The 123,519-nt window shown below is 40.7% G+C and overlaps 6 protein-coding genes across 8 annotated transcripts; 2 read left to right on the top strand and 4 right to left on the bottom strand.

The window, feature by feature from the left end:
• Positions 1 to 3,637: 3,637 nt before the first annotated feature.
• On the bottom strand, positions 3,638 to 28,490 carry LOC137274216 (helicase-like transcription factor). Of its 2 annotated transcripts, none has more exons than XM_067807277.1 (23): positions 28,261 to 28,490; positions 19,406 to 19,624; positions 18,779 to 18,945; positions 17,779 to 18,472; positions 17,246 to 17,320; positions 16,379 to 16,547; positions 15,521 to 15,651; positions 14,175 to 14,448; positions 13,880 to 13,946; positions 13,572 to 13,651; positions 12,575 to 12,979; positions 11,843 to 11,952; positions 11,229 to 11,372; positions 10,708 to 10,855; positions 10,066 to 10,201; positions 9,711 to 9,890; positions 9,213 to 9,343; positions 8,717 to 8,907; positions 8,143 to 8,253; positions 7,229 to 7,341; positions 6,628 to 6,808; positions 6,006 to 6,086; positions 3,638 to 5,326 (listed from the first exon to the last, which is right to left on the bottom strand). In XM_067807277.1, the coding sequence occupies exons 2-23, from the start codon at positions 19,604 to 19,606 to the stop codon at positions 5,174 to 5,176; spliced, it is 3,942 nt and encodes a 1,313-aa protein (XP_067663378.1). In that variant the 5' UTR covers positions 19,607 to 19,624; positions 28,261 to 28,490; the 3' UTR covers positions 3,638 to 5,173. The 2 variants fall into 2 exon arrangements, with proteins under 2 accessions (XP_067663378.1, XP_067663377.1); XM_067807276.1 differs by having other exon boundaries at positions 19,406 to 19,619; positions 28,261 to 28,434.
• Positions 28,491 to 32,436: 3,946 nt separating this feature from the next.
• LOC137272827 (mediator of RNA polymerase II transcription subunit 7-like) lies at positions 32,437 to 35,991 on the bottom strand. The gene is made up of 3 exons (XM_067805233.1): positions 35,876 to 35,991; positions 34,471 to 34,606; positions 32,437 to 33,064 (listed from the first exon to the last, which is right to left on the bottom strand). The coding sequence occupies exons 2-3, from the start codon at positions 34,585 to 34,587 to the stop codon at positions 32,519 to 32,521; spliced, it is 663 nt and encodes a 220-aa protein (XP_067661334.1). The 5' UTR covers positions 34,588 to 34,606; positions 35,876 to 35,991; the 3' UTR covers positions 32,437 to 32,518.
• A 173-nt stretch (positions 35,992 to 36,164) lies between these two features.
• Positions 36,165 to 80,801, top strand: LOC137274215 (tyrosine-protein kinase Btk-like). The gene is made up of 18 exons (XM_067807275.1): positions 36,165 to 36,234; positions 46,049 to 46,296; positions 46,684 to 46,782; positions 47,618 to 47,711; positions 48,732 to 48,869; positions 49,663 to 49,796; positions 68,296 to 68,360; positions 68,877 to 68,936; positions 70,173 to 70,307; positions 71,124 to 71,245; positions 72,267 to 72,335; positions 73,259 to 73,323; positions 74,910 to 75,013; positions 75,930 to 76,018; positions 76,200 to 76,398; positions 77,490 to 77,608; positions 78,046 to 78,206; positions 78,830 to 80,801. Exons 2-18 carry the CDS (start codon positions 46,144 to 46,146, stop codon positions 78,911 to 78,913), a joined length of 1,890 nt encoding a protein of 629 aa, XP_067663376.1. The 5' UTR covers positions 36,165 to 36,234; positions 46,049 to 46,143; the 3' UTR covers positions 78,914 to 80,801.
• A 4,835-nt stretch (positions 80,802 to 85,636) lies between these two features.
• On the bottom strand, positions 85,637 to 93,257 carry LOC137274214 (translation initiation factor IF-3-like). The gene is made up of 3 exons (XM_067807274.1): positions 93,148 to 93,257; positions 87,600 to 88,188; positions 85,637 to 87,048 (listed from the first exon to the last, which is right to left on the bottom strand). The coding sequence occupies exons 1-3, from the start codon at positions 93,165 to 93,167 to the stop codon at positions 86,902 to 86,904; spliced, it is 756 nt and encodes a 251-aa protein (XP_067663375.1). The 5' UTR covers positions 93,168 to 93,257; the 3' UTR covers positions 85,637 to 86,901.
• Positions 93,258 to 93,361: 104 nt separating this feature from the next.
• Positions 93,362 to 109,445, top strand: LOC137274218 (pre-mRNA 3'-end-processing factor FIP1-like). 2 transcript variants are annotated; one of them, XM_067807279.1, is made up of 15 exons: positions 93,362 to 93,455; positions 95,276 to 95,306; positions 95,864 to 95,942; positions 96,117 to 96,220; positions 96,757 to 96,809; positions 96,975 to 97,112; positions 97,371 to 97,492; positions 98,482 to 98,578; positions 98,790 to 98,943; positions 99,624 to 99,733; positions 106,612 to 106,677; positions 106,960 to 107,047; positions 107,849 to 107,920; positions 108,467 to 108,673; positions 108,883 to 109,445. In XM_067807279.1, the coding sequence occupies exons 1-15, from the start codon at positions 93,383 to 93,385 to the stop codon at positions 109,007 to 109,009; spliced, it is 1,521 nt and encodes a 506-aa protein (XP_067663380.1). In that variant the 5' UTR covers positions 93,362 to 93,382; the 3' UTR covers positions 109,010 to 109,445. The 2 variants fall into 2 exon arrangements, with proteins under 2 accessions (XP_067663380.1, XP_067663381.1); XM_067807280.1 differs by having other exon boundaries at positions 93,380 to 93,455; positions 95,867 to 95,942.
• A 5,205-nt stretch (positions 109,446 to 114,650) lies between these two features.
• LOC137274221 (high mobility group nucleosome-binding domain-containing protein 5-like) lies at positions 114,651 to 121,659 on the bottom strand. Its single transcript, XM_067807283.1, has 7 exons — positions 121,544 to 121,659; positions 119,239 to 119,425; positions 117,922 to 118,046; positions 117,507 to 117,582; positions 117,030 to 117,180; positions 115,240 to 116,088; positions 114,651 to 115,011 (listed from the first exon to the last, which is right to left on the bottom strand). Exons 2-7 carry the CDS (start codon positions 119,398 to 119,400, stop codon positions 114,746 to 114,748), a joined length of 1,629 nt encoding a protein of 542 aa, XP_067663384.1. The 5' UTR covers positions 119,401 to 119,425; positions 121,544 to 121,659; the 3' UTR covers positions 114,651 to 114,745.
• Between the last annotated feature and the right edge of the window lie 1,860 nt (positions 121,660 to 123,519).

The following is a 123,519-nucleotide window of genomic DNA, read 5'->3' as shown; positions in this document are numbered from 1 at the left end:
ACTACACGCAAACAATCTCGGAGTCCTATTTCACTATTAACACAGTCATGTGTTAATTTACCATGTCTGCTATCTTCGGTTTTATTTACTATGAGAGTCTACTGTTTCCTTCACCATTAGAGTCATGTACATGAATTCAACTGACTGTTCCACATTACTGTCACGTGTTGGACCGATTGTTGCACTTTACTGAGTCGTGTTCAGTTTGTTCTACCCTTACACGTTGCAGTTAGTTCACTGTTATATGTTGTTACACTTTGTTACACTTGAATATTTCAGAGGTCGTACTCATTCCCTTATTCTACACAAATAACTGTCATGACATCTTTTGCCTCTTTGAATTTCGCATTGTTTTACGCCACACTCAACACTTTTGAACCACACCAGTCAAGTTAACTTGTAAACAATCTTGCCCCAACTGAAGAGGTGTAAGTATGATAGATTAAACATACCCGTACCCAAAAATCCAGAACTGTAATTTTTAAGCAGATCAGGGTCCATGTCAGCGTAACGTAGGAGATAATATGTCCAATGTAGATTTTAATAAATCCTACGTAGGAGATAATATGTAGAATGCTGATTTTTCTAATAACTCCTACGTAGGAGATAATATGTTCTATGTAGGTCTTAATAACTCCTATGTAGGAGGTAGTGTGCCCAACGTAGGAGATAGTGACACCAAGATATAAAATATCACCGTAGCCCATTTACGCTTCCGTACAGACTCCCTAAAATATGTTTTTTCTAATTTTGGAGGGGACGTAAACGTTGTTAACCAGATCCGATTTTTACAAATACATGTATGATTTAATTATACGATAAATATACGCATTGGAAACGAAGTATGATATCGACATATAGATAATAATGTGATGTTTTCTGAAGGTGGGCCGACAGCAAGTAGAAATAACCGACGCCTATTCTACCCCCTGACCCCAGTAGTCACCACGTCAAACATGGGTTGATGAATACCACTTTTAAATCGTCTCCTGATATCCTGCTATCACCAAAGCTTTACACAATCTATAAGGCATTCTCTGAACCTTGGTAGTTTAAATGCAGCCTAAAACACACAAGACTGCAACATTCAGTTCTCTTGAGTGTAAGTGTACCCGATAAACTCAGAACTTTGAACACAGACAGCACTAGGATATGACACAAATGATCACATATCAACAAGGAACAGCTTTTAGCAAATCACCGATAACCCCTTGTCACCTGTAATGTACGTACTAAACCGGGTCAAAAGAAAAAAATGATTCCGGACCCATTTATATGTATATGTGACACTGCGAAAAGACGGAACATATCTGTTATATGGATAGTGAAAATGTGGTTGGTTCCGCCAAGTTGTGATTCGAGATTTATAATTATTATCGTATTTACCAACACCTTTTGCCCAAAAACATCACCCATATCCCGCCCATGCCCACGCCCACGCCAAGGCACACAAAGAAGTGTAATACAAGTATTCATTGCTCAAGGAAATTGGGGGCGTAAACACCTGCGTTTAATACCAGATGAACTAAAGGAAATTCCCAGGTTTAAACATTTGCGTATTCTCGTGTTTTTAATGTCTCTAACTTTAAACATGGCCTGCCTTGGTATGACAAACACGCAGCAATAACAGGCCCACCAGTCTGCGCGACTGGTCGGCTTCCTGGTTCATCTAATAGCCTCTGTAATGGGGGCTGATTAGATTGCAGCTGGGATTTTGTTATAGAAATGGACCACATAGATTCGTGTTCGACTCTTCAAGATCCTGGTTGATCTTTAGTAACCCGTGCATGTTGTAAGAGACACAGGGGCTTTTATTGCTGAAAATAATACGTCCTTGGTCTCTCTGGCGTACACTGATAACCTTCTTTCTATGTATATGGATATCAGTGTACGTTTGTACGACAGAGAACGTATTATGCTCAGAAATACAAGCCCCTGTGCTAAGATGTGACTAACGGGATCGGATAGTCAGGATCATGCAGATGATCACTGGATTGTCGGGTCCCGAGTCGGCTATTTACCGCTATATAGCTGAAATATTGGTGAGTGCTACGTAAATCTAAACTCACTCATTCACAAATATTCGTTTTCAAATAAATGCGACAGAATTGTTCTTTTCTGAATACAGAGTCTGATGGTTATTGGAATTATATCAGTGTTTGTGACTCCCTAGTAAAGAGTGGTGACGCTGTCAAAATAGAGGCATTGACGCACATCCTTTTTGTCCTTGACTTTACTGTGACCTTGAACCCCATGCCACTAATCAAACAAATTCGAAGCACGAACCGTATAAAATCTTTGAAGACGAAGACAGCCTGTGTACATTTTTACTGAACCAGACAATCCAGTGATTGGTGATATGGGCAATGACATGAAATGACTGACCTTAGTCATTTCAGGAAATGACTGAAAGTTTTAGTCATTTAACGAATTGACTGATTTCACAATCTGCTTGTAACATGTACACCATGTGTTGTGGAAAAGATAGCAGATATATAGAATTCAGCTCACTTCCTTGTCCAGGGGTAAATTGATATTTACTCACTTCCCTATCCTCGTTTGAACTAGCGTGATCATTTTTGCAAGAAAAAATACATGGAACGAATATATATATTATTCCAACAGGATTTTGACAACTAGCGTTATATTTTAACATCAAACTTTTAACAGACAAACTGTAACAGACAGACATATTGACATTTTAAATCTTTACTGTAATTCCATACTTTCGTCCCTCAATTAATGCAAAGTAATCTAGCTCTTACGACTCACTTTCTTTTTTGTACCCAAAATCTGCCCGCTGCGAAACCACCCATGGTGAGGGTCAGTACAGTAACATTCTTCAACTTTTACTTGATTCAAAGGAGCGGTGGAGTAGCCTAGTGGTAAAAGTGTTCGCTTGTCACACCGAAGACCCGGGTTCGATTCCCATTTTAGGTACAATGTGTGAAACCCATTTCTGATGTTCCCTGCCGTGTTATTACTGGACTATGGACAGGGTATGAAATTCCCCGAACTTTCAGCAGACCACAGGGTTGGCTAGAAGTAAAACGTACCTGCTCACAAATAATCTTAGAAATCAACACCTTACCTGTCCACAAATAATCTAAGAAACCACCACCTTACCTGCCCACAAATAATCCTCATATACATGTCTTTAACCCGACCGTCGGGCAGATGAATTTGAGAATCTGTCAGTCCGCTCCGGGCGGTCCGGGAGATAGGTTCTGCTAAAAGCTGCGTTAAACCATGCTTAGTTACTACTTGATTCAAAGCATATGCTTGGAATTGTGGTGGAGGCCGTTTGTGTGATATATCGCTGAATGCGGATTACACATGTAGAAATATCCACAGACCCAGATATAATTAGAGTATACTAAAGAAGGACATGTCCTTGTTACAACACAGAGGGGACAGTGTTAACGTCCAAGCCCTTTATACCCGTCAAGATCCGGGTTAGAATTAACTCCAATAACCCTTGCTTGTCGTAGGAGGCGACTGGATGTATGTTGAGATGATGATGATAATGATGATGATGATGATGCGAACACTTTACCCACTGGGTTACCCCACCGCTCCTTCAGGTTGAAAAGGAATTCAAACTGGCTGTAAGACAGGAAATTCATCAACACTGCAATATAATGTAATGTTTTATTTTTGTCACTTGGGCATATCTCATAAAATATATGTCATTTAAAAGGGGTAAAATACAATACACAGAAGTAGGAAAACAGGACAGTAGAAACTCTTTCATTTGAAGTACTGTTGTGGTCGTATTCTTGGAGAAGTGGATCCAAGTTGGGTAAGAGTTGATATGTATATTGTGCGCGCGCACACACACACACACACACACACACACACACACACACACACACGCACGCACGCACGCACGCACACACACACACATAACCCGACGATTGAAATTCATATTAGATATAGGAAGTCGAGGACAGCGGTGGTATCAACTATCAAAACAGATTCCACCGGGAAGAAAGGACGAACAAGGGGCATACACGACAGGAACTGAGCAAACTCCTCCAGTCAACATCAGGACAGGGTGGTTAAGTGAGTTTAGTATTTCGCCGCTTTTAGCAATATTTCAGAAATATCAGGTCGGGGGACGCCTGAAATGCGTTTCACACATTGTACCGATGTGGGGATTGAACCTTCGGTCTGACTTGCGATCGCTTTAACCACTGGACTGCTCCGCCACCCTTACAGGGGGAGTGACAGTTTAAGTGAAGTTGTTTTGAGTTTTGAGAGCACAAAAGTTTCAAAATGATTATGTGCTTGTGAGATGTGTCGTGTGGATGTAGCACGAGGATGGTGTGTCACGTGGATGCAGAATGAGCATGGTTGTCATGTGGATGCAGAATAAACATGGTTGTCATGTGGATGCAGAATGAACATGGTTGCCATGTGGATGCAGAATGAACATGGTTGTCATGTGGATGCAGAATGAACATGGTTGTCATGTCCATGGAGTATGAGCATGGTTGTCATGTGGATGCAGAATGAACATGGTTGTCATGTGGATGCAGAATAAACATGGTTGTCATGTCCATGGAGTATGAACATGGTTGTCATGTCCATGGAGTATGAGCATGGTTGTCATGTGGATGCAGTATGAGGGTGTTTCTGTCATGTGGATGTTTTTTGGGAATGTGTGTCATGCGGATGTAGTCTGAGGGTGGTTGTGGGATATGGATGCAGTATGTGGGTGGTTGTGTTACATGGATAAAGTATGTGGATGGCTGTGTCATGTGGTTGCAGTTTGAGAATGGGTGTGTCATGTGGATGCAGTATGAAGATAGTCGTCATATCGATGCAGTGTGTGGATGCTTGTGTCATGCGGACGCAGTATGGTCGTGGTTGTATCATGCGGATGCAGTATGGGCATGTTAGTATGTGGACATAACCCGGGTCGCTTATTATATTTTATGCAGGTGTATTCCAACAAGAAAGAATCGTGATACACCTCCTCTTCAGAAACTTATGTCCATGAAGTCACCATAGACCTTTTTGGAATGTTGCTAATGTTTGTTCACCACATTGCGTGGTTAATATCCTGATACATGTTACTGTGATACATGTAATACGATTCCCATTTAGTGTACAACCAAAAGGTGTACGTGTCTTTCAACAGACAGCAGTGTGTCCATTATTACGCAAATCACAAGATGTTCATCAAGTTTCTGATATCACGTGTCCTCTGTTCGTTCCTCTCAGTGGCTGTCTGTTTCTTCTTGAAAGATTGCTGCATCAACATTCTCTTCTTCTCCTGGAGGTCCAGCATACGATCCTCAATAGTGTCCTCAGAAATGAACTGAAACAGCACATACAAAACACGCCTTCTAAGATCATCAAATGATGACTGTTATATCTTTACTATCACGAATCGACGTATATAAATATTGGTATTAATGGTTTTCTTTAAGAAATACATTAAGAGACAAACTGCAACCTCACATTTCTTAATCATTTGGTATGATCTCTCTGTACAGAGTGAGTAAACTCTTAATGCAGACAACGTATATACAGTTTTGTATCAGGAAGTTTCAGTAGGACACAAAATGGTGCTCTAGTTGTATATTTAAAGAAAGATTTTGATTTGGTTTGATGTTTAACGCCGCACTCAGCAATGTCCCAGCTAAATGGCGGATGTCTGTATATAGTCGGGTCTGGACCAGACAATCCAGTGATCAACAGCATGACCATCGTTCTACACGGATGGAATACGATGACATGATTGTGTCAGCCAAGTCAGCGAGTCTGACCACCCGATTCCATTGGTCGCCTTTTACGGCATGCTTGGGTTACTGTAGACCAATTCTAACCTACATGGGTCTACACAAAGATGTAAAATATCATTGATGTTGACAACAAAACATTGAAAACATCATGAAAAAGCCACACATAATATAAGACATGGTTCTACATTTGCATACATGGGCATTCTACGAGACCCTAAACGAGATGTTCCTAGAAGGGAACACTTGTCTAACCTTTGTGATGATGACATCTTTGGTTTGGCCCAGGCGGTGGCATCTGTCGAAACACTGTTCCTCCGTGGCGGGGTTCCAGTGCTGGAAATCACACGTTTGGTTACTTTACGCAATAGACATTGTCAGCAGTTACAATGACTGATATCACCGCCGTCATCACCAGAAATGGACTTCACACACAGTACCCGTTTTGGGAATCGAACCCGGGTCTCCGCCCTGGTGAGCCAACGCTTTAACCTCTAGGCTACCCCCACCGTCTTTGTTATTACAATGAAAAAAGGTGTATAACAAGAGCTGAGTTCACCCAAGCACGTTTCTTTACTTGGGATTACCTGCTATGTACAGACATTGCACTGATGAAGCACATATGGCCTTATCTTTAAAGATATATCATTTGGAATATGTTGTAAGGACCGGTATTAGTATATTATTAGTGTTGTGCGTTTGTGTGATTTTTTTGTATTAGATTGAACATCATTGTGTTACTGAAACAGTTCTATCAGACAATGACAGTTATGCTTAATTTGTTGGTTCAACTACTCCAAACCATCTGACCGCTCTGCTCCTTGTCTGTATGTGATCTAAAAATGAGATTTATATGACCGCAAGTCTGGTTACTCACCGGCTCCATAAGGAACACCTTGGACGCCGCAGTCAGGTTCAGGCCCACGCCCCCTGCGCGTAACGAGATGAGGAAGATGGTGGGCGACCCAGGCTCAGGATCAGAGAACTTCTTGACAGCTTCCATGCGTTGTGAGGCAGACATTTTACCATCCAGTCTCACGAATCTGAACTTGAGCTCCCTGAAGTGATTAAGTAAGTGAGTGAGTGCGTTTTAGTTTTATGCCGCTTTTAGCCATATTCAAGCATACCACGGCGGAGGACACAAGACATGGATTTCACACATTGTGCCCATGTAGGGAATCGAACCCTGGTCTTCGGCGTGACGAGTGTGACGCGTGAACCACTAGGCTACCCCTTAAAACACAGAATAAACAATAACATTTTAATAGTCTATATGTTGGATATGTGATATCTGAGCACCACAAGAGACACACTTGGTTCTTAAATCGGACCATGCAAAATGAAACAATGACTTGATCATTGATGTTATGTTTCCTGGAACTCATAGTAACATATATATCCATTTGAAATTATGGATTAGGGATAGTGGTACTTGTTGGTGAGGGTACCTAAATAACACTTATTGGGCAAGATCTCACCTGAGTGGTGTTTCCATGAGAGTCAGGAAAGAGGTGAACTGTGAGACTACCAGACTCTTTTCAGATGGATCTGTACTTCTCATTTTCACAAGGGCACTCATCAGGGCATCCACCTGAACCAGGGCATGTAGACAGACATGAGGAAATACCTCTTATCATTCAATGTTTCACTGATAGACTTCCTACTGCGTGGTCCCCTTGATGCTCAGTTGACAACTGATAATTAATTAGGTAAATATTCTTGTTGTAGTGTAAAGTTTAACCGTGATGTCATTGATTACAAACCTCCCATGACGTCCCACCATACTGTCTATCACATTACACGTCATGACTCCCATGGGACTGTATCATTATTATACAATCCCTGGGATTGAAACATAATTTTAAACAAAACTCACTTGACTTTGAATTATTACATGTTTAGAAGGCTGGCGGGTGTTTTTCTTGCTATCACTGAATGCGATCGTCAAATATCACATTATCGCTAACTTTGATCATACAGTACAGATAGCCGGTTTAGAACCTGCAATCCTTCACATACTAACTTGGCGACTTTATCCACTTGGCTACGAAGGATCGCTGTGAAGTATTAGATACTTTGTCAGCATGATTCCTATGTCCTCACAAGACGGTCTGTGCTGGCATCGCGTGGGTAGTGCGTGCAGAACACGTGTATTACATGTGCAATGCAAGGTATCGGCTTCCAGTCTCATCTCAGTTGATTTCAACAGTAAATATCAAATATTGAAATTATAACTGCTGTCGGTTTGTAAGTTTGATAAAACATTAACCCTCGGTTTTTATGAGATTTAAAACCCAAACCCTCGGGGGTGTCGCCCTCGTGTTTATCCCTCGGGTTGTGGGATTTTAAATCTCAAAAAGACCTCTGACATGTTTTATTCTACACGTATTACCTTTGTACTTGACTTCCAGTCGCCGTAGATCTGTGGTTCTGGTTCCTTTGGTAGATCTATGATCTGGTCCTCCGATATAGGTGCTCGACACAATGGGCAGGTAGCGGAACCCTAAAACAACAATAAAGCAACTATCGCTCGGGACGGTTTTTACAATCATTGAAAATAAATATGATACATTCAAAGTGTATCCATCGTGAGACCTACTGCACCTATCAGAATGGTGGAATGAACTGAAATATATGCGTTCGAGTCACCTGATATTTTTGTTTTGATGATTTTGGTATAAGCTAAAGAATATTCTCCTATTAATTCATATCCTGTTCCCAACCTTCCTTCAGCCTTCCTTTTTCACTTCCTGAGTATTGATTAAAAAACCGCAATTCTTTCCAAAATGCATAAGGACATTTGCACACACACTCTTTGTAGTACATGTTCTGTTGGCTGTAACAGCGCATATGTGAGAAGAATGTGTGATTGTGAGCATGATACAGTGCATGTATTGTGTTCTGGTCTGAGGGACTGGTCTGACATAGTTTAACACCAGTGTTTGTTAAAAGTCTGAGATGCGTACCTTCTCTGTTTGTTCCATGTGTTTGATGGCGTTGAGGATACATGCGTGACAGAAGTAATGTGCACATGGTAGTATCACGGGAGTCTTCAGGACGTCGACACACACAGAACACTCTTCCTCTGACTCGCTGATGACCTTCAGTCTGTTAACCAGATTCTCACGCTTCTTTTCAAAGTCTTCCTCCTCGGAATCTGAAAGTGATCATCATCCTATAAACCACCCATTCGGAACAGCTATTCGAAGTTGAAAAGGACTGATGTCCACGCATGTGTTTGTAACCCTCGCTAAATATGGAACTTCAGTTACAATGATTGTTACTCTGGAAAAATGCATCCAAGTTGATATTTGGCGTATCGTATACATACCTTCTTTAGGAATACATTTCATAATGATATTTTAAACACATACACAAAGGTAATTGGTATCATGATGTTATCCTTGGTGTCATATCTGATAAACCATTATTGTAGGATTCGTATCTGAATGTAGCTTATACCCGAGTCTTCGCTAGGCATGCAGTCAGAATTGTCAGGCAGCAGGAAACTATGGCAACACATCTGTCGCAGTCGGAGCATGATCTCCAGTACCAGGATATACTTCTTTAGTAGCATGTTGTTCCGAACATAGCTGGAAAAGAGTACCAAGTCGTGAATACCCTTGTACTCCGATATAAGTGAAATGGGCGTCACAACTCCGATATAAAGTTGTTTTTTTTTCTTTTGAAACAGTAGTCCCTACACAAGTCTCGCCATTGCATGCACTTTCAACTACATGTGCGTTGGTTTCCATCCTACTTCGGTGTATTGTAAAGTTGGATAACTTCTCATGTGATGATGAATACGACTGTTTTAATTACTTACAATATCCATTATATCATGGAGAAACCCTTCTTGTCAATCAAAAAGCGGCTTCATATTGGAACGAAGGCTTTATTAAATGTTCGTGTGTATTTGTTTTTTGCAAGGTGCGTGGGACAACACTTAGTTGCACCTACTTCTTTATCTGGATCTTCCCCTGCTCCTCCATGGTCTTGTACTTCCGGCTCTCTTCGTCCGACATTTTGATTCGCTCCATGTAAATTTCTCTCTTGGGCAGCTTCACAAGCGGCTCTCCATCTACGAGGGTGTTCTTTGTCCTTCGCATTGCGATGTTACCCATCAGATGCTGGACACGTCTGAAAACGGACCATATCTATTCTACATCCTCTTTCAATAATGATCGTTCACACCATGTGGACATAAACTACTAGTCTGTGAAAACTGCCAGAGCAGAAGAGTCATCTAAAACGACAACTAACATCCAGAGTATGGAAGGGTTCAAAAGTTGGAATACGAGTGCCCAGTATGTACCTGAAGGCTATTTTCTTCCCACGTTGCAATGGTTTTTCCAACAAACTTTGCCACCAGTGTTTCTCATTGAGAGGTGTTACGTTGAGGAAATTGATCAGCGGCCACAGGTCCAGCATCCTGTTCTGTATAGGTGTACCTAGAGGAAGGAAAACAGTCAGCATGTAGAACATCCTGCTGACAACAAGGATGGTGTAAGCCAAAGTGTGAAGCAAGCTCTGTTTTGAACAGTTTTTGAACAGTTTTATCACCGAGTAGATGCCTAATGTAGAGGGAAAGCACGCAGTGATGATCACCTTACACGCTTACAACTTGAAATATTTGATTTTGATCTGGAGACGTGGGAGGAGGGCATCACTTTTGTACACATGTACTGTTGGGCTGAGGGTGGGGGCGTGCAGCAATCTTGAACATACAAATATTGAAATATGATGTTAAAGGTTTTGAAGGATGAAAGGTCATTCAAACTTTTTTTAACTTTTATGGGATTTGCTAACATTGTACGTAGTTCTCCATAAAAAAAAATCATCATTATCATCATCATCATTATCATCATAGGCGTCGTCGTCGTCGTCATCCACACCCATCCCTCACCCCTTCTAAGCCATAAATTATGAACGGTCCCTTAGTGGTTGTCAGTGTTACCTGTCAGCACCCACTTGCGTTGTGACTGAAGTGTAAGCACAGCTTTGGTTTGTTTGGCTTTGGGGTTCCGAATGCAATGACCTTCGTCCAACACGACTCGCAGCCACTCGGTCGTCATCAGAGGGGATGCTCCTTTTGTTTGATACTCCTGAAAGAAGCAACAACCTGTGTGTAGTCAGATATACATCACGAATGTCACTGAGTTGGAGTGTTGAAATGAAGATACTGCATGAGATTGTATCGTCACTCTATATTATGATATTTAACCAGGGTACCTTACATGTCAGTAATCATGTAGGTGAATGAATGAATGAATGAGTGAGTGTCTTTAATTCCTTCTTGATGAATAGGAGATAATGAGTGAAGCCTAAATCACAGACACGAAGCAGGCCAGGAAATTAATGAGGTGAAGGGAAGGGTTATTCAATGATAACTCTAAGAAAATGCCCATGTTGTGAATGTCATATTCATGTCCGCCAAGGAGAGTTAGATCTATGACGGTGTATCTCCAGTGCACCTACCTTAAATTCACTCAGCAGTATGCCGTACGTTGTGATGACTACATCCTTCTGTTTGAGAAGATTGGCATCCTTACATCGCTGGTTTCCATAGTAAAGATGGACGTCAATATGGACGTTGGGATGAGCGTGTTCTTCAATCTGGCCCTGAACACAGTACAGTGACAAGAAATGAAACGCTGATCTGTGAAACAATTTTAAATTATGTTGAGAATAGAATTTAAATTCCCCACTGCAACACACAGTGGTGGCATTTCTTATATCATTACTTAAGTTATCTAAAAGAGTTCCTATTGCCGACAATTCACCGGTTCAGATTATACTTGCTACGTTGAAAATGTAAAACTGTGTGTGTCCTTTCACGTTAAACACGTCTCTTTCTGGAGGTACATTTCTGGGTTCGGACTCATGTATTCACTATTTCAAGTGAAGAAATCCACTATTTGTAGAATAGTGAAGACGACCAGCAGAGCACATACAGGAAACAGCACTGAAGCATTCATAACCATATATGTATAAGGTGTATTAATGCACTTTGCATGCAATCGGTCAGCGTTCGGCTCAGATTCAGTAAATCATGAAAATAGAACATGTTGATGGATGCTCTGTATCCTCACCTGCCAGTTGCTCATAACGCTCAAGGGGCAGATAATCAGGGTACACCTTGGGTCGCAGTCGCTGCTGAGAGTACGCCCTCTTTCATCACAGTGATTGGCTGTCATGAAGTCTGAAAGGAAGGAATTGTACACATCTGTAGCAAATGCCAAAACTGCGTATAACTGACCTCAATTCTGGACACCATTTATAGCTAAGGTATGGGAACCCAACGGATGGTGCCACTTTGTAAAGGAGGGAACCCAACGGATGGTGCCACTTTGTAAAGGAGGGAACCCAACGGATGGTGCCACTTTGTAAAAAAGGGAATGTGTAGCTACTGTAGCTCTACTACAGAGGGATTCCTCTGCATCTTTGTTGTTGTACACTGACGGCAATATTCCAGATATACGACAGTGGGTTGTAAGTAACCGGTTATTGACAAGACAAACGCGTCCTGCACAAAGACCACCAATCCACCAAGTCACAAAACCCGAGGTCCCTACTCATCCTTTTGCCATTATCTACTGGGACAGATTGCAAAGGGTCTGTCCAGGAACCCCATCAGCAGTACATGTTTCATTTGGAGTTTGAAGATAATTATAGGCAGTGTGGAAGAAGGTTTTCAAAGCACGTCTTGTTCGGGAAAGGTGTCGGTTCAGTGTCCCAAAACAGTGCTGTTTACAAATTTAATTCAATTAAAAGTAAACGCCAGTGGCAGTGGGTCAGTGCATACGTTCGTCCTTGAACCTTACCCTTCATGTATGAATCTGTATCACACACATCCGTCTTCTCCTCCCCCACCATCTCAGTCTCCTCTTCCTTAAGAGCCACATCCGGAAGTTCATCATCATCATCATCACTGAAGGTCACAAGTCCTTCTCTTGTGTTTTGTGCGTCACTGTCACTGACAGGAGTTTGAAGATCCGTGTCAACATCCTCCGAGTTTACTTTGCTGACACCGTTGGTGATGTCCTGCATGCAAGTACCGGAGTCGTCACTACCGTCGCCCATCTCGACGTCTTCACTACTCTTCATATCAGAATCACATGTTGCACTGTCCTGTGAGTTTGAGTGGTCATGCAATTCCTTGTCTATAGTCCATCTGTCTAGATGCAGTTTTCTCCACTTCGATTGTTCATATTTGGAAGGAGGGGCAGCTGGAACGTAAGGAAACATGACAATGTTACAACATGAAGAGTTGGCACACCAGTTTATGTTGCCTGTATCGCATCTGTAGATGATACAAAAAGTGTGTCACCTTACACAAAGTGAGTGAGTGTGAGTATAGTTTCAAAAAGAGTGAGTTTTGTTTTTCGCCGCATTTAGCAATATTCCCGCAACATTGGGGCGCCAGAAATGGGCTTCATACATAGTGAGGAATGAAACCCGTGTCTTTTGGCGTGAACCATCAGGCTGATCCATCACACCTCATATTCAGAGACACCAACTAATTACATTCAGTGGCTGCAGCCACTGAGCATATGAAGCACCTGTACCATCTACAGCATCCATTCAGCATGCATATACAGACAAGTCTTGCACAGTTGCTTTACCAATCAGTCTATACCCCTAAACCTGCCCAGCAGTCGATCATCTATCTCGGCAGCACTACCTGATCGTATGCAAGGAACGTAACAATATCTCGATCAATAACAGCCATGTCTACATGCCTCTTTGATACTGGTATGTTGGTTTTCATCCTCGATAGATAAAGACGATATGATGCTTATCAAAGTTTATTAAACTCACATGAGCTTCGCCTCTTTTGTTTAGAAGGCTGCTCCTGGAAATCTATTAAAATGACCTTTTTTCGCTGTTCGTTTGATGACCTGTAAACAAATATTACCGTTACCGTTAGAACAGACACACGAGATAGTTGCAATCAACTGATACAGTGTATGTTACAGATGTGTGTAATTCGAGCTAGCACTGAGTCAGAATAAACATTTAGTTTCTATAGTACTTGACCAGCATTGGATCAAACGTCATGCCATCGTGATACAGTTTTAACGCTTTACTGTTCGTCGGTATTTTTTTTATTGTTTTAAAATAATTACCTTGTCGGGGATGGAATGGACTGTGTTTTCTCTGTGTCTGGCACATGTTGGTTGACTGTTTGGACCTCTGTTAATAATGATGACAATGATATTCATATAGGTGTACAAGATGGTCATATTTTGACAATAGTCAAGCCTCTTCTAAAAAATGTTTTACTCCACCAAAATACACAAATGAGCCTTTTTAAATTACAGACAACAACGTTAAAACGTTTCATTGAAAAGCATATCGCTTTCGTTGGGAAAGGCTGTTAAATCACGCGTCTGTCTATGTCCCTAATTTTCAGGTTTTTACCAGGAACATCTGCATCAACATTTGAATTGTCTGCCTTCAGGAGACGCAGCCTTCCTAAACCACATTTCGTCTTATCAGTTGATGGTTGTACGTCAGTGGTGGGTGTGGCGGGACCAGTAGCTTCTGAGCTGGGCAGTTCATCCCCCGTTACCATTTCTGTGACAATCTCATCGTACTTCTGAAGCCGCTCGAACATCTCGTCGTTGTTGTTTTCGACCTTCACCTTCCTTTCGAGGTCAGAGTTTGTATCTTCATGTGAGTCCTTTGATGGAATCTGTAATATCCCATTTCTATATTACTATATGTCTTTGTCGCCATTAGCGATATACTTTCAGTTTGGGAAGGAATTAGACACAGATGTTTTCACCGTGGTGGAACAATGAGCCAGATGAAGGTGTTGACAGCCTGATATCATAACTGGGGCAAATTTGGTATACAAACCATGATTCAATGCATCAAATGGACATGAGGGGGCGCTTCTAGTGTGTAAAGGGAGAGACTACTTTTTGTATCACATTAATATAAGGTGTTCCTGAACTGGCAACATGCCAGGCCCTGGCGGAAGCACTGGAAGTCTGCAATGATTCAGACACTGAACATCTAGCTTTACACTAGGTTCCATTCAGTTTCTGAAAGCACATCAAGGAAGGTTAAACGCTCTGGTATATTACTCGTGGATCAGTATCTATAGCTATAAAATATTCTCCCTGAAACAGTCGTATTAAAGTGGCTATCCTCAGCTGAAAATACACAATGAAACACCCAACAATATGTTTCTCTTTGAATGTAAAATGTACGGTCATAAATTTATCACGTATACATAATAACTGCTTCAATAATAAATCAGATGTGTCCGCTCCTTATGTCGCCTAGGCACTGACATACTCTGACATTCCCTTATGACGATCTATTTGAAATTAGCTCTAAACACCATATAGTACACAGGAACATGTGATCAGGTCAAAATAGGAGTTGGATGCTTCAAATTTGTCATCCATATGTCAGCTATATCACGTTTGGAAAGATCTTCTGCGGCTTGTATGTTGTAAAACAACCAAACAATTTTGAACGTGAGTTCTGTGACGCCATTTGAAATCTTCGCAGAAAGGAATACTGGTACATGTATACAAAGTTGAAAAATCACATGTTTTGACACAATTTAGGATGGACTTTCCCTGAGATTACAAAAATCCAGCGAATCCTTTGCGGTACTGAGATTTCGTGTGGTAATACTTCCAACCGTTTTCCGTACATGTATTTATGTGGCAGTAGAAATTAGGAATAAACTTTAAAAGACTAGGAGATTCACAGCGAATGTTTATTTAGGGTTACCGCTGAATGCACACCTTATTTCCTTTCTTGTATCTGGGTCTTTCTGGCACAGGAACAGCCAGTGGTCGGTTGTTGACGAAGTTGGTGAGAATCAGGGCGATCGTCTCCAGAGTCTTCCCCAGACCCATATCATCAGCGAGAATGCCTGGTTGCACACAGATGATGTCATTTACCGTCATATGTGCATATGGACATATGCATAACCGAATAGGGATCAACCGTTCCTAAATGATTGGTAAAAACACATCAACGTCATTTTAGAACATGGGAATATACGCTACGGTCAATGGGTCCTTGTAATGTAAATGAGCTGTGTGGGATGTGCTAGTTTACTTGTAATGAAAGTCAAGTATGCGGAAGTGAGTGAGTGAGTTTAGTTTTACGTCGCACTCAGCAATATTCCACCTGTACGGCTACGGTCTGTAAATAATCGAGTCTGGACCAGACAATCTAGTTGTCAACAGCATAAGCATCTATCTGCGCAGCTGGGAACCAATGACATGTGTCCACCAAGTCAGCAAGCCTGACCACCCGATCCCGTTAGTCGCCTCTTACGACAAGCACAGTCGCCATTTATGGCAAGCACGGGTTGCTGAAGGCCTCTTCTACCCCGGGACCTTCACGGGTCTAATATGCGGGAAGCGCTAAGGTACTTGCAATGTAATTCAAATGTATAGGATGTGCGTGGATCCTTGTAATTTAAGTTAAATGTATAGGATGTTCTTGGGTCCTTGTAAAGATTTTACATATATGGACTGTTCTTGGATCAGTGTAACGAGGTTACACTTAAAGGCCGTTTTTAGATCCATGGCATATAAGGTACACGTGTGGGATGTTCTTGACTCCATCATCTTGTCTATCCTCGGACCTACCTCCCTTGATACTGGGTGGTCTTTCTGGCGTTGAGAAGTTCAGCAATGTGTTGAGGTATTCCCCGTTGGCCTTCTCCACACAGAAAGGAGGCAGGTGGTCGCCATTCTCCCGACTCATCATCCAAGACAGGGCCTGCTTCTGGTGGGGGTACAGAGGCGTACCCACAGCCTGGGGGAGTCCAAAGTCACAATATTTCACATTTTTCTAGTGAGGCTTACAGTCACCAGAACTTGGTTGGAACTGTGTCTTACAATTAGTCCATTCATACAGACGTAATTGTCATACTGTTAATGTTTGTGGATGACCTGTGGGTGAACTCCTCCCCCACAATTTGAAAGACATTGTAAGACATTACATATTGCCTATGTCTTTATATATATATATATATATATATATATATATATATATATATATATATATATATATATATATATATATATATATACCGACTCTTTTCACGAATCAATGGTACGATATATCGTTCAATGTTGCCAACCGACCATGTTCCCTGACCAATCACTAGCCTATGCTAGACCTGCTTTTTATCGTGGATCTGTCTATGACCCATGAATTATCAGTACCCATAAATGACACATGCTAATCCAGGACCTCGTCGTCACACATGTGACAAGAGGCATACTAGTCATGAAAGCGGCCGCTCGTCACCTGTTTGATTCGTAACATGGGTACAGTGTGTGAAGCCTTTTTCTGGTGTAACCCGGCTTGATGTTGTTGGAGTATGATTACAAGCGGACTGAAACCCAACTGATTCACATGCCTGTTCATAACATTACAAGACAGATGTCTAATATATGGTTCATTTTATGGCCCTTATAACCGGAAGTTACTCTACATACGGTACCCACCTCTGCTGGTTCCTGTTCTGAAGTCTTGTCGCCTTCATTGAGGTTTTCGAACACACGGTCGATATCACTGTGAATCTGAGGAGGAACGTATGACAGAAATGAAAGTAGTTTATAGTAAAGTAGTAATATAGTAATAAAGTAATATAGCTTATAGTGGCTGTCATTAGAGACAGTGGCTGTCATTGTAAGACACCGTGCAATGAGCAATCAACTTTATTGGCCTGTTACCACAAGCAATAGTGCACTCAAAACCTATTTTAATCCGGACCGTCGTGGTGGTTCTGAAAGGCACCTTTGTAATTTTATATTGGCACCTTGTTTCCAATCAAAAGGTTGCACAAATTCTGATATGATACTGTAAGCTTAATAAAGCCATACTCTTCAGAAACTATATTCGCCAAACCAGGGAAACTGTAGTTGGTTTTGTTGGCCACGGAACAATTAGTCTGTTTATTGTGATATGATCCTGGTATTATGACCTTAAACAAATACTGGATTCATTTTACTAGTGGAATATTTTATTGTCAACTTACGTCATCATGGGCTATCATTTCTCGATGGCTGTCCACAGCAATATGCGGGTTGGGTTCGAAATTGGTGTACCAAGATGCTATTTGTTCCAGTGTTGAGTTTGCAGGCTCGACCCCAGGGTCTGCATGTGTTGTGAGATCAACTGGCTCTGTTTGATCTTCAATACCAAAGTTTATTTCGGCTATTCTGTCCAAAACTCTCTCCGTGGAGCTTGAAAAATCTATCTCAGCTAAACTGTTAAGTACTGTCGGATTTAACATGCCAATGGATGGTTCGGGTAATTCCTCGTGAACTGAACCACACAACGTATCACCGGATGTCCCGGATAAATAGTTGTCTACAACTGGTACGGGTATGCTGGTCAAGAATGGCCTGGGTGTTGTGTCAAATGAAGTAGGTGGTAAACTGTCGAAGGTTTGCGGTAGCTGTGTAAACGGTAACTCAGGTGACCTGTAATAGGGTGCATCTGGTGGCGTGTCTAAGGTTGCACCCGGTGATCTGTCAAGCGACATGTCGGGTGACCTGGTAAGGTCAATTTCAGTTGATCCGTCAGAGATCGAGTCATCATTTCTGTCAAACTCTACCTCAGCTTCCCGAAGAATGTTTTGACATCGGAGTCTGTTAGCAGGGATGCCATATAGTGTGAGATGAAGTGGCACCTCTTGGTCACAGGTACCACTCACGTCCAGGGTAACTCTGTAGAAATAAAGACTATCACCGTCAAGTCATACAACAATAACATTCATACCATACAAATATATTTTAATACTGCCAATGTTGTAATTAGTTGTAGCAAGTTGATGCTGGTGACCGTTGTAGCATTGTCCGGTTCACGACATCAATGATAGCATCCCGTATGAAATAGTGTTTCATCTTTCTGAAAGTTGCACATACATTCAGTCACTGCAAAAGCAATCTAACCAATTTCGTGCATCCAGCAATATATCGGCTTTGCGGAACTGGAATTTAATATACTCGGGGCACATAGCAAGTATATCTTACGCATCAATTCTAGCTACACGGTCGTCTAAGATGGTTGATATAGGTTCATCTAGCGGCTGTCCGAGGTTACCAAGTTTGATGTTCCCGGCGTTGTAGACACTGACTGTTCCGCGCCTACCCATGATGCTGGACTCACGCGTCAAGCATACAGATTCGTGGCTGTTCACCTAGAAACAGCAATAACTAAAGGTGACGTGAAACAGATTTCCAGCTCGTTTCAAGCATACAAGTAACAGTTTGCCCTTCAGTAAAAATGCTACAATAGTCATTTTGAGTTGTCTAGAAATGAATATGTTAAATAATTTTAATATGGCTTTCGAATAGTGTTGGTTGTTGATGATCATTAGCTTTCTTTCATCAACAATGGTGATGTAATTGTCAACTGCTTTGTATCAACATAGATGGACGTAACGACCTTGCGATGTTTTGTGCCGCTACAGGTGGAGGGGCGGTGGGGAAACTTAGTGGTTAAAGCGTTAGCTCTTCATGCCAAAGACCAGGGTTCGATTCCTCACAATGTATGAAGCCCATTTGTGGTGTCCCCCCTCGTGATATTGCTGGAATGTTGCTAAAGGCGACGTAAAACCAAACGCACTATTAATGGACATTCACTATTGGTGGACTTACATTGTCACATCTTGGCGACCTTGCGATGATGGTGGTGAGAGTTCCAAACAGAACCTCGGCATCTGAAACATGGGAGGCCTGCGAGTCCTCGCTGAAGAAAAACTCATCTGTGATGTTGGGATTCTCCGTCACCCAGGTCCGGAGCATTTCCAGGTCCTCCTGAGAGATGGAGGTCGGCAGGTTTACGACGTCCATGTCCATGACTCATCACAACCTGCACTGGTATGAGCATATAAATATCGTGGCCCCGTTCAACAAAGCGATCTTAGCGCTAAGACATTCTTAAGTCTATCTTAAAGTATACTCTTCACAAATAGTAAAGCAACATATTTTTTGCCTCATTACATTTTCATTTATTGAAATTGCAAATCATGGCATGACGCAATAGAAACGCGAAACGTATGTGCACACGATTAATGAAATGATAAAAAATGGTATTGTACAAAAACAGACTTACAAATCATCAAAAGCATGTACCCGTGAAACATTGGTGCAAAATGTGCTGCATTGATGGAGCAAACTGTAACATTAAAATTTAAGTCAATGTTGGACAGTGAAGCCGTGGTCCTCACGCGTATGACCACCATGGGCACGAATGCAAGCTTCTAAACGTCTTGACATTGACCAAATGAAACTGTCAAGATGTTCTATAAGATGTTGGGGTTCTTTTCTGTAACGCCTCCTCAAATTCTGGCTTTGGGGGCGATGGAGACCGTAAACACAACTTCCAGTAACGCCCTAGGCATGTCCATCGGGATTATGATCCGTTGACCTTGCAGGCCAGTCCATATGTGTGATGTTGTTAGGACCGGCTTTCTGTGCCACAGGAATGATTACATGTAGGTGACTGTTATTGTATAACTGATCAGAACACATGCATGCCACACATTTTGCATGTTGTCTCTGATTGTTCTGAAAGTGGTATCTTGAGCGAGGATATGAGGTCATTTCTCGAAAATGAGGTCAAGGACATATTTCTGGGGGTGCTTGTGAGGAGTATGTATGTAAGTTACGATCACCTTAGTCCAATGAGGGACTACAAAGCATAAAAATCATTTGTATTAGGTCCCGTGGTACAGGTAAAATTGTAAATGAGTCGCAGGTAAGATAATTATGTTCAACAAAATTAAAATTTAATGAATAGTGAAGGATGAGTTTCAAAAACCGAATATATTTGCTGGAACTGACTAACATTTGAGCCGGTTGACTGATATCTTCATTATCTAGTTCGGCTTTCAATTAGTATTAACAAACTGCATCCTAACCTTTAAAGAGGGAGTTATGACTTATGATAGTAGCGCATGAAAAATTACACGTGGGTCCAGGAATGAAGGTTTCCTTGAGTGATTCAGTGCTTTTAACAAAATCGGTTCTTTTCGGAGATTGTCAAACTTCAGGAGAATTCTTTAAGATCTTGAGAATCCTCATGTTAAAATTTCCACTTGTTTCAAATACCTTTTGTGAATATGAAAAGTCCTTATTTGTTTGCATTAAGGATTATGGTTTACCTTTGACAAGGAGATTTGATGGTATATTCGCTTGACACAGTTGTTAGGTGTTCAAAAGATGAAAAAGGTATTAAGGTGTGAAGGCAGAATAAAGCGTCCCCTCGTCATGCTGAAGACCCGGGTTCCATTCCCAACGTGTGTACAATGTGTGGAACCCGTCCGTGATGTTGCTGGAATATTGCTAAAAGCGGCGTAAAACCATAACACTCACTCACTCACGAGGCTGAAGTGATGCGATGTAAATTGTTAACCTTGGTTTAACCATGTTTTGACAGTGAATGTGTATTCACTTTCATAATTCTGACCTAGATGTGATAGATTTATAACATAAAATGATTATTGAGGAGCTCGACCCAGATATTTGTTCATTTAAGCGCAGGTATTGATGTGAAATAAAGCAAAGACAGTCATTCACTGACAGTCATACACAGTAATGAGGGTGGGTAGACTCGCTAATACAAAATAGCAGATCAAACAAAATGGGGATCGTGAGGCCGCGGAGCACAGCAAAACCAGTTTGCTTGATGTTGATAGATGATACTGAGAGTTTTTTGACCGACCCTCTACCACACCTATCTTCAGAGGTTCAGCACAGTTTGTTAAAAGTGAGGCATGTGAAGTTTACCGAGAAACTAATATGTTAAATGTTGAAATTTTCATTGACAACATCTTTGTGAAATTGAGGGGTGCTGCATTTCGCTCAGAAGTAGACAAGCACCAGTTCTGCTCCCCTCATTGTGAATATGTTTCTTTTTGCACTTGAATCATAATTTCTGCTTGGGTTAGCAAAATCAAAACAAGCTATTTTGCCCAAGAAGTTAAGTTGAAGATGCCGATACATCGATTATCTAATATCGTTCAGTAGCCGTCAAATCGCGAACTGCCTTTCGCTGATGTATCCATCTGAACTTGAAACAGACAACAGACAAGCGAGAATTGCTTCAACTGTTTCACATGTAGATCGATCCATAAATATTCCAAACCACAAAAATCTCTACAACACTGTATGACAAAAGGGGTTATTTCAACTTTCCAACAGTCAACATCCCTTTCATGTCGAGCAATAGTTCAAAGCTCCTGCCTTTGGTCTTTTCACAACTTCTGAGAAACACGTGTTCTCTGTATCAGGATGTATACCATTCAAGGACTCAGAAAAGCTTTCAAGGCGGTTTATGGTAGATATATATAGAACGTTTTCAAATTTGAAGCATCATTGACAAAAATGATGTTCTATGCAATTCCAGGTTTTTACTTGTACCATACTCCTCTGAGTTATTTCACGTGAATAAATCACTAGATTTAGCATATATTTATGAGGGTGTCAAAGGAGGGGCAGAATACGCTCTCCTTTTTAGCGAATACCTGCTATCATTTAATTTACTATTACATGCTGATTTATAAACAAATGCTTTGTCATCGTGTCGCGTGGTATCAATCACTGGATTGTCTGACCCAGACGCGATTTGTTTACATAGAACAGCTGTAATGCTGCTGAAACAAAGATACGCTGGTAACATAGTCACATTTGTACAATCGACTTACCAGAGATTTCTTATGAATGTGGAAAAGGTATTGGAATTTGTACATTTTTCTTTCCAAATACGATTACACAATGGAATGGTGTCCGGGTTCCCTGATAGTTTAACAACAGTAGCGAACAGTATACGATATCTCAGTTCCGTGCTGTTTTGGTGTTATATTGATAAGGTATAGAAGCGGGGACATGTCGTTTCACTGTATCCAGTGTTGTACATATGGATGTGGTTTGTATGAGGCTTTGTAGCTGTTATTCTTCAGTTGTATTGATTGGCAAGTTATGACAATTTACAAAAGCTATATTTGTGAGAGAACTGACAGGTCTATCGTCACCTAGCAACGAAACCAGGAAGTATAGATGCGTTTTCTAATCGTGTAGATCGTTACTCATGAAATCAGCCACCAGACTGTGTGATCCACACTCGGTTATTTACAGATCGCCGTCATAGACTTATGGTTAAATTTACTAGACCTATAACATGTTTTCCATGCGCACAGATGAATCCATTAACTTTGTTAGATTCAGCAGGTGAATTCAAAATCCACATTTGCTTCAGGAAAACTCGTTACTCCAAACCTGTTACATCGTGTTTCAAAAAAGTGCTAAACATGTTCTTTTCAGATTTTCGCTCATATTCATTATAATTCGCACTTTTCATTATTCGCACTTCATATGAAAACATTGTAGTTAGAGTATTCATATGCACCATGTTTATTCATATGCAGAGAACATTTCTTTCTGTGTAAGTATACATGGTATTCCGGTGTTTTTCAGTACTCTGGGTGGTATAGAACTTACTATTTACGTTTATATCTGTCCCTCTATTTCCTTAGACATGTACCTGTATTCACGCTTAATATTCCTCTTATTTTGCTTGCACGTGATATTCAAACTTGTATTTTCCTCGCATTTACTAAATGACTTGTTGGTCAAACATCATATAAGGTATATACTTGTTCCCAATGTCGATACCATTATATACCCCTCTACTGTACTTTTTATGTATTCAAGACTAATGTCCCTTCTTTGTAAATGTACTTGGTATGTATCCAAGCCTAATTTTCGCCTCTTTGTAAATGTACTTGGTATGTATTCAAGCCTAATATTCCCCTCTTTGTAAATGTACTTGGTATGTATTCAAGCCTAATATCCCCCTCTTAGTAAATGTACTTGGTATGTATTCAAGCCTAATATCCCCCTCTTTGTAAATGTACTTGGTATGTATTCAAGCCTAATATCCCCCTCTTTGTAAATGTACTTGGTATGTATTCAAGCCTAATATCCCCCTCTTTGTAAATGTACTTGGTATACATCCAAGCCTATTTTCCCCTCTTTGTAATATTACTTGAAACTCATTCCACCTTAATAACTACTCAATCCTAAAAATCTCTTCTTTAAAATTATAATACATATGTACATAAACTTAATATTCCATTCTTTATAATTGTACTTGATATACGTTCAAGCTGAATATTCCACTCTTTAGAATTGTACTTGATATACGTTCAAGCTGAATATTCCACTCTTTAGAATTGTACTTGATATACGTTCAAGCTGAATATTCCACTCTTTAGAATTGTACTTGATATACGTTCAAGCTGAATATTCCACTCTTTAGAATTGTACTTGATATACGTTCAAGCTGAATATTCCACTCTTTAGAATTGTACTTGATATGTTTACAGGCTTAATATTTCATTCTTAGTGATAGTATTTGAACGGCAAACAAACTTAATACTTCGTTCTATATGATTGTACTTGACATTCATTTAAGCGTAATAACCCATACTTTATCATTGTACCTTATACACGTACAAACTTAACATTCCTTGCTTTTAAGTAGGACGGTACTTCATATTAGACCTCTGAATTTCCCTCTTGAATCTTGCACAAAATACCCAAGCAATGTATCCCCTTTATAATTGTACTTGATATTTATTCACGCGTAACGCCCCCAACTGAAGGTCAAGCTATTCTATTTCTCGTTGGTTATCACGCAATGCGGCAGGAAGGCAGTGCCGGCTCTTCTTGTCGACAAATAGGACCTGATCGTATGCCTAACTGCGCAGTAGAAGACAATGGTAATAGTAACAGCCTCCCAGATTGGGCTGCAGACAGACGTCTGGAACTGGCACAACACCTCCCACCTCCCTCCCCCACCCCCTCTCATTTGTCTGTCTGCCCCTTGTTTCCTTTCACACCCAAGCTGTACTGAATGCTGACCCAACTGATGTATAGTAATTCTATCATTCGAAGAGGCAAGTCTAGGTACGCGGACATTATCCCAGTCTGTTATTTACTATTTTAGAGGTTATCACTTTAACTATTACTTTTACTTAGAGACTTATGCAAGTCTAGCAACTCACACTGGCGTCTGATACTGGTTCTCACGAATATGTCCTTTGAGATTTCACGAAGATGGCTGTACTGATAACAGTTTGACTTCACGTATTGTTTTCTACTGTCCCTGTACAGACAGTGTGTCATGTATGTACATACATTGCGGCTCACAATGATCAGCGGATTCTCTCTCGAGTTATTCCCCAGGAATCGGAAAATGTGTTCCTCAGGATGTACAAACTCAAAAATGGCTTCACACGACACGCAATGTATACATACATGTTTATCTGTGTGAGTATGTCCAAACTCGTACCGATGAAATGGCAAATATATACACACATTCGCATGCAATATTTCGTCATAAAGCCAAACGACACGCAATGTATACACATATGTGTATCTGTGTGAGTATGTCCAAACTCGTACCGATGAAATGGCAAATATATACACACATGCAATATTTCGTCATGAAGCTATTTATTTGTCTATAACAACTTGTTACTACAATGTCAGACATTGTCACATAGCCGGTAAACCGTTGAAATAATAAACGATTGTGTAGGTGTTGGTGTTTTAATGACTGCCTGACTAGGCACCGTGCACTTAAAACAGAACAGCTAAACGCTATCGCGGAACATGGAGATTCAAAAAACATTTCTGAAATATTTCCATTATCACAGTCACAGACAACTGAAATACTCATTTTAACTGACTTGTGTATGATGTACCTTCGATTTCGGTCTCAACTTTGTCACTGACACTGCCATTTTACCGGTATTATTCAGTAGCAAACGGACATCTGTAACTGTACCTCGTCGGTTGTTATTGCATTTGCTAATCTAAATAATTCTTCGACTTAGATTCAAACGAATCGTAGAATCTATAGATCTATAGATGTCCCTTGGAAAACAACTTCGGATGAAGTATTTGACATTCTATCTAAGAGTAATTTGAACACATGTGAAAAAGACGTTCGGGGGACTTACTTCCAGTCAGGCTGTTTTAGCTCCTTATCAGATTAGGGCCTTTGCTCAATTTACACGCACACCAGACAGCTAAAGGAAATTTAGCAAGAAGGACTGACTGCATTTCTCCAAATACACGTCTAAGTGTTCTGTCATAAAAGAAGTTTAAAATTTAGCTTTGACTGAATTTTAAACACATATTTAGCCATGTAAAAGGGTACGAAAATGTGGTTTAGCTATTTTGCTATAATTTTTAACTTGTTTAACGGTTTAACGTTGTTATGATTTAAGTAGGAATCTAGTACTGTAGACAACGTATATTTTATAAAATGTACTCATGGAAACAAATACGGGAACACATGAAAGTACAAGTGTTCCTTTATTTTTTCCAGTTTTCTTCACGAGGTAAGTATTGCACTGTGGGTGAAATTCTGGGAATAAAGGAACATGTGTAATTTAATGTGTTCCCTTATTCGTTTCCCCGAGCATATATTCCGGTAGCTAGCCAAGGAAAGTAATATTCTGCGTAATACTAACGTCAGGTAACGCACTGAGAATACATGCGGGCTCTAATTATTGATTTGGACACATCAAGGTTCAACTGCTCCTCTAGCATGTGGTTAGATCACATTTTCTGCGTGTTTTACGATTTGTTTCACGCTGTAAGTCGCATTTATGTGTCCCTACCAGTAATGACTGCGAAGTGTATTTGTCCAGTTGTTAAAGAGCTCGGTCAATACGTACAAGCTCCAGAAATTCCTGAAGTACATTTGGGAAAATTTATTATAATAACTGATAATACTGATTTAATTATAACAAACGGGTAAGACCGTACTTCTACACAAGACGGTGATAAAACCACAGACATCACTCTAGCTATCGAGACTTCCTTACAACTATTACTTTTGTGTTTATTAGCTTGAGACATGTGTGTGTATGTGTGTGTGTGTGTGTGTGTGTGTGTGTGTGTGTGTGTGTGTGTGTGTGTGTGTGTGTGTGTGTGTGTGTGTGTGTGAATATATGGTATATATCCATTAACACAGACATATGACTATCTTAGCGCTAAGAGAGCTTCGTAAATCTCGGCCCTAGTCTTCACTCATATATGTATATATACACTCTCCAATGACCCGATTATGAGACTTTGTTCTCCGAGGTATTTAAGATTAAGCATTCTCTTCAGTCTTATACAACACTTAGCGGGGTTTCCTTTGAAAGTATATAATTATACGTGGAAAATGGAAGGTTTAAAAAGGTAATTCCCACACTTCCCCACACCTGTGATTTTATCATGTAAGTCAATATATCGATAACATGGACAATACCTACAGCGGGACCATGCCTTAATTTCACATATAGCGGGAATTACAGCGTCTAGGTTTACTGAAGTAGGTTACACCAAGACATTTGTCTTGTTTGTTTGTTATGTTTGTATATTGCGGCGATATGTAAATACTAGTAATCGAGTCTGGAACAGACAATCCAGTGATCAACAGCATGACCATCTATCTTTACAAATGGGATATGATGACATGTGTCAACAAAGTCAGTGAGCCTGACCACCCGCACGGGTTACAAGAACGATGGCCAGGATCGAAGCTTTCTTAGCTCTAAGATAGTCGTAAGTCCATGTTAATGTATGGCACTTAAATCTATCTTAGCGCTAAGAGGGCTTCGAAAATCTAGGCAAAGGATCTTAACGGGTACACGCCACTATGAAATGTATTCTACTTACATGTACATCAGGATATGTCAGTTCGACGTTGGAGGACAACTTGACTGGCAAACGGGGATAAGCTAAACACGTTAATACTAGTACTCAGGTGATGTGAAACAGGTACACGTGATCAGGAAATGAATATTTCAAAGAAAGAATATGACGTCGTTCAAATGTGATAGAAGAATTGGTAATACATTAAACAAATATATATGGTATCTACCACACGGTAAGGACGAGACACTAACACAGACAAACCATGCGTTGTTGGTTGAAACAGAATGAATATGCATGAGTAGCTGCGTATGTCGCAATCTTCCCTAACGGCTTGTCACAGTGGCATGCCATTACCCGTCTTTGTTTTACAAATGAAATGAATATAGTTTACAATACTTTGATGGGTCAACAGGTTCGCGTTTGTACCAAAATACTAAGACCATCTTCAGGTCACGCTGACATTTACACCTCAATTCAAGACGCCACGCCCTGATTGAACCCATTCTGTTACTATTCATACCGCTGACTTTCTAGACTTGAAATACTGTATTTTTCTGTCCAGATTTATATGTTCATTTCAAATTATTCCAGAACAAAAGTCATTTTAATGTTCCTTGAAAACGTAATACAGGTGTTGATTACGTGAAACACATACCGAGTCTTCGCCATTCTCAGTTAAATGTCCCGCGTGATAACAGTAACGCTGACAGAAATAAATCCGACATTACACCCCTGAACAAGCCCTACTACACCTATCCTCTAATCAGTATGTAACCGTGAATAGTACCTACCTCGCTAAAATATAACAGGTGTGAACTAGAAATATCCCAGTCCAATCAGTTAGGTACATCCGTAGTAAATGAAAAACTGACACTGTACACAATGAAACGCCTGAAGTTGTATCCAAATCGCGTGTCCCTGTGTTTAGAAATGAGATCGCAGCTAGGCTGACCTCGTCATGTGTTATTATTGGTTACGTGAAGCCAACTCACACACACTCGTAATTCTCAGAAATTCCTACAGTCAACCCGATCTATGTTTACCGGGAAGTGAGTGGAAAAACCCATTCATGTCTATCTATAGCCAGTGACGTAGCGGTATAGCTGACGAGGAAGTATACAAGACCAGGCTGAATAGGACTTAGAACCAGGATCTATACTACTCATGAACACTGTTGTGAGCCCACTCACTCATGACTCAACGAGTTTGAATACATTTTTGAAGGAGTTCCACGCTATAACGGAGTTTTGTTTTCTGTAGGTGTATACTGTCCGACACGGTATAGCAAATCAACGACAGTTTAGTAATAGTATGAGTGGGTACAACAAGGATGTGCACTCTAACTGTAGGAATTTCAACCGACTGTCGAACTGTGGTACAGGGATATTGAAGATGTATGAACTGGCTTACACGTCACCGGGCGTTACATTGAAATAATTTCACAGATCGGTTAACAAATGCAATACTAGAAAATGCCACGACAGTGTCAACACATCCGTTCTGAAATATTTAGTTGCCTTTATTAAGCCCTGTAACAATAACCAAGACTTGGTTGTTCACAGACAGATATATAGTTGAAATGTTGCTGAGTGCGGTGTTAAACAACAACCAAACCAAAAACATTGGAAGTGACGCTATGTAATCATTAAAATACATCTATGACGTCATCCTGATTGTTACACTTTCAATTAAAGAAAAGAATGTTTGCAGTTACTCATTACCTCCTCCTGAATTTACAGCTGGCACAGGTTCTTACATCTTTTGTACTTCCATTGTTAATCTTGATATTAGCAGTACATTCACTTTCATTCAGAAGTGCTAAAACTTCAACCATCATTTATAAATTGATGGATGCCGTTTTCATTGGAATTAAAAGTGTTCATCTCTTGTCATTTCACAAGAAACTTTAAAAATGGTTCATGTTTTGAGTTTTTCCCTAAACGAATAAGTTTCTATGTAACCTGTCATTAGAATGCTGATATGGTCAATATACCTGCCTGTGGAAGTATATGTGCATATTAAAGATTAGCGTTCTTTGGGTATTTTATGAAAGATACTGAAAACAGTTTGCTGTCCGACGTTTGGTGGCATTGTAAGCTGCAAATGGTACATATGAACGTATAAGAAAGAATACTAAATTACATTATATATCATGCACAATTACTATAGGTATTAAACAGATGAAGTACTATGCTATACCTGCATGTGTTAAATACATGGTAAATTGATGAAAAAATCTCTTTGTCACACTACATTGAGACTTCTATTACACAAAGAAAATTTACGTGTTTCAAATGGAACATAAAATACACCCTCAGAGTCTACACTGAAATGGGAAGCTAGAGCGCTCACACACACACACACACACACACACACGTACACACACACGTACACAGTATACACTGAAATGGGAAGCTAGAGCGCGCGCGCGCACACACACACACACAACGTAGTTCTATACCTTACGTTCAACAGTGAGCATTCCTAATGATTTCATTTGTAAACATATTGTTTTGCTGTTGTGCCACTGGCTCAGTTATCTTCTACTCATTGTCTGGAATCTCCCAGATATTATGTCATCATTGCCTCCGAATTTAGCAACACGTCAGAAACATAAACACAAACCTGAACTGTCGAAACAGTGCCCCATTTCTTTTTTAAATGTTTACAGTCTAGTATGTATATATTATTACAATATTTGATCTGTGAAGCGTGTACATAAAAGCATCATTGTTTGCTTTAGTTGTAGCTTAATGTAGCACTCAGCAATACTCCGGCTATTTGGTGACAGTCCATAAATAATCCGGACCAGACAATCCAGTGATCAACAACATGAGAGCATCGATCTGTGCAACTGGAAACCGATGGTATGTGTCAACCAAGTCAGCGATCCTGACCACCCGATCCCTTTAGTCGTCTCTAACGACAAGCATGAGCTACTAACGACCATCAACTGTTTCACTTCCTGAAATAGAATGATGTCGTAATGACAGGTTAAATTACTTACATGACTGGGACGAGTACATGTATTTTGAAAAGGTAGAAAATTAGGTTTTTACCTTAATTATCATTCAGAAACAAAAGACTTGGGCAATGTCAGGAAGAGAGTCTAAAGGTGATGCTCCATCTAGATCTTTGCACTTGTCTCTGAATGTATTCATGTCAGGGTCTTCATCTGTTAGCCATGGAAAGACCCATAAAATTCTGTCGTCGTGGGGCGGTTATCTTCAAATATACAGAAATGTACTGATGTTTTCATACCAGGAACGAAAATACACAGTCCGGAAAAGTGTCATGCGGTTTGTGTACAAAACTCCCTGCAAGGACGCGTCATATGTCCGTCATTGATCACGCTCCTGTACATTGTAGTTGGTCGTGACACTAATTCATGGGTTTTCATATTTACTGCCATGACTACCCTTATCTACAGTGGGATCTATTCTGTCAAACCCAGGCTTTCAGTACAGCAGAATACAGTTATTCATAAAAAGCAACTGTTTAACTTCCTTGAGAGACATTTAGAAGTTGGGAGAGATAAGGACGTATCCCACCCTTGCTTAAAATCAACATCACCCCCGCCGATGTGTGTGTGTGCGTGTGCGCGCGTGTGTGCGTGTGTACATCTCATTTTCACCTGATTTTCAATGGAGGGACAAACGGGATTGGATGATCAGGCTCACAGGTTCACGTTTGATACCCACTCGTATTCCTAATGTTCAGGGTGATTCTGTTGCTATCAATCGCGGATTGTCTGGTCAAGTCACACTGTATCACCAGTCACATTTTTGCTCAACGTAGTTCAACAAATAAGATATATTGAAAGCAGCCCTTCTCACAGACAGAGTAAATGGACATAAGTGCTGTACAATACTGAAAGATCTCCTACCATTCGGTATTTGTAGTGATCTGTACGAAACAGCAATGCTTCTAACTCCTTATTAAAGCAACTCAATGGGCAAATTCAATCAAAGTAAAAGTGTTTTTTTCTGTCTTATGTCTCACTACTTAAGTGTGACGTCGTCGGTTTCAAAATGTTTTTGCAAGATTTTCAGCCAATTTCATCTAAATATGAGTGTGCGTGCATGTTGAATTCTACGGAAAGCAGGTTTTGGTGATTCATGATGTAAATGGGCTGGGTCATGTTCCTTAACTAAGTAGGTTACATAAAAAAATACAAGTGTCACAGAGGAGTGGTGCCATCATGAGTGAAACCAGTTGAAGTGTGCCTCACATCTGGGAAATTGTATCTGATATGTGACATATTTCCGCAGCTTTTGCAACATTCCAGCAATATCACAGCAGGGAATCCAGAAATGGGCTTCACACACTGTACCCATGTGGGGATTTCAACCCAGGTCTTCATCGTGAGGACGTTTTAACCACTAGGCTACCCCATCACCCCAACCTGTAATAGATTGTTATTCCCATAGCCCATTGGCATCTTGAAATGCATACACCACACTCAGCTATATGGCAGTGGTCTGTAAATAATTAAGTCTGGATCAGACAATGCAGTGATCAACAACATGAGCATCGATCTGCACAATTGGAAACCAATGACATGAGTCAACCAAGTCAACAAGCCTGACCACCCGATCAGGTTAGTCACCTCTTACGACAAGTCACCGTTTATGGCAGCATGGGTTACTCTGCCCCGGAACCTTCACAGGTCAATCTGATTTGATTTCCAATGACAGATATGACTGCGGAATACCTCCACACAGGGTAACTGAATCTTGTGGAGTTTCTCAGTTACTGGATTAATATTATTGTGATCGACAACAAAGGTTTCATCAACCCCTAGGATGGAATGAAACCTGTGGTCTTCAGTGATAAGTAATCTAGGCTTGCATTTTCTACCAAATGTACCTCAAGCTTTGTATTCTTTACATTTTTGTGAATATGTGAAGTTTCTTATTTAAATCATTATGCATAATAAGGGCAGTTCTATGACAGAACCATGGAGGTATTGTACATAATAATGTGTTTAATACTTTTGTACTTTGGTACAATGCAACATACATGACATGCAACAGTACAATAATGACATCAGCTCATTCCATCCACAATATCGCACATCATGCTGTCAAGTCTATCACACTGCTCGCCATCATCAGAGGCATCATTCAGAGTGCCTGCATTCTCCAGCATTAGTTCACTCTCAACCAACAACTTGGAGTCGAGGTTCACGTCTTCAGGGAGCTTGGCCAATGCGCTCTCTATCAGCTCTTTCACCTTGTCAAGGTGCTGTTGGAAGCGGTCAGCGATCTCCAGCCTCTGGTTTTTCTGGACTTCAAGCATGACTCTCAGTGTCTCTCGGGCCTGGTGAGGGCGGAACTCATTCACCAAGTGGTGCAGGTTGATGAACAACAAGTTCAGGTCCTCCAGCTTCTCCGTCCGTTTGGGAGACTCTGGCGCACGGATCAAGATTTCCAACATGTCTAAGAAGTTCACAAGAATTGAGTGGTTCAGTTTCTTTAGTTCACGTTTGTGATCATAGTTTTGAGGATACAGTCTCTTGCAGCCTGATGCCTCCAGTGGTCGAATGATGGCATCGTCAGCTGTGAAGGGAGCTCCAAACATTGTGTAGTTATCCTGAGAATAGATACACAAATTGTTGGTTGAGCAAATGAGATTTATGATTATTTTTATTAACTTCAGAGTATCATTACTATCATGGAGTGTTCTCCTCGGTTCTGCTCAGAAAATGACTGATTGATATAAGTGACAATACATAGACATAAATATGAACAATGCCGAACAGTGAACAACCCAATAAGTATAATATCAATCTTGAGGAATGGTACCAAGTTATCATGTCAGTGCCTCTTGTATGTATGTATGATTTTGTATGCATATCCCCACTTGATAGTGCCTACTATTCACCTGATGAAGGAGCAAGCATACGCTCCAAAACATCTATTCATAATAAAGAAGTTGACATCCATAATTCTTGCTTTTCTTATACATTATCCGAAGTCAAAGGATGGTTGACTTGTAGCATTTGGGATGAGCATGATCACATTACATGTATATAAAGAACACTGAACATGTTAAAACAATAAATAGTCTGGCTCACCATATCTTGATGACACTGTTGTCACAATTGTCATGGGACATTGCATAACAGGCACAATAGAGTGTTTCAACTCTTGGAGAATATTTGTAATTAGGAGGTGTTTTCAGCTGAACTGGCAGAAGTTTTCATCTATAGAAGGCTTTAGGAATAATTCTGCACATGCATTTATGCAGATTATATACGTTTATTAGAGCTCTGATGATATATCGTAGTATCGATAATCATGATACTTTCTCAAACTATAAATATATCGATACTTTTTTCCGATTGTGATACACATTGTTGATCTCAAAATTGTTAACTGTGACTAGAACTTGATGTTTATGTCAAAATTTAAACTGTTACTTGACATCAAAATATACGTTTTTAAGAAAATAACTGAAGATAGCATATCGTGATGTGTATCGAATCGTATCGTTCCAAGATATCGCGATACGTATTGTATCGTGAATTTCCTGAGTCGTGACAGCTCTAACATTTATACAACTAAACACTCTGGCAGTATGCAGACAATTCTCATCAAAAACTCAGATTGCTCATGGTGCACAAGAACTATTCACTGTGTAAACCTGGCTGTAGTTGGACGACTAAAGGAGTGAGTAGGGTTAGTTTTACTCCTCTCAGCAATATTCCATCTATATGGCAGCAGTCTGAAAGTAATTGAGTCTGGACCAGACAATCCTGTGATCAACAGCACAATCATTGATCTGTGCAATTGGGAACCAATGACGTGTCATCCTTTCCAAGTCAGTGAACCTGACCACCCAATAGTGTTAGTCGCCTCTTACAACAAGCATGGCTTAATGAAGATCAATTCTAACATGGATCTTCACGAGTAGAATACACAAACAAAGGCAAATAACAGCACTTCCTTCAGGAGCAAGTCTACTGTACTGGAAAGTTGTATGTCACCCATAGTTACCTGAATGGGTGGTGGAGGGTGTGGTGTCCTCCCTTTCTTCATATTTTCATCAGTGTAGATTACAGCATACTGCATAGGAGGGAGAGGGAAAGCACTAACACCCTGGTTTTCAGCCATGATAAGTCAGTGTTGCAGTCTGTGACAAAACATACATGACAAGGATGATATACTTCAAATTATATACACAAGCAAAACATAGTGATCTAATATTTCAAATGATCATTTTCCAAAACCACTGTGAGAGGGAGTGAGTGAGTTTAGTTTCACGGCACACTCAGCAATATTCCAGCAATATGGAGGCAGTCTATAAATAATTGAATCGGGACCAAACAATACAGTATATCACTGTGAGAATTGAGCAAGAGTGTGCCGAGTGACTGAGCTTGTTTATATGCCGCTTTTAGCCATATTCAAGCAATATATCATAACAGGGACACTGCAAATGGGCTTCTGGGTTTTCAACGTGACAAGCACACTTGACTACTCCAGAAAAGACCTATTCAAGAACATTTTACTAATAAACTGCACTTACATCATGACATATATTTGCTCTAAAACATATTTCAGTTTAACATCCACAGTTTAGAATACATAAACACAGAATGATTTTGCAGAAATACAGTATTTCTAAGAAATCAGTTTGTTAGCTACAAACTATCGCTTGCTCCCTAATAAGACATTGTGTCCCATACAATGTATTTGGTTTTCCATTGACATGATAGTGAAGCCCGTCGTGTCAGAAATAAATGTTGACATCTATTTCACTATTTCAGTTGGCTTTTCCGAGGATTGTAAAGACAAAGAACCTGCTCATTAACTACAAATGGAAACAGGTGGTAGTTGATGTATAAAACATGCAGCTTGTTAAACTCCCTCCCCACCCTCACCCCATCCATAAATCCCTTAGTCAGTTTGGGGAATTTTTTTCTTTTCTTGTCTTCTTTAATCTGAAATCGGAATTGTCTGAAGAAGACAAAATCCACAACAATCAATACTATTTTTGTCAAAAGGATAGCAATATTGGATCATTGTCCTCATGGGAAAATAAAACTGCTTTCGTTGAGGATAATGTACAAGGCCAACACCAACACGCTTGACAGCTCAGTATAGGGGAGGTAATATACTGGAATACATTACCTCCCTTCGACTGGCAAACCATGCTCAAGTTTATAGGCTCTACATGCATGGTTATTGCCTGTATATTTCAACGTAATTTCCACGCTAAGGCATTAGATGTTCCTCTCTGATGCCTGGCATCAAATAAATAATTTTCCTTCTGCCTGGGAAACGAACGATTCATTGTGATCCGCATCCGGTAATGATAGAATGGTGATGCATTGACAATTAATCAACGCATAAGTCGACATCTGTCAACAAATACACATACAAATGCTAGTCAACCAACCTTCACATACATTCAGACAAAAGCTGAAATTATTAGATTGTAACAAGTGGATTTTGTCTGCACAACAGAACTCAGTTCCGTTGTTTTCAATCGAAAATTGTGTAAAGTTGAAAGAGGAATGAAACGAATTTGATATTACCAAATACATTGCGAAGGTTAACGTATGTTATTTATATTGAGTAAAACATAACTGGAAGTAAGTATGAACAACGTAATAAAAGTGATAAGTATTGTATTTGGAGGATTTATTGCCGTATCGACTTGATTAGTGTATTTCGTTTCAGAAGTTAGTCTTTTAACATGCCTCGGTAAACTCAGAAGTACGATCACAATTCGCAAGATATACTTCCGTGTTCCTGGTAAGTGTTTGACAAGTTTGGGTTTGTTTTACTGTTTTGATGACGAAATGTGATACACAGAGACGAAAGAACCGGTATGAGCGATCTGCTACACTGAATGTCATATGATATCAACTTGAAACGAACGGTCAGACTTTCTGTTCACAATGGCATTTGAGCATGTCTGACGAGGACATTGACAGGTGCCAGTATGAGACTGAGTGAAAGATAGCAAAATCAGATCGGTCAATACATTCATGATTCATGATAGCATTATCACAAGTGTCGTATTAGCATTAATCAGAGGAGTGTGTTCAATTTGAAATGATGCTTGGACAGATCTTACTGTTTTTGATGGAGAACGAGTCTGTGTAATAACCATATGAAACTTAAAACAAAAACTTGATAAGTGATGATGGATCTACATTTTGAACATGGATATGGTGATTATGGAAATGAATGAATAAATAAGTTGTGTTCGATTAAGATGCATTTATGTAATGGTTTGTGTATTTTAAACATCAACTTTCTTATTTCAATGACCATATTTAAAATGCAGCTAAACTTAATAAGGACAATTAGAAATTATCTATTCACCTTCACCAGCTTTATCAATGCTGTTTTTAAATCAAGTGATGTTTATTTCATTAGATACCTGAAGTTATCAGTGGTATTGATATTTTATTCACCAGTGTCAATCAAGCATGCAGTAAAGCACAGATATCAATGGCTGATGAAAAATGACGTATAATTCATATCTGTTCAAAATGTTATAATGATAATGAGGTCACCTATGTCACTTGTACATAGCGCTGAACTCCATTTTGCACAGGCAAGCTCTAAGCTTGTCCATCGTGATGAACATTTATTCTGGATACCCCAAGCTGCCTGTGAGGCGCAAGAAAGTTATGTTATATTAATTTTCCTACTAACTACACGTGTCATGTTCACTTCAGTGTACGTGGGACAGGTGAGAAGTCCTAGCAGCCAAACACCGTCACTTCAACTCTGGCTTATTCAACACTAAGACATACCATTTCATGAATCCATTTACACTTATGAGTTTTTAAAGGACAGGTTTGCTTTTCAGATGTGTATGCTTAAGTCATATATTGAACCACCAAAAAATGTCGCACCTACAGTGGTTTCTTAAGGCACACACTTTAATTCAAGATAATTAACAATCAAGACAGAAGATTGAGTTCAAACTTGACAGTTATGGCTTACACATTTTCGGGAATCACATTTGAAGTTCACACAAACAAAATAACCAAAAATGGTACCATTTTGGTATTGTGTGTGGCCTCCATGGACATCGATGAAGGGGCTGCATTGTCTGAACATGGAATGAATTGAAGGCCGTATGGTCCATACTATGCGAAATGCCTGATTGAACCCAGCCACAGTTGTCCGCCTTGTTTGGAGGTCATTAGACTTCTTTGAATCACTTCTAAGAGGTGTTCTGTTGGACTTAAATCCAGACTGAGTGTAGGCTATTGTAGGGTTTGGATGCCATGTTGTCTTAGGAAGTCCAATGTTGTTCTGGCAGTGTGGGCATGATTGTCATCTTGCTTGAAGATGTGATTTCTGTAACGTCCAAAATGTGGTACAGCATAGGGCCTTATGACTTGATCAATATAGCAGGCAGCTGTTACATCATTCCCTCATCCAGGACTAAGATTATGAAATCCTGTGGTGCCATCTACCTGGTTCAGACTGATTGCACCCCACACTATGATGCTTAGCCCACCCCATTAGTTTCTTTCAACAACAGACTCACTGGAAAACAGTTCCCCATGCCTTCACTACAGTCTCACTCTGCAATTGATTGTTGAAGCACAATATCAGCTTTCACAAGATGAAAACTCAGCTTTCCATTGTCAGCAATGCCAGTTTCATTGCAGTTGGTTTGGGCATTGATGAGTACAAGACTGCAATAGCATAATAGCATGTGACAGCATAAGTATTTTTCATGAACCTTCACTGCTCTGTATTGGCACATTTGGGTGTTTTGTAAGTCCCAATGGTCGGGGATGTTGTTCCCATCAGTCTGGGGAAGAGATCCTGCTGATACTAGTGATAGTATTGGACAATCTGTCTGTGTTGACAACGTGATGTTGCTGAAGGTCGCCTACTGCATGCATGGTATTGGATGCTGTTAGTAACCTGTTATCACTCCTGCAATGAGTAGATTGTTCTGACATGCACATTAAAATGACTAGCTACCATTCATGCAGTATGGCCAACTTTCAGTCATCCCAAGACTTGGTTCCTCTGATCTCTTGTCTGTCATGGCATGGTGATCGTGACTATGCGAAAATGATTTCAGGCAAGTTTGGGAAGCGCTTTCACTGGTAGGGTAGTCACGACATGCACATGCATATTCATTTTCATGAATGTCTGCCTTTTTCAGTGCATTTGGTTTAATCCTAATGAAAGTATAACCTTGTAGGAACAAATTTTGCATTTGGGGCTGAAAGGCGATGTTTCTTTTGTGGTTCAGTGTAATGGTCAGGTTTGCTATTCAGATGTGCATGCTTTAATCATATTATTATACTTTTACTTTGTTTAAATATACATTATTTGCATTGATTGGTCATGGAGCATCATACTGCATGAGTAGTGGACAGATGTTTGTTCATAGATGCATGCATCACATTCATACATTTGTTTTCACTGATGTTGTTTGTACATACACAACTTTTGTTTGCACATGTACATATTATTCAACTGATATTTAGTGTACATGCATATGTTTTTTTATATTCAGCTTTAAATTGATCATGAATACAATTTTCCACAGATTTTGTTTGTACAAGCATTCAGCATTCATTTTTTGAGTGAACATGCCTACACTAAGGTATTTGTACATGTATTCATCATTCGGCTGATAATATTCATAGATAGATATGTTAATTCATAGGAGATGTTGCAGTTTGAGGGGAATCAGTTTCAGGCTTGGTCTTCAGATAGCTAAAATGGACTGGTAGGTCAAACTCAGTGATTTTGTCGATCACAGGTTTTTGTATTGGTACCTCGATGACTTGAGATGTTGTGCATAGTAACAGTAGTTTTTCTATCTTGGATGCAGCTATAGTACAACTAGAGTGAGTGAGTGATATTAGTTTTATGCAGCATTCAGCAATATTCCAGTTATATGGTGGTGGTCTATGAATAATCGAGCCTGGACCAGACAGTCCAGAGATCAACCTCATAAACACCAATGTAGGCAACTGGGATATGCCTGACCACCCAATCTTGCTAGTCACTTATTACAACAAGCATGAGTTACTGAGGACCTATTCTCACCTGGATCTTCAACGTGCTGATTGTCATAGTGCTGATTGTCATGAAAAACAGCAGACTAAGCTGTTATTTATGTATGAATATGGTAATCTACTGATTAGTTTTCAAACAGATGTCAAGATAAAAAGAATTTTAAGTGCAAGAAAACAGAGAAAATCCAATAATTACCACTGTTCTATTTTGCCTCTGTTGTTCATGAATAGTAATCCATTCAAAACATTTTTGAGAATGTTTGGCATTGCTTTCAGTACACTTTATCCCTAAAATGGAGTTCTAATAAAAACCCAGCCAATGAGACTACTTAGCGACATGTTTGTATATTTGATGCTAAGGCAGACAAGACCAGTGAAAGGGAAATTCAGTTACATTGCTCATTACCAACATGGCTAATTCAGTATGTATACCATGAAGAAGAACTGATTACCTAATAACAGCTAAAAACTTAATTGGTTCAAAACATACTCAGCTCTTTTTCAAGATGGTTATTATTTGTTAATATTATTTTGTATAGTTAGCAAAGCTATCTAAAGCTGTAACCCAAACTTGAAATTGTTGTTAAATGTCCTTTGTTGTGTCAAGTTGCATGTATTTGCATTTAAGCTAACAAGCACCTTGGTAACACTCCATAAACGTCTCAGTGGTAACTGAATAAGGTGTTATTTTCAGTCAGTCACCAATCTAGCCACTTAGTCAGTTGACTTTTGTCCCATTCTCATTTCATACATTGCATCATGTTTGTTTTATGTATCATTTTATATAAGGCTCATGTTTTGTACAATATAGCATATATTCACAATAAAATGAATATAGGTTGTGACTTTATTTGACAGCAATGAATGAATATTCATAAGATGTATGATTCCATAAGGAAGACTGTTTGGAAGTTTTGTCTAGTTACTATAACTCTAGGTTCATGTGGTCATCTGCAATTGCCCTCTATTTCATTTTGTGGTGCAGTATCTCTCCTGTGGATCTACCATTTTGCATTAATGTAAAATTTAACAATGCTCATATAATGAAGAGCAAATGAAACACAAATTTCAAAAAAAATGAAATCACATTAAAGTAAGTTTTGAAGTTTATGTGTTCTATTTTAAACTTGACAAAAAAAAAAAAAAAAAACCCAAACAATTGCATTTCTTTTGCTGTTCAGTATATTTATATTGACTGTCTTGGCAGAATAAACAAACAAATGTGCACACTTGTAACATTATAAGTATGTGTCAGACAGCTATCTTAATAATTTTTATTCCCATTAAGCAAGTTAATTATGTTTATTTATCATTTGTCACACTGCTTTAGCAATATCACAGCAGGACACACCAGAAATGGGTTTTACATATATACTACCGACAAGAAATAAGGGAACTAATGAAATAATAGCGAATTTGAAACTGCTTTAAATATCCACTAAATCAATTTTAGGCGTCAAGTTCAATATCTGGTGTGTCCACCATGTTGGGCAACACATTCATGGCACCTTGATGGCATGCTGTTAATCAATTTCCGGATGGTTGCCCGTGGTATTGCCCGCCATTCCTCTTGGAGAGCTGCACCAAGCTGGGCCAGGTTGGCGGGTCCTGGGTCCCTGGCGTACACCCTTCGACCAAGAACGTCCCAGAGATGTTCAATTGGGGACAGGTCTGGGGACTTTATTAAAGGGCCAGTCCAATGTCTGGATACCTTCTTGTCGGAGATAGGCGGAGACAATTCGGGCCCGATGTGGTCTGGCATTATCATCTTGGAATACAAAATTTCGGCTGATAACTCTAGCCAATGGAGCCACAACAGGACGCAATATTTGGTCAGCGTATCGCTGACCAGTCATGGCTCCGTTAATGATGACCAGATCTGATTGTCTGTCATGTGTAATCCCACCCCACACCATGTGGTCAAGAATTGCTGCTCTGGCATATCGCTACCCGCTCCGACGCCAACAACGTTTTCTGCCATCTGTGAATCGTAGGCAAAACCTTGACTCACCAGTGGCACATAGCCACTGATGCTGCCTAGCCCATGCCAATCTTTGGCGCTTATGGTGAGCTGAAAGGGTGACACCCTTAAAAGGCCGTCTTGCTTTCAGATGAGCTTGATAGAGTCGGTTTTTAACGGTTGAGGTTGAAATGCGTCTTCCAGTGAGTGTGCGGAATTCTCTATTGATGGCAGGGGCCGATTTAAACCTATCGCGTAGAGCAATTAATGTAATGAGACGATCCTGTCATGGTGTCGTTGATTTTGGTCTACCACGCCCAGGTCTCGTTGCAACCCCACCCGTTTGACGGTACTTATCCCACAGGCATGAAATTATACTTTTTGATTTACCCATCTGCCGGGCAACTTCACATAATGATGTCCCCCTCTCTATCATCCCCACAATTCTCCATTTTGTTGCTTCACCAAGATACTGCCTCGGAGGCATTTCTGTCAGTAATCTTTATTGCATTAGTGATTGCGACTTCTCCAGTACATTTACAGGAGTTAACTTCTGTATGCACGTGTAGCACGTGTTGGGCATGCATTATGCGAAATTCCATTGTCATTGGATGTTGCGTTTGGGAGATACGCCACGATAACGGACCCTGTCACAGTCAAAGTCATCTACATTCAATTTCTTGGTTCCCTTATTTTCTGTCGGTAGTATAGTACCATGTGGGAAATTGAACCTGGGTGTGCTGTGTGATTAGTAAATGCTTGGACTAACAGGCTACCCCACCACCCCACCAAAAAAACATTACTGAATCTAATTCGCCCAAATCTTCATAGTCAGTATTTGGGGTTTCATGTCTGTTTAATATATCACTTTTCTTGTAGGGGCTGTGGGGTAGCCAAGTGGTTAGAGTGCTAGTCACACAGAAGGCCCGGGTTTGACTACCCACATGCGTACATGTGAAACCCATTTCTGCTGTCCTCCACCGTGATATATTGCTGTAATATTGCTAAAAGCGGCGTAAAGCCACATTCACTCATTCTTTGCTTGGAAAACAGAGGTTTACCCCTTCACAGTGGTATCAAATCAAGAAGATTCCTTATAAATAGATCAGTCAACAGAAACTGGATCATAGATGGTTTTTTATCATTAACACCCAAAGATACTGCAAAAACTATGAAGTTAGTAATGTTATGCAGTGCAGTAGTGCAACACAAGCCCCTGCTATTCTATTCTTAGCAAAACAGGAAACAGTGATGAAATCTCAGCAATTCCACTCAAGGCACAAGACTCACCCATCAATTTATGTTAATTCATGATGGTTGTTGACAAGTTTTCATTGTGTTCATTGGTCAGTCAGTTTCTAATGTTGAATAATGACTGAAAGAGTGCTGAAACATTGTTATACCACATGAATGCACAGGAAACCACTAATGTGATGAGACTCACTGGCATGTTCAAATTTAATCTGGTTTCAATTCTTTGACAGTGCGGTATTCTGTTGCATATCAGGAGTGAGTGAGTTTAGTTTTATGCCTCACCCAGCAGTATTCCAGCTATATAGCGCCATTCTGTAAATAATTGAGCAGTGATCAACAGCATGAGCATGCATTTCAGGAAGCAGGGTTAGATATCACCTACTTTAATTTGGCAACCAACAACCATGCTTATGTTGAGGAGAGGCAGTAGGATAGCCAGAGGTTAAAGTATTGTCTTGTCATGCCAAAGATCTGGGTTTGATTCCCCACATTGGTACACTGTGTTAAGCCCATTTCTGGTGTCCCTCCATCATGATATTGATGGAATATTGCTAAAGTAGCTAAAACCAAACACTTTCGTTAACTCACTCCTATGCTTTAGGCCAGTGTGGATGTATTTGTAGCTTCATCCTAGTAGACATTGTAGTGAGTACACTTGTCAGTACACAGCTTATGTAATCTGGGTTGTCAGGGTTACGGTGAGCCTCACTGAACTGGTTAGATCAATGACATTCTGTGCTGGGGATTAGGGGCCTTACTTTGTGAGTGTGGGTTTGAATATCTTATTGAGAAAGCGTAATCATTGTGAATAGGCCAGCTTCACTTGTGTTATGTCTTGTTTGGTAAAATTTCCTAAGAAGTCTGGTTCTAGTAGGAAAGATATGTATTTGTCTATTCTGTGATACAGCTTGATATGTATTATTGTTTACCATGTTTGTTAAACAAGTCTCACCACTCTTTCAGTGCACCATGTATGCACATATTTCTGCTTGTTTGGGTTGGATTTTTTTGCTCTCAATTTGTTTGTATTGTCACCTGTTTACCAATCAGAAAATTTGATATATGATGAACAACAATTCTTGCGTTATAGGATAAGGTTAGACCAATTTTATTTCCCCCCCGCCTCTAAAAATGCAATCGTAGTGTTTTTGTTGGCCAATATTTAAACTTACCCTCCAAATGTTTTTAGATTGTATTTTGTCTCATATACACGTCATATATTGACAAAAGTAAAATGCATAGAGTATTTGAAAGGAATATTTTCTTTTCCCTCAGTGCCTTAGGGTTTTTGAAGACAAAAATCTGTAAAACAAAAAGTAAAATTAGTCTGGCCTAAAGAGATTTCAGATGCCGAAAATACCTTCATAACTGGATAATATGATTGGTTTTATTGATGCTATGTTTACAATGTGTTGGGTAATTGGTAATTCAGTGATCAATTCTTGGAACTTATAGTCACACATTTGTGTGTCTCACTATATTGTGTGTTTAACTATGTTAAGTCTGTACAGTCATGACTTGCAGTTAAAATGTTGACGGGAGCTTCCTTGTTTGAAAAGGTTCATGTTATTGAGTGAAGGACACCTTGCATTCACAGCCATCTCAACATTAATAACATTTCTTATCAGAAATGTTATACTTTTTAATGTGTCAACTTGTACACATAGCAATATGATAGTCTCTTAGACATTTTTTTCAACTGATGAGCTAAAAGTAACAAGGAGCAGATGTTGTAGGCAAGAGGATTTTCACTGTCATGTACCATATTAACAATTACTTACTCCTGTATGTTTATTTATTTTGCAATTTAACATTCTGATTTTAATATGTGGTAGGATCCTGTGTTTCGAATAGATTGGCTACAATATTAATATGGATCAAATAGTGAACATGTTTGTTTTGTCATGGGCCATTTTTGTTATCACAGGTTGTGTTAGTGTGTATGACCAACTTCCTTCTTGGTGGCATACATTCATGTATTTTTTGTGTGGCTGGGGCTGTGTGAGTTGTTTTGGTCAGAGTTGCTGGTAAGATACATATTGTCAGCCAGTTGCAGTTGCGGTTACATCTAGATAAGGATTGTGTAATTAGTTGATGTTGTAAATACACATGCCCGCAGTGACATGGAGAATCATTTATTTTCATGGACAATATTAGTTTTCAAAATATAACTAAATTTATGCAGTATTGCTGCAAACATAGGTATCTTCATATATATGGAATCCTGACATTGGTATCGTGATATTTATGGAATCCTGACATAGTTATCGTGATTTGTATGGGTGAGTGAGTGAGTGAGTGAGTGAGTTTAGTTTTACGTCGCACTCAGCAATATTCCAGCTATATGGTGACGGTCTGTAAATAATCGAGTCTGGACCAGACAATCCAGTGATCAACAACATGAGCATCGATCTGCGCAATTGGGAACCGATGACGTGTGTCAACCAAGTCAGTTAGTCTGACCACCCGATCCCATTAGTCGCCTCTTACGACAAGCATAGTCACCTTTTATGGCAAGCATGGGTTGCTGAAGGTCCATTCTACCCCGGGACCTTCACGGGTCGATTTGTATGGAATCCTGACATAAGTATTGTGATACGTATCATTCATGAAACGTATGTATTATGAAATCCGTAGTGTTTAATCTTAATAATTTCATATCTGCTGTCTCAGTAATATTAAATTTGTAAGTATAGAGAAGAAACATGTTGAAATCATACTTACTCACTAGTATTTACAACAAAGCTGACAGGAGCAACTTTACAGGCTCCTTCTAACAAAGCTGAGTTGTGGCCATACTATATCAGGTGTCATAAATAGCATAAGGGAAAAAAATAGGGACTTTAGTTTCTATATCACAAGGAGCACAGTGTTTGATATGTATTCTTACTCATCCATCAGGTTAAGTTTAGGATAAAGCATGACCCACAGGCTTTACGAAAAAGTATGGATGCCAAGGCATTGTGACACAATGCAGAAACAGCATATTATCGTCTGATAAAGTACTGTTGGTATCTTTGATCTTTCACCGAAGCATCTTAAAACTTTAAATAGTATGGAATATATATTTGGCAAAATTTAGTTTAGAACGGTCACTTGAAGTCAGTGCCTATGTTTCCACTGGTGAGTCTAAATGTTTGAAACGAAGTACATGTATATGTTAAAATATTGAGTAATCTATAAATTGTGTAAATATTTAGAATGACTTTTTACAGAGAAAAGGAACCAAGGGTGACAAAAATAATGAACAAACTGAAAAAAACTGGTTTTAGCTTTGATTGTCAGCTGCTGTTCCTAAAAGCATGCCTGATGGTACTAATGGGAACATTTTGGCTCTTTGCAGGAGTGTAACTCACAGAACATTGCAGATGTAGTTCTTTTTGTGAACTCCAGTTTGGTGACTTCTGAAGACTTCTGAAGTTGAAAGATTTCTTCAAAATGGCACGCCGGCAGTCATCATGTAATATTCTAAAAGTGGACTATCTTATGAAGAGGTCCCAAAACAAAAACACATTCACGTCTGAAAACTACAAGGGCAGACATTTTGTTCTGGATGAGTATTACCTGCGATACTTTGATGGAAAGCTTGAGGTAAGCAGTTATTCTGTCTGAGCTATATATAAGCTGCTTATTATTTTGTTACTTGGAATCTGAATGTAGAAGCCAGTATTTGAAACAAATCTCTCATCACATCTCTTCTCCTACACATAATCAGGTATGCATTTCTGACTTAAATGTTTGCCTTTATTTGAAGCCTATTTCCGTTGACCCCTGCCATGATATTGCTGGAATATTGCTAAAAGAGTAACTGAAAACCTACTCATTCACTGAAATGTTGCACCCATGTGACACAATCTACAAGGTGTCAGAATACAAGATGGACAAGGAAGACTGATCACTATACCTGCTATTTACACATTTAGCTGTGGGATGTTTGTTTCCCTTGTAGTTGATTAAACTTAATTATCAATATTTCAGAAAAGAGGAAAGGAAAAGGGATGTATTGCTCTTCCTAATGTGAAAGCTGTAGAGAATGTGGAGAACCGTATGCTGGATAGCAGGGACAATGTCTTCCAGGTGAGAATAGAGGTTCCAGGCTAGAGAGGTGATGCAGGTGAGAAAGGGGATCGAGGTGAGAGAGAGATGGTGCAGGTGAGAGATGGGGGTCAAGGTGAGAGGATGGGTCAGGGTGAGAGAGGAGGTCAGGGTGAGAGAGAGGCGGTGCAGGTGAGAGATCAGGTGAGAGATAGGGGTCAAGAAGGGAGAGGGAGGGGTCAAGGTGACAGACGGGGTCAAGGTGAAAGAATGGTGGTGCAGGTGAGATGAGGTTCAAGGTAAGAGAAGGGTAAAGGTGAGAGGGGAGGTTCTGGGTGAGAGAGGAGAGAGGTTTCATGTGAGTTCTGATGAGAGATAGGATCTAGTGAGGGGTCTAGAGGGAGAAGGTGATCTGTTGAGACAGAGCTGCCAGTGAGAAAAGGATCACAAATGAGAGATCTAGATTAGAAGCACAATCTGGGTGAGAGATGGAGTTCAGATAAGAACGGGAGTCCAGGTGAGAAAGCAGTTTCAACCGGTGGGCTGTCCAGATTAGAGAGAGATCCACAGAGAAGATGGCTTCTGGTGAGAGGGTTGCTTGTGGTGGGGAGGAGATCCAGATCAGAGAAGCAGACCCACGTTGAGGAGAGATGTGTTGCAAGTGGGAGAGGGGAATTAGTCTGTGGTCCCTGAATGAGGTCGAGAGGGGATACAGATCAGAGACAGGCCCAAATGACTGGTGGGGGTCAAGAAGAGAGAGGGCCTGGGTGAGAGGGGTGGCACTGGGTGAAAGTGGGGTCCAGGAGAGGGGAAGGTACCAGATTCAAGTGACAGATTAATTAAGTGCATGCCTTAGTTGGTGTTGTGTTGTCACCAGGTGATGTACCATGAAAACAACGACTTCTTCACGTTATACATCGTTGCACTAAATGCTGACCAGAGAGACAGCTGGGTAACAGCAATTAGACAACGTAAGTGCCATTATTATTTCTTATTTTAGTTTCTGTTAACTGTGAGAGTAAGAAGTTGGGTAGGATAAAGGAACATGTTTATTAAAGCTTGAGTTAATATTTCATAAACTTATTATTCCTTGCAACATGTTTTACAGGAGGTAATAAATTGCGTTCCGTGTCTATAAAACCATTGACTGTTTCTTCACCAAACTTGGCACATAGGTAGATCTAGTGGTGTACTGGTGCTTTTTGGTAGTTTGGGAATTCTGAATACCACCCCACCACCCCACCCCCAACCGGGCGTTTCCATGGTAACACCTTTGACCTAGCCTAAAATTGGTGGTAGTACACTTTTCCAAAGCTGAACTCTAAAACTGTTCCCTATTTCAGCATCAAATTGGTACACAGCTAGGTCAACTGGTGTACTGGTGCCTTTTGGTGGTTTTGGAATTCTGAATAAAATATTTTTAGCATTTCCATGGCAAAAAGTTTAACTGCAACTGCAGTTGGTGCTAGTGCTCTTTTCAGGAGCAGAACTCTAAAACCATTCAATGTTTCTTCACCAAACATGCCACATAGGTAGATCTGGTGGTGCACTGGTGCCTTTTGATAGTTTTGGAATTCTGAATAAAACATATTTGGCGTCTCCAGGGCAGCAACTTTGACTTCGACTGAAACTTGTGGTAGTGCTCCTTTCAGGAAGAGGATTTTTTAAACATTTCACTACTCTCCTTCCACTTCTACTCTCCTTCCTCCTCCTATCTATACACACCAAAACATTTGGCATAATCAGAACTTGTAGACATATTCATGAAGGATATTTTGCCATTGTAGCGGATATTGATAACTTTGTCTTCTTATTGTGATACTGTGAAAGCACTGACCAATGAAAGGATGAATGTAACATAGTAGGGCAGTTGTTGATGTCTGTTTGTTATTAATTGGGCATTGCTACTACACTGCCTTTAGAGCTGAAATAATTATATTTGAGGCTTGTGTGTTGTAAGATATGCACACTCAGTATCTTTTTTTTTGCAGAAGCTCTAAAGCTAGGGGCCAATTTAGTACCAAAATATCACAAAGGAGTGTGGACGAAAACTCTTCGCAAATACAACTGCTGTGATCAGCTATACCGTAATGCTCCTGGCTGTGAGGTGGCAACTCATGAACAACAAGGTGAGTGAGATTTCAACACACAAACAACAAGATGATTCAGATTTCAACACACAAACAACAATGTGATTCAGATAACAGCACAAAAACAACAAGGTGAGTGAGATTTCAACACACAAACAACAATGTGATTCAGATGGCAGCACAAAAACAACAAGGTGAGTGAGATTTCAACACACAAACAACAATGTGATTCAGATGGCAGCACAAAAACAACGAGGTAAATGTGGTGGCAAGAATACTGTGAGGCAGTAGACAAAAGCAGTAAGGTCAGGTAGTAACAGGGATCACAAGGTGAGTCAAGTTGCAACTTGGACAATATGGTGAGTCAAGTGGCATATTAAGAAGGGATTCAGACACAAATATCAAGGTATATCAACACACAAACAACAAGGTAAGACACGTGGCAACATGAACAATGAGTCAGTATTGGTGTGAACAACAAAAACACTAACGTGAGTCAGTATCACAAACTGTAGGGTGAGTCAGATAGTAACCAAAACAACAAGGTGAGTCAAGTGGTCACACAAAAATATCAAGGTGAGTAGTGAGACGTCTCACTCAGTGCAGCACAGAACAGCAGGTCATATTGTGAGACTTCTGTTCTTCCCTGTCTATTATGAGAGTGAGAAAGGTAAGCATGTTATAAGCAATAGTGGAGTCATGCTTTAAAAATGAAATGTACTGTGGTATAAACAGAAAATCTAATGGGAAAATATATATGATCTATTTGTGGTTACATTCCCAAAGAGGTACAGTCAGTCTAATACAAAACTTTCATCGCTTTGTCCCACAGAAAATGTGATGCCGATTCAGCAACAACAGCAGCAGCAATTAGCTGTGAATGGTGCCGCCAAGAAAGAAACCAAGGTTTATGTTGCAATATATGACTATCAGCCTGCAGAAGAGGGAGACTTAGAACTCGTTTGTGTAAGTAGAATTTTGTCTTTTGTTGTGTAATAAGGTGCTGACAGAGAGAATTCGTTATAACTGTCACTGTTCATGCCTTCGTTGTGAGATTAGTTCAGTATGCAATGTTTAGTAAGAAATACTAAGATGACATTCAATATGCAGCCATGCTGTCTTAGTGAGATTACACCTTTATGCTGCTATAACATGTTGATGAAATGAAGTATGTTTACAACCAAGCTGTTTTATAGAGGTGAAACCTGTATGCTGCTGTTACATTTTAATGTTGTCTCACCTTAGACAAGTGTGTTTATTTAAATTTGCCTGTGTTCACCCTGCCGAAAATAGGTACCTAGTGGGATTAGTCATATGGTTATAACCTAACAGGCAGCTTGGTTTATTTGGGAAACTAATATAGTGTGGTTTGTGCATGCTTTGAGCATGCCTTTTTGTGGTGTGGAGTATTGCTTGCTGTAAGTATCCTCATGGTTATTATCTACATACAGCCATCAGCAGTGAGATGATACCTGTATACAGTAGTGTTGGGAATCGACCTCTAATACTATGATCGATTATCAGTGTCTTCTGTCGATCAGTTATTGATAAATGATCGACGACAAGTATGGTTTTCAATATACTTGAAATATATATATTTGTATATATGAACAAATATGAACAAGTATTGGTAAAGCTACTACGTATATTTCTTAATGTAACTTAATGTAAGCTTGTCATACAAATGCAGTCTGTTCTTATTTCGATGACTGATTTGTTTATCGTAGGCAACATTCTGACATTCTAATACAATATTATGTCAGTGTATAGTAATATTATGTAAAATTACAACGTACATATGTGAACAAAACATGTATTCTGGAGAGGTGTTAATAATAGCCATACATGATCGACTACTACTATGGTTTTATGAACAGAAGACCAGCTGATGAGAAGACTGCTACATGATCATTTACAACAAAGATATGTCATATGACACAAGACTGTAACCCATTCTTCTTTAGAAACTGATTAAGGATATTTAAAATCATGTAGAATTTGACAACTAATATGGATTTAGATCACTATTTTGACAGTAAAATGATGCGTAATTCAATTATTTGTGTGTGCAAAAATTGAGAAACATTGAACTCAGGATCTGCATGTCGAATTCAATGCAGAAATCAGATTGTTCATGAATTCAATGAGATTAGAGCCTTTCGCAAATACAACAGGGGTAAAATAATTTCAAGTCAGTTTCATTTTCCATAGTCAGAATATGGTATCTTTCTTGTCCATGGGCTACTGGATAATTTCCACTTTTGGTTTCAAACTTGGATTCCATTTCACGTCTGCTACAAGAGTAGCTATTGCAATGATAATAAAGTAGAATTATCTGACATGACAGACAAGTTGTCATAATAAGTCATGCTGTCTCAGTGACATGACAGCTGTATGCATCAATGTTGTCTTAGTGAAAACATCTGTATGCAGCCATGCTGTCTCAGTGACATAACACTTGTATATAGCCATGTTGTCTTAGTGACATGACATTAGCATGCATCAATGTTGTCTTAGTGAAAACATCTGTATCACATTTTCAATATTGGATGAGGGTCAGTTTGATCAACAAAACCATGGAGATTTGGATCAGCTGAAAGCTGCACACACATGTGACTGCATACATCAACAGTAAACATGTTCTAACAGCATAGTGTAGGGCTGTGTTTCGTATCCGACTCCACCATGTACACATCCTGTTGGATGTCAAAATTCACCCTCGACTTTGTAGCACATCCTGTAGTTGAAATCTGACACTGTGAGATATGATCAGGCAACCAGCTTGTTTGTCCAGACTGTATGGTATTGGATGTTTGGAAACGTGCTTGGGAAAAAGTAGTATCTAGAAAACGTTTCTAGGAATTGGGTGGATAAGAGACATTAAATGTTAATATTTTGTGTTATATTTATATTCATCAACACCTTTTCTGTTATATGTGTGAAGTTGTTCCCATTTTATCCATGAAATACAGTCTTCTCATCTTTCCAGCATTTGATCTTTTCCGCCACTATGTTATGCATAGACATGAAAAAGTATTGTCAAAATTACTTGCATAATAGCATTCCTCCCTAAATTAGGGTGACAGTGAGATGGATTTTTAATACATAATTCAACATATGAGGATTGCAATGTCAAGATGATATGACCATACTTTTTGGCATTACTTTTGAAAACATTTTCAAACAATGAATGTAAGTTACTATTTATATCTTTCTTTATGTGATTTCTTTTATAACAAAGTGATGGAATGGGAAAAGCAGCTTGATTCAAAATCCTATACAAGTAGGTGTTAATTACGAGATACTGTGCAGTAAATTGATTTAGATTGAAGGCAGATGTTCTTCTTGTGTTAGATGAACTTGTTACCCTGTTGTTTGCAAATAAATTGAATCATATGTAATATATCTCCTGAAATTATACATCAGTTGTGATTGCTGTTTGAGCCTAAATTTCATTCACGAAGCTGTAATATATTTGTGGGAAATATTCTGGGTTGTATTTGTTGTCTGTTTTAGCCGACAGTGTTTGTCATGGTTGAATTCTTTATCAATGTAGGTATACATTTCATTGACAATCTCCACATAATAATCTTCCGGTGTCCCCTGCCGAGATATTGCTGAAATATTGCTAAATGCGTTGTAAAATTAAACTCACTCTGTACATGGTAGTAAATATTAAGGTCTTCATGTTGGAATATTAAAGCTAATTCTTAATAATAAGGGCATTTGTAATGTGCTGAATTCTGCACCACAAAGGGGAAATGCTCAAAGCACTACCATCTGATTATTATTACCCTGGATAACCCAAGCTGTCCGTGAGGCACTAGAGGGTTAATAGTCACATGACTTCCATTTTCCTGCTGAGTGAATGAGTTAATATTTGACGTCACATCAGCAATATCTCAGCCATATCGCTTATTCCAGCTGGGTGAACAAATCCAGCAGACAAGTTTGAACAAACTCATCTGTCAGACCACCACATGTATCAAATCTGCTTTGGGTTTTGGTAGACAGTGTCAAAACCAGAGGGGGAGGGATTTCCAGACCTTGATTGATTTACATTGTCTACCAAGACCGAGGAGAAGTGTTTTCTCTGGCACATATACCATCAATGATGGATAATTACGATGTAGATGATCATTTAATGAAGGACGTAACAAAAACTGAAGCACAAGTAAAATCAATTTAATGAAGTAACTATAAACAGATCCACTAGTAGTATAGGGAATAGGGGTTTTGGCTCACTTTCAAGAAATGTCTCTACAAAGCCTTATTTATTAAATAAGGCTTTGGTTGGGACCTTAGATCTTGCTACTGTTACCCCTACTACAAAAAGGTTGGGTGTCTATGAAACAGTTTACCGTGTATTGGTAGGAGGTAACACTGTGCCGTACGGTACGATCAATAATTCTTCTCTTACAAACCCCCTACCCGGCCCACCCCTCAAGTAGTACAAGTTAGGTTCGTCGGCTTTCATATCCACTTTATCTATGTTGTAAGTTTTGACTGACCATATAGGATCGGTGGCCCGCTTACGGCTATCGCCCTCGTGTTCCCCCGGCTGGTATAGATACCTCACCCCTCCTACTTAACGTTTGTGCCTATGCCACGTTTATATCGATGAAACAGTTTAACGTGAACCGCCTACGATCTCTTTGGTGTTCATAATAAAGGCTTGCTGGGCTTTTTGTATTCCCTGTGCTATGTACTTTTTTTTCTCGTCCTCGCTGATAGCAGACTTACGAGACTTGGATCGAATATCTTGTTTCATTCCGTTATATTTTTTGAGTTCAGAGAGGATTGAACTAAACTCCTCTTCTGAGATCTTACTATCAGAGAGTGCCGTGGAAATTCGCTCACTCACTGTGTTCAGCTTTGCTTCGGCCAGAACCCTGATCTCGTCGTGTTTCAATGCCTTACGATTAAGTCTGCGTGATACTAACTTAAGCGCCAACCCTGCCAACCCTGCCACCCCAGCCGTTATTTCAATACCTAGCACTATAGGTGCAGCCACGATGGTAGCCAACAACCCAACGCCTGCCGCCCCTAGTCCCATGCTGGTTGCCATAAGGGTAGTGTCAACCCCGTCCACGATATTGAAAGCTCTATTGTACTTTTTACATAGTGCTTTCCGCGTGTCACGGTCTTGTTCTAGTTGGCGTTTCACATCACATAACTGTCTCAAGCAGAACCCATCTACGGTTTCCAGCGTCTTCGCTACTTCCTCTACGACTGGGTACAGACCCATCTATAATATATATTTTGAAAAATATTTTAATTGGGTTTCAGTTAATATTTCACGAATGAATTTGAAGCCTACAAGGGATAGATCATAATTAAGGATAATAGGTGTGAAGCCAATAGACTTTTCTGTTGTAATAAAAACCCCAGGGAGGCTTATTAAGCGGTTTATAGGACCCGTGGGGGTATCCCGTTGTATAACAATACGGCAATATTGACCTACGTGTTCGTTATACCAGTGTATTGTCAACCCGGGTAAAATTTGGCGTCCTTTCGAGGAGTTTTCCTGGTTAAAATACGTAAAGACGACTTCTATGATGATTGTGTAGAGGTAGTCTAGTTGATTAAGATGCTCCTTGGGTAAAAAAAACTTACTGCTAAATGTTAATTTACTTTCTGTGTCAGAACTTAACCTACTTTTTTCTCCAACATAAGACTCTATCGAGATTGTTGCGTTATTCTCCGTAATGAAATCCCCGGGCAAGGTACCGTTATTCCTAATCTTAGAGATGTACCTCCCCTTTTCTTCTTTTAATGTGATATAAGGTGAGGTGATTGTTAAGTTGATCAGCCATTTAGGCTCTTTTAAATCTGATAACGGCACCCGTCTGTACACGTTGTCTTTGAATTGCAGGATGTATAATTCATCTTCCTCACCAGGCTGATCAAATCCCTCCGTATCTCCTAGGTCGTTAAGCGTAGTGTTGGGACGATGACTGGTCATTATTATACTATTACGATATAATTTCCAACTGGTTTTTTGATAATAATTCAGGGGTTAACTTCATACCCATGAAGTGTATGTTGGCAGGCAGGAAGATATTGGTTAGTGATATCTTGTTTTCCACGGTCACGTTGACCCCCTGCAGACTGGTGTTGGAGCCGACACCCACCCGCACGTAAACATTGCAAACTTGATACTGGTGTCGTTTCCCCCACCCGAGTTTGATCCCCTTCACGATCTCGACATCATTCCCCGATGGTTCCCCTAGGTAGACTTTGATGATCAGTGTTGAGTTTGCCGGTAGACTCTCTAGTATACTGACCACGCCTTCGAATTCAGACACCAACTGCAATTTCACGTTTTGTATGTTCGGTTTACTCGATAGCATGTGAGCTGCCATAGTGTCGAGTGGGCTGACGACTATGCTACGTCTCTGAGTTGGGACGTAAGCCACGAGTATGGTTCCATTGTTCACGACTTTGTTTAGGTGGTTGTCTTTGTTATCCGTGAACACGTAGGGAGAGACGAGCCTAATATTGAGAAACCAGTCGTCGTTATCGGGTAACAACACCCACTTGTCATCTTCGGTGAAGACGAGCATATATGGTTTGTTTCGGGCGACGGTAGTGCTCTCAACATCGTCTAAGTCGAACAGTTTACCCCCGAACGATGGGTATATTATCCAGTTATTATCACCGGTGTTGACAAGGGAGTACTTAGTGTTTACTGTTGCTCTTGTGGTATCTATCATATCACTTAGGGCTCCACCGGAGGGGATTTCAACGCGTTTGTAAATGTTGTTTTTCAGTTGCAAGGCGTACGATGTACCATCTACTCTGGGAGCGTCGAAACCGCTCGTGTCTCCGAGGTCGGAGATCCCGATATTGACGCATTTTTTCACTCCGGGCCCTTGTGCGCTGGTCATTTTACATGAAGCGTTAAGCTGAGGTATCCTATATTTACAGGATTATGATTTATATCTAACACCGATATTGTCAGCTCAGGTATGTTGCCCTGGGTTAATCTCTTATACTGCCGTGGTGAAAACGACTCGGTTCTACCGTCGTTGTATTTCTCAGTTTTCACCGGCACTGCTCTCAGTATAGTGGAAGGGTGACCTCCTTGAATGTTGTACGTTGTGCTCACCTGACCGAGATGAATGTACAGCTCTCGGTACGGTACTAGGTCGGGTAACTTCGTGCCTGTGACGGTTGTTGTTGGTTTTATCTCGTCAGGAGACATACCGAGTATCCTCGCTAATGGTCGGCCGAGCCTCAAGGGGTTTCTTCCGTTGTTGATTAATACCACTGTACCGTTTGAGTCGTTCATCTTGAGTTCGGCTCCCAGGGGTTTGAAGACCTCGTCGTTTAGAGAGCACACGCTGTAGTAGCCGTCAGTTATCTGACTGCGAGTTCCACTGACGAACAGCTTATTGTTGCTGATATTAATGTTAGTCCATTGCGGTAGGTAGGTGATATCGCAGAGTGCGACTTCAAGTTGACCTGACGTGTTATCGATCGCGTGCGTCAGCTGAACGGCCTCACCGCTCGTTATTCCTGGAAGTGTTATGTACATATTATAATATATAATTTATATATTATAATATGGATTTAGCACACTTGAAAATCGTGGTGAATGCAGATGGTACGGGGTTTAAAACAACCTTTATTAATATCTTTGAAAAATATATCGTGTCCGTTAATAACGCGCAGGCGGTGGTAAACTGGAATCAAAACCCAATGCAGTTTTGGCAGAACCAACTCAACTTTGCTGTGTGGTGTGCGACGACAGGGTCGGGTGTGACACCAGACTACGGTATAGACGAACTGAGTAAGGCGGTTATTTTGTTTCATATTTATTATCAAACGAGACGAATATTGAAGGAAATAAGTGCTCCTCTTCCCCAAGATAAAGCGTGGAGTATGACGAATAACCCCTATGATAGACGCGCTTATGAACGTGTTTGTGGGGAGTTTGAGATTCCAACGAATAAAGACTTTCGCCTTCCTGGTGTGAACCATGGTCTCGGTATAGTTCTCGTGTACTTCTACAGGTCCGGAACATATTATGCCGGTTCTAAAGATGGTTCATACAACCCAAACCGGCATACATTTACAGGCCCCACAACGAATGAAAAGATCCATGTCAGCTGTATAAAGCAAACCAGTCCTGATGCAGCCACAGCCTGGACTAAAATGATCTCAAAAACATCGAAAGGATTCACTCGTGCTGGTACAATACGCTTGAACGACTCGATTCGAACGTACGTGTGGGCGCTGTTGGGTGCGCAGTCGATGACGCGTTCCAACATCCTCGGTAAGGGAACTGCTTACGACGCTCAGACACAATTCGTTTCCAACGTTGAGGATGCTATCAATTCTCCAGTTGATCTCCCGAGGGCCATCGACCGTTACCAAAACGTGTTAGAATACGCCAGATCGAAAGTCAATTACGTGTTCGGCGTGGGGTTGTACATGGCTCCGAGTGATATGCAACTGAGAATAAAAAAAGTGGTGGGTTATAACAACAAAATAGTCATAGCCACGGCGGACCAAAAGTTGGGTATCAACCCCGATATTAACACCCCCTATATCCCACACATCCCACCACGTGAAAAGGGTATAGTGGCGCCACCCCCGGAGTCTAAAGTTCATGTACCCCCCACACACCCCCATATTCATGTGGGGGTACCCCCCTATCAGCAGCATATTGATAATAAAACAGCCCTAGTGGTTGGTGGGGTAACTTTGGGACTTATTTGGTTAAAGATTTCTTAGCCGCTACGTACACCAGACCCGCCACGGCGACGATGGCTGCCCACAGGTTTTGACTGAGCCACATGGCAGTTTTAGACAGAGCGCTCAACAACCACGAGACGATGCTACCCAGGATGCCGGGAAGGGCTTCGGCGGCTTTACCAGCCAGTTTAGCTAGGCCTTCCCCGAGTTTTTTTATCCAGTCTTTAACACCACCACCGCCACTTGGGGTTCCGCCGCCGGGTGTGGGGGGTGTGGGGGTTCCCCCCACCAGTGACACCACCAGGGTTGATATGATTAAACCCAATGCAGTCAGAATACTGGCGATGGTGATCCCTTGCTCCCGGAACAATATCCGAATCCTGTCTGCTAACGTGGTGTCTCGGTAGAGGACTTGATTGATGGTTTCCCGCACATGGTTGACCTGGGATCGAAGCTTTTCTTTGAAGGAGGATGCTGTCTCCAGCCAGGTCTGCTTTTCATCTTCCAAATTACGTATTCGTTCCTCGATGGTGGCTTTCATAGACTCGTCCTCAGTTTCACCGAGTTTTTTCTTTTCATAGGCGATGTGGTCGTCTATCTCACTCATTTTGGCCGTGCTTTTCGCGAGATGCCCGCGAATGGTTTGCATCGTCAGATCCAACCCCCGCAGTTCCCGAACGGTAAATTCGAGCCCCGGGAAGGGTTTGTTCTCGTAGTCGGCCAACACTTTTTTAATATCATAAGTCATGTTTTGATCTGATGTGGCGTCCCTGATGCCTTCCAGACCTTGAACTAACTTCGGAGGATACTGCTTAGGTCGCGCGCCACCGTAATCTGTGAAGCCTAGTTCATCTTGGACAAACTTACTTCCATGTTTACCGGCCAATGTTGATAAGGCAAGCGGTTCTCTAGTGCGTTTATTCATGAGATCGATCTCCGGGCGAGACTTCAAACGCAGCGTGCCATTGCTGAGGGTAAAATCGGAATAGTTCCTTCCCAACGGCTTGAGTTTGGATTTATTTTCAACTGCGTTGTAATAATCGTCGACGGCGCCCTTAAGGAGCTCGTCACCTTGCGAGAATGAGGTCTCCTGGTCATCATTGAATGCCTGGGCACTATCGTCCCACATCTCATTCATAGGTATGTCTTCATCCATTAGTATTAAAAATATATTTCATTTATATAACAATGTACGGTAGAAAATTAGATCCTTTCAGAAGATTGAGAGAGCCATTAGGGGCCAGAGCCGTGCGACAGTCGGTGACCATCACCAACAATCCCAGCAAGATAGACCAGAATCAAACTCTGCTGGTTAGATTTCCAAACCTTGGTGAGAATGACCTCATTGTACCAGGCACTGTTCGACTGGCGTTCAATATCACGTTGACCTCCGACAACGACAAACGCGAGCTAGTGCGGAACGTGGGGCGAGCTATTATCAAGAAGACGACCGTCAAGATCAGCGGTAACGAGGTGCTGAGCATCGACGACAGCGACGTGTTTCACTGCTACAAGGATCTCTGGAAAAGCGATGGAGAACGAGTCAATGATGTGTACCAGGGTATCAGCAAATCAACCCGGGCGCGCATAGGGTATGTCTTCACGCAAGACCAGCAAGACAAGCTATCGGACGGTGAAAAGGCCATCGCTCGAGCATACAGAAATCGATTCTGCGTGCCGCTCGACTTCGAGTTGCTCACGGGACACGCGCCGTTTTACCAGGCCGCGCTGGGTGACAGGCTTGAATACGAGCTCACGTTTAACGACTATAGCAAAGTAGTGCGTACGCCGAACGGTGATGAGGCCAGTTATGCCATAGACAACATCTCTCTGGAGTTCGACATGGTCACTAGCCCGGAGCTGGCCAGGCAGGTTCGAAGTCAGTACTCTGGGAAGATGGCTATCCTATACGATCGCGTACTGAGGCATAGATCAGTCGTGCGAGATAAGAGCGACACTGTGTGGAATATCAACCTGAACGTGCCGGCGCGATCGATGAAAGGTATCCTGGTCGTCCCCGTGGAGGATTACGAGCCATTCCAGAGGGACAGCGAGAAGTTTTTCAACCCCGAGATTGAAAAGGTGGAAGTGACCATCGAGGGCGTGCCCAACCAGCTGTTCAGTCATGGTATGAGACCACACTAGCAGTGGGATGAGATAAAAAAGCTACCAGTGGGGAATTACATAACAAAGGACCTGAACCTAAGCTCCGTGCAGATCGGTGAATACCTGACCACCAAGTACGCCCTATGGTTGGACATGCGATCCACGGATGATGATAAACTGCACGGTAGCGGGCGTCGTATAGATAACGGCAGCGAAGGGATAACCATCCAGATTACTAAGAAGGCTCAACCCGCTGGTAAGTTGAAATTATATCTGTACGTTATTATGGACGCGCAACTTAATATAGACAATGGGAGATTCGTGCAAGCCATCTACTAGTGGGGGGTACCCCCACACCCCCCTGGGGTTACCCACTGACCCACACTGCGCTATCATATGCGGGCAGACTGGCTGTGGGAAGACCGTTTTCGTGTTGGATATGTTAGAGGGTTACTACAAGGATGTGTTCGATAACATCGTTATCATGTGCCCTACTCTGAGCATGAATAAAACGTACGCGCGACCTTGGGTGATGACGGACCCGGACGTACACAAAATCGACCCTGGAACACGCCTGCAGGACTGGTTGAAAGCTCTTCACGAGAAATTTAAAGGGGAACCGACGCTGTTCATACTGGACGACTGCAGCGCTAATCGCGAGATAACAAAAAAGAGAGACATGCTATCGTACCTGGCCTTCTCCGGCCGGCATGCAAATCACAGCGTCTGGGTGCTAACGCAGAAGTTCAACTCGGTGTTGAAAGACCTCAGGGAGCAGACGCGATGGGTGGCCTTATTTCACTGCAAGGACAGGGATTCGTTCGAGGAGTGTTTGAGAGAGAACGATGTGATGAGTAAATTAGAATGGGAACGGGTGAAGAAACAGCTCGCTGAAACTAAACACGCTAAGCTCGTGCTCAAGACCGACCAACCAGTAGCATATATAGTATGCTAAGCAAAGCTAAGCAAAGCTAAGCAAAGCTAAGCTAAAGCTAAGCAAAGCTAAGCATATAGCTATGATATTCGAAGTGTTTGTCGTGTGCAACTTAACCTTCATTTCTCTGTGTTTTGTCTGCATCGGGTATTATATAGTTAAAACTAAATCTTACTTGTTATATTATAAGATGGAGTGTGAGGAATTGCTCGAACAGTTGGTACCTGGGGGTACGGCAGGCCCCACTGGGGGTGTGGGGGATTCCCCCAAGCGAGAGAAACTGGTGGCGTTGGCTGTTGGCGGCAAAGCCAAACATTACTTTGGAGACTACACTCCGGATAAAATTCACAAAATGCCAGTCGAAGAAATCGATAAGCTGTACGCTAGATACGAGTCCCGGCTCGGAGCAGAAATGACAAAGACAATAGGATCGGCTATGACCCAGATATACACCGGTATTGTGTCATACTTCCTTCCCATTCCACCAGTGCGCCGACTTTACCTGTGGGAGGACCTAGATAAAGACCCTTTTATCGAACACGCCGTGAGCTCTATCAGCTGCGAGCTGTACCACAAATATGGTATGTTGTTGGCTCCAGTGACGGCGGCGATTATCACGGCAAAACATTGTCAATTTGAGAGAAAGAATAATAATAATAGTATAGATGGATGCTGCACAGGAACCAGTGGAAACAGTGGAGGAGACCCCTTCACAGGAACCAGTGAGGGAAGTGACCCCAGTGGGGGTACCCCCAACAGTAACCAGGCAGAAGAATCCTAAGAGAGTAGCTGCCGGTAAAAAACGGTGGTGTAACCAACATAAAGTGGCCAACCCAACCCGACTGTTGTTGGCTGTAGGTGTAACTGCTGCCTTGGCTATCTCGTGGTTATACGTGGGGGTACCCTCCCACAGTGAGCCACCACCCAACAGTGAGCCCCCCACCCCCACGGTAGATCCGCATATCATGTTATAATTTTAATATTTTATATCATATACATAATGTCTGAGGGGAAAACGTTCGTCAACGACGCATACCACGCCACAGTGGTCGCCAGTCTAGCCGTAGGGTACGCTCGGTTGACTAAAATGGTGCTTAAACAACCAACTATCAAGCTAGATTTCAACCTGCAGGATATGGGTATGCTCATAATGAACCTTGGTATGGCGATGGCCACAAAAGACATCCTAGTAAAACAAGGAATAATACCTGATAATATAATGAAATAAATATAGGGATGGCCACGATAGCTATGATGGTCGGTGGGGCGTTAGTGAATGCCCTGGCATTTTCGGGGAGTAATTTCCTCTTCTCGAAACTACGAGATGATCACGAGGCTGAAATACAGGAAGAAAGGAAGCGGCACGATCTCGCTACTGAGAAATTACAAAGAGCACAGGCCGAGTACGCTAAAAAACGTCTCCAGAGGATCGATTTTATTAACGAACAACTCACGCGTGAAAACCATGCCGTTCAAACATTCAACGATGTCGATGAAGCAATGAAAGAATACTACCTACTAACTGGTAAACAATTGGAACCGCTCAATAAACCCACACTCGCTCAGTACTACACACCATCCAAGGGACAAATGAATCGTGAACTGGTCTTCATAGTGTTGGGTATAGCAGCTACTGCGTTGGTTGCGAAGCAATTAAACTAAAATACCTATATAAGTAAACATGAGACCCGCTCCATACCGATGTGAATACATACTTATGGGGAAGACCGAGGCCTGTGGTAGGAAATGCAGGAATCAGGGGTTCTGTTGTTTCCATATGGGAAGTCCTAACTACACGTGTTCTGTGTGTGGTATCGGGGTTAAAGGGCACTACTGTCTATGTAAAGCTCACGGAGCGAACGTAGTCAGACATCAACTCATCTACGAGAATAAAAAGGGCTACATAAAAGAACGTAGGCGACTGCTCAAGATAGACTCCAATGCGTGAAAGGGTTACCTCCCCTTATTGTGAACCAATTAGACATTGGTTCTCTTAGGTGTAAACACTATGTATACTGTGCGCGAGCTAAAGCGGGTCGCAAAACAGAGAGGTGTGATCGGGTATTCTCGAATGCGGAAGTCAGCATTGTTGAGATTACTCGGTTTAGAAGCCCCTCCTACGGTAAAACAATTAAAAACTCAAGCGAAACAGCTTGGATACACGGGTTATTCAAACATGGGGAGAGACTGGTTAGTCGGATTGTTATCACATGATACCTCGCTGATAGAAGACTTCCGAGAATTGGTCTCACCTAGTGGCTCTCTTAGAAGTGATAGACATGTCAAATAAAATATTTACAAGTATACAGGATTGAAATATATTTTTTAATAAGGTTACTGTGAACCAATTAGACATTAGTTCTCTTAGGTGTAAACACAATGACTACTGTACGCGAGCTGAAGAAGGTCGCAAAACAGAGAGGTGTCATCGGGTATTCTCGAATGCGGAAGTCAGCATTGTTGAGATTACTAGGTTTAGAAGCCCCTCCTACGGTAAAACAATTAAAAGCTCAAGCAAAACAGCTTGGACACACGGGTTATTCAAACCTGGGGAGAGCCGGGTTAACCGCATTGTTATCACATGCCCCCGTAGCACGTCCCACTGTAAAACAACTGAAAACCGAGGCACACGATTTGGGTTTAGGTGGGTATTCCCGTATGAGAAAACCACAGCTTGTAGAATTATTACGACAGAATAGAGCTATTGACCTACAGTTCGTGCGCACTGAGCGCGCTGTAGGCAACTATTTGAGAGGTTGGCGCATGCGCGTTGATAGAAACATAGACATTACAGATATCAAGCCTCTGATAGCTGATAAGGTCAACCAGGAACTAAATAACCTAGGAAGTATCAAGTTTCAGATCACAGTGAAAATGTCGCTCGATAAGCAGGTTGGGAGTACCACTGAGTATGTTCAGCCTTACTTCCGAGGTCAACAAGAGGTCGCCACACATACAGAGACCATTGACGCATCAATCGATACCAGTTTTCAGCAGATACGAGAATACCTAGAACGCTACACACACTTGGGGTCCGGGTGGGCTGTAGATAAAATCGATAATATCTATCTAGACATAGCTAACTACGTGCCGTTCAGAGGCGGGTCATACCTAGCCTTGCCTCCCTACTATAGGAACAAACATGCCATAGTAAACGTTAAGAATAGAGGAAACGATTGCCTGAGGTTAGCTATCAGGTCAGCCTTATTTCCAGCTGGCGCTAATTCAGATAGGCTTTCTAGCTATCCCCAAGATGATGGGCTCAATTGGCAATGTATAGATGAACCCACCCCAATATCCCAGATCACTAAAGTAGAAAAACAGAATAATCTGGCTATAAATGTTTTTGGGCACGAAGGTAACACAACAATAGTACACAGGGTCAGCCCGGTGAAGGATCGCCAAGTTATCAATATATTCATGATCCAGCGAGGTGACAAGTATCACTACACGTGGATAAAACACTTTAGCAGGCTGTTGTATGACCAATCAGCATACAAAGGAAAGACCCACTTCTGTGAACGATGTCTACATGGCTTCACCCGAGCTGATTTATTAGAATCCCACCGGGATGATTGTCAAGGTGTGGGGCAGACGGCCATACGAGTCGACATGCCTAAGGAAGGTGATAATATCCTAAAATTCTGTAATCACAAGAACCAAATGTCTGTGCCTTATATCATATACGCCGACTTCGAAGCCTTAGTGGCTGCCGCCGGCGAGGCTCCCAGTGGTAGCTTCACCCACAAAACACAAGAGCATAAAGCCTGTGGGTTTGGATACATTGTCGTCCGTTGTGACGGGGAAACGAAAGCTCCGGTAGTGTATAGGGGCCCTGACGCGGCTGAAAGGTTTCTAAAGTGTTTGCAGGAGGAAGAAAAAATTATTAGGAATGCATTGTATAGAATCGCTCCCATGCGTATGACCCGAGTCGACAGGCTAGCTCACGCTAGTAGCACTAACTGTCACGTGTGCGACTCACCACTTAACGGTGATTCGGTGAGAGATCACTGCCACATAACTGGTAAGTATAGAGGCGCCGCTCACAGCGCGTGCAACCTCAAGCTTAAAATCAACCCTAGGACAATAAACATCCCCGTTGTCTTTCACAACTTGAGAGGGTACGACTCACACTTGATTATGCAGGCCATCGCGAAAATCGATGGTAATATAACGTGCATCCCAAACAACATGGAGAGATACATCTCCTTCAGCTTAAACGGACTTAGGTTCATTGACTCGTTTCAGTTCCTCCTGTCGTCACTCGACAGTCTGGTCAAGGCCAACAATACCTTCCCTATCACCGATCGATACACAGACGCCGAGACTAGACCCCTGCTTATGAGGAAGGGTGTGTACCCCTATGAGTACATGGATAGTTGGGCCAAGTTCACCGAGACCAGACTACCCCCTATTGACTGCTTTTATAGCAAGCTGAATGAGGCGTCCGTCTCACGAGATGATTACTCACACGCGATTAACGTATGGAATAAACTGGGTTGTAAGAACCTGGGTGATTATCACGACCTGTACTTGAGGACAGATGTATTGCTGTTAGCCGACGTGTTTGAAACGTTTAGGCGGACGTGTTTAAAGCAGTATAAACTCGACCCCGCATGGTATTACACCAGCCCAGGTCTGTCGTGGGACGCCTTGCTTAAAAAGACCGGAGTTAATTTGGAATTGCTAACAGATTACGACATGCACCTATTCATTGCGAAAGGCTTGCGAGGTGGGATTTCCATGGCATCCAAACGATACGCGAAAGCAAATAATCAATACGTGAAAGGTTACGATCCTAACAAACCAACCAATCACATTCTCAACCTCGACGCAAACAACCTGTACGGCTGGGCCATGAGTCAGTATCTACCTACAGGGGGATTCGAATGGGTACCCCACGTTGATGTTATGGAGGTTGCACCAGATTCGAACAAAGGGTATATCCTCGAAGTTGACTTAGAGTATCCCAAGGAATTACACACATCGCACAACAGCTATCCCCTGGCCCCCGAACGTATGAGGGTTAACACAGACTGCATGTCTGAGTACCAACATAACTTGTCAGGTGGGCGTGTGACAGACGTTGAAAAACTCGTTCCTAACTTAATGAATAAGACCAAGTACATCGTTCACTATCGCAACCTACAGCTGTACCTGTCGTTGGGTATGAGACTGACCAAAATACACAGGGTGCTCATGTTCGACCAGAGCCCATGGATGGAGCCCTACATCAGAATGAACACAGACCTAAGAAAAAAAGCCACCAGTGATTTTGAGAAAAATCTCTACAAGCTCATGAATAACTCGGTGTTTGGTAAGACTATGGAAAACCTGAGGAAACGCGTAACCGTGAAGCTGGTTAGATCTAGTGAGGAAGACAAGCTCAGGAAATTGATAGCCAGTCCGGCATTCAACCGTAATAAAATATTTACAGACAACCTGGTTGCCATACACATGAAGAAAAACCACATAAAATTCAACCGGCCTGTTTACGTGGGGATGAGCATCCTCGATTTATCCAAACACCTGATGTACGACTTTTACTACAACGAGCTCAAGAAACAGTACGGCAACAGGTGTGAAGTGCTGTACACTGACACGGATTCCCTGCTGATGGAGATTCGAACCGAGGACGTGTACGAGGACATGAAAAAACACCTCGATTTATACGACACCAGCGACTACCCTAAGACCCATACCCTACACAGCACGGTAAATAAAAAGGTCCTAGGTAAGATGAAGGACGAGTGTGCTGGCACGCCCATAGCCGAGTACATAGGTTTGAGACCTAAGATGTACTCCATACTGAAAGCCGACAATAGTGAGATCCGGAAGGCTAAGGGGGTTAAGAAGTATGTGGTGAAACAACACATCAAACACGCCAGATTCAAGGAAGCCCTGTTCAAGACCTGTACCTTTAGACATAAAATGAACACACTTAGAAGTGATGGGCATAAGATATACGGACTGACTATAAACAAGACGTCCCTGTCGCCTATGGACACGAAACGTTGGATAGCTATTGATGGGATAAACACATACGCGTATGGACATGAAAAAATTTGAGGCTATTTACTACAGCCCGCGTGGGTACTGGAAAGGAGCTAACGCAGTAGATAAGCTAGCTAAACTAGCGCGAGTACCCCCGGAGGAAGCCAAAGCGTGGCTTGAAAAACAAGCCCTGTGGCAGATCTATTTACCGGCACCACGCTACGTGCCTAGAAGGAGGTTCGGTATTAACATACCTAATAGCATTCACCAGGCAGACCTACTGTTCCTACCCCACGATAAGAGGTACAAGTATGCCTTAACCGTAGTGGATGTAGCCAGTCGTTACAAGGAAGCCGAACCCTTGACCACGAAAGATTCGGCCCAGGTAGCCAGAGGATTTGAACGCATATACAAACGCAGCCCACTGACGTGGCCAACAGAGCTGCAAGTTGACCCCGGACGGGAGTTCATGGGTGCCGTGTCACAACTGCTAGCCAAACACGATACAAAGGTCAGGCGTGGCACGGCCAGAGCCCATCGCAGCCAAGCCATAGTTGAGAGATTTAATAGGACTTTGGCTGAGCGCTTGTTCGGTTATCAGTATGCTAGGGAGATGACCACCCCTGGAAAACGATCGACTGAATGGGTCACGAGGTTACCCAAGGTGGTGTCGGCAATCAACCATGAAGTCACCCGTCTCACCGGTAAGAAACCGGCAGACGCTATCAAACTAAAATCAATAGTTGCAGAGTCGGCCGCTCCATTGCGTGGGAAGGAGAAACAGATACCAGATAGGGCTCTAGTGAGGTATCTATACCAGCCGGGGGAACACGAGGGCGATAGCCGTAAGCGGGCCACCGATCCTATATGGTCAGTCAAAACTTACAACATAGATAAAGTGGATATGAAAGCCGACGAACCTAACTTGTACTACTTGAGGGGTGGGCCGGGTAGGGGGTTTGTAAGAGAAGAATTATTGATCGTACCGTACGGCACAGTGTTACCTCCTACCAATACACGGTAAACTGTTTCATAGACACCCAACCTTTTTGTAGTAGGGGTAACAGTAGCAAGATCTAAGGTCCCAACCAAAGCCTTATTTAATAAATAAGGCTTTGTAGAGACATTTCTTGAAAGTGAGCCAAAACCCCTATTCCCTATACTACTCCACTTCTTCCAGCAGCCCGGCAGCCTTGTGGTAGTGCGTCTGCCTACAAATCTGAAAGTTCCAATCTTGCTTGAGAAAATATTTGCACGTTGATCTTAATCTTGAACGATATTTTTCAATTGATTTCAAACACTCATATGTCATTTGAATGTTGATGTTCATATAGAGTTAAGAAAAGACAATTATATGAAGTGAAACCTCAGAAGACGTCTTACTAATGAAAACTAAAACCTGGGAAAAGGTCTTAATAACAAACCAAAAATCTCAAATGTGGTTATTCTGGGAAAACAAGAGATGACAATTCAGGTGTATATGTGGTAGGGCAGGACTGAAGGCCTAAAACCTCCATGGATTCTCCTCACTCATCGTTGCTTAGCTGCAACTGATTTGTGATCTCAACTCTATGCACAAGACCATTCATCTACACTGACCGATGTGTGGATGTACAAAAACAGTACTGGGAACACTATTTATGAACACTTATGAAACCAAACACAGATCCTAGTTCTTTCCAGTGAGAAATAACATGACTAGACTAACTCCCACCTGTCTATTTTCAGGGGGAGGAGTATGAAATACTAGATGATAGCCGGGAACATTGGTGGCAAGCTAAAGACAAGAAGGGGTGAGAAATATTTATTTTCTTATATGAATGTTTCTTTGAACAACTAGCTCTTTAGGAGACATGATGGCTTACTTCCTCAAAGAGCTAGTAAGCCCTTTCTTTAAAAGGGGCATTTACTGCAATGGTGTCATAACCATCAAACACTGTGGTCAGTTAAGTATGTTGTTAGGTATAATAATGTGTACTGTTATGGAAATATTTAGTAATATTTAACCTGATGCAATGGCCCAGTTTGATGAGTGCCATTATATTTATATGTCACTACAGTTTAGCCCTGTACACAGAAATCTGAACACAATTATATTGTTCACCTTCTTAGCACTCCTTTTTAACACTACACATTTCACCATTGAGTAAGTATATGAAAGTATATGTTAAACCCAATCTAGGCCTCTTGTGTGTGAATATTGCATCATGTTTTGTCCAATTCTTGCTCTTTTTTCTCATTTGTCCAAAATTCCTGATGTGGTGACATGTTCTAGGAACTTGCCTATACATATTCTGCCTCGTTTGCAGGAATCAGGGATACATTCCAGCTAATTATGTCAAAAGGAAGTTTGACCTGGAAATATATGAGTAAGTATTTATTTACCAGTGTCACATCACAGACTCGAAAAAAAGGAACTATGTTTTCCCATGAAGAAATAGAGATTTTGGTTCTTGGTCTGGTTATAAGTAAAACTGAAATAGTACTGGATGTTGGATGAGTAAGTGAGTGAGTTTAGGCTTTCACCACACTCAACAGTGTTGCAGGTTTAAGGCAGTGGTCTGTTAATAGTCGAGTCTTGACCAGACAATCCAGTGTTCAACAGCATGAACATCGATCTACACAGTTAGGATACAATGACACGTGTCAGCCAAGTCTGCGAGCCTGACCATCTGATCTCATTAGTTCCCTTTTACGACAAGCATGGGTTGCTGAAGACCAATTCTAACCCATATGTTCACAGGTCAGATGTTGGATGAAATGATGTGTGGCTATAATTGTCAGCAGAGCCCTCATCCATGCAGTGACCAGCCTTTACACACAACAAGAACCCCTTTCCCTTTTCCAGTACCATGAGGGAGATACCATTAGCATCACATCAACCAAACGCACAACCACACCTCCTTCATCTGACAAGAGGGAGAGAACTTTAGTCTTGCCTCCTCCCCGCACCACCTTCCCACCCCACCCCACCCCCCACCCCAACACCACCTTCTTCTCTCTCTTTTTATCTCTCTCCTCCCCCACCTCTCACCCATCACCCCACAACCCCCTCTCCAGGTCGGTTAAGGTTATTGGGCCTTCTTATATACACAGCACTACACCTTTTCCTCGTACCAAGCAGTGTTTCATGTGACCAACCGCAAGTGAACATTTACCTTAAATCCACAATGTCTCAGTTCATCCAGCTGTAAATTGGGTACCAGTGAGGATGTGCTGGCAGTGTGAGTGATTAGGTCAACATGGCTGTATACTTCCCAGGCCCCAGAGAGTTGAAAAAGTATCAGATGGTATGAAGTACGATGGTGTCTTATGACTTGGGATAGTATTGTATGTAGCCATGTGAGCAGGTAATGTGCTTGGATATAAGCGCCATATAAGTAGATTATTATCATATTATTATGATAATGTCATATCAGTAGCTGAAGGTGTAATAATGATATCCTTACGTCATTTGTCTCTTACTAAAACACTATATACAAGAAAAACACTGAAATAAAACAATATCATGTTTCCTATTCATTGCTGTACAACCATGCTCTGTTGTGTTGGAGTTAACATTCCCATGACCCACTTAACATTTCATTGCCCACACTGTGTTCCAGCTGGTACTACAAGGATATCACCCGGCAGCGCAGTGAAGCCATCTTGCAGGAGGACAATCGTGAGGGCTGCTTCCTGGTGCGAGACTCCAGCAGCACACCTGGAATGTACACCCTGTCACTATTTACTAATGAAGGGTGAGCACTATTTCTTTTTCCTCACAGAGGGTAAGCTCTGTTTATCTCTCCTTATGAAGGATAAGCATTATTTCTCCCTCCTCTTGAAAGGCAAGCATTATTTCTTTCTCCCATGAATGGTAAGCACAATTTCTTTCTCCCATGAATGGTAAGCACTATTTCTCCCTACCATGAATGGTGAGCACAATTTCTCTCTCCCATGAAAGGTAAGCACAATTTCTCTCTCCCATGAATGGTAAGCACAATTTCTCTCTCCCATGAAGGGTAAGCACAATTTCTCAGTACCATGAATGGTAAGCACAATTTCTCTCTCCCATGAAGGGTAAGCACAATTTCTCAGTACCATGAATGGTAAGCACAATTTCTTTCTCCCATGAATGGTAAGCACTATTTCTCCCTACCATGAATGGTGAGCACAATTTCTCTCTCCCATGAAAGGTAAGCACAATTTCTCTCTCCCATGAATGGTAAGCACAATTTCTCTCTCCCATGAATGGTAAGCACAATTTCTCTCTCCCATGAATGGTAAGCACAATTTCTCTCTCCCATGAATGGTAAGCACAATTTCTCTCTCCCATGAATGGTAAGCACAATTTCTCTCTCCCATGAAGGGTAAGCACAATTTCTCAGTACCATGAATGGTACACACCATTTCTGTCACATTATGAAGGGTAAACACTATTTCTCTCATGTTATAAAGGGTAAGCACTTTCTCTCTGTATAAATGAAGGGGATGATCTATGTTAACATACTTTTTTTATTAAGGGTAAGCACCCTCACCATTTACTCAAGGAAAGTACCCATATCCTGTTCCAGGAGTGTTCTAGTCAGACATTATCATATACGGAAGGATTCTGAGGGCAGGTTCTACATCTCAGAGAAACATGCCTACCCCAGCATACCCGACGTTGTTCACTATCACAAGCACAACTCAGGAGGTAAAGTAGCTGTGGAAATCTTTGAGGCACATAAATCATCTACTGACTACCAGTCTCAGCTGAAATGTTGTACCATGTGTGGCACTGAAACACTGGCTCTGATTTTGGAAGTTTTATTGATGAATTGATATTCAGTGAAACTGCTTTGTTCTGAACCAAAGAAACCTTGCCAGTTGGATGGGGTTTACATGAAATTGTGTTTCATGGCATCGGTAGTCTTGTCAAGAACATAGAAAAATGTCACAGAAAGTCACATTTTATGTCACCTGCAATTTTTCAATTGTCAGTTCTCATGCGAATGTATCCCGGTGTTAGGGGTTTTCAAGGATGTAAGACAAAAATATAATTTTTATCTTAAAAATCATTTAAAGTTTCGTTTTTGATAACCTTGAGTGATACAGATATATTCATCTATTTCACACAAAAATATTGTGATTTTCCTACAAAAATAGTGTTGATGACATCATATCGGCGTGCCGCTTGCTGCATCTGGGTATTTTGAATGTGTTTTTGATGATGAGCCCTACTTTTACCTCTGGACAGTGAGAGAGTGTTTTGATCACGTGGCTTCCTGTTTAGGTCATAACCTATCAACAGCAGATGACTGATCTTGCTGGAATTCCCTCGCTATTTTTTGTCAAACAGGCGACTGATTTTGCATCTGAAGTAGTATGAATGATCTTGGGTAAATAATATTGATGTTTATTTGCCCTTTACATAACTTAACTTCTGGATTTCAACTGTCAATAAAACATCTCACAACAGGAACTGGACATCCGCCTTATCGATGAAACTGTCTGTGCACTCCCATCGCCCACATGCTTCCCCGATATAGCACTAACAATGCAGTCATCGAAATCACCAGAACGTCAAATTCAGCTAGCTTTGGGATATAATTTGACTATTTTTGGAATTAGGCTCAATTCAAGCCACATATAGTTTGAACAGATATTTTGTGGTAACTGTAGTGGAATTTTGGACAACAAGTACAACACTTGACATGACTTACTGTGTGTTGCAGGTTTGGTATGCCGGCTGCGAGAACCTCCAAGGCGACATTCAGCCCCCTCTACAGCAGGATTTGGTCACGGTCAGTAGATCATCCACATACATGGCTTCACACTACAGAGAGATTTTCTGTATAATGTTAATGTCTGTGGGTATACAGAGATTAATGTCAAAACCTTCCCTGATGTACATATTTATACAGCTGAAACTGTTTCTGCCACACTTGTCTGGGACTAATAAGCTATGGAGTTGCTTGTATCAATCATGTTCCACTCCTAGACATACAAAGCTTGATGTGAGGCTACAATGTATGACCTGGTTTTAGTGTGGTTACAGTGTATGACCTGGTTGACTGTGTGGTAACAATGTGTGACCTCGCTGATTGTCTGGAAACTATGTGTGAGCAGGTTGATTGTGTGGTTACAGTGTATGACCTGGTTGATTGTGTGGTAACAATCTGTGACCTGGTTGATTGTGTAGAAACAATGTGTGACAAGGTTGATTGTGTGGATACAATCTATGACCTGGTTGATTGTGTGGTCACAGTGTATGACCTGGTTGATTGTGTGGTCACAGTGTATGACCTAGTTGATTGTGTGGTCACAATGTGTGACCTGGTTGATTGTGTGGTAACAATGTGTGACCTGGTTTATAGTGTGACCACAGTGTATGACCTGGTTGATTGTGTTGTAACAATGTGTGACCTGGTTGATTGTGTGGTAACAGTATTTGGCCTGATTGATTGTGTGATAACAATGTTTGACCTGGTTGATTGTGTGGTAACAATGTGTGACCTGGTTGATTGTATGGTAATACTGTGTAACCTGGTTACATTGTTTGACTGTTATTTCTAGAGGAAGGTAATTATTCACCAAAACAGTTTTGCCTACTCTTTACATCATTTGGACATTCTCACACATTTGTCTAACATACCATCAGTCCTTTGTATGCTGTATTAATAGGGTGTTCTCTGAGTGTTGTCATATGTGGGTGTTCTCCTTGCAGGCAAGTGGGAAATCGACCCAGATGACCTGGAGACTGGGGAACAGCTGGGCTCAGGATGCTTTGGGGTAAGCACCAAGCTGGTTGTATTACTCTTTTTGACAGTGCTTAGTTCTTTCCTAAAACATCCAGTTATCTGACTTACATGTTATTTCCCAGTAAAATCACCAGATTATCAAAACATGGTTAAAGAGTTTTACCCCTTAGAAAATGGATGTGCGTCCTGATCCCCAAAGTCATAGATCCAGTGGTCATAGCAACTATCCACTGAGAGGTTCTTTCATACTCTACAAAGTAATAAACTAAATTGCATCCTTCAAATGGAAATGCTGTTGCTCTCAATGATGACCTTACAACTATGGTTGGCCTGTTTGAAGGCAAAGTTGTCAACAATATGATCCAGCCATCACGTACTGTTCAGAGACTGGAAAGGTCATTCACTTCAGCCTGCTATTCCTTTACCAGCAACAGAAAACTATATTCCCAATACACCACACATCCTTTTCTTTACTTACTCATTGCAAAACATTGCTCACACGCACCATCTTGATATCCTTGTTACAGTTATTTCCCTAGCACCAGTCACCCAGCATGCTACTCACCACAATCATGTTCCTTCTTTGCTATCTGCAATGACCAGTTACATGTCAACTTCATTAATGTTGGTTGTAGACTGTTCTCCTGTTCCATACTTGCCAGCCTACTTATTGTCAATGAAACCTCCAAATATCAGCCTGTGTCCTCGATTTCAAACTAATCCACCGTCAAGTTAGTCCTGGGCCAGATACTAGAAACTTGCCAATCATTTACAATCTGTCTGAAGCAGAAAAGTGTTAATGAGTATGACACCTTCCACTTTGATAAGTTCTTTTTGATATGGAACTAGCCTTGGAATGTATCAGGTTACGAACAACAAACAAGGTTTATCCCACCGTTGAAACAGTGTCCACCTGATCATAGACCAACTGCATGAGTATTGACCACAAGGTCTAATGGATGGTGACAAGCACTGTTGTCCTAACATGGTCAAGATATACAGTATGGGTGAAAAGGCTGAGGTATCATATTACCTGGTTTTGATGCTATCTCTTCATTTTGCTTAAGAGTAAACTATGATCACAAAGAGATTCAAACGGAAACACAAATGATCTTTAATTGGTGTCAAATCATGGGCAGTAGGAATTTGGGAACAAATTAGGGACAAAATAATATTCTCATCAAATACAATATCTGATCTTTTTATCTATCACATAATCGATCAAAAGCCCCTCTAAAACAGGTCACTAACAAAACGGCCACTTTGAACAGGGTCTTGTATTCTTGTGTTTCACTCCTGGGATTATGGGTAAAAGCAAGGGAGGTAACCATGGTCTGAGATAGCATTAGCCTTTTATTGTCAGTTAACTAGACCTGGCTAGGTTGCTCAAGCTGACTACTTATATATCCAGTAATCAGCTGGACAGTGCTGCAGGTTAGCTGTGATAACAAAGCAGATATTTCCTTTGATATGATTGAAATTCTTATGGTTTATTTTCAAGCTTGTGGCAGATTGCGTTACATGTCTTTTAATTTCACTACAGTGTTATTAAAATGTTACTAAAAGGTAGTGTATATTCTTGGGGGATTGTTTGTATCCGTCATCTTTCTTATACAGAGTGTCAACCGTGGCAAATGGAGGAACAAGCCCGTGGCAGTTAAAGTCATGAAGTGTGGCACCATGTCGGAGGAGTCATTTGTAGAGGAAGCAAAAACAATGACGTAAGTTTAGTCAAGTTGTTTTGATGGAGGATGCCAGTGGTAAATCCTCAGTACTCCAGACTTGTCTTGAGGTTAGATTGTAAGTCATCGCATAATGGGTACACCAACTCACCACTTGACTTGTCCTAAATGGGCCTGTGTTTATGTTCCAGTCTTTTATACAATGTTTTATTACTCATCCATCGAAAATATCACTGTTTGATAAAGTTACAGTGGCATGATGACAAACATATGACATCATGATGGTTTAAGTTATGACATCACAGTGCTGATACCTTTGTCACAGTTGTATCAGACCTTGCATGACATGCAGTAAGCTGTCATCACACTGTAGGCAATTTCTATCCTCTTACATTGGAGAGTAATAAACAGAATACTATACTCACTTCTGTGACATACCAGTTTTAAAGCTTGTGAAAGATTTAGTATCAAACAAGCTTTCAAATTATGCATCTAGTACAAACCAATGTAGAGAAAACATAGATTGTGCATGCTAGCCTACACACAGTGATATTCACTTTACCAAATTCTCGACAAGGAGGATAATGTCTATGATATTGTCTATGATAATAAATATTATAGATTATAATAAATTGTACGTCTGGTAGTACCATATACAACAATACTTCATTACTCCACAGGACTCTCATATTAAGGCAGCTTGAAATTAGTAATCAGGGGTCATCAGGCACCTTAGCTTTTAAGGGCAGGGTAACATTCTGATCATAGTCTGATGCAGAGGTTGATACAGCATAACACTTCAAATACATGTGAGAAGTCATATATCATTATGTTATCTTTTATGCCATCAATATTCAGTCCTACCACTAATACATGTACAAATGATAAAGTCTCATACTGTTTACACAAGTCAAGATGATGCTTGTGTCAGTAAGCACTGTTTGTTCTCCTGCAGCCAACTGAACCATCCCAACTTGGTGCAGCTGTATGGTGTCGTGACCAAGGCCAAACCTATCATGATTGTGGTGGAACTCATGCGTTATGGTAGGTATCTGTGTTAACCTGAACATTATATCAATATTGTTGAAGGCTGGCCTTAGTCATCTGTGTACTGTCTGTTCTCTCCTTCCCAAGTCTTCTGTGGCCTGTCTGTTCTGTTCCCTAAGTCATCATTCGCCTGTCCCCTGACTGTTTTGTTTACTAAGATTACTCAACCTGTTTACAGGTGCACTAAACAACTACCTAGCCCGTCACAAGAACCGCCTGCTGCAACAGCCCATGACCCTGCTGGAGTTCTGTATTCAAGTGTGTAAGGGCATGTGCTACTTGGAACAACGCAAGTTCATCCATCGAGATCTCGCAGCCAGGAACTGCCTCGTCGGACAGGACCATGTAGTCAAAGTAGCTGACTTTGGTTTAGCCAGGTGAGCAGGTTAAAGAGGTTGTAGGTTCCAAAATGGTATCAAGGTATGCAATAAAGTACTTTCATCAAGTTCAAAATGGTAGGCCATGTGTGGCATTGTCACTTAATTTGCTTGCATATCCATTTCTGACCACCTCTATGGTGTAGTGGTTAGAGCATCTGCATGGAGAGCGAAAGATTGTGAGTTTGATCCCTGTCTGTGTCATACCGAAAGACATACAGGTATGATAGTTGTTAGTCCCAATCTGGCACTCAGCGTTAATGGGTAAAACAATGGACTGGTCGGCTTGGAGCCTGTATAATGTATCTGAGTGGTATTCATGCTTAAATGCGGATTGGTATCTCAGTGAGCTAGCGCTGAAAAAACAGCCTGGTCTACAAGCAGCTACAAATAGAGAGCAAAATATTCTTCGACGTATAACCCACTTTTACCTCATTTACGCTATATTACCCTACATAAGCAGACCTCATAGATAAGCTCATCTCCTAACTTGACCTTTAAGATCAGGATCAAAATAGTATGTTTCCTACATAAGACAACCCTCTGTGATGATGTCCTAATCACATCCAACTCAGACAACAGACAACTGTGATTACACGATGCCATTTAGAAAGTGGTCAAATGTAACATATGTCATATTTGGGATTTTTTTTTTTTTTTTTTTTTTTTTTTTCGGTTGAGTCCCATCCGGGATTCGAACCCGCACCCTCAGAGTCAGGCACCTAACCTAAAGTACTAGAATTTGTACTTTACTAAGAAATATGACATATGTTACAACAGACAACTGATAATTATAACATCAGTCTGCATTATTCACAGAATTCACAATCATATTGTATCTTCTCATGCCTTGAAATGAAGTGTAGTTGACAGAAAATGAATAAGATATCTTGTTTTACTAAATGTCATATTTAATTAAGCTGATTGATCACACCAATTTCCATTCAAGAAAATTTAAACCTAAACTGGACAAAAGAACAAGTTAAGTTGGTGAAGGGGTGGTCACAATGTATAGTGTAACTGATGGATGATGCGTCATTGTGTTAACCTGATAGCCAGGTGTGTTATTAATGACGGCTCTCTTTTGTCAGATATGTCATTGACGATGAGTACACCAGTTCAGCAGGGACCAAGTTTCCAGTTAAGTGGGCTCCCCCTGAAGTTCTAAGCTACACACGCTTCAGCAGCAAGTCAGATGTCTGGGCTTTCGGTATGTTGTGGAGCTCTCTTTTGCTGTATGTTTAGTGATGACAGTAGCTGAAATGGTTTTCTCATGTCATCGGTGAAGCTTGATAGTTATCATAATGATATGATTTGACTGAATCATATATGTGTGATTTTACAGAAGCGATGTGATATGCTCGAGGCTGAATCAATGTTGTATGTGTCAGTTTAGAGATGTACTTGAAGCAGTATGATATATGCTAGGCTGAATCAGCATGTGTCAATTTACAAAGGTATTTGAATTGATGTGTTATGCTGAATCATATATGTCTTTTTAGAAATATGGTTGAAACGATGTGATATGCCTTAGCCTGAATCAATATGTCATTTTAGAGATATATTTGAAGTGATGTGAAGTGCTTGGCTCAAAGTATGTGTTACTTCAAAGATGTACCTGAATCATCCGGTCATACTATGTTCCAGGTGTGCTGATGTGGGAGGTGTTCAGCGGTGGTGAGATGCCGTACAGCGGCATGAAGAACCTTGATGTGGTGGACTACGTCATCACCTCCAACCGGCGCCTTCAGAAACCTATGATGTGCCCAGAACTCATGTTTAAGGTCATGATGCAGTGCTGGGAAGCGGTATGTCTGTTATGGATTGTTGGTTGGTTGGTTGTTGTTAAATGCCACACTCAGCAGTATTCTAGTTATATGGCAGTGGTCTATAAATAATCAAGTCTGGACAAGACAATCCAGTGATTAAGTCGAGAGGATCGATCTATGCAATTTGCATTTGATGACATGTGTCAACCAAGTTAGCAAGTCTGACCACCCAATCCCGTTAGTCAACTCTTACAATAAGAATGGGTTACTGAAGTTCATTTCTTAAAGAGATCTTTGTGGATATTATTATAGATAGCGATTATAACTATACTATACAATGTTGGGTGCACAGATTACCAGTCATCTAAAGCACTTCTCTTAGATTGTATTATTATGAGTTCAAATCCCAGTTTAACATGATTACATTTTATTTTGTTTAGGTTTGTTACTTAATGCTGCATTCAGTAATATTCCAGCTACACGGCAGCAGTCTGTAAATAATCAAGTCTGAACCAGACAATCCAGTGATCAACAGCATGAGTCTTGATCTAGTACAACAGCATGTGTTGCTGAAGACCAATGCTAACCTGCATATTCAGAGATTACATTCAAACATTTAGCAGGATGTTTTCTGAAGACATGATAAAAATGTCTATTTTCAGAAACCTGAACGCCGACCTGGTTTTACTGAGTTACATCGACGGCTGAGTGGCCTAGCTGATGGTGGGGACTACCCCCTGGTATAATGTCCTTACAACATCTGGCAACAATAGTGTTACTGCTGAATCTGAAAAGGCCACAACATAACTAAGACATTAACAGTTGAAGGAGGCGATGTCTGAAGAGCTAGCATGTCGATGTTCCGCTTCAACATCCCTGGAGATCTAATTCATTATGGAGATGACAATGAGCATGTAGAAATTCAAATTTCAGAAGCATGTATAGCGCTTGTTCACAAGCCAAGCTTAGTCAGTGAGCGAAACCACACGAGTATTATGCAGCTGAAATGTTGTCTGCTCATTGGTATTTAGCTGTTGTCATGGTTATGGTTACTAGGCAACGAATCTAAAAGCTTTTGCCCTGGATATGGTTTCTGTTGTTCAGGTGTGAAATCTTACCTAAAGGTTCAATGTTCAATATTTTCATTTCATATGTACTTATATAAACAATATGCAATATTGGTATTTTGTAGTTATTTTCTGCATGGCCAATTCCAGTTTTAATTAGAGAACAATCTTTATGTTTTGATTTGGCTTTTTGATCAGTATTAACAAATCTATATCTTAGATAAAGCATACTTTTATGGGCATTTTTGGATAACATTTAGATTTGGACCATGTCACATGTATAGTAAAAGGTTCTCGATCATATATTTTGAGGCAGAAGGATTATATTTTTTATAAATTTACTTTATCATTCCAAATGCGGTGACGTTACTAGTAAGGCCCTGCCCATGGTAATGCAAGGCCATATGTAGCTGGATACTCATAGGTGAGTTGTATAGCCTCATTTCCCAGTTAACCCTGGGATAAGAGAGGGAGTGATTTGAGTTTCACAATGCTTTTAGTGCTATTCCAACCATATTAAAGCATGGGACACTGAGAATAGGCTTGCCACATACCAATGTTGGTAATCAAGTCTGGCATAATGAGCTGCACTCTAATTGCTAGTCTTCCCCATCCCACAAATGAAGGGCTAAATCTAGATGACACATTATGCAGTGTCATCTTGTTAATTGAAATAGATGGAGAATGGCTAGTTGTATTTCAAATTCAGGGTGTTTTCTTTTTTCTAAGGTTAGAAATTCTTGACAAATTGACTTTGGCTTACAGAAATTTCCAAACCTTTCGTTAATGTACTCGTTTAAATACATAAGACTAGCAGCTCAGTTCTGACCATATGGAATACCAGTTGATTCCCGCAAGGGTTTCCATAGTTACTGGGTCATGGTGTCAGGATACAGTGACACAGATGACAACTGGTCATAATTTTAAAAAAACCAGACTAAACCTTAAAAGCAGTGAAATTTAATTTCACGTAAATAATTGATGTTTTCCCAATGTTCTCAGTTTATTAAACTTCTGAGCTTCCTTTTGATGTTGTGTTGTCAGAGCTTTGATGCTTTTCCATGCAATACATGCCATGTTTTGATGTGATAAATGAGACTTTGTTTTTGTGAATGCAAGTTTAATAAGGTCATCCAGTCTACTTTGACTCCAATTTTTACAAGTAGAATTGTTCAGCCTTAATATTTAAAACCCAGTTATAGTATATATGCTCTACTTTATTCACTGGCACATTCAGAAAGTGTTTTTGTCTAATTATGCCAACTGTCAATTTAAATTCAAAGTAACTGTAGGATTTAAAAAGAGATCTGTTATATTGTTCAGTTCTATACTTGCATGGCTTTTAGTGCTATGTTCGTATTCATGAGGACAGTGTGTATGTCACTTGCCTTTATGTCTTTTTGTTCACAACAACGAAACAAACAAGCATGTGCCCATCATTGCTCTCTGTGGTGCTTTTTCAACAGCTGTTTTGTACAGAGAAATCTCAAAGCGATTATGGATGCTTTAGTACATCTGCTTTAAGTACATGAGGTCTCAATCAGCTAAATCATCATACACAAAAAAATTGCATCTTGCATTGTGAAAAAATATAAAGTGCCCTTTTCTTGCAAACAGCAAGTCCAAAGAATTCCATTGAAAGTTCAACATCATAACTTGTTTATATTAGAGAATATAATCGAGTTCCAAGACATTAAACAATAGTGCTGATCTCATACAATGGTCATAGGAACTTCCCATTCCCCACATAGTCTCTCCCTAATGAAGACGTTAGCTCTTATGAAACTCTGACATAGTTAACTGGTCTGTATTCTAGAAGTTGGTGAGTCAGTCCAAATACGTATAACTTCATAGTTTATTGCATACAGAAAAGCAAGCTAAAAACAACTTGGGTATCACTTGATAGTATGTTTTGATTCAAATTTATTATCCATTATCAGTAGTGTTTAGTCGTAACAGTGAGAAATTCCTTCTTATTTAATCCTAATTATATAACAAAGTGACACCTTCAACTCAATCCTAATTAGTTACACTACTGCATCCCATGATGCATGCTGTCGCACCATGTAGAAACATGTAGAAACAACCTCAGATCACAGGGATACTTGCCCATAAAATGTAGGGAAATATTGAGTTTCTTTGTAAATACTGAGTGAAAAGGGTGATTTTGCTTGTGTGAACGATGAAATGATATCAAGATATAAAAAATATCAAGATATTTGTATCATGTTAAAAGAGCTTGAATAAAGATCAATAATGAATTTATACCCAGCAGTGGTATAGCTATTTAGAGCACACAGTGTTATCTTACAGCTTAGGCATGGGTCCTTTTAAAGGGCAGTTTTATGGCATACCGGAGGATATCTCTCAAATGTGCTGATGTTTACAACAGATATGAATAATGTCTTGTCTTGTTATGTTATCACCCATGTGTGAAAACCTCAGTACAATGCCTGCAGTTATCACTCACTTCACATCTTTTCATAGTTGATGTTAGGTTATAACCACCTGAGGTATTCACTGTACCTATATGTTGCAAAGTGTTATCACTGAGGTATTTGATGTACTTATATAGTGGCCAGGGTTATCACCACCTGAACACCTGAAGTATTCACTGTACCTCTATAACGCCCAGGGTTATCACCACTTGAACACCTGTAGTATTCACTATACCTCTTTAATGCCCAGGGTTATCACCACCTGAACACCTGTAGTTTTCACTGTACCTTTATAATGCCCAGGGTTATCCCCACCTGTGGTATTTATAGCACCAAGGGTTATCACCACCTGGGGTATATATAGTGCCAAGGGTTATCACGACCTGGGGTATTCACTGTACATCGAAAGTATCCAGGGTTATCACCATGTGAGCATTCACTGTACCTGTATAGTATTCAGGGTAATCAACACCCGAGGTATTCACTGTATAGAGGATACTATGAGTGCCCTTGTCATACTGTGTGTTACAACATGAGTGCCTAAATATTGGTATTTCCTGAGTGAGAGCAAGCGATATTTAGATACGAGTGTCGTGCACATAGTATATTATGGGCATGAATATAATATTCTGTTTATTACCGAAATTGTTGAATTGGCAATAAACCCGAATCTGCTTTCAAACATAGAATGACTACCCACCATCTTCACATGTAGACGGTAACCTTACAGAAGAACCGTGACATTGCACTGTTTGTGAAAAACAATTTATTCTCCCTCATAGGTAATAAACCAGTATAGTATCCAGTGTTATCAACACCTGAGGTGTTCACTGTGCCTGTACAGTGCCCAGGATTATCACCACCTGAGGTATTCACTGTACCTATATAGTACCCAGGGTTATCGCTTTACCTGTATAGTACCCAGGGTATTGTCCACCTGAGATATTCACTGTACTAGTATAGTGCCCAGGGTTATTACCACCTGAGGTATTCACTGCACCTGTATAGTGCCCAGGGTTATCACCACCTGAGGTATTCATTGTACCTGTATAGTACCCAGGATTATCACTCTACCTGTATAGTACCCAGAGTTATCTCCACCTGAGGTATTCACTGTACATGTATAGTGCCCAGGGTTATCACTGATGTGAAGAAGACCTCCTCACAAGTTAGGTTATTGCCACTGAAGTATACTTGCACCTTTTCACACAACTTTAGGAATTCCATCACATAGAGCCATGTCATCACCATGCGATGTATACCTCTACATAGTCTTCTGTGCGTGTTATCAGACACTTGAGGAATAACCCCACACAAGCTAGGTTATTGCAACCTGAAGTATACCTGAATATAGTGCTTTAAGCATGTTATCACCCACTTGAGGAATACCATCAAACAAGATTATTGCCACCTGACATATACCTCAATATAGTGCTTAAAGCATGTTATCACCCATCTGAGGAATCACCCACACAAGAAAGGTTATTGCTACCTGAGGTATACCTGAATATAGTGCTTAAAGTATGTTATTATCCACCTGAGGAATTCCTCCTCATAGAACTAGATTTTAATGGCTAAGGATCTGAATCTAGCACGTTACCTCCCACCTTCGGAATATCTCCACTGTGCCAAGATGCAAAGCATATGTAAATCTGCTTTAAATATGCTATGATGCAGTAGATATTGCAGCACCTGCTTGTCAATAACATATTTGTCTTCTGATGAATGTACTGATGGTCATTTATTAAGCAACAGCCTTCACACATCCACACTATATCCCCATGTGAGGAGGGATGCTGAATCTAAGTGTATCATATATTATCCCACCATACTGTAGGGAAATATTTATTTCATGGAGGATTCATGCTCAAAGGTCGTTGCTTAATGTTTGCTTAGTATTTTTGAGCTCAGTATTGTTAAACTTCTTTTTTCGCTTTTGTTGATAAGCAGAGTGTGTGAAAAGTTATAAGGCCCGACCAATTTTACTTCTTGTTTTACGGACATTTGCCCTCAGAAAACAAAGGCAGGAGGGGAAAAAAATAAAATCACCAGTCACTTTTAAACACTGCGTGTTTTAGCTTTTAGCAATTCATAAAGTGTAAGTTCATAAAGCAATCTAAATAAATTGTTTTTGGTAAGTTTACATTTTTGGCAAAAACATTGAATTTTATTTTTTGAGCAGAGAAACTTAATTATGGTTTTTTTTCTTATTCCTGAAAATATACAACAGGTGGATCCATGAAAAAAAACCCAGGAAACAAAATGGGTCTGACCTAATGAAAGGGTTTAAAAAATTATTTTACAAATGGTTCACAACAAAGATACAATACAAAGGGAGTAAAAATACATAGCTTATATTACTTACAATGATTTCTAAGTACATGTACTAGTTGAAAATTACTCCGGATTTTCTGAGCTATTACAATCAGTAACCCACTCAAAGAATGGTCAAGAAAACTCATAGTGCAAGATTTGGGGACATGTTTTAGGTGAATGTTGATATTACAGTATTACTGTTTCAAATGGGTCAAGTCTTGATATACAATTTCAGACACACGTTATTTTTAATAATAAATTGTACATAGTTTTGTCTTAAGTTGCCTTAAATACAATAATTGTACAGATAAATATATGTAGTAGGATTAGACCTTTTTGTTTTGGCTGCAACATTTATGTAGTGAAGTATTGAAACAAGGTGCTTTAACAACTACAATATGAGTGCAAGGTATGGAGGGAAGAAACATCACCTCCTCCAAACAAAACGGAGTCAGGTGACTGGTCTTGTGGCTTATATGTTGTAGCATGAAGCTGATCCTAGAATTACCATAACATAATCCTCACTGCATTCCTCAGCATTATTTTGCTGCAAAATCAAATTCCTACAATGGAGAAGATTTTAGCCATAATATCAGTGTATTCGTGTATGATTTGATACCATTTCCAAATGATATAGCATGATTTTTCTATTTTGTGAATAAATATTTTCAGTGTTTGCTATGATCTTTTGTCTTCCTTTTATAAACAGCATCAGTTTTGAGGAAGTGTATGGTCTTTATGTCAATATTGTTGGGTTCTAGTTTTCTTTTCCAAACATCCATTTGAAAACAAATATCAGTTCCTCAAATTTTATTTCCATGATTATATGTCCTATGTGAATTTGACCATCTAAATTCATTCAATCTAATGTGTGTGAGACACTCTCACAACACCTCTGTCCCTACCATGTGCCTCTTAGTCACCCAAGTGCTTCCCAGTCACACATGTGCCTCTCAGTCACCCATGTGCTTCACCCATGTGCTTCCCAGTCACACATGTGCCTCTCAGTCACCCATGTGCTTCACCCATGTGCTTCCCAGTCACACATGTGCTTCCCAGTCACACATTAAGAATTACTACTTCTTTAGCCTAGGTAATAATCAACTCAATCTCTACCTAATAATAACCAAAATTCTCATTCTTCCTTTTAAACTCATGCATGCACACTTTTATACATATTTTCACACATATACATGTATTAACTCGCTCATTCAAAAGTTGATATTAAATACTCAAAAACTTACACACTTTGCATAAAAACATGATATCTCCTGCACTTAATACTCATACACTCACTGTTGTTACCTAAATGCAAACACTCTATACATTCACACTGACTTACAAACTTAACAAAATTAAGCTGCTACCTGAACACTACAAATATGAACGATACTACAACTATTTCACAGTAAGACTTACGTGGTTTTGACTGCTGTTTTTTGTAAAGCTTTTTAATACTACTTTGGATAGAAGCAGTCTGAAAGTAATCGAGACTGAACCAGACAAAGGGTGGTCAATATCATGAGCATCATCACACACAGTTAACCATGATAAGCCCCTTTTAAGTTGATCTTCCTTGTAATACCAAGGATGAAATTTTAATTTGAGCATCACAAGTTGAAATTCAACAATGACAAAGAACATCATGAAAAATCTTGCAAAAATAACTTTAATTGCAGGAATGCCAACACATTTCAACACACATCAATCGAATAGCTTTACATCCTGCACATGGCATAAATCCTCATACTCTTCCATTCTTGAAACTAAGGAAATCACACACTGAAAAAATGTGTACATAAAGTATTTAATTTGAAAACAAACATCATACTCTGGGTTCTCAGTAATACTTGACTCTTTATACAAAACATAAAACCTCACTGTGATGTATAACTTGCAACCAGTTTGAATATACAGAACAAATACTGGGTCCTATGAGGTACTCTACTGTGGTCAGTCGCTCTTCAATGTGCTTCTGCGGGTGGCCCTCAAGGACCAAGGGCTCTTATATTGAAAAAATAAGGTGTATGTACTCCTCATCATGAAAATATTATCTGGAGCCCTGTTAAGGCCTTTACCAGGGGTGTGTAGACATATAAACCAATTTACCAGTAAGAGATCTTCTGATAGCTCCAAACAAGTGATAGCAAAAGTTGACTTTGTAAAGCCAACAGGAGCACAATACACTTTCATGATCTACAGTCATCTTGGCATGGATTAACAGAACCACATGAGCTGGATTTATCAGGATTTACTGGTATTTGTGATTTTCACCATCACTACCTAACAGGTTTGGTATATCAAGTGTAGTTCTGTCACTGCTTCACTGTCTTTGTATCCTAAATGTTCCTCAAAGAGTACTTCTTATGTTGTATTGATGAGGTATGACTGTTTAAAATTTTACAAATCATCTATCATCATATTAACAGACTGTATAAAGAGGAATCACGTTAAGTTATATTTAGCTTGTTATATATGTACCTCAAAATAAAATTTGGAAGTGAGTGAACAAGTAAAGTCCTGCTCAACCAAGGTAGTATTTGAGTGAGTGAGTTTGGTTTTACACCGCTTTTGGCAATATTCCAGCAATATCACGGCGGGGGACACCAGAAAATGGGCCTCACACATTGTACCCATGTGGAGAATCGAACCTGAGTCTTTGGCGTGACGAGCGAACGCTTTAACCACTAGGCTACCCCACCGCCCCGGGTAGTATTTGAAAAAAGTAGGACTGGGAACGCCAATTTCTTGTGGGAAAAGATCGCACTTTTAAACATCACATGCAACTGTTTTAAGCACCAGGCTACCGAACTTCCCACTGAAAATTGTTATTAACATTCAGCAAGTGTCCTCATCATAAACATGGCTGTGTTTCCTCTTTTTACTGTCATATTTTACATGATTCGCACAGAATCAGACATCTTGTTTTGCATCCTCTTTGGGAATGATTGAAACCTTGCAAAATTTGGATGTCCTGATGGCGTTCTTGACAATAGCAATCTCATTCACGCTGTCAGATATCTTCCTCAGGAGCTGACTCTGCAGGCGATTCACCTCAGCCTGAAGCATCAAATACACGATTATATGTCAGTGTGCTCATTTCGTACTCAACCTTCGGGCTGCCAAAGTTCAAGCACAGATGCAAATAAAATCAATCACCGTATCATAATGATATTTCTTCAAAGATTACCACCATGGCAGTCTATATTATAAACTTTTATCTTCAAAAAATGTTTCATGAGTGGTAGGACTGTGATATGAACTCATGTGCTACAGTACAAGATGTCAGTTGTATTTTAAACTGCACACAACAGTGCAAATCAAGTGAAACCCATCCTCTTCCCACAGAGGTTACTCTTGTCATACCTTTCTACATAACATTACGTAGGCAGATATGACAGGAGTAATCTTTGTGGGCAGAGAATGAGTGAATCCATGAGTTGAAACTAAATTCTATTTCTAGCACTGTTTTAACCTATCTTGGACTCAGCACAAAATTATCACACAAATGATTTCGGAGTAATTATCAAAACAGAGTGGATATATGAAATGCCGAAAAATAGAAAATAATGAAAAACAGAAACATTAATTTTCTCAGAGCTGACAATAACCTCTTCCATTCTCCCCTTCTCTTTTAGAGTGATCTTCACATGCCTGCCTTTCTGCAATGTCTCCTGCACATGTTTCAGTTTGATACCCAGGTCGTGATCGGTTATCTTTATTGTTATAACAAACTCCTTTTCATCTGTCCGGCCTGATTTTACAGACTTGGTTTTCATCGATTCTTTGTGGAGCTCCTTCCCTGTCATCAGTTTATAGCACTGGACTTTGTCCTGATTGGGTCCCATGTCTACAAGCTTTAGACTCTCTTTGTTTGCCATCTCCTCAGCTTTAGATATTGGCATCTTACCAATAAACATCCCTGTCATGTCAAACACCATGACTTCACTGTCTGCTTTGAGGTCAGCTTGAGGTACAGATATCTTCTTAGCCTGAGAGCAACAAGTCCCAGACAGTTGTCGTGTTAGCTTCACCAAGCATGTCAACTGATAGGAAATTCTCTTTTCTAGGAGATGTTTAGCACCATCTGGTCCAGTGGGACAGTGGGATAGGCTTCTGGTCATCGGGAGTCTGAGATCAGGTCCCAGTTTGTGGTAGTAGAGTTTTCTCTGAGCATACCTGCACAATGTCACTGCAAGTCTGCAGTTAGAAAGGACATAAACAAAATATGTTAATAGTGTGGTACTAATTGGACATAAAGGGCAATAATACTCCAACTTTCATTCATCACACTTGTGCCACTTTCACTTGCCTGCATAATCAATACATGAAAATGAGCCTCACTGATCCTCAAAACTGACAAGGACAAAGCTGTATGCAAGTCAAATAAGTAGCAATTATAGTCTATAATCTTTATTTCAGGAAGGAAAAGTCACTGACATTTCAAAACTTTCAACTATAGAATTGTTTCCATTCTTTTTTTTGTTTCAGAGAGGGAGAGTAATCATACAGTGAAGCAGGTTCAGTGTCCTGATTCATACCTAGAAATCTTTATACTCATTACTTCCAACACAGAAAAACACCAAAGAATTTGCAGACCTGATTCAGACAAAAATAACAGGATTTATTGCATGAATGCAAATAGGCTTCAGAGCAAGTATCCTAAACATTTTATGACTACACCTGCAGTAATATTATATGTGTGATGGAATATTACCAATAATTGGAAATAAGAACGTCGTTGAAGTAATACTGCAGGCATTTGCATATTACACTTTGTGAAGTGCAAAGATGGTTAAAGGGGCTCTGATGCGGAGCAAATAATGTTTCTCGCCAACGGTCTAATTATGAAACCAAACTGCAAATTGGTCAGCACCTGCTCCCTCGACCATGACGGACAAAGGGACTGGGCTCCTGTCCACATTAGCAGAATTTCTTCACCTAAACAGTCAGGAGGCTGGATGCCCATCATATGCCATTATTTAAAAATATCCATGGTATTCCTTGTCTGATCGTAACAAAATATCCCAGCAGTGTAGTTTTTTTTCAGATGCTTGGATGGTATAGTGACTGATCCAATTTGATCCTATTTTTGTGTTTTGTACCTCGATATTTAATCAAGTTATGCAAAAATATGACGTCTACAGGCACGTAGCAAGCCATTTGTTTCAGTCCGGAAGATTGCAAAGCTTCATATTTAGATAGTTTTGAGTGTTGGCCCAGCTGTGATAGCAAATATCATACGTAAATTTTGGTAGCTATGGTAGCTACAATGGTTTATTATCTATGATAATAAAAACACCTAGTTGATTTATTAGAATTCATAAACTAAAAACAATGACTTTGCCTTTGGTAGAGAAATCTGAAAATGTCCTTATGTAAAAAGACTGATTACACCTATTTCTCCAAGTACACAGCAAATGGCTGTATGTATTTCTTATGTAACGAAGTTCCGTTGGTATCCTCAAAACAGTTTCGGCCCATAAATGTTTTCAGGCTGCATGCGACACAGACATTACATCTTCCTTGCTGTAACTCGCCTTTGATGGTGTAAACCTACAGGTGTTATTTGTCATCATTCTCTTGATGGCCAGTAAATGAAATTATAACAGGTATAATTAGTGGTAACACCACACAGGTTACTCAACAAAGGTTCCCATTTGGCATTTCTCCTGTCTGGAGTAAATACTCAACATTATAAATTAAGGTCTGTAGTGGCAAATGTATTATATGTTATGTAATATGTGCAAGTAAGTGAAGCAAGAGGGTTTATCACCTGAGTTACAAAAACAAGCATCGATCAAAGGATTAACTGATAACACACTGATTGATTAAAGGGGCTCTGATGCGGAGCAAATAATGTTTCTCGCCAACGGTCTAATTACGAAACCAAACTGCAAATTGGTCAGCGCCCGCTCCTTTGACCGTGACGGACAAAGGAACTGGGCTCCTGTCCATATTAGCAGAATTTCGTCCCCTAAACAGTCAGGAGGCTGGATGTCCATCATATGCCATTATTTAAAAATATCCATGGTATTCCTTGTCTGATCGTAACAAAATATCTCAGCAGTGTAGTTCTTTTCGGATGCTTGGATGGTATAGTTACTGATCCAATTTGATCCTATTTCCATGTTTTTAACCTCGATATTTAATCATGTTACATGAAAATATGATGTCTACAGGCACGTAGCAAGCCATTTGTTTCAGTCCGGAAGATTGCAAAGCTTTATATTTAGGTAGTTTTGAGTGTTGGTTCAGCTGTGACAGCAAATATCATACGTAAATTTTGGTAGCTCTGGTAGCTACAATGGTTTATTATTTATGAAAATAAAAACACACGGTAGATTTATTTGAATTCGTAAACAAAAAACGATGACTTTGCCTTTGGTAGAGAAATCTGAAAATTTTCTTACGTGAAAAACCCCTTATTTCACCTATTTACCCAAGTACACAGCAAATGCCTGTGTGTATTCCTTGTGTAACGAAATTCCATTGGTATCCTCAAAACAGTTTCGGCCCATAAGTGTTTTCAGGCTGCATGCGACACAGACATTACATCTTCCTTGCTGTAACTTGCGTTTGATGGTGTAAACCTACAGGTGTTATTTGTCAGCATTCTCTGGATGCTCAGTTAATGAATTTATAGCAGGTATAATTAGTAGTTACACCACTTCAGTTACTCAACAAAGGTTCCCATTTGGCATTTCTCAACATTTTAAATTAAGGTCTGTAATGGCAATGTATTGTATGTTATGTAATATGTGCATGTAAGTGATGCAAGATGGTTTATCAGCTGAGTTACAAAGACAAACATCGATCAAAGGATTAACCGATAACACACTGATTGATTAATTACTTTTATCTTCTAGCGGATTTGTCAAAAGGCAGTGTGTGTAGATGACTATACCCTGTCGTAAAGTGCGAGTGTAAAAACAACATCCTCCCTTCAAAGAATTAACCACCATTGCGTTGATTGATTGATTGCTCATTATTGGTTAACTAAATTACTTAGAATGGCAGACATCATACAATTAGTTGCCAGGTGTGCTATCTTGGGTGACCAACGAGAGGTTTATCAGGTTTTCACCAGTGTGAAAGACGTGAAACGATGTGTTACTTTTTCGCAAATTAGACAGTTGTAAGACACGCGACACAGAGCAGGATTATTTACCAGCTGCAAATGAATAGAATATCGTTCTTTTTGTGGATATTGATGGATACATTCCTGAACAAGGTAGTAGCCTGACATTGTTGCTATAAAATTAGTCTGCTTTACATTCATTATTTGCATTTTGTTTTAATTATTTGTTGTAGCATTCAACAGAATCTATATGACAAAAAAAACACACACTAGATCGCGTATGAGTGTGAAATAGGATCCACATTGGCAGTCTATACAATGTATAAATGTTGCTGTTATGTTAGAAATTTACTATGGGTATAAGCAGACCGTGTGTTCTTTTCTTAATTTTCAAAATCATACAAATATGACAAGAAACTAATTAGGGTTATGAGACCAAATATAGAGATGTACATTGGTTTAGTTATTTTTTCGTCCTAATAAGGTTTTACCATTTCTACCACTGGCAGATGATTAACCTTCAAAGCGTTTCATTTGTTTTCATAATACATTTGTAATAAAGTAAAAATGACTTCACCTCAGTTGATCTGTCTAAAATTAATCTATCAATTGCGCTTACGGACTGCGCAGCAGAGGTCATGAACCAGTCATGAATTCTGGGATATCATCCGGGTACTCTCGGGAGAAAAACAATAACAAAAGTTTACACCAGTCGACGGAAACTGCTCTGCATCAGTGCCCCTTTAATTACTTTTATCTTCTAGAGCGGATTTGTCAAAAGGCAGTCTAATCTATACTGACTACACCCTGTCATAGAGTGCGAGTGTAAAAACAACATCCTCCCTTCAAAGAATTAACCACCATTGCGTTGATTGATTGATTGTTCATTATTGGTTAACTAAATTACTTAGAATGGCGGACATCATACAATTAGTTGCCAGGTGTGCTATCTTGGGTGACCATTGAGAGGATTATCAGGTTTTCACCACTTTTTCGCGAATTAGACCGTTGTAAGACACACCACACAGAGCAGGATTATTTACCAGCTGCAAATGAATAGAATATCGTTCTTTTTGTGGATATTGATGGATACATTCCTGAAAAAGATAGTAGCCTGACATTGTTGCTATAAGATTAGTCTATTTTATATTCATTATTTGCATTTTGTTTTAATTTATTTGTTGTAGCATTCAGCAGAATCAATACAAAAGAAAACACACTCTAGATTGCGTATGTGTGTGAAATAAGGATCCACATTGGCAGTCTATACAATGTTTAAATGTTACAGTCATGTTAGAAATTTACTATAAGTATAAGCAGTCCGTGTGTTCTTTTCTTAATTTTCAAAATCATACAAATATGACAAGAAACTAATTAGGGTTATGAGACCAAATATAGAGACGTCCATTGGTTTAGTTATTTTTTCGTCCTAATGAGATTTTACCATTTCTACCACTGGCAGATGATTAACCTTCAAAGTGTTTGGATTGTTTTCATAATACATTTGTAATGAAGTAAAAATGACTTCACCTCAGTTGATCTGTAAATAATTAAACTCTCAATTGCACACACGGACTGCGCAGCAGAGATCACGAACCAGTCACGAATTCTGGGATATCATCCGTACTCACAGGAGAAAAACAACAACAAAGTTTTAAATCAGTCGACGGAAACTGTTCCGCATCAGTGCTCCTTTAACTGAATTAGTCTTGTTCCAAGTGAATGGTGGTCGAGAAGGCAGAAGCAAACATGTGCTTCAAAAACAAAAATGACTGAAACATAACTGTATATGTATGAACCTTATAAAGTTATTGAACTCTTTCCTAACGACAGACTATGAAAATGACGCGGCGAAAGAGGTGGGGTGACGAAATTACAGATACGAATATGAAAATATTCCACAACGGAAATCCATATTAAAACTATATTTATCAAAGGAACGAGTTGTGAAAGTTTACATTTGGACTGCGTGAACATTGCACAACTCAAATCCGTTGATTTTCACTAATGACAATTTGGTGGTTAGACAAATAAGCAAAATACAAGTTGTTCATCACAGTTTGAAACACCTCAGGTACCTGTTCATGGACGCGGCCATTTTAACAATGCCCGTATGTCAGAAACATGTTCAGCTTATGTTTCGTAAGTCAATTGATATGAATTAAGCACCAACTTACAAAGGCTAAGCATCAAACATTTTCATAATATATTATAATTAGATACATCATACGTATGATGCCCCTACCAATAACAAATCCAAAGAGGATATTGTTTCCACTAAGATACGTAAGTAAACAATCCATTACTTTCAAAATGGCCGATGTTGCCGCAGTGCCGGCGCCGGGCGCTGCACCGGCAGAAGACGACGAAACATGGCTTTATGGTGGTAAGTTTTCTTAAGAAAACCTGCGTTGAGTTTCTACGATACGCAAAGTACTTAACAGCCGTTCGTTTCTTTGAGTCCGATTTATCACATGGGCATATACCCAATACATTTAATGGACATGCTCGGTAACAAAACATCATCAAACAATCCCGACCTCCAGAATTCTGTACCCAAATCTTTTTGTCGAACATGTGCCAGATTTGCTGGACAAGCCGTACCCATTCGTATCTAAACCTTCTTAGGAATGATTTACCCCTTCTTTAGTCATTCCCATTTGGATCATGCACCACTTGGCGATGTTCATTATCCCACGGGCTTAGCACCACTTGCCAGTCAGCAATCCAATGGGGTATACCACGTAGAATAGCGAATACGAACCAACCATTCTTTTGTTCCTCATGCATTTCCTATTTTAGGGAAGCATGAGGTGTAAAATATAAAAACAAATAAGGAAACATCAAAATAAAAATCACCATTAAAATCAGATTATTTCACGCGACTTCAGGTTTGTAAAAGTAACCAATGATTTTGAAAATGAAAGGTAATTTATCACAAATAAAAACTGTATGCATCTTTGAAAAATCAGGGAATTCTGGGAGTTGGAGCAAATGAGCGTGTTAATCTTACACTAATCCTAACCCTACCCATATTCGTTAAACTAACCCTAAAGAAGATAGAATTTAGGGGAGTAGTGCACTTTACTGGGCGGGCTTTTTCCGATTTTTTTTCGTTGTGCTGGCGGGGCTCGAACGCTCTCAGCAGGTGTCGTGGGATTCCAACTGGCGCTAATTAGACTAATTAACTTAGACTAATTAGCGGACACGCTACCTCGGGACCACAGGTGCGATCACAGTTAGTTAGTGCTCGTTTAACGGGTCATTACCCCACTAGCTCTGCGCATGCGCAGTGAATGAAAACAAACTATTATATAATAAAGTAAAAATGACTACCTAGCGCAGAGCTAGGCCCCGCCTACCCATTCATCAAAGCGAGAAGCCACACCTAGGCATTGTTTTCAAGATGTTGTGCAGCCAATCCAGCGAAGCTATGATATATGATGACGTTTATCGTTTGACTTTCGATTCGTGGATGGATATATGGATATAATCGCATCTAAGGTAAGCCAACCCTAACCTTTACTCACTAACCCTAAGGATCTAGAAGGGGGGTCCCTAACCCTAAGGATCTAGAAGGGGGGTCCCTAACCCTAAGGATCTAGAAGGGGGGGTCCCTAACCCTAAGGATCTAGAAGGGGGGTCCCTAACCCTAAGGATCTAGAAGGGGGGCCCTAACCCTAAGGATCTAGAAGGGGGGGTCCCTAACCCTAAGGATCTAGAAGGGGGGCCCTAACCCTAAGGATACATCAGCGCGGTAAAGTGAGACAGTTCAGTAGCTCTACATCGCGCTATCACTATAGCGCGCTCATTAGCGAGTGCTCAGCAGTCCCGGGTCGCGCGCCCGGTAAACTGCACTCTAGCCGAATTTAGAAATGATATCAAGGGCTCTAAAGTAAGCTACACTAAGATACCAAAGTACTATAGCCTTGAGATGAGATGCGCAAATAGTTTGCATAGTTTTCAGTTTTCAGAGATGGAAGAAGGTAAACGGTATTCTGTAGTCTTTCCTCCCTAAGGTTCAACATCACTTTAGGATCATTTGGTTGGTGTTTTTGACGCTGGTTAAGTTTTGGTTAGTCAGAGTAACTAGTTTGACAAGAGTGTCAGTAGTAGTCGGTTCTTGAGGGCTGCCACTGGAAGTGTATTTTGGTAGAAATACAATTGCAGACTTAGTGAGTCTAAATTTCTTTATGGTTTTTACAGATGAAAACAAAGAGCAGAAGGATCCAGAGAAGTAAGTATGCTTTGGTTTTGTAGAATAGTGACAATTTGCACTTCACATTATGGACAAAAATGCTTATTTCAAATTTTCTAAAAATTCTGAGAGATGAATGGACATTGAATAGACCATAATAGTTCCAAAACCTAAATGATCTTTGACATTCTTCACCGGCTGAATACCTATTGAATATATATTTAAATGGATGATTCTACAAAATCTGAAAAGTGAACATTATTCAACTTCAAGATGTGCCCTAAATGTGCTTTAAAAGGTTCAAAATAAACAAAAATAACTGCTTATTGATATAGACGCTAGTCCTAGTGCCCAGATACCAGTTAAAACAATGTATTTATTACCTTGTTCAAAGGGGTAGAGAGGAAGGTCATAGTTTTCACCATGTTCACTAATCAAATGCTGAAGTGCTATACATCTGACATTCCTCTGAGCATTACTTCTACATGTGGCTCACTGTATGCCTTTCGAAGTGGAGATAAACCAGACGCGCTAAGCTGAAACTCATTCACTTTGAATGTAGGTTATGATATATGAAGAGATATTTGTGTTTGTAGTAGGGATGGCCAGAGGAAGAAAAAGAAGGGTGACGGAGATGGGTCAGAGAAACCAGAAGACAAGGAAGAAGGGGAGATGGTGAGTTGTTAGAATGGCTGGTTTACATGCTGGTTGTGGCTAAAATAAAGAGAGTCTTGTGGTCTTTGAGGTTTTAGGCCATAGCTCTGGAATTTCTTATCTTAAGAACCCTAAATCTGTTTACTTTTGATGATTTATGAATACTTTTAGTTTTATCCATAAATGTGATTTCAGAGTGGGGAGGAAGAAGCTCAGGCAAAGAATGATGATGACGATTCAGATGATGACGACAATGTCCAAGTCACAATCGGTGACATCAAACAGTGGACTGTCACAGAGTAAGTTGTTTTTAATTCATATATTTATGTCTGAAAGAAATGATAACTGTCCAACTACAGTAGGTGTGATTGTATGCCTTAATCAATGTCATTGTGAAGAACAAATTAGAATTGATAGGTGTTGAAGAGAAAAGTGGTTGTTTTGTGAATGACTGAATACTCTCATTATGATGCAGAATATATAGGTTTGTGTAGTATCAAATCAATGGAAGAGAAAATTGTTTTATTGATGGTTGTCATGGCAACAGACCTCTGCTAATGCTAAGGTTTTGATGCAAAAGCTTTACCTGATGTAAAAGCTTTGCCTGACATAACAGCTTTACCTGAATTCTTTGTGTAATTTGGATATTCTACTTACCCTGCCTAATTCATGTTAAGCAAAGGCAGTATTTGTGTTATCTTGTTGTCTTTAAATTTGAGACCATATTCTTTTTTATGAGAAAGCAAAATTGTTACAAGAGTCATGTTTCCATTCAGGCTTTACCCAGTTGTTGTACAGCCATTGTTAAAGTTTGGTATACTTGATATGTTGTCAGAACTCCCAGGAACTTGTTTAAGAGCGCCACTGGCTACCAAAAGCCAGCAACAGGTGAGTAGATATTAGTATCACTTAAATTTTCTTTCTTCATTATCTTCCAGATTGTTTCATCACACTTGTTTGAGTGGTTCCTTTTTAGTTCTTTGTAAAGATGTACGCTTTTTTGTCTTTCAAATCCAAATCCACAATGTGACATGGATGACATTCTGATTGTAGGAGTGGCAGCAGCACAGAAGACAGTGGTGCCAGGAAAAGGGATGGACCTTGAAGCCCAGGGCACTGTCAATGGAGTGCCTACATTTGAGTTTGACATTGACAATCTCTCAGCTGAAGACAAACCGTGGAGAAACCCAGGTAAGAATTCCTGTCATGTCTTGGAACTGTGATATTAATACAGCATGAAGTTGATAATATCGGATATATGAGGAATTGTATTGTGTCAGTGTCCACAGTTGTATATAATTCTGTTTGGTACAGTTCAGGTAAGAATTGCCCATTTAAGAATAGTGAAAATGAGGTAAAGGGCCCTATTCAGCTGAAAGATCTTGGTAGTAGACTGCAGTCCCTACTCAAAACATATATGTGTTAACACTGTGAGTTGTCATCTCCCAGGTGCTGACATCACTGACTATTTCAACTATGGCTTCAATGAGGACACCTGGCTGCAGTACTGTGAGAAACAGCGTCGACTGCGTCTGGAGAATGGAGTGCCCCTCCTTGGCAACAAATCACAGGTAACATCACCATCACTTCAGCCCCTGTACTGTTGATATCTTTTCAGAATGTGCAGGAGGGTAGGTTAGAAACCGCATGGATGTCAACTTGCCATGTGCAGCAATTTGCTTTGTATCGTTCCATCCAGATTACGCAGAACAATGTTCATGATGATGGTCACTGGATTGTCTTGTTCAGGTTCATGTTGTTTTGCCCTGTTGCGATAAAGCTGAAATAATCAGTGCGCTGTTACACAAACAAATAGATTTTTAAACTTATCCTATCTCACTTTATGCACCTCACTTCTTGTTCTTTGACTATGTTACACAAACAAACAAACAACAAACAAATCCCTTCCTTGGGCATGCCGTAATTGTGAGATATAATCCTGGATTGAGTATTTGTCTAGGTTTGTCCTCACTGCTTGTGTGTCTCACAAATGTAAATGGATGGGCCGTCATCACTTCACACTTTCCATCCTCATTGATCTGACGTGATGTTTGTGACTTGACTTGACTCAGCCCTCTTTACTCATTAAGGAGCATAGGGCATCAATGTATGTAGAACGTGAACACTGTGAAAGAGTTATTAAATACAATTCACACAGAATGTGTGCCAAAGCTATAAAAAAGATTCAGTTTTAATGCAACTTTACATAGGGACCATACATAGTTCATTGGTGGTGTCTGGGGTGATGATGTTTTATCATTATTATGAAGAGGCATGTGCAATGTGAATGACTTTGATGGAGTTTAAAAACAGAAATCTGTTACAAACTGTTGCAGTCCTATCGCACTTGTCATATGTCTCTTGACTTGATGCATGCAATCCCAAGTGGCGACAGATTTTCTTAGAAACCACTGTAGACAGGGAAACCAAATGTGGAATGTGTTTTCAGGATATGATAGTCACGAGGGAAAAAAACAGGAACAGTACACTGTGGTGGTGGATATTTGATGACCATGTCTTCCTGTCAGAGGTTGACTTATAGTTGTGCTGTATGTTTCAGTCCAGGGACAGTCACTCCCACCACTCTCACACTGGTTCTGGTCAGCCCATCAGTCGACTCGGGGACAAGGACTCAGGACAAACTGGATCCAGCATACGTAAGCTGCTCTTATGATCTTCTGTCAAATCTGTTCCCTGAATAATACACACTAAACTGAGTAATCTGGGACTGGTGCAAGCTTAGAGCCCCTAATTTATTACATTGATGTTTGAAGAAATTCATGTATTCTGACAGCATTAGTAACAAAGACTATTTTGTCATGTTAAGACTTTTCTTCCTAACAGAAGCTCCACATGTCTATGCTTCAGCTACTACGAGTTCAATAAGGAAAGCTCAGCCACCGCCAAATAGAAAATTGGGAGGTACCATAGATGTGATTGGCAGCACAGTCCATGATTCTCGGCGCCCAGGTCAAGGGTCAACATCCAGTTCCATACCTGTCACAGGGGTCACTCCAGACTAGTAAGTTTCTCAGAAACTTAAACACATGCCTCCCTGCTTGTTTCTCCACTATATGTTGGCTCAGTACCTTCAAAAGTAGATTAAGCAGTGATGAGAGAACTAACTGACAACAGATCCATAACTGAAAGTTGACAAGTTCTGTTACAGACTCTGGTAACTTGGATTACAACTCCACTGACTGTTTCGTTCAGCATGTAGCATTTTTTACATACTGATTCAGATAAACCTGATTATTTACCTGTCAATGATACCATGTAATACATTTCGTTTCACAAATGGTATATAATGAGTGAACGTGTGTGTGGTAATTGTTGTCATTGCTTATTGCTTGCCACAGTAGATATCATGGCTCAAGCACTTGTCTATCATGGCTCAAGCACTTGTCTTGGTCTCTTGAAGTATATAGCCCGAATGATGAATGAATAAAATGGACCAGGGACACTAAACCTTAAGGATGGTCAAGTGTTTAATGTAGAAACAAGATGGTGATATTTGCCTGTAGCTTTTATAACTAAGTAACAACTAAAAACAAACATTATGCATTAATGTACTACTTCACAGAACAGGCTCTGACTGATTGCATGTCAGTGTACATTGAAGATGGGGAATTGTTGATTATACTTCCAATGCCTAATTTCCAAGGGTTTTATAAGTCACAAACTGAGTCTATTGTATTTCAGTCGAAAGTTCCAGCCACCGTCAGTTCCTCCACCAGGGATGCCGCCGATGATGCCTGACTACTCCATGCCCCCACCAGGGATGCCCCCACCCCTGGGTCTCCCTCCACCAGGTATGTAAGGGGGACAACTCACCCAGCAGGACATGCACTGCATGGGTTCCAGATAAGACATTGGCATGGAAGTGCAACCGTGCCAGTGGATTTCTGCTTGGTATCAGCAGTTATGTTTTGTCAGGATGACACATTGTGTAGGTTTGTTCAAGCTGTTTCATTAAGCCAATTTGTGATAATTATGGTAGCAGCAGTAGAATCAATTTTCATGGTGTGTAAATCCAGAATTTACATGTTAAGATTATAGAGATTTTTGCCAGTTTCTAATGTTCAGTTATGAACTTACCTTACCATAGGTCTTATGCATATTACCTCTAGCTTCGCTAAACGAGATCAGACAGTCGTTGATTCGCCATCCCCTCGATGGCTACCTCATGTAATCTACGAATGTAGTCACGGAAGTGACGTGATCTCTCCACTCGCGCGAGAGCGCAGAATCCAAAATTCACTTTTACCTTTAGCGTTCGTGCGAACGGACGTGTTGGTTTGCTGTTTTTTCTACTATGTGTAGTTTCAATAAAGTTGCTACTCCTTGGTAGGTATGGTTTGTATCCCCTCATTTTGTATTAAAGTCAAGTCATACAAGCATTTAATGTGCTTACCTTGCTACCTCGTGTTGTTCTTTTCTCACTCAGGCATGGCCTGTCCGTGCCGTATGTGAGAACGGCATGGCGTCCATGGGGGTAGTACATCTTGTTGATTGTTTGCCCGTCATGTTTCTACCCATGCTTGGTCATTTTCACTTGTGTTTTCGGTATTTTTCATACCATTTTCTGCCATGAATTTCAGCGTAGCGAAGGCAGCCATTGTGGTTGTTGTTTTTCGCTGCCCCGCACTTATGGGTGTGTCTATTTTTTACGTAGGGGTGTAACTACTTTCTACATTTTTATGTAGGGTTTTTTTCTCCTAGTATTGTATCAACATGTCGTCAAGTCTTGGTTTCTTGTCTGTTACAGTTTCTGTGTATGACTCGACACTTTTGTACTGTCTGCAAGGGGCAGAAGTCAGCCAAGGACCCACATCCCTGGTGTCCGGATTGTGCATCCGCTGTTTGCTCCATCGATAATCGGTGCCTACACTGTCAAGCGTTATCTCTCGCCGATTTCAAGACCTTTTTGGCGGTTCGGAGGAAACGTTTTACACAACGTAAGAGAAGAATGTCGTCGCCAGCGTCTTCCTTGGGATCTTTACCTGACGACCAGGATCTACCACCGCCTTCAGTACCAGTATCAACGCCTAGTGTGGGGCGCTCATCTATTACGCCGGCGCACTCCTCTCCAGAGCCTACGCATTCGGACGCCTTTGTAGACTTATCTCACCCAGATGCCTTATCCCATCCTGAAGTTCAGAGGCTTCTGCGATCTCTCTTGACACCGGGCGCTGCTGTACGCCCTACCTCGTCGTCTACATCTTTACCAACGACAGCGCCTAGACTTACGCCAGCGCCGTTGCCTGTACCAGCGCCTCTGCCTGTCCCGGCGCCTTTGTTTACATCAGCACCGGTGTTTTCGTCAGCGCTTATTCCGACGCCAGCGCCTATTCCGACGCCAGCGCCTGTACCAACGCCAGAGCCAGTGTTGTTGCCGAACCCTGCTCCTATGCCTACTTCTTATCGGATCCCCAGAGTGTCTCATACGCTGACTAAAGAAGAAATGTTACAGCGCCAGTTGGATGAAGAGCGCGCTCGTCGTTTAGAGGCTGAGCGCTCCCGGCGCAGATCTCGTTCTAGGTCCCCGAGGGGTCGGCACTCTCGTTCTCCACACCGTAGCCGGCGCCGGCACTCCCGGTCTGTTTCCCGCTCTCCAAGGCGCTCCTTAGAGGAAGACTCACGTACCAGAAGTAGACGTAGAGTGCGATCTCGGTCAAGATCACCACGGCGTCTCTCTAGATCCCAGCGTTCGCGATCGCCGGAACCACTGCGGACTTCCTGCAAGGAATTGAACTCTAAGAACTCTGCTTCCAACTCTAGTCAGCGACGAGAATCAACCTCTGTTTCCTGGGAGGATCACGAGGAACAGTTCTTTTGTCCAGATTATGAGGAGGACCCTGGCAATGATGGTGATAGTGATGGCACCTATCTTCCCTTAGCTGCTGTCTTTGAGTGGATTGCCGACAGATTACCGGACTGTCCTTCCCCTTCTTCAGATTCAAGCAACCCGGCGTCGATTCACTTGTCTCCTGAGTTACTTATTCCACCACACCCTATGGTGGCGGATGCTGTTGCTTTGTTAGATTCGGACTTTGCGAAGTTATCCTTAAATCCAACCATCAAAGCGTCGAAGTCTAAGAAATCAGATTATAAAGTACACAGTCTGGATTTTGCCGACAACGGGGCGGTGCTAGACGATTCAATTAAGAGGTTGTCAAGCTCAACTCCGTCATCTTACAGAGTTCAGGATTCAAAGCTAGCAGCTACTGATACGGAACTGAAACGTATGCTTAAACCTACCTCGGCGCTTGCGTCAGCCACCTCCGCTGCAGCCTTGGATTTGTCAGAGGATAATGCCTCGAGGGTGGATCATTTAACTACCATTTTTGCTTGGCAAGGCAGAGTACTCCATGACCTGCTTGGACATTTACGCGCGGCGCTAGCCATGACTACTACTATGCGCCGATCTGGATTTTTAGATGCTTGTTCTTGGCAAGAGGAATTTAAACGACAACTACTTCGTGCACCATTTACGTCTAAGTTCCTCTTTGATGAAAAGATACCAACGGTGTATAAACAACATGCCGAACTCACTAACACGGAAGTGGCGCTGTCAACCTTCGAGGCCTTGGGCTCTGCATTTTGTGGCCGAGCCAGGGGTAATGCCAAGAAAAGATATGTACCCAGGAGAGAGTCTATCCGTTCCTCGTTTGGGAGGGGACGAGGTTGTACCAAGGACTCAGATGTCCAGCGCAAGCCTCGAGAACGCGACAGGGATGCCCCATCTACGTCCGGTCGAGGTAGGGGCAAGCGTCCCTACTCCGGCCGCTGAAGCCATGGACTACTACGACTGGGACCTCCCACCCCCAGTCGTACCAGTTCATCCGACCCCTGTAGGTGGGAGACTAGGGATCTTCTGGGCCAACTGGACATTCCTGGAAGACCCGTTTGTTTGCAAGATCCTGAGAGCCGGCTACAAGCTACCACTAGCCAGAGCTCCGCCGTTGACTACCACTCCCCTGTCACGAGTGTACTCAATAGATCAACAGGTACTTATACTAGAGAACATCAACATTTTATTAACAAAACATGCTATAGAGATAGTGTCAGAACCCCATCACTCCCCGGGGTTCTATTCACCCATCTTCCTGATACCCAAGAAAGGTTCCACCAAAATGCGGATGATTCACAACATGGCGACTTTCAACAGCCTGTATTTAGCCGAGCCCCCGCATTTCCGAATGACGTCACTGGATCAGATCCGAGCCAAGTTGTCACCCGGAGCTTGGATGGCCAGCCTAGATTTACAGGATGCTTACCTGCACGTTCCTATATTCCCGCGCCACAGGAAGTTCCTGCGTTTCATATTCAACGGAGTACACTACCAGTGGCGAGTGCTGCCGTTTGGAATTTCTACGGCCCCGTGGCTTTTCACTCGGGTCACACTGCCTGTCACCCGGTTTCTGCACCTCCGGGGGATAGACTTCGATCCTTACATCGACGATTGTTTTCTAAATCACTGCAATCCTCAGTTGCTACGCAAACAACTGGACTTCTCCACACGCCTACTTCAGCAGTTGGGGTGGATTATCAATATCGAGAAGTCGCAACTGGAACCAACACAGGAGTTAACTTTCATTGGGGGGTTGTTCCTGACTCGGCTCAATCTGGTCAGGGTCCCTCCCGATCGATGGCAGAAGATTCTCGCCTTTACGGATCGAGCTCTGTCCCTACCTCTCACCCTCAGAGAATGGCAGTCTCTGTTGGGCTTGTTGACGTCGGCGCAAGACCTCACCCTCAGAGGACGGCTTATGCTGCGCCCACTACAGAGGTTCCTATTACCATTCATTCGGGAGAACGACCTCCAGTCATCATTTCTTCTACCCCCGCACCTGCATCAGTACCTCAGGTGGTGGACGGTAGAGTGGAACGTCTGCGCCGGTGTTTGTCTGACAAGCTTCAACCACGACCACGAATTGTTTGTAGACGCATCCCTCTTGGGATGGGGCGCTCACTTGAACGGCCAGACAACCTCAGGGCTGTGGTCAGACGCTGAAAGGGAGTGGCATATCAACAACCTGGAGATGCAGGCAGTCATCCTAGCGGTCCGCCACTGGCTACCGGTTCTAACAGACTCCAGACTCCTGGTAGCGTCCGACAATTCCACGGTCGTGTGGGTGATTCACAATCAGGGTACAACCAGATCCAAACAACTTCTGGACCAGATGTTCCTGTTAGCGGATCTGGTAGACAGCAACGGCATCGTGATCGCGGCTCGTCACATTCCCGGCTGCAAAAACATTCTGGCAGACGCCCTGTCGCGCCCCGGCAAACCATCCCCGACGGAGTGGATGCTTCATCCGGACGCATTTCACCAGATTTGCTGGCAACTCGGGAGACCACTGGTAGATCTTTTTGCCACCAGTTTCAATCACCAGTTACCAACGTACGTATCTCCCGTGCCGGATCCACAGGCGTGGGCAGTCGACGCGACGTCTCTGTCGTGGGAAGGCCTGGACGCATATGCGTTCCCTCCTCCAGTCCTTCTCTCGGACGTAATCGCCAAGATCAGACTGACGCAGAACCTCCGACTGCTTTTGGTCGCGCCTTGGTGGCCAGCCAGGTCGTGGTTTCCCGATCTTCGACGGCTCGCCAATGGAGACCCTTACAAACTTCCAGGGTGGTTGCATCTGCTTCGACATCCACACAGTCAACAGCTGCATCCGGATCCACTGCGATTCCATCTTCACGCATGGGTCATCTGCAGAGGGCATTAAAGGCTAAGGGCTACTCTGCGCACGTGGCGAACGTTATAGCTCGCGCGCATAGAGTTTCTACCCGCTCTTTATATGACGACAAATGGCGCTCTTTTGAGAATTTTTGCGCAGGAAGATCTCAAGATCCCATGGCAGCATCTCCTCAGTTTGTGGCACAGTTCCTTCTCTATCTACGGAACTCTAGACATCTCAAAGGCAGTACCTTAGGCACCTATTTGTCAGCTTTGAATTCTGTCCTTGCTATCAAGTCAGATACACAGATCTCCAAGATACCGGAACTTATTGCGCTTCTCAAAGCTTTCAAGCTGGAAGACCAGAAGGCCAAGTTCCGTCCTCCAGCTTGGGATCTTAATGTTGTCCTTCAACATCTCAGAGGGCCGCCGTACGAGCCATTAGAGGAAGCCTCCTTGGAACATCTTTCCAAGAAGACGGTTTTCTTACTATCATTGGCAACAGCGGCTAGAGTCAGCGAGATCCATGCTCTTGACGTTACTCAGATCCGATTTGAACAGTCAAGACACGGACGTGTTCATTTGGGTTTGCTTTGGGATTTTGTGGCTAAGAACCAGCTTCCCGGGCAGCCTAACAGGCTATTTTCCATCCCTCCTTTGTCTACGATCCTGGGTCATCATGACGTGGAGGAGGAGCTGCTATGTCCAGTCAGGGCTCTCAGATGCTATATTAAAAGGTCAGCCTCTAGGAGACGATCCCGTAAAAGATTATTCATTCCCTTTGCCGTGTCCTGCAAAGGCGAAGTAAACAGAAATACTATTGCCCTCTGGCTCAGATCGACTATCCTGGCGGCCTATGACGACAAGCACCTGCCTCATCCGGTAGCAAGTAACCCGCACGACATCAGGGCCTTGGCGTCTACAATGGCCCTCCATCGGAACTGCACAGTACCGCAGATCATGGAGGGCTGTTTCTGGAGGTCATCAACTGTCTTCGCATCCCACTACTTGAGGGACTTGGCAGTTGAAGACGTGGAGGGGTTACAGTCATTTGGTCCATTGGTGGTTGCTCAGCAACTTACTCGACCATCCGCCCATTAGGTAACTACACTTCTACTTACTGTTGGTCTTAAGATTAATATCACCCCCCGGGTGCGTCGGTTTTTCTTTGGAGTTCTATTGGGTTACTCTTTGTCCTGTTCCAGGTATTATCCTGAGACCGTTGACATTGGTTTTCCCGAGTTCTCCTGATGCATGTGCACTGTTTGCTGAGGAATGGTCCTCCGGAGTCCACACCACCATCCATCTGTCGAAGCCATATGCATAAGACCTATGTTAAGGTAAGTTAAAAATTTATTAAAATCTAAATATTTTAGATATTTAAATACTTACCTTACCATAGGGCGGTGACTCCCTCCCAACGCTGGATGCTCCTTCCCACTTTGGACTCTTCGGACCTTCTGGCTGACGGTAAAAGTGAATTTTGGATTCTGCGCTCTCGCGCGAGTGGAGAGATCACGTCACTTCCGTGACTACATTCGTAGATTACATGAGGTAGCCATCGAGGGGATGGCGAATCAACGACTGTCTGATCTCGTTTAGCGAAGCTAGAGGTAATATGCATAAGACCTATGGTAAGGTAAGTATTTAAATATCTAAAATATTTAGATTTTAATAAAATTCAGTATTAGTGACAGACAGAATCGCTTTTATTTGATCAAATAACAAGCATGACATTCATAGGCAGAGCATCACATCACCACTTAGCTTTTCTTCCTCCCAGGTGAAATGCACAGCTACTGAACAGATGAGTTTCAACAAAAGAACTTCATTCATACTGAGCAATTGTTATGTTAACTCTTTTGAATGCCATTCTATCCTTTCTGTGCGCTTGTGGGACTTCATAAAAGCTGCGATCCTTTAAGGATATTTCTACAAAATGTCAGTTGTATCTTTGTTATTGTTTGGTACACATATAACCCCATGTTATCTACATTACAGGAGTGCCTCCACCACCAGGTGTCGCTGTACCTCTCCCGACGGCATACGGCTCAGAGCAGTACGATCGTGAGTTATCCAGACTAAAGATCTATTGAAAAATGGTAGAGAGAGCTGTATTGCTCCTATTGAAAGTTTGACCCCAACCAGATAAAATGAACAGTTCTAAAATCCTAACTTATTTTTTATTTGAAATGCTCATTATTGATATGGTTACTGCAAACCTCATCTGGTTTATAGGGTTTTTAACACTGTACAAGCTGTAATCAAGTGTCCATGAAACAAATAGTAGAATTGCAACATGATTCATAGAAGTGCAGGACATAATGTAGCTTGCCGTCTTTTCTCCAGCCTTCAGCCATCCCCCTCCTGGCTTCAACTACGAGAGCAACACCTTCACTCCAAATTACACAGAGGGACATCACCAGAACTTCCAAAGGTAGGGTATGAGGAGGACTTTATGTGCAGTTATGTGTTGGTAATTCTAAGGTACAATACATCTCCATGCAAACAGAAATGAAGGTGTATGACAAGAGACCAATACACACCATGAGTGACTGAAACTCTACCATGGCATGACAGACCTGTGTGTCATCATACATCCATTTCTCAGAGTTGATCATTTTAGAGGGAAGAACTGCATTGAAACTTGAGAAGTGTGACTATTGTTATCCCCACCGCAAAGTGGGAGGGGGTATTGGTTTGAGCTCTGTCAGTCAGCCAGAGATGATGGAGACAGCTTATCTAAAAACTGATATAGATAGGAAAACCAAATTTGGAATGTGTTCTTAGGACATGAATGCCTTGAAAACAGAAACCATGTTACAATTTGTTACAGAGTTTTAGCCCATGTCATGCATTGCTTGACTATAGTGCACATTACACCCAATGAGCACAGTTTTCTCAGGAACTGTTACAATAGGAAAACCAAATGTGTTTTCAGGACATGTCATGTTAACTAAAAAGCAGGAACCAAACATAAACTGTGGTGGGGATACTGATGGCCATGTCATTGTCTTCTTGTTTGAATGGTATCTTGGTATCCCATTGTGATGTTATGAACAATAGATGTTGACCCTTTCCTCAACTACATGTTGTTGTAAGCTGGTTTGTTCTTCAAGTTGTTCAGTGGACTGTTACTGATACCTTACCAGGATGGTGTTCTGGCAAGTGGTGGTGTACAGTGTCCTATATATGTTGAATTTTGTGCCTCATTTACATTGTTGTATCTGACTTACAGCTATGATGATCGATGGAAGTACAATTCTGACCGACACACACGAGACCGGAGTCCAGACCAAGACTTTGGAAGGTAAGGAAAGTAGGAAACCCGAAATTCCCATCACATTTGCATGTCTTATTATTATAAAATGGTTCAGCTCCATAAGGGAAGAGAGCATATTTGAAATAGACAGGATAAGAAAACAGCATTAGTCTTCCTATGACTTGCATGGCAAGTATTTTGGCCTATCTGTATTTGAAAAACATTACTAAATCTCAAATTTGGTGACACATGTTCTATGGAACATGGGTAGTTGTATGGATAGCTGAGGTACTTCCTTAAGAAATAATTCATGATATTTTATTATGTTATTACACAATGTGTATTTTTAAAAAAATTTCTTGGCTTTTCTTTAGATGTCTTGCTATCATCTAGTGAATACCATGTATGAACTCATTGACTCCAGAAACTCTTGATCATGTTCCCAGGTTACTGACCATCTTGAAATTACAGACAGAAATGTGTATAGTTTCCACCTGTCAGTCAGTTTGACGAAATACCAGACATTGTGTGGTGATAAAGTACTCCACAGATGTTGGCAGGTGAATGGATTCACACTATATAATCTGTTCTTAGCAGGGACAATTATTGGCGAGACCGGGAACGAGACCGAGATAGAGACCGCAGCGACAGGGATCGAGACCGTGATCGGGACTCTTATCGTGAAAGAGACAGGGGTAGGGACCGGGATAGAGACAGGGACAGAGACCGAGACAAAAGAAGGTCAAGGTCAACTGATAGAGATGATTCTCGTCATAGAGATGATAAGCACAGAACACGAAGGTGAGAATCCAAAATGAACATAGATGGCTAACTTTGTTAATGTCTGATGATGGAGTTCCTTCTAATGGACTCTTCCCTAGATGGTTTAAGCATCGTGAGCCGATAATAGTTGATTTATCTATGTTATCACATTTGAGTAAGCAGAATGCTTCCATAGTGCTTTCATAGCTGCCCTGGTCATCAGTCCATATTTCCGCCTCTGCTTACAGAAAGCATCGAGATGATGAGGACGACCACCATCGGTCCAAACACAGGAAGAGCAAGAAGCGAAGAGACAAAGATGAGGAAGGGGGAGACTCGGTGACTACAGCTGATGAAGGGGATAAAGGGGAGTGAACATCATCATCAGGGAAATAAAGAGGAAGCTAAAGGGGAGTTAACTCCTTGCCACATCAACATTAGGGGAGAAATGGGGTGGGGTAGTTTGTACCAACAGCAAGTGAGGCAGATAGAGAGGCATGAACGTTCATGTCAACATCAGGAGACATAAATTGGGAGATTCTGTCACAACAGCTAATGATTTTTTTTTTAAAATAGAAGCTAACCTGCATGTCAAGCACACTATTCTGAAGGGACAGGGGTTAACTCCTGTTGCAGATGACATGGATTATATACATTGTTTTGGTTTGGTTTTTTTTTTCATTTCAGCATCATAATAAAACTGTAATAACAGCATTTGTCGTTTGAATCATCAGATATCACTACATTGCCAACAAACAAGTGAAAATCATCATGTCCACAAGAAATGACAATAAAAAAATGAAAACTTGAAGTTTTGTTGTATTTGTAAATGCTTAGAAAATTCATGGATGGCATGAATCTAATTCATGGTACACACTGCATGATACAAGACTTCAAAATAATCAGCAAGATTGCTGAGAATTGGTTAACATTTCAAGACCCTTACTAAAAACATTTCTCTTGTCTTCGTACATTACTTTAAATCCAGGGCATCAGTCATTTTAATGCCAATGAGTAAAGTATTATTCAGTTTTCCCATGTGATGTAAATGATTTGGCTTAAATCTTTGAAGGGTATTTAGAAGTGGAATTCGGAAGACAATTTTGATTTGATCAGCCAAACCACAAATGAAGTTGAATCTGCTGAAGCAATGATGTATATGAAGAGCATGTGGTGGAGGAGAGGTATTGATTCATATTAGGGACCCATTGCATGGCATGCTGGCATTATGAATAATCTGTGTCAGCTACGCACATTATCATGAGTGATTGGAGAGAGGATACTTGACTCTGTGAGTGAAAGTTTGGCTCTTGACACTTATAAACTGCTTCCAATACATCAAAATGAATAGTTTAAGTATTTACCTTTTGCGGTGTAGATAGTATATGCTAGACAGATCTGTATTGAAAATCAAATTAGATTTTTGTGTGACTGAAATATTTGGCTTTATGCCTCTCTCCACGGTAGGGCAGTGGAGTATTCTAATTGTTAAGCATTCACTCGTCACACTGAAGACCCAGGTTCAATTGCCCATATGGGTACAATGTGTGAAGCCCAATTTTGGTGTCTCCTGCTAAGATGTAATTGGCCTATTGACAAAAGCAGCATAAAACCATTCTTTCTCCTCACTACTCAGTAATATCACATCAAATGAGGTAAGTTTATATGGAACCCAACGTGAAGCCAACAATAGGTGCAGAATTAGTCCAGTGTTAGTCCACTACAGACCAAATATGGGTTCAACAATGTACCTGTTCAGGTTCAATTCCACACATGGGTACAATTTGAGAAGGCCTATTTCTGGTGTCCCCCACTAAGATATTGCTTGAATGTTGCTTAAAGTGGTGTAAGCCATACTCACTTCGATGCTCTGAGTAACTTCACCTAGCAAGACAAACCATCAGTGTCACTCCAATGTGTCTGTCATGTTTGCACTTACATGCAATCAAAGTAGTAGTCTCATTTGACCAATGTGTCATTTCCATCCTTGGAGCCATAATAAAAACACACACCACTGAAACCATTGCTAGTTTTATTCTGTATACAGTTAAGAATGTTGTGCTTGAGGATGTATGTGACAACATTATCTTGAGCTGTTACATTGTTGGATTTTATATTTTTTTTCAATACATCAAACTCTCAATGTCTTTCTGGAAAATATAATTTGCTTATTTGCTGTTTCCAGACAAAAGAATATGAAGCCTTTCACTCAAAATTCAGACAACCAACATGAAATCTATCCCGCAAGGAATTTGTATCTTCAGATAAGTGCACTCAACATAAGAGACAAAAAGCAGCTGAAAAGCAATCTGCATATATTATTCCAATCTTCCTGATCTTTTATCATTTTCCTAAGTTTCCATGGCAATACTTGACCATAGTCTTCTCGGGAAATTATATATACCCAGTACTTTAGTTCCTTTTTATTCAACACTCCTTTTTGACAAAAGAATCAGACCATGTCCCACCTGCAGAGCTATTTACTATTTTGACAAAAAAGCAAATAATTATTTCGTATAATGTGTCTGGTAGCATAAACATCATCAACACAATACATTTTCAACACAGTTCTAAGGAAATATGTATTTGTACACTTTTGAACACAATGGTAAAGCATCATGATGTTACCATAGCCCACAGGCTGATTCGTAAGCTGCTCCACCCTCACTTTACAGAGTTAATCACTGCGGAAAAAGGATGTCCTCAATGTTGGAGCTAAGAAATGAAGACCGGAGATAAGATGTGCAAATATTATGACACATGGAAATCTTAGCATTCACTACATGAGACATAATACTAAAGATGATACATTATAGATGGCTTCCATACAAATCCACACAACATATCAGGCATGTGTTTTCATTCCTGATCCTAAAAAGCATGGGCACATGCTTGTTGTTTTTAGTACAAACAGTACATTCTGATTTTGGGTGTTCTCATCCCTTTTCAATATCAGCCCTATGTATACAAAAAGAACTTAGTTAAGGACCCCCTGATGTATCTCACAACTGAATGTGTCCTGATATTAAACCCTAGGAGCATATATGAGTCATCGCAACAAAGGCATCCTCCTGGACAGAACCTGGCCCAAATGGAAGCTGCTTTACACACAGAATGGCATAGACTTCCCTATGCCATGTCATACAGTCACATTGAGGTAACACTCAGTAATGACCTTAAATTCAGTAAGACATGTAAAATGACATTTTCTATAATCACATACACCAATAAAGTCAACATTAAACTTTTCAGGACTTGCATGCACAAAGTGATGTTAGCGCTACAATGATTGGAACTCCCATTCTCCAATATAGGCATTAGGCCATACTTGTAGAGACAAAGTTTTACTTGGAAATCACTGTTATAAAAGGCAGGGAAGAGAGAGAGAGAGAACACAAAGAGAAGAGAAAGAGCAGAGAGAGAGAGAGAGAAATGTAAATGAGCAGTTAACATCATAAAATCTATGGGAATGGATTCTCATTCCTTTTGTGGTCTTTTATGAGTCTAACGGTCCAACTGGTCAGATAAATTCATGGTTTTCTGTAATTGTCTCCATGAGAGGGTTTATGGACATGTTAATGAGCAATCATTCCAAAACTACAGGTGGTGCTTAATTAAGTTCTTTGTGTATATTAATACAATGCTGTGTGATCCCTTGTGCTTACATGTCTGATGAGAGTAGCTAATGTCCACTAGATCTGCAATTCAAGAACACATGGAGGATGGTTACAACAAATACTGCTCCATTTACTGGAATCTTTAATGGGTTGCAGTCCCATCATGACTAGTGGAAAATTTACATGTAATTGAAAATTCTCTGAGATGATGAAAATAGGTTTTGACAGGGACTTCAGGATACCCAACTTGACACTATCTCAGTACATATGTACAGTGATATGTGAAATTTGTGAAAAATGCAGAGTGCTAACTACTGTAACACAATGCTACTAAGAACAAAGAAGGCCAAGCTTTATTTACTACCAGGTTCACAGGTCCACTCACTGTTTTTGCTAACATGAAAAAAGAAAACAAACCCAAACTGCAATTTTGTAAACACTGCCGAGAACGAAACTCCTAATATGCATGATTAAACAATGCCATTTAGAAAGTGGTCAAATGCAACATATGTCATATTTGGGATTTCACGTTCTTAGTAAAGTACAAATTCTAGTACTTTTTTGGTTGAGTCCCATCCGGGAATCGAACCTGCACCCTCAGAGTCAGGCACCTAATCACCAGCACACAAAGTCAGCAGCCTAACCCGCTCAGCCACCGCGACTTCCACAAAAATGAAAGTCAGACAACTGGTAGTCTAGACTGTGCACTTTGTGTACTTTGTGTACCCCTCTGATCAGTGTAAATTGGCACGGCTCCCACGGCCGACATATGTTTTCCTAATATACATGACTTTCTATTATGAATTAAGCATCAGTGCAAAACAACATTTTTTTAAACCTATATTACTATAATAAGACAAAAATTTAATAGTATTTATTTGTTACATACCAGTTTGAATATTTCTGTAAAATATCTGTAAACCAAGTAATATAAAAACTGTGGCCTAATGTTCCACTGTAGAACTTAGGGAAGGGCTAAGATTCACCAAAATGTAAAACCTTTCATGTGTCTTGGACAGACAAGTGAGTAGAGACTTCTCAGAGCCAAAGTTATGTCCCTTGCAAAAACAGTTCCATCCATACTTCGCATCACAATGCTATTCATTCTCATTACACATGATGTGACTTAATGGTTATGGGTGAAAGGAGGTAATGACTTGGATTGAGCTAGGCTAGGGTGAGGAAGGTCAATCTCACTGTTTAACACATTCACCCACATGCACAGTGTAACTCTCTGGTGATAAAAGATGTGGTCTTGAACGCAACACAACACAAACAACCCTTGAAAATGACCACAAATATCTGACAGGAGGAATGAGTTAACCCGAGGCACTGATCCACAAACATGTCATTAACACATATTGACACTGAACACACAGATTAAAGACAGACTGAAAACAGTTTGTATTGACACAAAATATTGTTCCAAATGGAGGATTGAATTAAAACTACGTCAGACCTGCACAAGATCAGTACTGGAACCGAACCTGGTGACACAAGATCTGTACTAGACCAATACTTAAGTAGTACTAGATCTCAGTCAAATGAAAGATCTGCTTAAACCACACCAGATTATTACTAGATCTGAGCCAGATGACACAAGATCTGTACCAGATCAACACTAGATCTTAACCTATAAAACACAAAATATGCATTAGACCCTCACCAGATCAGTACTAGATCTGATTCTAATAACATAAGAGGTGCACTTGACCTGCACTAGATCAGTACAAGATCTGAATCTAATAACACAAGATGTGCCCTAGATCCTCACAAGATCAGTACAAGATCTGAATCTAATAACACAAGAGGTGCACTTGATCTGCACCAGATCAGTACAAGATCTGACTCTAGATACTAGATCTGAGCCAGATGACACAAGATCTGTACCACATAACACTAGATCTTAACCTATAAAACACAAAATATGCATTAGATCCTCACCAAGATCTGAATCTAATAACAGATCTTGGTGCACTAGATCTGCACCAGATCAGATCAGTACAAGATCAGAGGAATATTACAGAAGAACTACATTAGATCTAAGCGAGATTAACACTAGATCTGCACTAAATTAGTACTTGGTCTGTAGTAGATGAACACGAACATTTTAAGGCTTCCTGTGCCTGTAATACTGATCAATACAAGATCAAGAAGTCTCTACATTTACATCAGCTGCCAATATGTATGGTCATTTCCTGTAGATCCATGAACATATCACTCAATCACTCAGATCTGTAAGGGTACAGTCACTACCTATGGTGAAGGTTTCTCTTACATCCACTGAAAATCATTACACCAAACAGTTCAGGTAAAGATGTGCTCTGATTAAGTCTTAACCACTGAGTCAGCTGTTACAAGGTACACTTTTGTATAAAGTCCCATCAGGTATTGGGAAAGATTTGCTGTAATTTATGTACAGCCTCACCTTGTAGGAGAGACATGTTCTTCTATCAGTCTCAAAGCCTCATCCTGTGTAAAGACAGATGTGGTTTCAGTCTAACAGAGCAGCATCACTGTTATCATTATCAGCAATATCATTCAGAGCACAAAACAAGTCTATGTCCAGGATATTATCATCTGAACACTTTGTATCTGTGTTTTCACTTGTACTTTCCTTGTTTTCAGTACTGTCATTTTGTCCATTTGAATCATCCCCAATTTCTTGTCCCTCTGTGCCGTTATCACTGTCTTCATCTTTCTGCTTATCCTCACTTTTCTCCATGTCATCCTCCTTTATATTCTCATCACCTTTCAGCTCTGATATACTCATACTTTCCTTGAGAACATCAGGCGTTTCCCCACTTTCTCCTGACTCACCTTCACTTTTACTACTTTCAACACTCTCTGGTGGTTTGTCCCCACTCTCGTTTACCCCCGTTTCACCTGCCTTACTACTGTCTTCACTCTCAGCTGGGACATCCCCACTGTCACCTGCTTCAGTTTCACCTTCCTTACTGTCTACACCCTCATCTGGAGCATCCCCACTACTCTCATCTGGAGCATCCCCACTACCCCCTCCCTCAGTATCCCCTTCCTTACTGTTGACACTGTCAGCCAGTTTGTCATCACTGTTCCCTCCATCTTCTCCCTCCTCACTATCAGCATCTCCTTTGACTTCACTTTCCCCATTCTCATCACCATTTTCCTTTCCTTCAGCATCAACACCATCTCCACTACCCGCACCTTCTGCCTCACTGTTGTCACCTGACTTGGTAGCTTTGTTCTTAACTCTTTCTTTTCCATCATCTCCGTCCTCAGTTTCCTTCTCCTCATTGTCATCCTTACTGCCTTCAGTTTCCATGTTTTCCACATTGTCACTTTTGGAATCATCATCTTTGGATTCTGTTTCTTTTGCAGCATCCTCTCCATCACCACCTTCTTTGGCTTCTGTCTTAACATCTACTTTGCCACTTGAGCACTCAGCTTCTGAAGTCACTGATTCGTCCACATGAACTGAATCCTCCAGCTTTTGCTTCTTTGAACTGACTACATCCCCAACAATGACCTCATCACTGTCATCACTATCTATCTCAATTACTTCTGGCTCTACACGGACTGGGACACTTGAACTAGGGACTGGGAATTTCTTGGATAAAGGTCCTGGCTTTTTCCGCTTGGCAACTGAGGTAGGTTGATGGACAACACTAGCTGGTATCCGATGAATGGGTATCCTGATTGGTTTGAGCTTGAAGCCCATGTCTATGAGAGAGTGTCCCATTACATATTTCACTGAAAGTCTGCTTCGCACATTGAACAATGTCCAGTCCTCCACTAAGGACTTCTGGGTTGTCCTTAAAGATCTCCCCATCTTGGTTGTGGCCATCATGTATTGACCTGAAAGTGAAGCAATTTCTTCAATTAATACTTTAAAATTATATTTTCTAGTGGTATTCAACTTGTGTGACATGATTTATCTCCCTTTCTTTACAGTGTTAATATTTACACGGCCCTACTGAGTGCTTCTGGTTTTAAGTAAGTCTGATGTTTCATATGTCCTCACATTTCTAATTGTGCATGAAAAGTATTTAGACACGTTTCTACAGAACTTTAGAGGGTAGAGCAAGCTTTTGTTGCTTTTAAAGCTACTGCAGACAGTAAGCTCAATATTGACTCTGAGGCAGCAGACTGTAAATCCATTTCACTCATCATGGTGAAGACACAGGTTTGATGTCTGAAGACCATATCTGGTGTCCCTAGCCATGATATGGCTAGAATATGTCTTAAAGCAGCATAAAACCTCACTCAATTACTCACCCAAAGAATCTGTAATGGATGCATTGAATGTTGTACATTGTACAGAAATGGACAAAATGTTGAATAAATGTACGATCAGTATGCATCAAGTTTAATCAAGCAAGCATGCTAGGGGGATATTATCTCCATTTACTATTCTGTGTCAAGTAAAATTTAATTTAATCAAGTAAGATCACCTAAAAACTTGCCATATGGTAACACAAAAAAATGTACAAATATAGATACAAAGAAAATTAGTCAAAATGAGATTTCAAGCAACCATGAGTATTTCTGTACATATACAAGATAAACCACTTGCTTTTGCTTTGCTTAATGCCAGTCAAATCTCACTAGATTAATCATAGTCAGCGTTTCAAGATATACCATTACCACTGAGAGAGTAAGTTTAGTTAAACGCTGCTATTGGCAATATTTTAGCAATACACCTGTTACATCATGTATCCAAAAAATTATTGTAAAATGGTCTCCATTTCTCATGTCATGTCTCCAACATGAAATAAAGCTCTACAAAAACTCATTACCTTGTGTGACGTTGGAGCTGTCCTTCTTGTTGGCTTGGCTGTACTCCATGTTGTGCGTGACGGGCCTCTTGTACCCTGTCACCTTGCTGTTCCAACACTCAACTTCAAGCATACCAATTCTAGATGCCTTACCCTTTTCAATTCGGTCTTTCTGAATGCAGAATGTCAAAACATGTATTGGCAAAGTAATACCCTTATATAACTAGGGAAAGTTTCGTAAATCATATAGGTACTACAGACAAAAGACTAATAAAAATGTTGTGTGTTGATAGTGAAGATTTTACATATTTTTCACTCCCACATTGCAACTTAGCCTGTGTCCAATCAAAACAACTATATAATCTATTCATGGAAAAAACAAAATGATATATCTTTGCTAAGCGTAAGGGCTATCATCTCCTAACAATAACTAATAATACAGAATAAAATATTACAGAAATCATTCCAGCCCTCCAATCTACATGAAACACTACTTACCTCATTCTTTGGGAAGCGGGGCAGTGAAAATAAGAACTCGGTTATCTGTGATCCGTCGTAAAAGCCCTCGGATATACTAGAAAGTTAACACAAAAATTGTTTGATACGCTCTTCAGCATTTTGTTGTTTCAGGCAAACACAGTCGACTGCCTCTCGGACTTGTTTACACTTTACTTGTAAGTTACTAAGTTAACATGTTTCAAGCTGACAGTTGTCTTTGTTTTTGTTTCCACTTTCAAGTAAGCCATATAATAATGAAGATTTTTTGAAGACGTAAGGCCTAAAGGATTTATTCAAATGGTGTCATGTGACCTTTAGGCTACTTGTGCAGTGCTAGTTTTATGTCTACTTGTTTCATCATCAAAATGTATCTTCAAACTTGGTGTTTCAGCTTTCCACATATACTGACTCTTACCACTGTTTTCCTGGATGAACAGCCACTTGTGAGGCCTTTTGCCCATCTACATAGATCTTGTAGTAACTGTATGGAGTGTTAGATTTGGCAGCTACACGGATCTGATAAGGAGTCACTGGCCAGCTCTGTAAAAGTACAACATTACATACATTGCTAAATATTAATGACAATGAATGAGAAACAATTAAAAATCTTTTATATTTCAGTAAGTTTGTGCGATTGTCACTTGAACTGAGTTGGCATCTTTACATTTTGTAAGGTTTGTTATATTTTTGAAATAGCAATCACATGTCAAATACATTTCTTCTCCCTTCATATTCCGAAACCCATATAGTGATATCTCTACTCTCCAAAATAACTTTATGATTCTGTCTCTCCTCATAACCCATTCCTACATTCAGCCTATATCCAAGTCCTCTACACATGTGTATCCTCTGACATCTTCTGTAAATCTCATATGTCCACAACCTCCATTCTCTTTAGCTTTGCCTTGAACATGTCTGTTCCCCACCTCTTTGTCACCCGAGCCTCTGTCTTTTCATTTGCAATGACAATGTCTGTTCCCCTGCATCTCTGCACATTTACTCACTTGAGCCTGTCTTCTTCTTTACCCCCCTCCCACCACAATGAACACGTCAGTTCCCTTTCTTCCCAACCTCTTACTCACATGACCCTGTCTTCTCCCCCAACCATATTTATCTAATCTCCAAAATAGCCTGACTCCACCTCCTCTTTTGAACTTGTCTGTTCCCTAACATTCCTGATTCCATCATCAACTGAACCTCCATCTCTCCATGAAACTCCTTTTCCACACTCAACATAACCATTCCCTTGCTTCCTGACCCCTCTCTCACCTGAGCTTCCATCTCTCCATAAACTCCTTTTCCACATTGAACATAACCATTCCCTTGCTTCCTGACCCCTCTCTCACCTGAGCCTCCATCTCTCCATAAACTCCTTTCCCACACTGAACATAACCATTCCCTTGCTTCCTGACCCCTCTCTCACCTGAGCCTCCATCTCTCCATAAACTCCTTTTCCACATTGAACATAACCATTCCCTTGCTTCCTGACCCCTCTCTCACCTGAGCCTCCATCTCTCCATAAACTCCTTTTCCACACTGAACATAACCATTCCCTTGCTTCCTGACCCCTCTCTCACCTGAGCCTCCATCTCTCCATAAACTCCTTTTCCACACTGAACATAACCATTCCCTTGCTTCCTGACCCCTCTCTCACCTGAGCCTCCATCTCTCCATGAAACTCCTTTTCCACACTGAACATAACCATTCCCTTGCTTCCTGACCCCTCTCTCACCTGAGCCTCCATCTCTCCCTGTACTTCCTCTTCCAAATGGACATTATAGCTGACTGGAGTAAAGAGATTGCTCTCCACAAAATACATTCCATCTTTTGTGTATTCAGGCAGTTCTACCCCACCCACCAGAACGGACATGGTAAAATCTTTGTTGGATGGCATCCTGGTTGTGGACTCTACACCTAGACTGAAAATAAGACAGATTAAACATGAGAATCACTGTAACATAGCTAGAGATACTACATTAAGTCACGGAGTTCACAAATGTAAAAGTCTACAGAGACCACACCAAAATAGTGTAACTCAACAAGCTTGTTATTTCATTTTTAACAAAAGAAAGTTAGTAACAATTGTTGGTGTAATGGATGCTAAGAGAATGTGCACTGCAGCCACTGAACATATTCGTAACTGCTCGTCTCTTTCCGTGACCTACAAGAAGACTCGTACCCCTCTTGCATGCCATTATTGCCAAGAATCATGGCAAACCAATCAAATCGTGTGTAGTAAACTGCATTTCAAATCATGAAAATGGTGGAACCGTTGAACTTTGAAACTTCGCTACTCTTTACAAAGCACAATTTAAGCATAAACTTTGAGCAAAGGGATGAACAACATTCAACACTGAAACATATTTGCAAAGGAATCACTGTGTTGCTGCTTTGTCCAGGGGATGTAAAATATTCTCAGAGCCATGTTTGGAAATTCAGAGTTGCCTTTCCTTGATAATGGTACTAGACTATTTTCATCTCCATGCCCATGTGCTTAGACAGGACCCAGTCGTAAACATGGTCACGAGAGGGGTATGAGATGCCATCCAGCTTGCCGGAATGACACGAGTAGTTATGAATGCCATTGAACACTAACCCAGCTAGTGAAACCATGCAAGAATAGTCGACATCTGTTTTCAGACTTTAAATACAGGAATGTATTCACCAGTACACAAGTTAACATTTGACATTTTATGTATGCATCCATCTCATGCTTCAGTGGCATTATTGATGAAATGAAAATACTTTATACTAAGTGAAGTACAACCATACAATCTTCAGTATTGTACTAGACATAACACAGTCTTAGTAAACTTAGTCTCAGTACTTTTCATTACACTCCACTACTGAGTTTAACAAAACCTAGTAGGAGGTCGAGTCAGGTTGCTCAAAGGTTACCTGACGCAACCTCCTACTAGAGTTTGGGGTTAACATTTTAACTGTCTTATTGGAACGTAACAATGATTTTTCAATGCTTAACTGGAAATTTTCTAAGCATGTCTTACCCAGATACACAGCTTACGTGAGCCTCTGACTCTGAGATTGATTTAGGTGTTTCAGTATTGTCTCTGGATTCTTATGGCAAACAGACCAATGCAGGTTTACGCACAAGTCACCTAGGACTAAAATAAAAACGAATCAGACTGGACTAACTGCTAATATTTTCATTCCAAATGGAACCAGGAAGCAACAATATTTTACAAAGATGTTCAGGATGCACGAACATACACATGGACGGAGATAAAAATTGATATTTTGTTCCAAGAGACAAACAGTTACATTCAGTGGAACACAATGATGATAAGAAATATACAGTTCCTGAAAGGACCCCTATAATTGGCATTTGGGGGTAGTACTGTTTAGTTTAGAAGGCCAAGGTAAAACCCTGCTCAGTGTTGTTGTGCATCAGTTATCGTTACAGACCAGTACATTGGTACAATCTTGAGTGTGGCCTAATTAGGGTTTGTCACTGATAAGGTAATGGACCTATTTCCAGGTTAACGTAAGATAATAACACGCAATTTGTAAGGACTACCTTGTTGATGTTCTGCTTGGGTAGAGCAATATTAACTGTACACGGTTCAGGCTAAAATCTGTATAACACTAATTTTTTTATTGTAAAGATGCTGATAATTTACATGACTGTCTCTTGATATATCTTGGAAAATACCACTAGAGAATACAGACGTAAATACCACAAATTTGCACAATAAATCGTCAGAAACTGGAGAAAGCGCGAAGTGTCAGGTTTTACAAGGAACGCACACAATAGTTAAATCTCGTACTCGTCTAATAACTGAGTCCTTACCAATCACTGCTGTCAGCGAAAGCATACTATCCGCTTAAGATAAAATGTGTCCACGAGAAACGGAATTATCAAATATTGGACTATTTCTGAACTTCTTATCTACATTTAGCCGTACACAACAACTGTGCACAAACCGGAAGTGAGCATGACTTTATCTTAAGCGATTGTATTAAATAACCGAGGTGATTCAGGAGACTCATTTGGTATGTATAGACGAAATAAAACTTACTCTAATCTGCAAGGTTTACCATATGAAGCATAAAAGAGCTTTACGCGTGAAATTTGCCTTCTTTTTCCAACTCATCGTGCAGAGTTCGTTGGCAGAAACACCGAGAGTTACCTCCCTTGACCGTGGCTGTTCCCGCCATGTCGCACCAATTTTCCCATTGAAAAGCAGTTTGACTCACAGCGAATTCTCTTTCAGTCTTTGCAGTCAGGTTATTGATCTCAAACAACCTTTCAACTTTGATCAGGGAATGTTTCAGTTAAAAATGTTATTTTGTACAATTTTCATGTTTTACTAAGATCTAGTAACAATAATAGCATCACCCTGGTTAATATTATTTAAATAAGTATTAAGATATAACTAAATAGTAAAATATAAATATCAAGAATAATGTTAAAATGAAAAACATATCATGTTTTTAAAAAATTCTGAGGATGGTTGTTTTTTATTTTATTCAAACGTTTCCTATCAAAGGTACATACTATCCCAAAAAAGAAACGCACAGACTATTTGTATTTTTAATAATCTACTAATTAGCTACTGTGTTCAAACAATTGTCAAAATATGTAACAAATGTGTTGATTTTACAGAATTGCACAAGTGGAAAAAGATTTTACGTGAAAATGTTGATTTTGATGAGATTTCTTTCAAGGATTAGAAAGGCAACAGAAATCACCTTCCAGTTGAAATTGTGCAGCAAAGAGCATTCACTGTCTGGCAATACAAATCCAGATTACTTTCAGAAATTGGCATTCGTTTTGAAGGAGTTTCAAGATCAAATCACTACGTCACGTCTTGACACTGCGACACGGAACATCGCCACTGAAAGAATGCATTGCTGGAGATTACCAATCTTCTGTTGCCATGCGTCTGAATGTTAGTCTGAGCAAGATATCATGCATGGCTTGCAGCTCGTTGCAACGAAACAGGTATAACAAATGACCGTCCCTGTATCGGCAGACCACCAGTTTCCACCGCAGCCGAAGATCGGTAAATCCGGGTACTATAGTTGCATGATCATACTGCCATGGGTGAGTTGCCGGGTGTTCAGAGGATATCCGGTCAAACTGTACAGAACAGGTTCAAAGAGATTGGTCTGAGAGCCTAGAAACCCGACGTCGCGGTCTTGCTACGTCGTCACCATCGCACTCAGCGCCTACGTTATCTAAAAGTATCCACGTGGTTGCATAGACATTACCTTCTCCTAACCTGGAGTAAAATTCCATGCTCTGAAGCCTATTTGTGGACGAGTTATACATGTTTGAAAATACATGTTTTGCAACAGATTTGTCGTCTATGCGTTTCTTGTTTTTGTACAGTATACATATAACAAGTGATATCTGCATGCAGGCGTATAAGCAATAAATGTGAGACTAGTCCAGATATTTCTACTTACAAAACTGTTTTTCCAGGCCGTGCTGACTAAAAATCGTTTAATATTTCAATGCGTTTTCCTCTTAATACTGCATAATATTAGCGTAATATTCAGACCGGTGCATCCATGGGGTATTTTCAGCGTAATTGGACTTGACTTTGCTGCAATATGCGCAGAGTTTGTAACTAAGCTTTCAAAGTAAAGCTTTTGGTGAAGCAAGCGAAGATACCTTGAATGTTGTATTTTAGGGGCTATATATTTAATTACGTAAATGGTATGAAAGTTTACCTTAAAGAGTATAAGTTAAATATTTACATAAGATACATGTTTACTTTGATTTGTGTTTAGATAATAAACAAAGGCAGCTAAATAAGTGCAGGGGTACGCGCTCAGCGGGCTTATATATGGTATATATGGTATGATGGATAATTCCAAGAAGTCAAAGAAGCCACCAGAGGAGCCATGGCATTGGGTGGAGGAACAGGAACAAGCTTTCAACCATCTGAAGGAAATGCTAACCTCGCCACCAGTCCTAGGTTATCCTAACTATGGGACACAGTTTGAACTTCATACAGATGCCAGCTGAAAGGGAATCGGCGCTGTA

Source organism: Haliotis asinina, chromosome 2, assembly GCF_037392515.1.
Source record: "Haliotis asinina isolate JCU_RB_2024 chromosome 2, JCU_Hal_asi_v2, whole genome shotgun sequence".
In the NCBI taxonomy this organism is placed as follows: Eukaryota; Metazoa; Mollusca; class Gastropoda; order Lepetellida; family Haliotidae; genus Haliotis; species Haliotis asinina.
Note: the sequence above shows the minus strand (reverse complement) of the source record. Positions and strands in the feature narration are given on the sequence as shown.

What these genes read in the sequence shown, in the direction of transcription:
- LOC137274216 (XM_067807277.1), bottom strand. Translation starts at nt 19,606, where the DNA reads ATGGACATGGACGTCGTAAACCTGCCGACCTCCATCTCTCAGGAGGAC. An exon ending in GATACAAGAAAGGAAATAAG is followed by an intron (nt 14,449 to 15,520) that starts GTGTGCATTCAG and finishes GGGATATTACAG; the next exon opens with ATTCCATCAAAGGACTCACA. An exon ending in TCCATTCCATCCCCGACAAG is followed by an intron (nt 13,652 to 13,879) that starts GTAATTATTTTA and finishes ATTTGTTTACAG; the next exon opens with GTCATCAAACGAACAGCGAA.
- LOC137272827 (XM_067805233.1), bottom strand. Translation starts at nt 34,587, where the DNA reads ATGGCTGAAAACCAGGGTGTTAGTGCTTTCCCTCTCCCTCCTATGCAG. An exon ending in ACCCTCCACCACCCATTCAG is followed by an intron (nt 33,065 to 34,470) that starts GTAACTATGGGT and finishes ATCTATTCTCAG; the next exon opens with GATAACTACACAATGTTTGG.
- LOC137274215 (XM_067807275.1), top strand. Translation starts at nt 46,144, where the DNA reads ATGGCACGCCGGCAGTCATCATGTAATATTCTAAAAGTGGACTATCTT. An exon ending in TTTGACCTGGAAATATATGA is followed by an intron (nt 68,937 to 70,172) that starts GTAAGTATTTAT and finishes ACTGTGTTCCAG; the next exon opens with CTGGTACTACAAGGATATCA. An exon ending in GTCAGATGTCTGGGCTTTCG is followed by an intron (nt 77,609 to 78,045) that starts GTATGTTGTGGA and finishes ACTATGTTCCAG; the next exon opens with GTGTGCTGATGTGGGAGGTG.
- LOC137274214 (XM_067807274.1), bottom strand. Translation starts at nt 93,167, where the DNA reads ATGGCCGCGTCCATGAACAG. An exon ending in ATGGCCGCGTCCATGAACAG is followed by an intron (nt 88,189 to 93,147) that starts GTACCTGAGGTG and finishes TTCTAACTGCAG; the next exon opens with ACTTGCAGTGACATTGTGCA. An exon ending in AGAAGGGGAGAATGGAAGAG is followed by an intron (nt 87,049 to 87,599) that starts GTTATTGTCAGC and finishes TTGATGCTTCAG; the next exon opens with GCTGAGGTGAATCGCCTGCA.
- LOC137274218 (XM_067807279.1), top strand. Translation starts at nt 93,383, where the DNA reads ATGGCCGATGTTGCCGCAGTGCCGGCGCCGGGCGCTGCACCGGCAGAA. An exon ending in TCCTTGGCAACAAATCACAG is followed by an intron (nt 97,493 to 98,481) that starts GTAACATCACCA and finishes TGTATGTTTCAG; the next exon opens with TCCAGGGACAGTCACTCCCA. An exon ending in CATCACCAGAACTTCCAAAG is followed by an intron (nt 107,048 to 107,848) that starts GTAGGGTATGAG and finishes TCTGACTTACAG; the next exon opens with CTATGATGATCGATGGAAGT.
- LOC137274221 (XM_067807283.1), bottom strand. Translation starts at nt 119,400, where the DNA reads ATGCCATCCAACAAAGATTTTACCATGTCCGTTCTGGTGGGTGGGGTA. An exon ending in AGGGAGAGATGGAGGCTCAG is followed by an intron (nt 118,047 to 119,238) that starts GTGAGAGAGGGG and finishes GTACTTTTACAG; the next exon opens with AGCTGGCCAGTGACTCCTTA. An exon ending in GTTCATCCAGGAAAACAGTG is followed by an intron (nt 117,583 to 117,921) that starts GTAAGAGTCAGT and finishes TTAACTTTCTAG; the next exon opens with TATATCCGAGGGCTTTTACG.